The sequence below is a fragment of the Suncus etruscus genome, chromosome 15 (assembly GCF_024139225.1).
Source record: "Suncus etruscus isolate mSunEtr1 chromosome 15, mSunEtr1.pri.cur, whole genome shotgun sequence".
Taxonomy (NCBI): Eukaryota; Metazoa; Chordata; class Mammalia; order Eulipotyphla; family Soricidae; genus Suncus; species Suncus etruscus.
The window spans coordinates 87844345-87969205 of NC_064862.1; the positions used below are offsets into that span (position 1 = coordinate 87844345).

The 124861-nt window shown below is 55.8% G+C and overlaps 1 protein-coding gene across 1 annotated transcript; it reads left to right on the forward strand.

The window, feature by feature from the left end:
- The first annotated feature begins 37246 nt into the window (after positions 1-37246).
- On the forward strand, positions 37247-121694 carry PTPRS (protein tyrosine phosphatase receptor type S). The gene is made up of 38 exons (XM_049788068.1): positions 37247-37402; positions 69241-69428; positions 72715-72860; positions 73250-73391; positions 75611-75799; positions 77086-77094; positions 78829-78846; positions 80509-80619; positions 82375-82386; positions 91803-92072; positions 92786-93367; positions 94035-94168; positions 95268-95412; positions 101180-101485; positions 103857-104050; positions 105039-105065; positions 107004-107121; positions 107930-108544; positions 109057-109154; positions 110023-110276; positions 110833-110926; positions 111053-111268; positions 111806-111963; positions 112449-112460; positions 112585-112697; positions 114469-114516; positions 115382-115479; positions 115659-115782; positions 116093-116268; positions 116355-116474; positions 116860-117014; positions 117609-117894; positions 117983-118161; positions 119048-119174; positions 119362-119487; positions 119756-119910; positions 120007-120142; positions 120540-121694. The coding sequence occupies exons 2-38, from the start codon at positions 69338-69340 to the stop codon at positions 120606-120608; spliced, it is 5853 nt and encodes a 1950-aa protein (XP_049644025.1). The 5' UTR covers positions 37247-37402; positions 69241-69337; the 3' UTR covers positions 120609-121694.
- The last annotated feature ends 3167 nt before the right edge of the window (positions 121695-124861 follow it).

Sequence of the window (124861 nt, forward strand, 5' to 3'; positions counted from 1 at the left end):
TACATTAGCCTTGGGGGTGTCAGTGTCTAATAATTTTACATTGTAGTCGTGCGTGACTCCCCCCCCATTTTATTGGACCATGACAGACATTATTGGGAGATGATATAGCTACCTGGGGGGCACCCTAGGACATAGCTGGTTGGTTGCAGTAAAAGCATCATTCTTTTTGTTTGTTTGTTTGTTTGTTTTGAGAGGCTAGAGCAATAACACAGCATGGAGGGTGCTTGCCTTGCACACAGCTGACCCAGATTCGATCTCCTGTCTCCCCTAGGTTTTTTTGAGCACCACCAGGAATGAGTATAGAGTCAGAGGTAATCCCTGAGTACCACCAGGTGTGGCCCCAAAACGAACAAACAAGCCAACAACAACAACAACAAAAAATCAGTCATCATTTTTGAGCGATGGGGCACCTCCAACTGGGCTCAGGGCTCACTCCTGTCTCTGTGCTCAAGGATCACTCCTGGTGGGGTTCAGAGGGAGATGATGGGGTGTGAAAGATTGAGCCTGGGTCACAGGCACCTAACCCCCCACCCCAGTTCCCCAATTTGCCAGCCCTTAACATCCAGGTTTCTGGGCCTTCTCTCCCCCTTGGAATTTCTGTTGTGCTGGATTCTATCCAGGGGCTGCTGACCCAGATTCCGGCTGCATTCCAGGGCCTGTTGTTTCGGAACGTGTCGCCTCTAAAGCCCACAGACATGGACTAAGATGCCTTATGGGCCTGTAATGGAATCATTCACGGTCCAGGAGAAAGATAAACAGTCAAACAGGGTCCTTGAAGGAGCATAAAGGAATTATTTACAGAGGTGTAAGCAGGGTAATGGGAAACTCCAGGGGCCAGTGTGGTACCTGGGGGCCCCCCTACAACCACGGGGAGCAGCTATTAGCAGAGTCCAGCTCTGCAGAATTCAGAGCTGCAAAGGAGCTCAGGAGCCGGGGAGCACTGTCTCCCGCGGCTCCTCCCACGCGCACATCTCTCAGGCAAAGGCTGCTTCCTATTGGTTGAGCAGCGCAGGCCTGAGCCAATGGGAGGGTGGAGGAGTCTGCAATATGCAAATGTCTGAGAAATGGTCCAGCTGATGGGCGCTCGCCTTGCACTCAGCAGACGCAGGTTCGATCCCCGGCACCCCGGGAACTCCCCATTAGGGGTAATCCCTGAGCTCAGAGCAGCACTAGGTGTGACCCCCAAAAATGAAATTTTAAAATAATATTTTATATTTAAATATTCAATTTTATATAATTTTTTGGGGGTCACACCCGGCAGTGCTCAGGGGTTACTCCTGGCTGTCTGCTCAGAAATAGCTCCTGGAAGGCACGGGGGACCAGATGGGACACCGGGATTCGAACCAACCACCTTAGGTCCTGGATCGGCTGCTTGCAAGGCAAACACCACTGTGCTATATCTCCAGGCCCTCAATTTTATATAATTTTTAAATATATAGAATATTTTTAAATAAATACAATTAACTGGAGAAGGGGTGAGCAAATGAATTTCCCCTTTGGGACTGGTTTTTCGGCCCCTTTGGGTTTCTCATCTTTCTGAACTCAATGCGGTCCTCCCAATCCTGTAAGCTTCCTACCTGCTCTTTGCTGATAATGGACTTTCAGAATCTTTACTTGTCTGGAGTGCCTATGGGAGCTCTGAGTCTTGTTGAGGAAGTGTTTGTGCAAAGGTCCTGGGAGTAGAAATGAGCTCTTGGGGAGATGAAGAGGGGGAGGGGTATAGCTAGGGGTGGGAGTCCAGAGCAATAGAGTAGCACAAACATAAAGGCACTTACCTTGCAAGGCCCAAATGGACCCATGACACCCCATAGGGTCCCCCGAACACTAGCAGGAGTGATCCTTGAGTACAAAGCCCTGGCACCCCTGAGTGTAACTCTCCCCAAAATGAACAGGCAAAGTGAAAGCCAAAAGAAAACAATTTAGAATTTAAATAGAAAAAGAAATCAAGGGTGGGGCGGTGGCGCTAGAGGTAAGGTGTCTGCCTTGCCTGTGCTAGCCTTGGATGGACCGCGGTTCGATCCACTGGTGTCCCATATGGTCCCCCAAGCCAGGAGCGACTTCTGAGCACATAGCCAGGAGTAACCCCAAAAAACAAACAAACAAAAAAAATGAAATCAGTCTCTACCATAAATGGAAGAAATAAATGAGTGAAAAAAGCAAAATAAATTGAGCTGAAACTGTTATTTATCTTGGTCCACCCAAGTCCACTGACCTGGTCCCCTCTATATTCTGCCAGATTGTTCCCCATTTCAGCCAGACCCTTCCCACTGTGTGCCCTGGGTGACGGTCCATTCATCACCTTTGCTGATTCTGAGTCCTTGTGGAGGGGGGCAGCCCCTTCCTGGCCTCATCTTAATGACATGCAAACAACCCCCCCAAAACCCCAACAGCTCATCACAATTATTATAAAATATTAAAATGACTCACACAATAAATAATTCACAGGCCTCACGCTCTGTTTCCAGGTGTTTCGGGACTGATGAATTTTTTTTTCTTTTTTAGGAGGGACCCCAGGGAATGAGGAGGTGCGGAAAGATGCTTCGTGAATTCTATTCACGGGGGACACTGAGGCACAAGGTACCAGAAACAGGCAGTGCTGGGCATGGCCTGGCTTCTCTTATGCTATGATGGCATGGGCACACTCAGTGGTGCTCAGGGATGACTCCTGGCTCTGTGCTCAAAAGTCCTCCTGGTAGGGCTCGGGGAACCCTGAAGTTCCTGGATTCCAGGTTGGTGGCTGCAGAGCCAGTGTCTTAACCTCTGTGCTATCTCTCTGGCCCCTCAAGTCTCTACTTTCTCTGGGTCTATCTCTGAACTGGTCTTCCCTCTGGTGCTCCAGACCACAGTCACACCCCCAGGTCAGGCTAGATCCAATCCCTGCACTGGGGTCTTGGTTGACCTGAATTTTTATAAGCCCAGAGAAAGTTCCAGAGAGAAATTCACCCCAGTCTGGCTGTTCTTCCAACACACCCCAGTCTGTAGGCTCGGGTTCTAGGCATGATAGCACAGTGGGAAGGGTGTGTGCCTTGCATCTGGCCAACCTGGGTTCAATCTCCGGCATCCCATAGGGTCCCCCAAGAACTGCCAGGAATAATTCCTGAGTGCAGAAACAGAAGGAAACCCTGAGCACCATTGTGGTGTGGCCCCAAAACAAACTGAACCGAACTAAAACAAGATCAAGGACACTTCAAATTTATGACACTGTGTTCTTTGACAGTTGGAAGAAACTTCTAGTAAGTCTGGTGGAAACAGGCTGAAGGTCACCAATATCTGTTTTAGATTATTCCCAAGAGGTTCAGTGATTAGTTCCGCTCCAAAGGAGCATTAGAGCCCCCAATTCTGAATTTGGGGGGCTATTAGCATTATCCAGCTCAACCCCCATAAAGAAGGAGAGGAAGGGAAAAAGACACACACACAGGTTGATTTGGGGGGGGGGGACGACTTTCTTCTACCTGACTCTGCCCTCTTGTCTCCCCAACCTGAGAGTTGTCTCCAGGAAGCCAGGATTCTCTTGTCTCCTTCTTTCTGGAGTTGGCTTGCCTTGATTACTTCCTGTGACAGGGACCTCAGTACCTTTATCCACCACTCCAAAGGCAGACAATGGAGATGTGGGATCATTTCACAGCGGGAGCCCAATTTTTCTTTTCTTTTCTTTTTGTGGAGGGGGGGGGGGCACATTCAGTGACACTCACGGATTACTCCTGGCTCTGCTCTCAAAAATCGCTCCTGGCTCAGGGGACCATATAGGACACTGGGGATCAAACCCAGGTCCGTCCTGGGTCAGCCACATGCAAGGCAAACCGCTGCACTATCACTCCACCCCCATTTTTTTCAACTTGCCCTTTGATCTCAGAATCACCCTGCTCTGCTCCCCATTGGAAATTTGGGGTGGCAAGGAGAGGACATGGGGGTGAATCTCCTCAACCCCCCAGCTTCCCCCTGTTCCTCCCCCAACCCCCGGATTTTTAGAATGATAACAGCTAAAGTGCTCCAATCACTGAGATATTTTGCAGATACTGAGGTGCTTAGTACTCCCAGATAACTAAGGTGTTGGCTGAGCGGGAAGGAAATCTTTAAGGAGGAAAATCTTTAAAGAGGCAGCAGATAAGGGAAGAACTAGTTGATAAGCAAAAAGCTGGGAGATAAGGGAATTTCTGTAAAGAGAGAAAGCCCAAGGGGGTAGGGAGGAGAGGGGCGCAGAGAATCAGTCACTGACAAGTACCTGTGAGACCTTGAGTTCTATCCCTGGTGCTGCTGGCGTGAGCTGAGCCTCATTCTAGAAACTATGCTACCAGGACCCCCAATCTTCAATAGATTGTACCGTTTACAGGCCACAGTATCCCAGCTAGAGTGTACGAACCCCACTGAGTACATGGTGCTTCCCCGCTGCTCATTGCCACAACAGCAACCCCCAATATTAGAAATAAAATATTATTAATCCTTATTATTATCGATTAAATATCAATTCAATAACCAAGTTAACTGTTTTAAATAAAATTTATTTGTTAAATTCATCTGCTAAAGGGCCCAGAGAGATAGCACAGCGGCGTTTGCCTTGCAAGCAGCTGATCCAGCACCAAAGGTGGTTGGTTCAAATCCCGGTGTCCCATATGACATATGTCCCATATGACATATGACCCCCCCCCCGTGCCTGCCAGGAGTTATTTCTGAGCAGAGAGCCAGGAGTAACCCCTGAGCACCAAAAACCAAAAAAAAAAAAAAAATCACCTGCTAAAGAATTGATTTAGGGCCCGGAGAGATAGCACAGCGGTGTTTGCCTTGCAAGCAGCTGATTCAGGACCAAAGGTGGTTGGTTCAAATCCCGGTGTCCCATATGGACCCCCGTGCCTGCCAGGAGCTATTTCTGAGCAGACAGCCAGGAGTAACCCCTGAGCACCACTGGGTGTGACCCAAAAAGCTAAAAAAAAAAAAAAAAAAAGAATTGATTTAATTATAAAATAAGAAATAGTTTTATTATTTTTGTTTATTATGCACATATATTTATAAATATTTGTTTACCTATAAATATTTATATATATATATTTTTGGTTTTTGAGTCACACCCAGCAGCGCTCAGGAGTTATTCCTGGCTATGAGCTCAGAAATCGCTCCTGGCAGGCTCGGGGGATGCCGGTATTCGAACCACCGTCCTTCTGCATGCAAGGCAAACTCCTTACCTCCATGCTATCTCTCCGGCCCCGAATATTTATATTTTTATAAAAATTATATAATGTTTTATTAAGAAATATTATTTATCATGTTATTATAAATAATGATATTGTGGTGGTAGTGACTATTGTCTTATTAAATATTATTATACTAAAAATAATAATAAAACTGGAGCTGGAACAATAAAAGTACAGCGAGGAAGGCACTTGCCTTGCCTGCAGCCAACCTGGATTCCATCCATTACAGTGAACTAATAGGAGCGATTCCTGCATTCAAAGTCAGATTCCTGCAGCCCTGAGCACCCCTGAGTGTGACCGCCCCCCCCAAACTGATAAATAAAGAGCTTTGGCCAATAATCCCTTTGTTCTCCCCCCTTTCTCCCTTGTGGCCTTCTCCAGCCCTGCTGAGCACCAACTGCTCGCTCGAACCCAATGCGGAGGAAAGAAGAGGAGGAGCACAGGACGGGACTTGACTTTTCAGACACAGGCATGGAGCACGGTGGGGGAGCACTTACCTGGCATGTGTGAGGCCCCAGGTTTGATCCCTGGCACTCCCCCAAAAAACCATATATCTACATATACATCTATTTATTTTTGTTTGGGGGCCACACCTGATGGTGCTCAGGGTGGACTCCGGGCTCTGCACTCAGGGATTACTCCTGATGGTGCTTGGGGGATTCTATGGGATGCCGAGGATTGAACTTGGGTCAGCCGGAGCATGTGCAAGGCAAGATACTATCTCCCGGGGCCCCCCAGCTCCATGCTTTCTTTTCATTTTAATTTTGGCCACACCCAGAAGTGCTCAGGGGTTGCTCCTGGCTCTGTGCACTGGGGTCATCCAGGCGATGCTCAGGGGACCATATGGGATATTGGGGATCAAATCGGGGTCAGCAGCGCAGGACAAACGTTCCCTCTCCCCACCCCACAGTACTCTATATAGCTCAGGCCCAGCCTTGTCTTTAAGACTCCCAGGGAGGGGATAGAAAGGCAAGAGGAGATAAGCACCCCCAGGCCCACTTCTACATCCAGGCCCCCCAGTACCCCTCAAGCCAGCTGGTGGGTCAAATCGTCCTGAGTCTCCCAGCGTGGGTGGCGAATGACTTCATCGCTGTCACACAGCCCCATCAGAGAGGAGTTCAATCACCATGGAAACCAGTGGCTTGGGGGGGCCGGAGCCAGGGGGTTCGGGGACAAGGAACAATGTTTGTCAATGTGTGAATCCAACACAGACCTACCAAGAGGCCTGGGGGAGGTGGGGTGGGGCCCCCGTTTCTCATGGCACGCCCCCTCCCATGTCCCCACATTCTGGGTCCCCTAGGGATTTGGGCTTGTGCAGCAGAGATGCAAGCATCAGCCAGAGCTTAGGGGTCCTCTTTTCATATCCAGAACATGGTCTGGGAAGCCGGGACCATGGCACAGCGGGACGGGCATTTGCCTTGCATGTGGCCGACCTGAGATTGATCCTTGGCATTCCATAGGGTTCCCTCGAGCATGCCAGGAGTGATTCCTCTGTACAGAGCTGAGAGTCAGCCCTAAGCATTGCCGGGTGTGGCCCCAAAACAAAAATGAAAAAGAGAAAATGGCTCAATTTGAAGTTATGTAGACAATTAGTTACCTGAGACTTACCAGAGGGGACACAAGCCAAAGTGGGGTCTGGAGGGACCTTGGAGAGCCTGAGGACACCCCCAGGTTAAAGGGGGGCTTGTCTCCAGGCAGCCCCTTTGAGAACTGTATTTTGTTTTATTTTTGCCAGGGAGGGGTTTGGGCCACAGCCGGCAGTACTCAGAGGTTACTCCTGTCTCTGCGCTCAGAAATCACTCCTAACAGTGCTCGGGGGACCCCGTGGGATGCTGGGGGTTGAACCTGGGTGCAAGGCAAGAGCCCTCCCTGCTGGGCTGTTGGTCTGACCCCAGGTGTGCTGATTATTACATCAGTACTTAACGGGATGCCTGGGTCTTGCCAGCTGCTTATTCAGCACCCCTAAGGGCTCTCAGACCAGACAGCAGAGACAGAAACAAATTAAAGGCAGAAGTAGAGTGGATAGTGTTTGGGGGGGTTCTCATTCGGCAGTGCTCACGAACTCTGTGCTCAGAGCTCACTCCTGGTGCTGCTTTGGGGGACCACATGGGATGCCGAGGATTGAACCCTGGTCAGCCACGTGCAAGGCAAATGCCCTCCCTGCTGTCCTATTACTCTGGTTCCATGTTTTTGCATAATAGTGAAGTAAAATAGTTTTACAGAGACAGAGATGGAGACAGAGAGACAGAGAAAGACAGAGAGAGACCCAGAGACAGAAACAGAGACAGACATAGAGACAGAGAGAGTGCAGGTTATTCCAGAGGGCAGGAAAAAACCCCAAATGCTTCGAGACTTTTACCCCTTTATAACAGTGGCTGGTCCCCCAGTTCAATGGCAAACTCAGAAGTGGGCTTGGTGGGGCCCGGAGCGAGAGCACAGCGGGGAGGGCACTTGCCTTGCTCCCTGCTGACCCGGGTTTGATTCCCGGAACCCCATAGGGTCTCCTGAACAGGGCCAGCCAGGACTTGGCCCTGAGCACTGCTGGGTGGGCTCCACACACCCCCAGTCAGAAGTGGGATTTGGGGTGCCATGGCTGGGGCAGGATGTGACGGAGCTGGAGGAATGCTGAGTCTTACCCCCCACCTTCTCCATGTCTTGGTTCCCCGGAACCCCACAGTGCTAGGGAAGAAAGGCTTTTCCACTTGGAACAAAACAAAACCCAAAAAACATTTTCCCCAACAGCATTAACAGTTAGTCAGTCATCTGGGAGGCGAACCAAAATAAAAAGAGCACTAGGCGAAGAGTCCCAGGGCTCTTAGTCATGGTACTTAGGAAGTCCTCCTGGAATACCGTGTGCCAGTCGGCTTGACCTGCTGGTTCCCACCATCGCGCTGCATCATGCAAGACGCAGGTCATCGTCTTAAAGGGCCCCCAGAGTCTAGGATAGACTGGCGTCTCTCTAGCCTCAGTTTCCCCCCTGTTCCAGGACCTCCCTCGCCGCCTCCCTCCTGGGGTGGGCACAGGCGCTTCCTCCAGCCAGCGGTTCGCCTCCCGCCTCCTCCTCCCGCCGCTGCGCCCTCCGTTGTCATGGCAACTGCATCCTTCCCCCCCCCCAGCCCCCCACCCTGGACCAGCTCCTGTGGGTGCCATGGAGACGGTTTCCGGGCGCCCGCGCTGGGCTCGCTCATTGGCTGGCGGGCCTGCAGGCAAAGGTCACCCCCAGTCATTCCTGGGGGCCCAGGCTGGGCCCAGGTTCCTCCAGGAGTTTCAGGTTTGGAAAAGTGGGGTGTCGGGTTGTGGCCGGATTTTTCATTTTTTATTTTGATCCGCCGACTCCAGGATGGTGAAGAGATTCCACAGGGTTTAGCATGGCCCAGGGGGTGCTGTTTGGGGGGACCATATGGGAGCACTGAGGCAGGAGGAGCCCCCCCTGACCCCCAGCACTGCCGGGTGTGTCCAGAGACCAGAGAGAGGAAAAAGGAAGGAAGAGTTTGAAAAGCACCTTGCAGAGACAGGCCTGCAAGTGGGGCTCTGGTCTTGTCCATAGCTGACAAGGGTTTGATCCCCAGCTTCAAAGGATGCTCTGAGCACTGCCAGGAGCGATCCCTGAGTACAGAGTCACGACTCAGCCCTGAGCACTGCTGGGTTTGATCAAAACAAACAAACAAACAAAAAACTGAACCAAACCAAAACAACAGCAAAAAAGATGAAGAAAGGAGAGAGAGAGAGAGAGAGAGAGAGAGAGAGAGAGAGAGAGAGAGAGAGAGAGAGAGAGAGAGAGACCTCCAATATCTGGAGTTGGGGGGCTGGGGCTGGAGACCCCACATTAGGGTTCACCTACAGCAGAGCTGCCAGAATTGTGCACTTGGGATCAAACTCTGGGCCTTAGGCTTGCAAAACAAACACTTTTAGTTAGAGAACCCTCTTCCAGTGGAAATGGGTGGGACTGTCTATATAATTTATCATCCTCCCAGTCTCCAGTCTTTCATGCTAACAGCCTGAACGGCTGAAGACAGAAAGAAATCAACTAGGCGAGAGAAATCAGGAAGACTTCCTAGAGAAAGTGGCATTTTGGCAGAGACTTGGAGTATAAGGAGAGGAGAATTTGTTGCAAGTCAGCCCCTGAAGAGGTTGACTGACGGAGGGATGGAGGATAAGGTCTTTCCCCTCCAGCTCGGAGCACACGCCTGCCACCCTGTCCAGCCGACAGTTCTGAGGTGAAACGGCAGGTAAACAGCTCGCAGACAGTCAGGCTTGTGGAAATATTAGCTTTATTTGGTGGACAAGACTGAAGTCCAAAGACTCAGCATAAGTTCCAGCCAAAAGTCTCTCGCCTTCCACAGACCCTTGTTTTTACCCCCCAGAATCAGGTACCACCCAATGGTGGGATCAGATACCACCCAATGGTGGAAGCAGAATCAGGTACCACCCTAGGGTGGGGGCAGAATGCCAGGTCACACTCTAGGGTAGGGCACAATCACCGATCAGGGTAGGGTCAGTAACATAATAATCCCCTAAAATATTTACATACACAACAATTCCCCCGTTTGTTTAGGGTAGGGTCAGTGACATAATAATCCCAAAAATATTTACATACACAACTCTAACAAGTGAAGGGCACAGTACAAGCCAAGGTCCACAGGCTGGATTGTGCCCAGAAAGTCAGGTGTGACAGCGACAGAGCAAAACAGGAAAAGGAAAGAGACTGAGCAAACGCATAGCTGCTCCACATCCAGTGCTCAGCTTGGCTGGGCAAATGGAAGCCTCGTGTCCTCTGGGGAAAATGTTGGAGTTGGAGCCCTGACTTATAAGCAAAGTGGCAATGAATTAAGGGCCAGACCAAGCTGGAGGTGGACCCAGAAAAAATCGTCAGGTGCAAGACAGATGGTAATGCCAGGAGGCACATCTGGTGACACCTTTGGGAGCACGGCCAGCCAGATGTGCCTCTGCATCGCATCCGGCTTCCGCCAGCTGCCAGCACAGTGGCCCAGATGTTCTGGAAACATCTGTGTGGGCCTTCTCGCCTGGAGCTGCTGCTTCGAGTCTGCCAAGGGAAGATCTGGGCTGCCTAGAGCCGGGACTGGGGGCCTCGCAGGAAGCACGTGGGCAGCAAAAGGCGAGGGTGCCGGACATTGAGAAGGGCTGAGGAGTCCCCATCATGGAACATCCACTAGGAAGGAGACCACGGAGAAACTTGGGGTCCCCCCAACCCACACTTGGAACTTGCTGCATTATCTAGTTTGTACACTCCCCAACCACTGTAAGAAAATCATGAACAGCTGGGGAGAGAAATGGGGAGAAAATGGAATATTTCCCTCAGGGCTACCAAAGATAGGAAGCAATGAGATGCAAAAATAAATAAATAAAAGATTGGGACCAGGGATTCACTTTCCCCAGGGAGCAGTCAGAGAGGGGTGCTAGGAGGAGGTGACATTTATATGAGAGCCATAAATGGCGATATTAGGCAGGGGCTGGATTGTCATCCATGCCAGCCTGTGCAAAGGCCCTGGGGGGCAGGTTGATGGTGACTAGCAGCTGGGGGGTATCGTGAGGGGGGCGCTAGGAGGGAGTAGTGAGCTCTGGGGAGAGAGAGAAGTCGATCAATGGTCTACTGTGTACTGGTGTACAATACGTGTACTGGTGATGGTGTTGCTGCTCTGGGGACAAGAAGGAGCCCACAGGGGTGTAGAATTTGCTTTTTGGGGTGTGAGGGGAAGAGGGGGACTCAAGGTAGAGACAGAAGCTGAGAGAAGAAAGTATTATGTAGTGGGGAGCTTTGTACCACGGAACCCAGAGAGGGTGAGGGAGTAAAATCTCACACAGCATACGAAGCACAAAATTTTAGTTTGGAAAGTTTGGAAAGCAGAATCCCAGTATGCCACAGAGAGATGGACAGAAGAACAGACAGGCAGACACACACCCGCCCTCCAACATCAGCAGAAACGAGAAAGGGAAAATAAAGAGCCAGATAGAGCATTTCCCTTGCACGCAGCCGATCGGAGTTTGATCCCCGGACTCCCATAGGGTCCCCCAAGCCAGCCAGGAGCGATTCCTAAGCGCAGAGCCAAGAGGAACCCCCGAACACCGCCAGGTATGCTTCCAAAAAGCTAGCAAGAAAAATAAAGGAAAGAAGAAAGCCAAGGAGTAGATGAAAAGAGGAAAATCTTGCAAGCAAGCACAGTTGAGAAGGACGAAGAGGCGAGGGAGAGGAAGAAAAACATACGCATGCAAACACACGCACACACATACATGCGTACACACACCACCAACCGCATGCAATATCTCTCCGTCCCGACCCCAAAGCAATTGAGACATGTTTGTGAAGGTGTCAGGAACCTCCAGGAGAGAAACTATAAAATCTCGCAGCTCCTCTGCGGGCCGGTGACAGACAGCTCCGATTAATGTAACTGTATTTTTATGGTCTGTTAACAAGTGATACGGGTTTTAAATATATTATCTCCCATTGTACAGTCTGTCATTTGCAAAACTGCGCGTGTCTCCCGAGCCGGCTTCTAAAAGGTTCTCAGAGCACATCCCACTGCCAGAGCGACCTCATCTTTCCCTTCCCTTTTCTTTCCTTCAATGATGATGATGATGATAAATAATATTTTCTCCCTCTCCACCTTCCCTTTGATAGATCACTGTGGATCTTTCTCTCCCTCTCCCTCTCTCTCTCCCCTCCCTCGAGTGAGGTGCTCTCCTGGTAGTTTCATGGGCAATTGAGCACAGACCTACTGGAACTCCCTGATTTTCTTCTTTCCCCTGGAGCGGCCGCGGGAGGCCAGGCGCTACCTGTCTGGGTGATGGGGGTGATGGATGGAGTGATGGAAATTTCAGGAGGGATGCCAGGTGTGGAGAAGGGGGTGTCTGGGAGCCTGACCCAGGCTGTTTGCAGAGATGTGGGGGCAGTCAGTGATGCTGTAAGAATGGGGCATCGCAGACCAGCCCGGATCTTAGCCGTGTCTAAACCACAATATGAATAATGATCATAGTAATAAATATAATAAAAACACTGACTCTGGCTTGAGGTTGTCACTCCAACCTCAGGCTGGTGGGTGGAAAATAACCCAAATTTGGGTTTTATTGGTCTTAAGGAAGACACACAGCTGGGGAGTCAGTTTTGGAGGGAGGTCAGTGAAGACTGGGTCTTGGAGGATGCATAGGAGCTCGTGAGCAGGAAGGGTGTCTGGACGGGGAGAAGAGAGTGTGCAAGAAAAGTTCATTGGCTCCTGTGGCTGCATCAGCTCCTCCTAAATGCCTCGCTAGCTCTGAGCCTGCCTCCAGCACCCCTTCCTTCCTCCATCCTCTGCCACAGGCCGAGAGGCAGTGGGATTTAGAGTCTCTGTGAACAAACTTGGTCAGCCTCTTCTTCAAAGTGTTCCCTTCACCCACCTTGCTCGTGTCTCATGTTCCCTCCCTGTGTCGCTCAGAGCTTAGATGTGTGACTCTCACAGGCAGGACATGCTTCATGCCAACTTAGACAAAGACCACACTAGTGGGGGCCTGGCGCCTTCCTATAGCTTTGGCTTCCTCCTGTACCTCCGGGAAGGGAAGCAGAGTGGCTCGAACAGCACCCAGAGAGGCCACCACCCGGGTGCTGGCATTTTCGACAGAACCCAGACACTTAGAAGCAGGGCTGGCAGACCAGGGTGCAGCCACAGGTCCAGCTAGGTAGAACCGGGTTCTAAGTGATTGGGGAAGGCAGTTAAGCATGGGCTTGGGTGGCAGCTCGGTCCAGAGCGTGGGCAGTTACGCATCGGTGCATGTGTGTGCCTGTGTGTCTGTGTGTGTGTCCATATGTGCCTGTCTGTGTATCTCTGTGTGTGTATATGTGTCTGTGTGCCTGTGCCTGTGAGTCTGTATCTATGTGTATGTCTGCAAGTCTGTGTATCTGTCTGTCTGTATCTGTCTGTCTGTCTGTCTGTGTGTCTTTCTCACCTTTACTTCTTTCTTTTTCTGAGGGCTCCCTGGCCTAGAGGAAATAAATCAAACACCCCCAACTGAACAGGTTCAAGGCAGAGCCCAGGGGAGCGCCCTGGGGTGAGGGACACTCTTGCAGCCATGGCTCGGCCTCCCTCATGCTTCCTGGGGGTGTCGTCAGGTCCCCCCCCCCCCCGACCCCCCACTAAAGGGCCCTTTTCTGGCCGAGCCGCACAGCCACGACAGGCTCCTCCCCGACTGTCCTCCAGGGGGCGTGCTCGGCCAAGCGCGTGGTGGGGCCAGATGCCCACTGCGCAGCCCGACCTGCTGCTTTCTTCAAAGGTGGGAGCACAGCCCCAGTGCTCAGGGATCACTCTTGGCAGTGATCGGGGGAACCTACCAGGAGCTGGATCGAATCCAGCCCAACGTTCTGCTATGTTATCTCTCTGGCTGAGTCATGCACCAGACCCAGCGGTGCTCAGGGGTTACTCCTGGCTCTGTGCTCTGGAATCACTCCCGGCAGTGCTCTGGAGGACCATATGGGATGCCGAGGATCGAACCCAGGTCGGCTGCGCTCAAGGCAAAGGCCCTCTCCACTGTGCTATTGCTCAGGCCTCTGACCATGTCTTTCTTGCAGGCAGATTTTAAACTCGAAAAATTTGAAAATAAATAAAAATAAGACGTTAAGTTGTTTTAAGAGCGTGTGTGAGAGTACGAGAGAGGGAGAGAGTGAAAGAGAGAGATGATCCTTACACCCACTCTCTCTTATTACTCATCCCCAGGCATCCCCGTCTCTGCCCCGAGAAGTGGGAGCTGGTCACACACTTACATGGATGACGTGGGCATATTCACGGTCAGCGATGGGCACCAGCAATTCGCCTTAAGGGCTCGGCTGAGGGAGTTCCACGCACAACCACAGTTAGGGGGGGCCACAGTGTGCAAGGCAATTGGAAAATAACTGAGGGAGACGATACCCCCTTCCACGCGGGCACCCTGGGGTGACGATCAAACAGACAAGTTTGATTATTTTTGGGGGTCACATCCAGTGGCGCTTGAGGGTTACTCCTGGCTCTGTGCTCAGAAATCGCTCCTGCAGGCTCAGGGAACCCTATGGAATGCCGGGATTCGAACCACCATCCTTCTACACGCAAGGCAAATGCCTTACCTCCATGCTATCTCTCCAGCCCCTTGTTTTATTTTGTTGCTGTTTGTGTGTGTGTTTGAGCCATACCTAACAGCACTCAGCAGTTACTCCTGACTCTGTGCTCAGGAATCAATCCTGGAAGGGTTTGGGGGACCCTACGGGATCCCGGGGATCAAACCCGAGTCAGTTGCATGCAAGGCAAACACTGTCCCGGCTGTGCTATCACTCTGTCCCTCCCTGTTTTACATTGTTGTCAGCAAGGCATTGCTTGTGGGGTGGAAGCAGGATCAGCCAAGGTTCAGAGAGTCTCAGCTTCCTCCCTTCCCCTAATTATTAAATTATTAATGAGGGGAACCAACTGTAGATGAACTGCTTAGAGCAGTGGGGACGGAACTCAGGGCCTCACAGTGGAAGGGCTGACACCTTTATGTATTCTATTTGTTGGTTTGTTTTGGGACCACACTAGCGGTGCTCAGGGCTGACTCCTGGCTCTGTGCTCAGAAATCATTCCTGGTGGTTAGGGCCGGTGAGGTGGCGCTAGAGGTAAGGTGTCTGCCTTGCAAGCGCTAGCCAAGGAAGGACCACGGTTCGATCCCCCGGCGTCCCATATGGTCCCCCCAAGCCAGGGGCAATTTCTGAGCGCTTAGCCAGGAGTAACCCCTGAGCATCAAACAAGTGTGGCCGAAAAACCAAAAAAAAAAAAAAAAAAAAAGAAAGAAAGAAATCATTCCTGGTGGTGCTGGGAGGATCCTATGGGGTGATGAGAATGGAGCTGGATTGGCCGCATGCTCTGGAACACTATGTTTTATTTTTTTATTTTATTTTATTTTTTGGTTTTTGGGTCCCACTTGGCAGTGCTCAGGGGACCATATGGGATGCCGGGATTCGAACCACCATCCTTCTGCATGCAAGGCAAATGCCTTACCTCCATGCTATCTCTCAGGCCCACTATGTCTTATTTTATTTTTCTTTTTTTGGGTCACTGATAAGCGAGGCTCACTCCTGGCTCTGCTGTCAGAGGTGACATCTGGCAAGATTTGGGAGTCTATAGCAGTGATGGCTAACCTTTTTGAGCCCAAGTGCCCAAACTGCTGCATTAAACCAAAGAATTTCCTCAAAGTGCCAGCACGTCAATTAAACCTTAATAGCAAGATTTTAGTATCTAAAAACTCTTTATAAATGTATTAATTGCTGACTTTGCTGCATGCCAACTGCTAGGCCTTTGCGTACCACAGCTGGCATGCATGCCAGAGGTTCACCATCGAGGGTCTATGGGGTGCAGGGGATTGAGACCGGCTCAGCGTAAGCACTCTTTTGCCTCTCTGACCCACACCTGAAATATATTTAGGGTTGGAGCCATTGTATAGCAGGGAGGGAGCTTTCCTTGCATGCAACAAACCCGAGTTCGATCCCTGGCACCCCATAGGGTCTCCTAAGAACAGCCAGGCGTGATCCCTGAGAATCGCCAGGTGGGCTCCACCCCGAAAAAATAAAACTGGTCTGAAAAATCCAAGTGGATAGTTGGTACTCCTCAGCTTTGCCAGATCCCCCTCCCTTCTCTTTTCCTCCTCTCCCCCCTTCCCCTCCACTCTCCCTCTTCCCATTCCTCCTCTCCCTCCTCCCTTTCCTCCTCCCTCTCTCTTCCCCTCCTCCCGCTCTCCCTCCCACCCCCCTTCCTCAGCACCATTTAAACGACTACAAAGCTGCTATTTTTATCTGGGAAGAAATTCAATTAGAGATTTTGACCTTCCTCTTTCCCCGGGCTCTCTGGCCGCCAGCCCCAGCGCTGACTGTGCCCTGCTCGATCCCAAGGAAGTTCCCCAGAAGTCAGCCGGGGATTGAGGGGACAGCCGGGACCCTGACTCAGGCCACCTGAGATCCAGGACAAAACAGGCAGGAGCGTGACCAGGGGGACGGAGGGACACGGATCCCTCCGGGAGTGGCCACAGCTGGGATGTGGCCAAGTGGGGGAAACCTCGTGGAGGGTACAGGCCTGGTCCCCGATGGATCCCCCCACCTGTCTTTGTCCTGCTCATGGGCCTGGTGAGCTGGCATTTCCTGAGGGATGTTTTCATTTCCTTTCCTTTTTTGATTTCTCTATTACTTGGCCACACCCAGCAGTGCTCAGGACTCAGTCCTAGCTCTGCGCTCAGGGATGGCTCCCTGTGGGTCTGGGGGTGGGGACCTTATGGAATACTGGAAATCAAACCCCCCTCAGCTGCTTGCAAGGCCAGAGCCTTTCCCTGTATTCTATCACACAATCTTTGGTGTAGGTTTTTATTTTATTTTATGATTATTTTTTGGTTTTTGGTTTTTGGGTCACACCCGGCATCGTTCAGGGGTTACTCCTGGCTCTACACTCAGAAATAGCTCCTGGCAGTCTCAGGGGACCATATGAGATGTCGGGAATCAAACCACCCTTCTGCATGCAAGGCAAACACCCTACCTCCATGCTATCTCTCTGGCCCCTGGTGCAGGTTTTTAAAATAATATTTATTATTTCTCTATTTTTAAACATTTGTGATGCAGAAAAGAGGAGACTTTTGGGTGAGAGAAACATTTTTTCATAGTCCTGAGTGATAGCATAGCAGGGAGGACATTTGCCTTGAACACTGCCGACCCAGGACGAACCCAGGTTCTATCCCCAGCATCCCATATGGTCCTCCCAGCCTGCCCAGAGCGATTTCTGAGCACAGAGCCAGGAGTAAACCCTGAATGGCCCTGGGTGTGGCCCCCAAACAAAAATAAACAAACAAACAAACCCTCCCAAAGCAAACAAATAAAATATTCGTTAGGGACCCAGCTTCAAGCAGAGGCCTCAGTGAAGGCCTTTACGGTGGTGCTGGGGTCCCTCCTCCCCAGGTCTCCTGGACCAGCCCCATCAGGACAGGCACTTCCTCTGGTTGTCATGGCAACAGGCTCCTTTGAGATGCTCATTAAAGCCAAAAAGAGCCAGTGGCCACCCCACAGGTCTGTCCCCCCCCCGCCCTCCCCCGAGAATCCAGCATCAGGGGCGCCCTCACAGCCTGCTGGGGGACCGGGTTTCCCCACATTGCGTCACTCACTGGGTCTCCGGAGGAGGGAGGACGAGGCTGGGAGCCAGCAGGGCGGAGAAGGGGTGAGCTCACCAGCTTTGAGATGGCAGATGCCCCAGGGACCCGCGGGTAGGCGCCCAGCCCCCTGCACCCGCGTCCACAATACCCAAGCTTGACTCAGCAGAGGAGGGCCAGAACCCACAAATTCACAGCCCTGGGAGGGGGCAGCTGGACGCAGGGTCCGCTCCTTCTCCTGCCCCAAGTGACAAGGACTCACTGCACATGCTGAGGTGGTGGCAGCCGCAACTTTCTGGAAAAGAACCACACCAGGGAGCACAGAGAAAGCGAGCTACTTGTGCAAAGTCGCACAGCAAACCAACAGAAAGCTTGGCCATTTTCTGGCTTCTGAGGTTCCAGGGAGAGAAGTGGGAGAGGGCAGAGACGTCCCTGGTCACCCAACACCCCATCTGGACCTGCTTACATGTGAGGACACTTGTGTCCCCTCGAACACTTTCCTTGCTGTTCATCTCTCTTTTTGTTCTGTTTTGGTTTCTGGGCCGCACCCAGCAGCGCTCAGGATTTAGTTACTCCTGGCTCTGTGCTCAGGAATCACTCAGAGGACCCTATAGGATGCTGGGGATCGAACCTGGGTCGGCCATGTGCAAGGCAAATGCTCTCCCTGCAGTACTAACAACACTCTGGCTCTTGTCCTCCCTCCCCCCTCCTCTCTCTCTCTCTCTCTCTCTCTCTCTCTCTCTCTCTCTCTCTCTCTCTCTCTCTCTCTCTCTCTCTCTCGTTTTAGGACCACACCCAGCGGTACTCAGAGGTTACTCCTGGCTCTGCGCTCAGAAGTCGCTCCTGGCAGGCATGGGGGACCATAAGGGATGTCGGGATTCGGGATTCGAAACACCGTCTATCCTGGATCAGCTGCCTGCAAGGCAAACGTCCTACTGCTGTGCCATCTCTCTGGCCCCTCATCTCTATTTTTTGTTTGTTTGTTTGTTTGTTTGAGGGCCACACCCAGTATAAAATAAATCCCCGCACACTGTGTCTCTACCAGTAGACAAGTCTGAAGCTGGTAGGGGAGAGGCGAAGGATTAATAAACCAGCCAGTTAGAAAAGAATCATGAAGTCAGTTTTGTTTTTTGACTTGTGGTATCTCTGAGTGTAAAAAAGCTATTATTATTTTATTATTAACCTATTTCCAGTCCACCAGGAGGTGGAAAAGAGAAAAGAGAGAGAGAGAGAGAGAGAGAGATACCTACCCTACTGGGCTCTTACATATCAAAGAAGAGATTTAAAAGAAAGAGGAAGATGGAGCAACACCCTTTATTTTGGGTTAATAGCTGGGTGTCAGCTTACAACCAGGCAATGCTCAGGCGTTACTCCTGACTCTGTGCTCTGGAGTCATTTGTGGTAATGCTAGAAGGATCATATGGGATGCTGGGGCTTGAACTAAGGTCGCTGTGTGCAAGGCAAATACTCTCCCGCTGTGCTGTTGCTCCAGCACTCCATTTTTGTCTCTCTCTTTTTTTTTTTTTTTGGTTTTTGGGCCACACCCGGTGACGCTCAGGGGTTACTCCTGGCTATGTGCTCAGAAGTCGCTCCTGGCTTGGGGGACCATATGGGATGCCGGGGGATCGAACTGCAGTCCGTCCTAGGCTAGCGCAGGCAAGACAGGCACCTTACCTCTAGCGCCACTGCCCGGCCCCTCATTTTTGTCTCTTAACAGGACACATCAGCAACTGTTTTTTATTGCCACTTGGATTCTCACTATTTTTTTTTTTTTGGTTTTTGGTTCTTGGGCCACACCCGCTGGTGCTCAGGGGTTACTCCTGGCTGTCTGCTCAGAAATAGCTCCTGGCAGGCACGGGGGACCATATGGGACACCGGGGATTGGAACCTACCATCTTAGGTCCTGAGTCGGCTGCTTGCAAGGCAAACGCCACTGTGCTATCTCTCCGGCCCCAGGATTCTCACTTTGTATGTGGTTTCTTGGTGCCCACTCAGGAGATTTGCACACATAAGCTTGTTCTTTGTTCTTTTATTGTGGCGACACTCACAGAGAACTAAATCAATCATGGAGCCTTTTGTAGAAACTAGTTTGGGGCCAGAAGGACAGCACAGCAGGGAGGGCATTTGCCTTACACTCGGCAACCCGAGTTCAATTCCCAGCATTTCATATGGTTACTGAGCCTGCCAGGAGCGATTTCTGAGCTCAGAGCCAGAAGGAACCCCTGAGCTCTGTCAGGTATGTTCCAGAAACCAAAATAAATAAATAAAGTATAGTTCGAGGGCAGAATATAGAATCGCACTGCTGTCCCTTTCCAGAACTTTCCTACCCCCTCATTAAAACATATCTACCTTCAACCACTCCAGCTGTGTTCCCTTCCCAGCCTTCCAGAACCCCCCCACCCCAAACTCAGTTCTTGTCTGCAGAAGTGGGGGGTGGGGCTCTTCTGAATGGTTCCACCCCCAGTGACCTTGTGCATCTGACCTTGTGCTGTCATCTGGCCGACTGCTTTCCAGAATTTTCCACCAAGTCCTCCTGTATCAGAGCTTCTCTTTGAAACTCCCCTCCCCCCTTCTTTTTCATGATAAAATGGATCATTTGAACCAGGTCCAGCTCTGCAGACTGAAGACCGTTCTCTGGGCTGCGAGACTCTTCCTAGCCCAGTCTCCAGAAGCTTCTCTGTCCCCAGCAGACACCTCTGTCTGTCCCCCTCACCCCACCACCCACTTCCTGTCCCCTTCCCATTCCTGTCTCTCTGGAGCAGGGTCCTCCAGAGAGCACCCAGGCTGAAGGGTCCCCCAGGGTGTTCCTGGGGCGTCTAATCCCATCACCCTTCCTCTTCAAGGCTGCAGAATGTTCCAGAATCGAGCTGTGTTTACCCCCATCCAGGAACATTTGGGCTGTGGACACACTTGAAGCCGTTGTGAAACATGCTGCCCGTGTTTGGTTTTTTGTGTTTTGGTTTGTTGGTGTTTTTTCCCCCTCCTCCTTCCTTTCCTAGAGCACCTGTTTGCCGTCGTTCTGGGCCTCAGAGCAGAATGTTTGAAGCAGTCCTGGTGGAGGGATATTTTAGGCTGTTTCCACGTTGGCTTTTACGACTGCAGAAAACGCTCCACAGACACGTGGTGCTGGCCACCAGGCAGTCTGTGGGCTCCTCCTTTTGTCTTGCTAGTTAAAAGAGAAATGTAAAACTTGGGGGTGGCGGAGGAGTGAGAGCACAGCGGGGACAGCGCTTACCTTGTACGCAATGATCTGGGTTCGATCCCCAGCATCCCATCTGGTCCCTGACCCTGCCCAGGAGTGATTTCTGTGTACAGAGCCAGGAGTAACCCCTGAATGCAGCTGGGTGTGGTCCAAAAACCAAAAAAAAAATGAGAAGGGGGTTCCCACCTTGGCACCCCCTCACCCCGGGATGTGCTCTCAGCACAGTTCTTGGAAAGAGGGTAAAGGTATCTGCTCATTGGCAGATACCTATTGTTTCAGGTGAGGCTCTGTCCGAGGTGCTGAAAGAGAGTCCCAGGCAGGTGACAGACCTGTCAGGAGAACTGGGTGTATGTACCCCCAGGTCATTCAACTCTGTCGGCTCCGAGGAAGCAGCCTCACACACCTTTAGACTAAAGCATGCGACTTAACTCACCCTGAGATCAGGCAAATGCCCTTGGTGAATGTTTAGAGAATTGGCTGTTAGCTCAGCATGAACCAAGGTCCAGGGACAGAATAAGGGTAAGTGTGTGGGTTTGGGGGCTGAGGCAGAGGGAGGAGGGGAAAGGAGGAGGAAGGGATGGAGCAGGCTGTGTAGGGTCTGGTGGGTGAAAAGAGAAGAACATTGGGGGCTGTTATTTAAAAAATAAAACCAGACAAATCCAGGAACTGCCTAAAAGCATTTCATCCAGTACCCAGATCTGATCTGAGTCTGATAGGTTTGTTTGTTTGTTTGTCTGTTTGGGGACCAAGCTTAGCAGTGCTCTGGAGTCCTCTGGGGTGGGGCTCCAGGGTTATTTCTGGTGGGTGCTCAGGAAACTAAGCAGTGCGTGGGGATAGTTCTTGAGCACCCTGGATGCACAACCTTGTCTCAGGAAAACCGAGCCATCTCTCAGCCCCGAGTCAGTATTTAAGAGACGTTACTGAGCTACAGCCGGTAAGGCCCTTCTTGCCTCGCACGTGGCCAACATGGGCTCCATTCCAAGCACTGCAGTTTACTGGAATCCTGATGGGTCAATCCCTGAGTGCAGAGCCCTCTCTCTCAAAATTGAGAATTGGGGCCGGAGCTATAGCACAGTGGCAGTGCATTTGCCTTGCATTCAGCCAACCGGGATGGATCTAGGTTTGATTCCTGACATCCCATATGGTACTTGAGCCTGATAGGAGTGATTTCTGAGTGCATAGCCAGGAGTAACCTCTGAGCACTGCCGGGTGTGGTCCAAAAGCCAAAAAAAATATTGATACCTAAATATCCAAGAGTCAACTGGGGAGATGGGGAGGGAAGAGGGTTTGGGGGGGCAGAAGGAGGAAGAGGTGCTCACTCTGCAGCTGAGACCCTTATTGGGGAGAGTAGAAGGATCAGAGCTTAGTGTAAAAAGAAGGCTGGGCTGGGGGAAGTAGAGGAAGAGAAAGAGGAAGAAGAGGAAAAGAGGAGGAAGAGGAAGAAGTGGAAAAGGACTACTACTGTGTGTGTGAGAGAGAAAGGAGATAGAGATAAAGAGTCTGAGATTTAACCTGGGAACCAAAAAAGCTCTAGAAGCATCTCTGCAGAGAAAGAACCAGGCCGGGTGTGAGGGTTTGGTCATAGGAGATGCTGGGAATCACACCGGGCACCTCACTCAGGTAAGACATGTGCTTGGGGCCCAGCCTCTATCCTCTTCGCCCCCCATCCCATGCTGCTTGTCTTTGCAAATGTTCCTCCTTGGGGACCAGAGCAATTGCACAGAGTGGAGCAGGGCACTTGCCTTGCACGCAGCCAACTCAGATTCAATCCCTAGCATTCCAGACAGTTTCCTGAGCACAGAACCTGGAGGAAGTAGCCCCTGAGTTCTGCCTAGTGTAGTCCCCAAACAAAAATGATAGCACAGGAGGAAGGGCATTTGGCTTGCACATGGCCAACCCAGGTTTGATCCCCAGCATCCAAGACGGTCCCTTGAGCACTATTAGGAGTGGTTCCTGAGTGCAGAGCCAGGAGGAACCCCTGAGCACTGCCGGTGTGACCCTCAAACAAAAAAAAAAAAGCAAAAATTAAAAAAAAAAACACTCTTTGGAATTTCCAGCTGAAAAGAGTGGAATTTAAAAGATGACCATCCAAGGTCCCAGCAGGCACAGAGAAGGGGAGCTAAAAGAGGCCATATTTTGGGACCAGGACACCCTGATCCCTCTCCCTCTTTTCTGCAGACTGTTATTTCCTTGCTGGAGTCAGCCACCACCCCCCACCCCGCTGTCCCCAAAGATCCCGCTGCTCCCTGTGCCAAGTGCCCAAGTAATTCAAGTGGCCGGTTACCACCTGCAGCCATAAGCCTGGATGCCCGGCGGCAGGCTCGGGGCTGGCCGAGAAACCGTCTGGTCCTCATGCCAGTTGGCAAAGAGCATCCTGACCAGCTGGAAGAGCGAGAGCAGCGTCCAGGTGGGAGGAGGGAGAATGTCCCGGCCCCCTTCCCATTGGAATCCGCGCCTGTCCTGCTCCATGCAAGCTGCCACCAGGCCCAGTGGGTATGGCTGCTGGATACCAAGGCACTGGCAGCTCAGAAGCTGGAGCTCAGGTGCGAGAGGGCAGGCGGGGGTGTCTGTCAGCCAGCACTGGATCGCTCAGGACAGGGAGGGCAGCATTGAAGGGGACCCTGGAAAAGAGCGACTTTCAGGTTTTACCTTTGGCCTTGGGTTGTTTTTTTGTTTGTTTGTTTTCTTTTTGGAGAAAACCAAACTTTGCTACAGAGCCTGGGACTGCCATGTTTGGGGGAGGAGACCTGGGGCCAACGCTAGTTGGGGGCCAACGCTAGTTTCACTGGACAGTCCAGTCATGGCACATATACACCCACTGTCCACTGAATAGCTCCATGGACTTCTGTCCCTTCCTGGTGACTGCTTGCAATGAAATGGCAGAGCTTGGGGACAGCAAGTAGGGAGGAATGTTCCGTGCACATTTGAACCCTGGTCTGACGGACTGAGCCCAGGGTCCACCCTCCTGCCCTTTTCCAGTAGGGCTAGGAGGGTTTTCTCTGAGCAGAAGCAGCCATGGTATGCTGGACGAGCAGGCATGTGTCACGCAGAACCTGTCTCCTAGGCTTTGACAGGGACAGGCATCACCAATCAGCAACAGATTGATTTCCCTTTTCCCCCAGGAGATGAGACTCAGGCATCACTAATAGATGGCAGAGTCCTCCCCCACATGCTCCCCCATCCCACCTATTTCCCTGCCCCAGGTCGAGACTTTCCAGGCATGTAGAGTTTGGGGTGGACTCAGGTTGACTTGGATTTTTTCAAAAACGCTCTTCCTCAACTTCCAGAAGAGTGTTATTGTTTTCCTTCCTTCCTTCCTTCCTTCCTTCCTTCTTTCCTTCCTTCCTTCCTTCCTTCCTTCCTTTCTTCCTTCCTTCCTTCCTTCCTTCCTTCCTTCCTTCCTTCCTTCCTTCCTTCCTTCTTCCCCACCTGCTTGCTTTCTTTCTTTCTTTCTTTCTTTCTTTCTTTCTTTCTTTCTTTCTTTCTTTCTTTCTTTCTTTCTTTCTTTCTTTCTTTCTTTCTTTCTTTCTTTCTTTCTTTCTTTCTTTCTTCTCTTCCTTCCTTCTTCCTTTCCTTTCCTTTCCTTTCCTTTCCTTTCCTTTCCTTTCCTTTCCTTTCCTTTCCTTTCCTTTCCTTTCCTTTCCTTTCCTTTCCTTTCCTTTCCTTTCCTTTCCTTTCCTTTCCTTTCCTTTCCTTTCCTTTCCTTTCCTTTCCTTTCCTTTCCTTTCCTTTCCTTTCCTTTCCTTTCCTTTCCTTTCCTTTCCTTTCCTTTCCTTTCCTTTCCTTTCCTTTCCTTTCCTTTCCTTTCCTTTCCTTCCTGCTCCAACACAAATTTTATTGCTTCCCTGCTTAAAATTTCAATGCTTCCTGCTCCGACACACAAATTTTATTGCCTGGTTCTTTCTCTGCAGAGATGCTTCTAGAGCTGTTTTGGTTCCCAGGTTAAATCTCAGACTCTTTCTCTCTATCTCCTTTCTCTCACACACACTTCTTCCTCTTCCTCCTCTTTTCCTCTTCTTCCTCTTTCTCTTCCTCTGAGGGCCAGAGTGATTGGGAGGACATTTGTCTTGCATGCAGCTGACCTGAGACACACGGGTTTGATTCCTTGCATCCCGTATGGTCCCCGAAGTCTGCCAACAGTAATTTATGAGTACAGAACCAAGAGTAACTCCTGAGCACTTCTGGATGTGCCCTCACGGAATCAGGTCAGAGATATAACACAGCTAGGAAAGTACTTGCCTTGCATGGGGCTACGAAGTCTGATCCCAGGCATCCCATAGCATTCCTCGAGCATCATCAGGAGTGATCCCTAAGCATAGTGACAGGAGTCAGCCCTGAGCATCACCTGGTGCACCAACAACAACAAAAGTAAATAAATAGTGTCAGTTTTTTTTTTTTTTTTTTTTTTTTTGGTTTTTGGGCCACACCCGGCATTGCTCAGGGGTTACTCCTGGCTGTCTGCTCAGAAATTGCTCCTGGCAGGCACGGGGGACCATATGGGACACCGGGATTTGAACCAACCACCTTTGGTCCTGGATCGGCTGCTTGCAAGGCAAACGCCGATGTGCTATCTCTCCGGGCCCGTGTCAGTTTTTTTTTTTTATTTAAAAGCCTCAAACTATTGATCTGCTTTTGCTTGAGTTCTCTCTGTCTGTACTCCAGAAAGTGCTCCCCAGTCCTCTATCCCTGCCGCCCCAGTAAAATGCTGTCCCCTCCTACCCCTCCATCTGTCCCCTTGTCTTGCTTCTTTGTTAGCAATGGTCCCACTCCGTGACTAACATCTTGCTTCCCAGTTTGCAGCTCCCCTGGAGGAGTCAGAGGAGGTTCTGATATGGGTTTTCTGTCTGAGGTCCGGGATGGGGAAGGGGGTGCAACCTCAAGGGGGTCGAATCTTTTAAGTCGTGCCTTCAGCTTTGGTCAAGTCCAAGACAGGAATCTGGGGACAGTGAAGGAGACTGGCATGCTCTTTCAGAAGTGGGGAGTCAGTAAAAAAATATATCATGTGGGGCCGGGCGGTGGCGCTGGAGGTAAGGTGCCTGCCTTGCCTGCGCTAGCCTAGGACGGACCGCGGTTCGATCCCCCGGCGTCCCATATGGTCCCCCAAGCCAGGAGCGACTTCTGAGCGCATAGCCAGGAGTAACCCCTGAGCGTCACCGGGTGTGGCCCAAAAACAAAACACAAAAAAATATCATGTTCCAAAAAGGCATGAGTGATAGAACAGTAGGGAGGGAGCTGGCTTTACACGCTGCTGACCCAGGTTCGATCCCCGGCATCCCATAGGGTCTCCCAAACACTGCCAGGAGTGATCCCTGAGCACAGAGGCAAGCGTCAGCCCTAAGTACCACCAGATATGAATAAACAAGAAAAAGACAAAAGAGGCGGGAGCAATAGCACAACTGTAGGGCATTTGCCTTCCATGCAGCCAACCCCAGACAGACCCTGGTTTGATTCCCGACATCTCATAGGGTCCCCGAGCCTGCCAGGAACAATTTCTGAGTGCAGAGCCAAGAGTAACCCCTGATAATCGCCGGGTGTGACCCAAAAACCCAACCCCCCCAAAAAAGAAAAAGACAATGAACTGTAATGTCCTCAAATCTTCGAGTATCTGTGATGTGCCCAAAAGGGAAACTGAAGCACAGACACACGGAGCATTCAGTCATGATTTCCCCCAGAAGCCTCTCTCCCCTTTCTTTCCCCCTTCCCTTCCTTGGGGAGAAATTCCTGTGACAGACTGAATCCAGACAAGAATGTCTTTTTTTTTTTTGGGGGGGGGCAGTCACACCAGATGGGCTTTAGGGCTCCTGGCGGTGCTCAGAGGACCCTGTGGGATGCCGGGGATTGAACCCAGGTAGGCTGTGTGCAAGGCAAACGCCCTCCCCACTGTGCTATCCCTCTGCCTCTAAGGGAACCCCTCTTTCTGCCCTTCTGGACTTTAGGGAGGACCCCTGGACACGTCCTTGTCCCCACAGTCTCCTCTGTGAACTCGATTCAGCCAGGCTTCCACTCCCTGGCGATTATGTTCTCTTTGTTCCTTCCCCAGCCCCCCAATCTCCAGCCTCCCCCCTCTCTGGAGGGCTCTGGCCTTCACAGCTGCGGGTGAATTTTGCCTGCAGAGGACAGGAAATGTCTATCTTTATATCCCACATTAACGAGCCTCCGTTTCATTCAGGCGGCTTTTTCTTTCTTTCTCCTCCTAATAAATGAGAAGGTTTTTTTTTTTTTTTAATTTGTTTTGTGATTTTCCCCCCACCCCCAGCTTTTCCGCCAGCCACCAGGGTTTAGTTCTCAAGTTCTGAATGGTCTGGAGGCTGAAAAAAAAAAAAAAAAAAAACCCAACAACTTTTGACTGCATCAATATCTTTTAACTTTTTCCTCGCCTAAACCAGAAATGGGGAAATAGGAACAGGGAAGAAAAAATAATAATATGATAGCAAAAGTTGGGAATGTGTGGATTGGATTAATTGAGGTATAGAAGGAAAAATGAGGAGGTGACGGAGTCCCTCTGTCTGCTGAGAAGGTCTTGAAGAGAAGTGAGGTGGAATCAGAAAGTGGGTCTCTTTGGGGCGTGAGAAAACATGAGAAGGAGCTGGAGTGACAGCAGGGTGTGGACGGTGCTTGCCTTGCATATGCTGGACTAGAGTTCAATCTCTGGCATCCCACAGGGTCCCAGAAATAAGCCCTGAGCACATGCGGGCTGTTGTGGCCCAAACACCAAAATAAAAATAAAATAAAACAGGTTCCAGGGGAGGGTACCTGCCTTGATACAGCTGACTCAGGTTCTATCTCCGGCATCCAAGGGTCCCCTGAGCCCACCAGGAGTAATCCCTGAGCATCTCTAAGTGTGACCCCCTAAAAAATACAAAAATAAAACAAAAACAAAAAGACAGCAGACCAAGTCAGTTGGGGGAGAGATTTCTACACTTGGCAAGGTCACAACATCACTTCTATGCTGGAAGTAGGATAGGGTTCCCCTCGTGAAGGGAATGGGGACACAGCTTATTGGGGTATGCAGTCCAATCCTGGGGGGTCCTGGCACCTCAGGCCTTCATGTCTTTTTAACAGCCCCAGGGGTTTCATCTTGGCACCTTCTCTGAACGACACAGAATCTGCTCTCCCTACTAGTTCTGCAATGCCACCAGTTGTTTTGTTTTCCCCTTTTTGTTTTTGTTTTTGTTTTTGGGTCACACCCGGTGGTGCTCAGGGGTTACCCCTGGCTGTCTTCTCAGAAATAGCTCCTGGCAGGCACGGGGGACCATATGGGACACCGGGATTCAAAACAACCACCTTTTGTCCTGGATCGGCTGCTTGCAAGGCAAAAGCCACTGTGCTATCTCTCCGGGCCCTTGTTTTCCCCTTTTATCTTTTTTTTTTTTTTTTCCGTGAGTCCTGGTAAAATAAATCCCAATGTTGTGAGCTCATCCCACACGCTGTGTTTCCACCCCCAGGCAGATGGGTCTGAGAAGCAGATTAGGCCGAAAGGATTAATAAGCCAAGCCAGTCAGAAAAGAATTATGGAGTCAGGGCCAGAGCAATAGCACAGCGGTAGGACGTTTGCCTTGCATGCAGCCAATTCAGGACGGGCAATGGTTCGAGTCCTGGCATCCCCAATGACCCTCCCCCCATGTCTTCCAGGAGCGGTTTCTGTTTTTTGTTTTTGTTTTTGGGCCACACCCGGCAGTGATCAGGGGTCACTCCTGGCTGTCTGCTCAGAAATAGCTCCTGGGAGGCACGGGGGACCATATGGAACACCAGGATTCGAACCAACCACCTTTGGTCCTGGATCGGCTGCTTGCAAGGCATACGCCGATGTTGCTATCTCTCCGGGCCCTGGGAGCGATTTCTGAGCACAGAACCAGGAGTGACCCCTGAAAGCCACCAGCTGTGACCCAAAACCAAAAAAAAAAAAAAATCATGAAGTCAGTTTGCTTTTTGCCTTATGGTATCTTTGAGCTCTGAGGCCAAACCGCTTTCATTTTTTATTTTTTCAGTTTTGAGGTGAGGTCACACCCAGTGCCACTCAGGGGTTACTCCTGTCTCTGTGCTCAAAAATCGCTCCTGACAAGCTTGAGGAACCTTATGGGATTCCGGGGACCTAATTCAGTTGACAGTGTGCAAGGCCAGAGTCCCGGGGCAGCAAGGGGGTGATTGGAAGGTGCAAGGAACAGCATCTGGAACAGAGACTGCACTCCGGAAACGCTACTTCTAGCTACAGATTTCCGCCCCACACCCCAAATCCTGGGAGATGTGTGGTTGCCACTGGGGCGTTGGCAGAGTCTGGGATGTCCTGGGAGCAGCTGGCAGCCGTTGCCTGGGCCCCTGGGAGTGATGTCATTGGGGTTTCTGTTCCAGTCCTCAGGGACCCTCACTAAGGAGCAGCTGGTAGTGCCACCATTCACAGAGTTGGGCAGGGGAACAAGTGGCCCTGCCAGGGAATTAGGGGGCACCCAAGTAGTACAGTATTGGGGGTCAGAGCTGCACAAGGAAGTGGAAGGTGGAAAGGCTCTGGAGACACTGCCTCCTGGCAGGCCTCTGGGATTTGGATTAATCATGCCAAACTGCCAGGCATACAGTAGATGGGTTCTGGGTTTTGTTTTTTGTTTTTGTTTTTTTTTAATTTGTAATTTTGGGCCAGAGAGATAGCATAGTGGTAGGGCATTTGTCCTGCACACAGCCAATCCAGGATGGATGGTGGTTCAAATCTCAGCATCCCGTATGGTCCCCCCGTGCCTGTCAGGAGTGATTTCTGAGTGCAGAGCCAGGAGTAACCCCTGAGCACCTCCGGGTGTGACCCAAAAACCAAAACAGAACAAAAAAATAATTTTGTTTTTGGGCCCCACTGATGGTGCTCAGGGATCACTCCTGAGGATTTGAACCCAGCTTGACTGTGCTATTTATTGTCCTACCCTGGGGTTTTCTACCTAAGAAGCTGAGTCATCCCTGAGGCCTGAAGTCCAATGCCATTATCTTCCTCCCCAGCCACTCACTCTTCCCCGCTCCACCCCAGTCCCGCTTCGAAGTTCAGTTTTCTGGGCTGCGAAATGGGCCGAAACGTTCCTTATTTCTCCTGGGTGTGGTTTCCTCAGCGGGAGATGCCGAAATCTCTCTGTGCCGGGCCCTGCTCGACAGATGGAAGTTTCCGTCGCTTGGGGTTGAGGATCTTGAGAATCTGTCTCCCCCACTCCTTCCCATTCCCCAGGCCACCTGCTCCCAGATTCAGGCGTCTGTTGCAAATCAGGTTCTGACAGTATTGAAGAGAAAATGGTGGGGTGAGTGGGATGGCAGGGGCTGGGGGCAGGCCTGAGGGTACCCCCAGCTACCCTGAGTGTCCACAGCCAGCCAGCCGGGGAACAGCCCCCCCCCCCCACGCACCATGCAGGATCCAAATCACCACCGACACAGACACCCCTGGGCCTCCAAACGCCTGGCACCCAGAGGAGCTGGTAATTGGGACGCGAGGCGAGTGGATTTATTTAGTACCTTCCCGTTTTATCCTGGGCGACAGCTCTGCTGTCAGGACCATCCTATTGGCAGCCAGGGATACTGTGGGGTTCAGCTTGGAACAGGAGAGATTCACAGGTCACCCCAAAGGGGAGAGAAAAAAATTAAAAAAAAAAAACCCCAAACAAACAAAATAACCATCAGCTACCTGCTCAGAGACTGGAATAAGATGCCATGACTATTTTGACTGATTTTTAGGTGACATCCTAATACTTTGCAGCAGGCAACTCAGACATAACCTGGTGACCTCCAGAAAAATAAGAAAAAAAGGATTTAAATGGCTGCTTTAAAGAAAAAGAAGGTCCTTCTTTCACATAGGGTGATTAATGCTTCCTGCCTGTTCTCACTTTTACAGCTTACGATGTTTGGGTTCTGATCAAAAGAAGCTCTTTCCTGTCAGAAACCTCTCCGAGTGTTCCAGAACTCCCTCCCCATCCACTCCTTCAGCTTTGCACCCCATTCCCAAGATGCATCTGGGCATGATATATAAATGAAGTGACTTAGCCCCCTTTCGTAGGCCCCTCCTACTCAGCAAGTACCTTCCCTAGGCTGGGGTCTGGAGGTGCAAGGTGGAGCCCCCCCCCCCGGCCCCTCTTAGCCCCACCAAAGCTCTGTTTTCCTCTTGACTGAAAATAAGACTGAGTGATGGAAGAATCAAGAAGGCTTCCTGGAGGTGGAGGCAGGTCATGGCATACAGGGATGGAGAGGACAAAGGGAAAAAGAGCAGAGGCGGGACCTTCCAGAAGTACTCCGGTCCTGGCAGTGTTCAGGGACCTTATGGGATACCAGGTATCGAACCCGGGTCGGCCACATGCCAGGCAAATGCCCTCCCCACGGTGCTATCACTCCTGCCCTTAAGTTTCTTCTTTGACATCCATTTGCTCATGGGCCAACATTTTTGTTATTGCTGGATTATTGTCTTTATTATTCTTTTTTAAGGGTTTGTTTTTTCACCAGGAAAACTTTGATCAACTCGAACGCTGGCTGCAAACACCCAATTGCATGAAAACACAAAGTCAAGTTGGAACTGCCAGGCAGGAGAATCCAGAAACCTCAAGTTTGCCAAGACAAATAATGACTGACTTCGGGGTGGGGTGGGGGTGGAGTGAACCCTGAACCCCCAAGAACAATGCAAAGAGGGGTGGAAAAGGAGGTTCAGATTCAGTGCAGGCTACCCCCACCCTCCAGCGATTTCTCCTTTGGGGACCATGCCTCGGGGTCAGCTGCGAGCAGGGGCTTGTTGCCCAGCCCTAATCCACCGGGGACAAATATTCTGGAAGGAACGCCCAGCTCTGCTGGTTTTGGCAGCCCGGGAGCGAATGGAACTTCATGTTGGCTTTGGAATTTAAAATCTCCCAGTGGCCTCCAAGAAATCCAGGTGTCCTGCTGGGGACGCCAAACCCGAGGACAGGAGGCGAGAGCTTGGCCCAGACTTGTGCCTGGGGAGGCCAGGCACAGAGCGAGGAGAAAGTTCGAGAATTTTCTCTCTGGCAGCTAGAGGACACGTGGCATCAGTGGCAGACCTTGGAGGGAAACCTTTTATTTTTGGGGTGGTGGTGGTTCATACCTGCTGGTGCTCAAGGGTGACTCTCCAACTTTTTTTTTGGGGGGGGTGTACAGCTAGCAATGTCCCAAGCTCTCTCCTGCCTCTGTCTGTGCTAAGGAATCACTCCTGGTGCTGCTCTGGGTACCCTATGGGATGCTGGGGATCGAACCTGGGTCAGTACCTACAAGGCAAGCACCTTCTCGGCACTCCCTTCCTCCCCCAGCTCTGAGGAGAAATATCTGTCGTCTGGCTTTTTACCCAGGGAACTGTGTGAGTCAGGCCTCAGGCTTGCTCCTTGCTCCTTGCTATGGTGGGCAGACACCAGGGAGGAGAAGCCGCCCCAGTTCCAGCTATCCGCCCCTCCAGGGAGGAACCAGAGGTTTCAGTCCTGCTCCACAGGATTCTAGGATTCCCTAGCAAGTTTGGGCTTGCTGCAGGTTGGGGTTTGGGGTGACTGCTGGGCTGAACCCCACACACACCCTGTCGCCTTTCACCATGTCAGACTAGAAGGTTCTGTTCTTGCAGTGTTTCTGATGGGTGTTTCATCAGCTCCCCTGGCTCTCTCTCTCTCTCTCTCTCTCTCTCTCTCTCTCTCTCTCTCTCTCTCTCTCTCTCTCTCTCTCTCTCTCTCTCTCTCTCTCTCTCTTTCTCTCTCCCCCCCTCTCTCTCCTTCCTACCTTCCTTCCTTCCTTCCATTTTTTGCTCAGGGGTTACTCCTGGCTCTGCAATTAGAAATCTCTCCTGGCAGGCTTGGAGGACCATATGGGACGCCAGGGATTGAACCCGGGTCTGTCTCAAGTCACCCTGTACAAGGCAAGTGCCTTACTCACTGTGTTATCTCTTTGGCATCTTTCTTTCTTTCTTTCTTTCTTTCTTTCTTTCTTTCTTTCTTTCTTTCTTTCTTTCTTTCTTTCTTTCTTTCTTTCTTTCTTTCTTTCTTTCTTTCTTTCTTTCTTTCTTTCTTTCTTTCTTTCTTTCTTCTCTCTCTTTTTTCTTTCTTTCTCTCTCTTTCTTCTTTCTTTCTTTCTTTCTTTCTTTCTTTCTTTCTTTCTTTCTTTCTTTCTTTATTTCTTTCTTTCTTTCTATCTCTTCTTTCTTTATCTCTTCTTTCTCTCTCTTCTTTCTTTCTTTCTTTCTTTCTTTCTTTCTTTCTTTCTTTCTTTCTTTCTTTCTTTCTTTCTTTCTTTCTTTCTTTCTTTCTTTCTTTCTTTCTCTCTTTCTCTCTTTCTCTCTTTCTTTCTCTTTCTTTTGGCCACACTCAGTGATGCTCAGGGCTTTTTCGTGGCTCTGCACTCAGGGATCACTCCTGGTACTCTGGGTGCCCTATGTGATGCCAAGAATTGAACCCCTGTCAGCTGCATGCAAGGCAAACACCCTCCTTACTGCATTATCTTTCCAGTCTGTCAGGGACATTTTACTAAAACATCTTTAAGAATGTGTGTGTGTGTGTGTGTGTGTGTGTGTGTGTGTGTGTGTGTGTGTGTGTGTGTGTGTGAGACAATTGGAGAAGCTCAAAGTTGACTCCTGGCTCTGTGCTCGGGAATCACTCCTGGTGGTGCTCAGGGGAGCCTATAAGATGCTGGAGATCAAACCTGGGTCAACCGCTATGAGAGGCCAGTGCCCTTCCCGCTATGCTGTCGCTCTGGCTCTGAGGACTCCTTATTTTCACTGACCGTATTGATCGACACGTTTCGTCTTCAGTCGATCTATACTTGGTAGCGAGTGTTTGGCATAAAGACTCATTTCTCCTCCCAACAGCCAGAGAAGAGAGAGCGAGAGAGAAGGCACTGGCCCCCATCTGCTGATAGGTAAATTGAGGCACGGCTGCAGAGAGGAGACAGAACAGGGAAAAAAAAGCCATCTGGCTGACATATAAAAATCATTATCATCTGGGGCAGGGGAGACAGTGCAGCTGATAAAGCCCAGAAATAGACCCTGGAGAACCGCCAGAAGTGATCCCTGAGCGCAGAGCCAGGAGTCAGCCCTGAGCAGCACCAGGTGGGCCCCCCCCCCACACCAAAAAAGAAAAAACTCCAAAGAATATAATTATCATGAACAGTAACCATTTACTGAGTGAAAGAGGCATAAGCATCGGGGTATGTCCAAAGCCAGCTGGGATACCCGGAGGAGGTGGCTTTCTAGCCATCAGCCTCGCTCAATGATGCTCTGTGCTTGCCTCTCTGAGTGTGAGGACACAGAGACACAGAGATGGAATGACGAGGCACTTCTTTCCCTTTCAGTTTTGTTTCTCATGCACATGTTAATGAAACGACATTGAAGGACATGGCCTTAGTCACCCCAGGACCTGCTGTCTCATTCACTTCCTCATGGCTCTGTTTACTCCCCGAGTCCACGGTTCATGTTTCTAGCCCCTGAAAGCAGAAACCAGGGGTCAGAGCAATAGCACAGCAGAGAGGGTGTTTTTCTTGTACGCAGCCAGCCCCAGTTCAATCACCAGCATCTCATAGGGCTCCTGAACTTGCCAGGAGTAACTCTTCACTGAGCCAGGAGTAACCCCTGAGTACCACCAGGTGTGGCCCCAATACCCAAACAAACAAAAAACCTGACTCAAGACCAGAGCAAAAGGACAGTAAGAAAGGCGCTTGCCTTGCATGCAGCCAACCAAGGTTCCTTCCCTGGCATCCCATCGGGTCCCCTGAAGCCCATCAAATGTGATCCCTGAGCATCACCAGGTATGCTCCCCCAAAATTAAGAGGACCAGGCTCAGTCACATATGTTATCTGACTAGGTTTTTGGTGTACTTTATTTGTTTTCATTTCTGAGTCACATCTGACAGTGCTCAGGGGTTCGTTCTGGTTCTGTACTCAGAAATCACTCCTGACAGGCCTGGGACCATATGGGATGTCGTGGATCAAACCCAGGTCTAGTTGCATGCAAAGCAGATGCCCTGCCCATTGTGCTATCTCTCTGGCCCTCCAACAACCAGTTGGGCTCCCTCAGGATGCAGCTGCCTCCCCTTTGCCAGGATGAGACGCCAAGGCTGGTGTCAGGGTCACTGTGGGCCGGACAGAGAGCAAAGTCAGTCGTGTGCAGACCTGCCCACTGCATTGGCAGCTGGGAACCTCCGAGCTTAATTTAGGTCCCCTGTTTAATTATTTAGCCTCCCCTCTCTCTTCTCCTATTTATGACTTCCGCTTTCTCATGTTGGTGCCGGGGTTAATGCCTTTTATTTATGACTGCATCCTTGGCCCGGCCTGAATGAATCAACAATTTTGCAAAAAAAGAAACCCCTGGATTCTGAATTCCAAACCGGAGAGACGATGTGTGGGGGGGATGCACTCTTGCCCTGACACCCTCATCTCAGAGATCTTGAAGATGGAAAATGTTCAGAGCAATTTCCAAACAGCTTCTAGACAACTGGGGTTTCGAGATTTTCTTCTTGTTGGAGATTTTTATTTTGTATTTTGTGCCACATCCAGTGGTCCTCTGGACTGACTCCTGGCTCTGTGTTCAGGGAACACTCCTAGATGGGATTGGGGGGCCCTATAAGATGCCAGGAAATAAACCCAGGTTGGTTGCATGCAAGGCAAGGGCCTTACCTATTGTATTATTACTCCTGATCCACAATCTTATAGTGTTGTGGGTTTTTTTGGGGGGACCATTCCCAGCAGTGTTCAGTAGGGATTGCTCCTAGCAGTGCTCAAGCTGTTGGGGGTTGAACCCGGGTCAGCCACGTGCAAGACAAGTGTCCTCCACGCTGTGCTGGCCAACAGGCCCAGGGGCAGGCTTTCCTCCCTGATCAACTGAAGTCACTTAGCCCTAAGTTTCTAACTTGTCTTTGCATTTCTGGGCTGAGTGCCATCCCCACTTTTTTTTTTTTTTTTTAAATCAAGCATTGGAAATGGAAAAGTTCAAAGACACCAAGCCACGAAGTAACTTGCCCATCAAAATTGTTTTGAACCCCGAAAGTCCATCAGAAGCCACAGAGCACAGCATGTAGTGACTGAAGGGTGGGGTGGGGCCTTGTGATCCCCTTGACTGGAATTTGCTCCCAGGAGTAGCTGTTTGAGCAGAAATGGGAAAGCCGAGAAGGGTGAGGTCTCGGGGGAGAAACTATTTCTGGAACGACCAAGGGCCCTGAGTCAGGGCCTGAGCAGAACCAGAGGATTCAAGGAGCTGGTCAGGCTGAAGTCTCGTGGAGATGCACCGAGGAGACTGGATTTGCTTTGCTATATATATGTTTCATTTCATCTTAATTATTGATGCTTGGCTTTGGGGGCCTACACCTGGCAATGCTCGGGGGTTAGTCCCAACTCGGCTGTACTCAGGAATTGCTCCTAGTGGTGCTTGGGAAACCCTATCAGATGCCATGTGCTTCTGGGATGTCTGTCAGCCTTCTGAAAGGCAAACTCCTCCTCCTCCTCCTCCTCCTCCTCCCCTCCTCCTCCTCCTCCTCCTCCTTCTTCTCCTTCTTCTTTTTAATTTAGTTTTTCTTTGTGTTTTTGGGCCACATCCAGGGCGTTCAGGAGTTCCTCCTGGCTCTAAATCACTCCTGACTCTGGGATGCTGAGAATCGAACCCGGGTCAGCTGCATGCAAGGCAAACGCCCATCATGTGGTACTCTCGCTCGAGGGCCCCAAATTCACTCTCTTCTTCTGCAGTAGCTGCTTAAATCTGGCTGCTTGTGCATTGCAAAAACAAATTTTTTTAAAAATATGGCTTCTTTTGTATTGCAAAACAAAAAAAGAAAGAAAAATCTGGTTTATCTTGCATTAAAAAATGAAAAATCTGGCTTCTTTGGCACTGCAAAAAAACTTGCTTTATTTTGTATTGCAAAGAAAGAGAAAAATCTGTCTTATTTTGCATTATAAAATCTGGTTTATTTGCATTAAAAATTTGGCACCAGGGCCCGGAGAGATAGCACAGTGGCGTTTGCCTTGCAAGCAGCCGATCCAGGACCACAGGTGGTTGGTTCGAATCCCGGTGTCCCATATGGTCCCCCGTGCCTGCCAGGAGCTATTTCTGAGCAGACAGCCAGGAGTAACTCCTGAGCACTGCCAGGTGTGGCCCAAAAACCAAAAAAAAAAAAAAAAAAAAAAAAAATTTGGCACCAGATTTGGCACGCTGGTGATGGGACTGTTGCACTTGTGATGGGTGGTGTTCTTTACATGACTGTAACTCAAACACAATCATGTATGTAATCAAGGTGTTCAAATAAAATATATATTAAAAAATCTGGCACCTTTTGCATTTAAAATCTGGTTTATTTCTTATTGCAAATAAAAGAAATATTTGACTTCTTTGCCACCGCAAAAAAAGAAGAAAAGAAAAAAATCTGGCATCTTTTGCAGTAAAAAAATCTAGTTTGTTCTGCATTGAAACAAAAAGAAAAATCTGGTTTCTTTTGCATTAAAAAAAAATCTGTTTTATTCTGCACTGAAACAAAAAGAAACATCCGGCTCTGCCTGCCATCACATCGTCCCGGGGACACCCAACTTCGCCCCCAGGCCCCGGGTGGCCAGGACTCTTGCTCGCCTTCGCGCGGCCGCGGCCGCCGCCCGCCACGTGCCGGCTCGGCCTTTTAAGCGGGCCGGGGGTCACGTGCCCGCGCGGCGCCTCTCCATTGGCCGCGGGCCCGGGGGCGTGGCCTGAGCGCGGCTGCGCGGTGGCGGCGGCGGCGGCGGCGGCGGCAGGGGTGACGTCAGCGGGGCCGGGCGCGCGAGCCGAGGAGCCGAGCGCAGCCGAGCCGAGCCGGAGCCGAGCCGAGCCGAGCCGCAGTGAGCGTCCGGGGCAGCCCGGGCCGGCCGCTCGGGCTCCGCCGCGCCCCCAGATGCCACGGCCGCCATGTGAAGCGGGCCCGAGCCGGGGGAGCCGCGCACCGCCCGCCTGGTCCAGGTAACGGGCCGGCGCGCCCTGAGCATCCTCGCCCTGCATCTCGCCCTGCATCCCGCCCGCCGCAGCCCGCAGCCCGCACCCCGCATCCTGCATCCTGCAGCCGGGCGCCCCGAGCCGCCGCTCCGCCCGGGGTGCCCGCCCGGTGCGCGCAGGGGGGAGGTCCCCGCAGGCCGAGTGGGCAGCGCGCCGGCTTTGTGCAGCGCCTTTGTGCCGCCCGTGCACGCCGCGCCCCCACCCCAGGCCTCCCCGGGAAGGGGTTGGGGGACCGGGGCGCAGTTCCGGGGAGGGGGCTGGGCGCGCTCGGCCGCTGGAAGCTGCACCAGCACCGCCACACCACCCCGGGGACTGCGGGCCAGGCGGGGCGCACGGGCCTGGAGGCGGAGGGCCCGGGAGGGACCCTCCGGAGCACCCCCAGATTCCAGCCCCGAGGGGCCGTCGTGCACCCCGCAGGTGCTGGGCGTTGGGGGCACCCCCCGGAGTGGAGGGACGCCCCCGGATGGGAGGCCGGACGGCTGGAGACGACCGTGCGCCCTGGGCGCACCTTGGCCTTCCGTGCGCCCCAGCTCCCCGGCTCCTGGTTCTTTCTGGGTGTCTCCAGGATTCGTCCCAAATTTGTCCCCCCAACCACCCCCTCCCGGCTGCCTGGCTGGCCTGGCCCCACCCTCCTGCGGTCCCTGCGCCCCCTTTCCAGCCTCCACCCCCAACTGGAGGCCAGGCCCCCAGCCCCTGACACTGGGGCGCACCTTGGCCCCGACGTCCCCTCCCTTCCCTCCCCTCCTGCGCGCTTGGCACCCCATGGGGATCCTGTGGCAAGGGGTTGCCAACCCTGGAGCTCCTTGAGGGCCCCCCCTTCCCCGGTTCTGCACGCCCAGGGAGCCCCCCGGGGGCAGGGGAGGCGGTGACGTCATCCGGGGTGGAGCCTTGGGGAGCCGGTGGAAGGGGGCTCAGGGGGTGTGCCTTGAGGGTCCCCCCAGCCACCCCGAGTTCGCGTGTCTGTGAGTCTTGGGCGCGCTGGTTCTGTCTGTCCGGCCAGGCTCCGGCCAAGTTCAACCAACGGGCTCCTCCTGGGAGCCACTTGGGGGTGTAGGGCCCCCTTCCCTGCTAGAGGCCTTTGCGACCCCTTCCCAGGTCTTCCCCAAATTGAGGCGCTTCTCTGCTACCTTCTCTCCTATCAGCGAGGCACCCCGCAAAGTGCGATGATTTTTATAGCCACACCCCCCCCAGTATAATAAATTTTGGGGGGCATTTTTTCACATAGGGACCCGTTTCTTTCCAAAGACCAAAAGCTGTGGCAGCCCCCAACCCCCTTTGCAACAGGCAGGGAGCTGAAGCTTCATCTGCAAAGTGGGGCGCCGGTGCCCCAAATTCACCAGCCTCCCCAGTGAGTGTCTCTGTCTGGGAGGGCGCCTCGGGCTCAGCTAGGTTCACGGGTCCCCCTAAATCTGCTTAGAAGTCACCCCCACCTTTGAGAATGGGGCCCTTACTGCCTCTCATCCAGCCTCTCCAGAGAAACAAAAAGAACCCCAATAAACCCAATACCCTGATAGAAAGGAAGGAAGAAAGAAAGAATGAAGGGGCTCTCTGGGGTGTCCATGCCGTGCCCAAGGACTTGAACATGTTGGGGACAAGGCCGGAGGGGTGTCCCCAGAATGGAGACCCGGCACTCCAGGTCTCAGGCTGCTGCACTGCCTGTCCCCAAACTGTTCTTTGGGGTTCCGGTCTGTCCCCCAGGGTCCCTGCCGCCGCTGGATTGCTGTGGGCCACAGTCCCTCTTTGTTCCGGGCGCCCGGTTCTTGGGGTCCTGGAGTGAGCCAGGACGCCTGGCCAGGACACAGCTGTGGCCCGTGGGGCCTTTATTCGAGGGAGGAGGGTCTCTCGGTGGGGTTTGCCAATTGTGTCCCCCCAAGCCTTTGTGCCCCCTCCCCCAGCTGGTCCCCTCCCCCTGCCTTCTGTCCCTCTCTTCCTTTCTTCCTCTGCCAGCTGATTCTCTCTGGCTGCCGAAGGCAGACAGCTGGGACTGGGGGTGTCTGTGTTCACCCCCCCCCCAATCCTACAACCCCTGGGCTCAGGCCTGGATCTCTCTGTCTTTGTCTCTGTCTCTCTGTCTTGTCTGTCTGTCTCTCTCTCTTCAGCCACCTTCCCTGTGCACTGTTCTCCCAGACTTCTCCAAAAAGTCTCCAATCTTCCAGAAATTCTTCTCTGCCTCATCCCTGGGGGGGTCCCCTGTGTGTATGTGGGGAAACACAGCTTATCATGACGGTGCAGTTCTGCATGGAGCTAGTCGCCCTCCGCCCACTCCCACCCCAGGGGGGGGGCCGCCACCCGCCTTGTTTCAGCCCCCCCACCCTCTGGGAGTTGGTCTTAATTGGCCCCGGGCAAACAGAATAGTCGCAGGGGACCCGCCACCTGGTGAGGTCATGAGCCCTTTTTCATTCTTGCCACCCAGTGCTGGGATGACATCGACCCCCCCAGGGGCAAGGGGGGGCTGGGGCTTCTCATATTAGGGCTGCCCCCAGAGAGAGAGGGAGACAGAGAGAGAGAGAGAGAGAGAGAGACAGAGACAGAGAGAGACAGAGACAGAGAAAGAGAGAGACAGAGAAAGAAAGAGAGAGACAGAGAGAGACAGAGAGAGGAGAAAAAGAAAGGGGGTTGGGTTTGGTCTCCTTTGTACCTCCGGGAATTGGAGGATACATAGCATTTGGGGTGTTTGCTGGATTTCCAGGGGGCTCCTCATCCTCCTCCCACCCCCATCTCTTGCTGACAGGTACCTGGATTTGTGGGGTGTCCTAAACTGCCCATAGTGAATGAACACAGGAAATCAGTCGCCATTCCACTGGGCATACCAAGCCCCCCCATTTGACTTGCCTTCTCATCCCTGCCCCTCTTCACCCCTTCCCAGCTCCCCAGGGGACCCCCAGATTCCTTCTCTCTGCCCTCTTCAGAGACCTCCCTCCACCCCATTCCCACAAGGAGATTTTGCTTCAGACATGGTGGGAGCAGATACTCCCCGAATTGTTGAGGATTTGGGGGTCTGACCTTTCCCAAAACACCATCCACCCTTTCATCCACTGTTTCTTTTCCTCTGTGTCTCGCACCCGTAGTCTCCGAGTGAGGGGGACATGGTCCCCCCCAAGTGTGGGTACACGGAGCAGCCCCCCTGTTCCCCACCAGCTCAGCTGTCCGTGACTGTTATTTCCTGGAGCCCCAAGGAGGTGGTCTGGCTGGTGGCTGGCACAGATGGAAGTAGCCAGGCAGGCAGGGTGCTGGGGGGGAACCCATTACCCACACCCCAGGGTTTCAAGTTCACCTGCAGGCTGCGACTTTGCTCGTGCTGAGGGCACACACACATGTGTGTGTGCACGTGTGCGATGAAGGGGTACTGGGGGAACGGGCGGGGAGAGTTCTCGGTGGGGAGTCGAACCCTAAAAATAAAGGCGGATATTTATAAAAACTGGCAGGTTTGGGAGATAATCAAAAAATCTGCGTGTTTTCGGGCGAGAGTGATTTTCTTTGCAGCTGTAGGTTCTGTGGCTGGAAGGTTTGCGTGTGTGTGTGTGTGTGTGTGTGTGTGTGTGTGTGTGTGTGTGTGTGTGTGTGTGTTTGTGCAATGGGCTGGGTTTGAGCTTTATGGGGGTGAGACCACCCGTTTTTCCCCCCTGTCTCCCTGTGTCGGGCAGAATTCTCAGAATTTTTTTTTTTTGAATTCTCAGAATTTTTTAGACAGAGAATGCCCATCTCTGGCAAAATAATCTGCGGGGGAGAAAGAAAAAAAAGGTTCCCCTTTGGTCTAGTCTCTTCTGTGGGTGTCTGAGGTTTGGGGGGATTAGCGGAGGAGCCCCCCACTGTGCTGCTGGCCCTGCATGGACAGGAGAGAAAGTCCAGGCCCTGTGGGGGATCACGGCTGCTGGGCGCCTTATTGATCACCTCCAAGTTCAAGGGTCAGACATGTGGGTTTGTGGGTTGTGCCTTCCTAGCTTTGATTCAAGAAAAAAATAAAGACAGACCAGGGAGGACAGGTTTTTGGGGGGCAGCCCACCCCACCGGCCTTTTCTGCCCTGTTTCCTGCTGATATTTCAGAAGGGGGTGAGTGTGTGAGGCACAGTGGAAATCAATCCGTTTCTGCTTCTTGCTAAGACAAAAATTGTCGTGTGGAAGTGGGGTGCTTGGCAGGATGTGACTCACGGTGACCCCGTCATTTTGCTGTATCTCTCGCTGTGTCTCTGTCTCTTTTTTTTCTTTCTTCCCCGACTCTGCCTGCCTGCAGGTTCCAAACCGCCCCCCCCCCCCCGCCGCCAGTCTGGACCCTCCCCCCCCTTTTTTTTTTCTTCAGAAAAGCCTCTGAGTTATGTGGCGATCAAAATGACTATTTTTTTGAATTTTTCTTAAAAATAAAATACACTGGAGAGGCCTAAGGCCCAGAACTCTTGTTTTTGAATTTGACTGTCTGAAAATTTCACTCTGGGGGTTTATTTTTGGGGGGAGGAATTGGGTTTTCACGATCCAGTCACTCTGCCTCTCTCATCCTTAGTGGGGACCATGTCGCAAATGCCTTAACCTAACGGGTCCTCTTGTTCAGAATCCTGTGGGTGGTCTCTGTAGCTTTTATTTATATATTTTTGGATGGGGGGAGGTTATGTTCAATGATGTGTTGTGATTTGATTTTTCTTTAATTTATCTGTTTTGTTTTGGGGCTACACTTGGTAGTGCTCAGGGCCGCTGACTTCTGGCTCTGCCCTCGGGGATCACTCCTGGCAGTATTTTGGGGGGAGAATTTATGGGGTACCAGGGATTGAACCTGGGTCAGCCACCTGCAAGGCCAGTGCCTTCCCCGCTGCCTGCCAACGGGGCCCCGGCTTTGTGCCTCTGAATCTTTGCTTTAGGTCCTGAGTCGCAAAAAGGCCGCAGTCTCCTGGCCACCCCAAATCCTTCCTGCCGCAGGATTGAAAAATCCCACTTTTTGTCCTCACTACTCGCTGTCCCCTTTACCCCCTGGCCTGCCGTCTCTTACCCTGTCCCTTGACCTCATAGAGATATGGATACACCTCTGGCTCTGGGGGGGACCCTGAACCCTGATTTTATCCAATAGCCCCTACCACCGCCTGCCCCGTGGGGTGTCCTTGAGCTGTTGGCTTTGTCCCCAGAACTGGACAGTCCCTGCTTGCTTATTGTTGGTTTTATTTGGGGGGTTGCCTGGCCCCCAGATCTTCAGGGGCCAGATGGAACCCACAATCCTGACATCCATCACCCCAGTCGCAGGCGGGTGCCGACCCCCTGGATGTGTGGGGTTAGGAAGAGGCAGTTACTCGCGTCGGTGGGGATCCAGGGGCTGGGGAGGCGAGGTTGGGGCGTCTGTGTGTATAATTTAATGCCGCTGATAATTAACTGGGTGATCAGCAAATGAGGGGGTGTCGGGGGAAGTAATAAGTGCAGCTCTCAGCGTCTGCTCTGAGAGGGAGCCCTGTGCCAGCCATGGTGGTGCTGAGTTAAAGCGCTCGAGGGGCGTCTGGGCACCCTGGACTCACTGCAGATGTGAGGGGCAGAGAGGGAAACTGAGGCATGGAGCAAGGTTTCTCAGGGCTCAGCTCTCAGATGCGTCCTCGTTTTGCCACAAAAGTCTGTCTGAGCTGGACCCGCTTCCTCAAACCTGTCTCTTGGTGGGGAATATATTTTTCTTTTTTTGGGTGGGGGTGGGGGTTGGGGTACACTCAGGACTGACTCCTGGCTCTGTGCTCAGCAGTCAACTCTTAGCAGTGCTCAAGGGACTCTATGGCAGGGATTGAACCCGGGTCAGCTGTTCTCTGGCTCCAGTGGAGAATATTTTTTTGGGGGGGAGCAGGTGTCCTCTAGAAGGTGAATGCCTGAATGAGGGTTTGAGTTCCACTGTTGTCTCTGCTCTGCATCCTGTGCCCAGCTGGACACCCTCTCTGGTCTTCAATTTCCCTCCTCCTGCCCAGGGTGGGCGAGTAACATAGGGGTCCTCCCCTGGAGGGCCCAGAAATGGGTACCTGGGTACAGCATGATGCCAATCTGCAGGGGGGACTCCTCTGCCGTCCCCCCCAAACTCCAGCCCTGTGCCTCCACGGGGTCCGCCTGGGAGAGGTTCCAGAATGACTCAGACCCTGCAAAGTGGGGCGTCCCCCGCTGCTGGCTGCCGGATCAAGGTCGCCCCAGTTGTGCGCCGGGCGGGACCGGGGGCTCTGGTACCATGTGAGCTTCGGGGAGTGGGGGGGGGTCCCGGGGCAGATTTCTGAGGTGTTTCTGAGGTGTCCCCCCATGGTGACCCCAAATTTCACTGTCTGCGTGGATCTAAGTTATTTCCTGGGACGGGAGTCAGGGCCGGTTCTGAGCTCTGAGAGCTTAGCCAAGATGAGGGGACATTTGGGGGTGAAGATGGTGAGGGCTTGGTTATCTCAGTTTCCCCATCTGGAAGATGGGCCCAGTCACTTTGGCCTCCCCAGTGACTCAGAGGGCCCCCCTCGCCAAAGAGGATGCATCTAAGCAACTCTGCTCAAGGATACAGTGACGTTTTGGGGGCCTCACGTGGTCCCTGCACCCTGCTGTCTAAAGGGGCCCATGAGAGGCTGGGAATGAGCCTGCAGTACAGGAGGCAGGGGGGCTGGAAGTGCCGCCTTTCAGCCTCTCATCTGTGGAGCCAGTCAGGACTCTCAGGGTTTGTAGGGGGTGTCCCACTGTGGGGGGGGTATCCCCATAGTTGTGCTGCCTTTGGCGGGAGCAGAATCTAGGGGTCCTTCAGGCTTCTGGGCCGCTTCCCCAAATCTCACTTTTTCACCTGCTGTTGGTGTCATTTTAAACTTTCTTTTCCCCTCTTTTGGCACCGCTCTCCGCAATGCTCAGGGCAGACTCCTGGCTCAGTGCTCAGGGCGCACTCCAGCTGGGGCTCTTGTGGGGGACCCTAGAGGATGCCTGGGATCGAACCCAGCCTAACTCCGTGCAAGGAGATCATCCTTCCTGCTGTGCTGTTTGTTGTTCAGGCCCCCATCGGAGCGGGTACCCTCACCCCCATGCGGGACTAGAGGTCACATCTCCACTGTGCTCCCAAACAGACCCTCATGCTCCAAGGCTGCCCCCTGTCCCGGGGCCTCCCTGGGATGTGGCTCTGTCCTCTGTCCTCCCTTGCAGTGCTCAAGCCTCAGTCTCCTCCTCCCAACTCTGCCAGGGCTCCTTGGGCAGCCCCATTCTCCAGTGCCTGTCTGGGGTGGGGGGGGTGCTGTGCCGTGGGCCCAGGCTTGGCTGGGATTAATATTGGTCCTGATGACAAACTTTTTTTTTTTTTTTTTTTTTTGGTTTTTGGTTTTTGGGTCACATCCAGTGATGCTCAGGGGCTCCTCCTGACTGCGCTCAGAAATCACCCCTGGGACCCGGAGAGATAGCACAGTGGCGTTTGCCTTGCAAGCAGCTGATCCAGGACCAAAGGTTGGTTCGAATCCCGGTGTCCCATATGGTCCCCCGTGCCTGCCAGGAGCTATTTCTGAGCAGACAGCCAGGAATAACCCCTGAGCACCACCGGGTGTGGCCCAAAAACCAAAAAAAAAAAAAAAAAAAAAAAAATCACCCCTAGCAGGCTTAGGGGTGATCGAACCAGGTTCATCCTGGGTCGGCTACGTGCAAGACAAATACCCTACCACGGTGCCATCTCTTGGGCCTCCTCTGATGACAGACTTGACTTCAGTAAATGCCAAGAGAATCCGAGGTCCCATGGGGAGGGAATTGGCTTCTGGTTTCGGAGCTGGAGCTGCCCCACCATCCCTCCCTGCCCTTTGCTCTAGTGTCCACCGGAACTGACCCATTTGCTCAGGGCTGGTGGAGAGTGTACCCTGAGTCATTTGGTTTATCACAGCTATTCTTCCAACAGTGTTAGGGGAGTTGCCCCCCAGAAACCGGGGGGTGATGCCTAGTGGGGGATCAGGGCTGGAATTTGGGGTAGGGATCCTCTTTTCGCCTTCCAGCACCCAGTGCTCTGAACTGAGGGCAAGGAACATTCAAGAATGCGGGGCCCGGAGCCAGAGCCCAGTGGGGAGGGCGCTGGCCTTGCACGTGGCCACCTCGGGTTCAAGCCCCAACATCCAATAAGGTCTCCTGAACACAGAGCCAGGAGTCAGCCCAAGCACTGCTGGGTATGGCCCAAACAAAGAAAACCTGGAGGTGGTGGGAGAGTTGGGAACGTTTCAGGAGCTAGCTTCCCTTGGCTTAGAAGGCTGATCCCCGACACAGCACAGGGTCCCCCGAGCACTGTCAGGAGTGAGCGATTCCAGAGCACAGAGTCCCGAGCTTTGTCAAACTCGGGGTAAAGGGGTTGGTGGTAATTCTGGCAGCTGCTTTTAGAATCCAGGCGGTGTTGAGGATCAGACCTGGGTTTCTTGGCTGCAAAGTTGGTGTTGTCCGTCCACATGCTCATCTGCCGTGCTGGGGATTGAACCCGGGTTCTCTCGCATCTCAGCAGCTGGTCTAACAACTGAGCTGCCTTCCCAAGGTGTGCAGGGCTGGGACTTAAGAGCAGTTCTCAACCTCCACATCTGTCTTGGCACCTGCAGCCCAGTTGAGGAGCAGAAATGCCTCCTCTGTCCTTGGTGCTTTTCCCAAGCTCTCACTGTCCCACAAACACTGCTGCAGAGAAGGCTGGAACGCACCGCACCTGATGCAGACTCTCTCTCTGCCCTAGCCCTGAGATTCACCCTCCCTACATTCCATGTCCCCCTCACCATGCCTCCCTGTCTTCCTCTGTGAAAGAAGAATTCATCTTTCCTGCTATGCAAACAAGTTGGGGTTACGAGGCAGGAACCCCATATCCATAAGCCACTACCTGCAGGACATTGGGAAGAAAAAGAAACAAACTTAAAATTTATTTACTGTTTTTAGTTTTGGGGCCACACCCTGTGGCACTCAGGTTACTCCTGGCTCTGCGCTCAGAAGTCGCTCCTGGCAGACTCGGGGAACCCTATGGGATGCCGGGATTCGAACCGGGGTCTGTCCTGTGTCTATTGCATGCAAGGCAAATGCCTTACTGCTGTGCTATCACTCTGGCCCCTGAAGCATAAACTTTAAACAACAACAACAACAACAACAAAAAATACCCAAAAATAAAGTGACACTCTGGGCCCTGCCCAGACTTTCTCCCTTCTCTGCCCCCTCCCCACCACATACACACAGCCCGCCCAAGAGCAGGTGCATTGGTTGTTACACCTGTAGATGGGAAAACTGGGCACAGAGGGGTGAGGAGAGACTGGAAGGACCAACGACCTTCCTCCAGGGTTAGGGAGCAGGGGTCCCCCTTTGGGGGGTGGCAGGCTTGGTTGGATGCCCAGTGGTTCCACTTTAGGTTTTTTTTTTTTTTTTTTTTTGGTTTTTGGGTCACACCCGGTAGCGCTCAGGGGTTCCTCCTGGGTCTACGCTCAGAAATTGCGCCTGGCAGACTCGGGGGGGGGGGGGCCTTCTGGGATGCTGGGGCTCGAACCTGGGTCGGCCACGTGCAGAGCCAGTGCCTTACCTGCCCCCCCCCCCACCCATGCTCTTGCTCCAGCCAGGCTTTTCCTGCTTCTAAACGAGATCAATCACTTGAGCCAAGATGCGTCTGTGACTTGGATGGCACCCTAGTCTCCCGCCAGCCTGGCCCCTGCGCCTGCCCCACCTGTGTCCCCCGAATCTGGCCCAGCCACAGCACCCCTGGGCCTCAGTCCATGCCGCTCCCCCGGCCGGCTGCCAACCTCAGTGCCCATCTCAATGCAATGCCAGTCTCTGCAGCATCGTCCTTTCTGCCCGGAACTCCCCCCTCTGTTTCTGCTTTGGGCTCTGTCGGTCCCCCCCTTATTTAGCTCCAGCCACTGCCCCTCACCGCGCAGACCAGCCTCTGGGGAATGAGAGGTCCCCTTACCTCAACCAGGAGCTCAGGGCTGCCGACTCCCCGACAGGCTGACCTGCTTCTGCTGTGTGACCTTGGAGCCTCCCTCACCCTCTCTGAGTCTCCTTAGCTTGCCTCAGGTGTGAGTAAGGGCAGCTGTGGATAGTTGGGAGGGGGGGTCTCTGGGCAGCTGTCAGGAAAACAGCGGCTCCACAAAACCATCCATGAGATTTGCTGTTTTGGGGGGATCGAATTGAGCATTTGAAGAACCAGGCTCTTTTTGTTTGCTGGTTTGGTTTTTTTGGTTTTTGGGCCACACCTGGCAATGCTCAAGCATTACTTCTGCCTCTGTGCTCACAAATCACTCCTGACAGGCTCAGGGGACCCTGTGGGATGCCAGGAATCGAACCCAGGTCAGCTGCGTGCAAGGCACACCATCCTGCTGTTCTCTCTCTCCAACCCCCTGGCAGTAGCAAGGATTCTACCCAGAGCCTCCTGTGTGCAAAGCCTGTGCCCTCCTTTGGAGCCCCCACCTTGCCAGCCCTGGGGGGTGTCCGCTGTCACCCCCCATCCTCTTCTACCTGCATCTAGAGAATTCTCCGCAGCTGGATCCAATCAGCCTGCTGTGGCCAAGACCCTAAGATCTAATGCTTTGCTTCTTGTTCGTTCTCTTTGAAAATTTCAAAGGGAAAACTTGGTCTCGTGTCTGTGTCTCGGAGCTTTCAAATGAAAAAATTGGGAGAGTATAATGGAGGGCATTAGGGAAGGGATATCCCAAGGGAAACACCACGGGAAGGGCACTGACCCGGGTTCGATCCCCAGCATCCCAGAAGGTTCCCCCATGCACCACTGACACAGTGTTGAGTTATTCAGCCGGGTGGGGTTGTGTTTTTCCACAAGTGGGAACCATTGGGGAACTGTGCCCCTCAGATAGTGGGGTGAAAAGGGGAGCCAGGGATGTCAGGATTCCCCCCAAATCAGAACCCACCGGAGTCGCCCTTTTGGAGTAGGCTGGAGACAGAGTCCTGGGTGGAATCCGCCCCTCTAGTTGGTTAAGGAGGCCTAAGTGAGTGTCACTTAGAACTGCTTTTTGGGGGGTCCCCAGGCCTCCTTCCTGCAGGTGCTGGGACTTTGCCTCCGCCCCCCTACACCCCCTGAGAATGCCCAGGCCCCCTCCTTTCCCCCACGGCCTGGGGAGAAGGTTATTTCTCCTGCATTCAATTAATGAGCCTATTAAAAAGCATTTATTTTTCCTGACAGTTGTTTACCGAGGAGAGGAGATGAATGGCCTCCAGCTCCCAGGCCAGGAGGGAGGCAGAAGGGGGGTGCCTGAAGCCCAGGAGAGTGTGGGGGGGTCCTCCTTTGGACCCCTCCACCCAAAATGCGTAGCTGGAATTGGGGAGCATGAGATCCCCAAATAAGGGTCCACCATCAGCATATTCTGGTCTGGACCTCAGAACTGGGCTGGTTCAGCATCTGGGATCCTTTGTCTTACGCTAAGTGGCTGTCCGGAGAGAAAATAATTTGCAAATGACTCAATTCTTTTTTTTTCTTTTTTCTTTTTTTTTTGGTTTTTGGGCCACACCCGGCAGCGCTCAGGGATTCCTCCTAGCTCTGTGCTCAGGGATCACTGCTGGTAGTACTGGGGGGGAGGGAACCCTATGGGGTGACAGGGATCAAACCCGAGTCGGGCACATGCAAAGCAAATGCCCTCCCTGCTATCCTATGGCTCCAGCCTTTCTAGATTTTTCTACATGATTCAATTCTGAGTCCTGGAAACGAGGAGCAACATTTCCCGGACTTGGGGGAAGATAGCACCGGAACCTCTTGAATGCCCGCTTCGGGTGGGACATGGAGGTGATGGCAGATGCTAGGACGGCCATGTTGGGCCACAGGGGTGAGCACTGTGGCAGGGAACTGGAGAGCCAAGAGTTGGAAAGAGCTAGGACCTCTGTGATTGTGGGGTGAACAAAAGCATCTCCCAAGAACCCACTTGCTGCTCTTGACTGCTTTTTGGGGGATATTTTTTTTTTTGTTTTGTTTTTTGTTATTTAACCCAGACCTCAACTTTATTCTAAACAACATCTGTTTGAGCTTTAGTACTCGGGCCAGACCGGATGAGTCCAAACTCTTTCGGCTTCTGGCCCCCTTTGCAGGAAAAAAAACAAAGTCATTCAGTGTGTCCCCCTCTTCCTCAAAAACTGATTTTTTGGGGGAGAGGTAGAGCCATACCCGGTGATGCTCACAGGTTACTCCTGGCTTTGTGCTCAGGGATCGCTCCTGCCGGTGCTCGGGGGACCCAATGGGATGCCAGGGATCTAACCCGGATCGGCCACAGGCAAGGCCAGCGTCTCCCCACTGCATTAAGGAAATCAACCCTCTTTAAGTGAGCAGACATCCCCCCATCACAGCCCCCCAACTTCTCCCGAGGATGCTGCAATGCTCCTGGGTCCCTATGACTCCAGCCTTACCCTTGCTGCTCCGACTCTCCCTCCTGTGAGTCCCCTTGAACCCACACGTGTTTTTTTTGTTTGTTTGTTTTTGTTTTTGTTTTTTTTTGGTTTTTGGGCCACACCCGTTTGGCGCTCAGGGGTTACTCCTGGCTATGCGCTCAGAAATCGCTCCTGGCTTGGGGGGACCATATGGGACTCTGGAGGATCGAACCGCAGTCCATCCTACGCTAACGCTAGCGTTTGCAAGGCAGACACCTTACCTCTAGCGCCACCTTCCTGGCCCCGAACCCACACATGTTTGCAAAAGAATATTTGTTTTTTGTTTTTTGTTTTTTTGGTTTTTGAGCCACACCCGGCGGTGCTCAGAGGTTACTCCTGGCTGTCTGCTCAGAAATAACTCCTGGCAGGCACGGGGACCATATGGGACACCGGGATTCGAACCAACCACCTTTGGTCCTGGATCGGCTGCTTGCAAGGCAAATGCCGCTGTGCTATCTCTCCGGGCCCGCAAAAGAATATTTGCAAAAAGAATTTGCCAAGGGTCTGGAACCAGAGCACAGCGGCAGGGCCCAGGTTTGATCCCCAGCAACCCATAGGGTCCCCTGAGCCTGCCAGGAGCGATTTCTTAGTGCAGAGCCAGGAGTAACCCTGGGTGTGGCCCAAAAAACGAAAAATAAATAAATAAATAAATAAATAAATAAATAAATAAAAAGAATTTGCCAAAATCCCCACAACCCCTAAATACCAAAACTTCTGCCAAGCTCACATCCCCCTGCCACCCCTCATTGTCCGGGGGGTCCCCAACTCTCCCCGCCTTGCCTGACCTGGGTCTGTGTCAGCTCCAAGCGCTGGTCCCGAAACTCCCTGTCTGTCAGCCAGTACCCAGCTGAGAGTGTATTTGGGGGGTGCTTTTGGGACCTGCCTCTTAGCTATTAAGGTTCCAGGCCTTCTGTCTTCCACAGCTAGGGGTGAGCTGAGGTGGCCTGGACTGGGGGGTGTAGGGAAGGTAGAGAGGGGTGTCTGGGTTGGGGGCACTGACCGTGGGTACCCCGAGCAGCTGGAGGATTTTTCCCTCTTCTTCCCACCTCCACCCCAGCGGCCAGTTGGAGGGAGGCAGAGCTGGACCCCCTCACCCCACCTCCTCTTTCCCCTTCCTCTCGCCTCCGTGTTCTCACCTCGGCCTCCAGAAATAGCCCCTTTAAAATAGCCGAGTCCCATTCCGGGGCCTCTTTCTGCCCACGGCCCCGTGACGCTGCCACCAGCCGGGCTTTCTCGGGACGGGGCGAGGGGGGACTAAAAATACTCCTGAAGGCCCCCGCCCCTCCCTCTTCCCTGTGCACCCAAAGATGTCTGTCATGAAGCTTTATTTTGGGGCCACACCTGGCAGTGCCCAGGGGTTACTCCTGGCTCTGCACTCATAAATCGCTCCTGGCAGGCAGGCTCGGGGGATCATGTGGGATTTTGGGGATCAAACCCGGGTTGGCCAAGTGCAAGGAAATGCCCTTCTGCTGTGCTATCTATCACTCCAGCGCCTGATGTTATTTATGCCTTTGAGCCTCAGTTTACCCCTGTGGACAGAAGGGACGGAGGGTTTTCTCCTCACCCTGAGGTCCCTCCCAGAAACAGACCCCCCTCCTCAGCACTGCACCCCTTTTCCTAGGGAACATGTGACGTCGATAGCGGCTCTGGACACCCCTGGGGTCATCCTCATCCAGGACAGGGACTTTTGTGGCCTCACCTTATTTGGGGAGGAAATTCCTACTGCCCGCCCCCACCATTCCACCTTCCCCCACAGTTGAGCACAAGGCCGACCCTTCACTGCCTGCGTTTCAGTCCAGCTTTCAGATTCTGGGTTTCCCTGGTAAGAGCCAGGCCAGGCGGAGCCCTTCCTGGTACAACTGAGCCCCAGCCTGACAGACACCAAGGACTAGAGGACTAGGGGATAGTTCGTGCCTAACACACGTAAGGCCCCAAGTCCGAACCCCATTACTCATGGGCCCTGGGAGCATCCTGATTGGTTCCATCCCTGGGATCCTCCCACTGACCCATTTGGCCAAGCAGTGACCCTGAGACCTCTCAGTATTACTTTATTTTTATTTGTTTATTTATTTGTTTGTTTGTTTTTTGGGCCACACTAGGTGATGCTCAGGGGTTACTCCTGGCTCTGTGCTCAGAAATTGCTCCTGGCTTGGGGGACCATATAGGACAGTGGGGGGTCAAACTACAGTCTGTCCTAGGTCAGCTGCATGCAAGGCAAATGCCCTACCACTTGCGCCACCGCTCTGGCCCCTATTACTTTATTTTTTTAAAGGGGGGGGCCACATCCAGTGGTGCTCAGGGCTGACTTCTGGCTCTGTGCTCAGGAATCGCTCCTCCTGGTGCTAGGGCTCAGCCATACGCTCTTGTCCCTGGACTACCTCTGGCCCCTGAACATTCCTTGGGAGGCGCCCAAGGACTCTGTTCATTGGTGAATTTTGGGGGCCACCTTCTGGCTGGTCCAGCCCTAGGGCAGTTGGAGGAACACCCCCCCCCCCAACTCAGTCTTTGTCGGGACTTCAAGCCTCCCAGGACCAGAGAGGGTAAAACTTGTCCCTCCTCCTGCCCCTTCAACAGGTGTTGGCTTTAGGGAGGGCCCCCCCACAAGGGGCCAACTGAACCCCACCCCTGCATTATCCCTGGACCTTGTGCAAAGTAATCAAACCCAGCCAGGTCTCACTTCCCGGCCTCTGGAGTTCACTTTTGGTTTTTATAATTTTTGGGGGGCCACACCGGTGGTGCTTAGGGCTGACTCCTGACTGCACTTAGGGATCACTCTTGGAAGTACTTGGGGAGACCCTATGGGTGCTGGGAATCGAACCCTGCTGCTGTGCTATTGCTCTGGAGCCCTGATTTTTTTTTTTTTTATCATACCCAGTGGTGTTTAGGGGTTACTCCTGCCTCTGTGCGCAGGATTATTCATGGAGGTGCTCCAGGGTTACTCCTGGTGTGGTTTGGGGGATACTATAGGGTGCTGGGGATGGAACATGACTAGCTGTGTTCAAGGCAAGCACCCTCCCCACTGTGCTATTTCCTCCCCCGCTCATTTTTTCTTTTTTTTTTTTGGTTTTTGGGCCACACCCGGTAACGCTCAGGGGTTACTCCTGGCTATGCGCTCAGAAGTTGCTCCTGGCTTGGGGGACCATATGGGACGCCGGGGGATCGAACTGTGGTCCGTCCAAGGCTAGCGCAGGCAAAGCAGGCACCTTACCTCTTGCGCCACCGCCCGGCCCCCTCCCCCGCTCATTTAAAGTCTATCTCTTTTTTATTTTGGCCACACCCTGGGATGCTCAGAGGTTATAACTGGCTCTGTGGTTAGGAATTACTTCTGCAGTGCTCGGGGGACCATGTGGGATGCCAACGCCTAAAGTCTATTTCTTGAAGGACAGAAGCAAAATGCCCTTCTCTGTTCTCTTAACTTCCAAGCCCCAAGAGCACACTACCAGGAGCACAAGGGACAGAAAAGCTTGTGGACATTCTCTGCCTCGGGGAGGACATGGGCCAGAGAGAGAACATAGTGGGGAAGGCGCTTCCTTGCATGCATGCAACGACCCAGGTTTGATCCCGGGCACCACGTAGCATTCCCCCCCCCCCCCAGCTCACCATGAGTGATCCCTGAGCACAGAGCCAGGAATCAACTTTGAGCACTGCTGGCTGTGCACCCCCTAAAAAAAATGAAACAGAACCACGAAGCTGGGGAGGGACGCGCAAAGGGCCATTTCAGGTCTGGACATCACAGAGGGTGATTTCCAGTAACATTCAGCATGAAACGGGGCGTCTGTCGTGATTGGGGTGTTCTAAGCCGAGGGACCAGCACGAGCAAAGGTCCTGGGCAGAGGTTTGGTGAGTGTCTGGGCGGCACCAGGAGGAGGCAGATGGGCTGGGGCACTAGGAGGCAGGCCTGGGGTCTCTGTAGGTTTCCACCAGAGAGTTGGAGGAGAAGCAGCGAGTGACAGCGCGTCCTACCCCAGCAGTGAGCCCCAGTGGGCGCCGCACCAGACGGAGGCGGGGGCGGGCAGATTCTAGAAAGATCCTTTCTGAGCCGGTGGGGCTGGCCTTGCGGGGGGTGCAGGCTTTAGATGCGGGGAATCCCTGCGGGCCCCCTCCCACCTGAATCTCTGCCAGGAGGGAGATGCCACCGACATGGGCAGGATAGGATGACTACCCTTGCCATGGCTCTTGCTTTGTTTCCCTCCATTGGTATCATGGTGGGCTTCCCAGAGGTAGTGGCTCCTGAGTTTGACTGTGGGTGCAATCTACAGTGGACAGGCCTCACGCACAGACGGAGCCCTCCAGCCCAGGGCCCTGTGGCACCTTTGGGGTGAACTCCAGCTGGGGAGGCATTTGGAGGAAAGCCTGATTTGTAGGTGCCCAGAAAGGGCGAGTCACTTCCCCCAGGTCACACAGCCCCATGCTCCCCTTCCCTTCCCTGGGGTTCAGTGGTCAACCTCCTACCCTCACATGCTTGGAGTTGGGGGCTTGGAGAGAGGAAGGCCGGCATGCGGGTCTGGGGGGCATCTAGCTTCCACCTGGGTTTACAGGCTCCTACTGCTGCATCCCCCCATCACCCCCTTCCTGCTGGCAGCCGAGCAGGAGGGAGTGCGGGAAATTCTATACACGCGCGGACAGAGAGAAATTAGTTTAGGACCCGGGCCAAGAACTGCGCGTCTGGCCGGGCATTGTGGGTAATTCCAGGCCCATCACCCGAAATGCAGCCGCTGCCTTTGTCTCAGACACTCGCGAATTTCTCCCCAGCTCTGCGGATGCCAGATCCAGGGGCTCCCCACCCCAAAGCAAAGCCTGCTCCCCCCAGAAGGAGGTTCAAGGCATCAGTCTGCCCATAAGCTGCAGCCAAAGGGGACCCCGGCCTCAAAACAGCCCCCTGGCTCAGCAACACCTAAAACTCGTGTGTGTGTGTGTGTGTGTGTGTGTGTGTGTGTGTGTGTGTGTGTGTGTGTGTGTGTGTGTGTGTGTTTGATTTTGGGGGCCACACCCAGCAGCACTGAGGGGTTCCTCCTGGCTCTATGCTCAGAAATTATTCCTAGCAGGCTTGGGAGGGACCAGGTGGGATGCCAGGATCTAATCCAGGTTGGCTGCATGCAAGGTAAATAAATACCGCCCCCCCTGCTGTCGCTCAGACCCCCTATGTATTGGTTTTTTTTTTTTTTTTTTTTTTTTTGGTTTTTGGGCCACACCCGGCGGTGCTCAGGGGTTACTCCTGGCTGTCTGCTCAGAAATAGCTCCTGGCAGGCACGGGGGGGGGTGGGGTGGGGTGGGGTGGGGGGGAGAACCTTATGGGACACCGGGATTCAAACCAACCACCCTTGATCCTGGATCGGCTGCTTGCAAGGCAAACGCCGCTGTGCTATCTCTCCGGGCCCGTATTGGTATTTTTTTTAACTGAGTCGGGACTTTGGGGACTCTGTGGGGTCCCAGAGATGGATTCTATGTTGGTCTGATCACATGTGGCCTTCACACACACACACACACACACACACACACACACACACACACACACACACACACACCATCCAGTGCTTATCTCCCTGCCCCCACATTTTTATTGGGTTCCAAGGGTCTACTGGTGGCTGAATTCACAGAGTGGGGGGCTGAGGGCGAAGAGGAGAAAAGCACCCCCTCCATCTTTCATTGCTTATGAAAAGCACCCGAAACAGTGCTCGCCCACCCACCCGTCTACCCACGCACTTGGCATAAAACGCCTGAAGCTTGGAGCCTTCCCGGGGGAGCCCTGGATCCCTCCCTTTCCCTCCACCTTGGGAATTAAACCCTCAGCTTTCATTTTCCAGTTATTTTTCTGGCCAGGGAAGGAGCCTGCGCACAGGAGCAGGGGTGCATAGGGACGGGGGATGCTGGGTGGAAAGCGGACTGGAGAGAGCCCCCTCTCTGGTTAGGGGGCCCCCAGATTCCATCCCCACCCCCTCTGCATTCCTGAAATAGCTCCGCCAGCTTCTTGAATAGTGGCGGCCAGGCCTTTTCTCATTGTTGTCCAGGGCTTAGAGACTTGCTTCTGCTCTGCTCCACCAGCAGCCCCTGGAGACTGGCGGAGTGAATGGGCCTGGCTGGGTGCCAATAAAGTTTTATTCATACACACAGCCTGGGGGCCGGGTGTATGTGTGTGGAGGGGGGAAAGCGCCTGCGGTGAGGGGCTTTGAATGTGCCATTTGGGACCCAATGTCCCAGCCACTGTGGGGCCTGTGGCTGCATCTGGCCCTGCAGTTTTTAAGAGATTTGATCTGATGATGGTGGGAGGAAGACAGATCTGTGTGGCCTCAGAGGCTGGGAGCTTTGGCATCTGGTATTCTGTCCCTTTGGTGGGGGTTTACTTTTTGGGTTACACCAGTGATGCTCAGGGGATACTCCTGGCTCAGTGCTCAGGGATCACTCGTGGCTGTATTCAGGGGACTATATGGGATGCCAGGGATTGAACCTGGGTTGGCTGTGTGCAAGGCAAATGCCTTCCCACTGTCTATCACCTCAGCTCTGTCTTCCTTCTTTCTCTCCTTCCTTCGTTCCTTCCTTCCTTCCTTCCTTCCTTCCTTCCTTCCTCCCTCCCTCCCTCCCTCCCTCCCTCCTTCCTTCCTCCCTCCCTCCCTCCTTCCTTCCTTCCTTCCTCCCTCCCTCCTTCCTTCCTTCTCTCCCTCTCTCCCTCCTTCCCTCCCTCCCTCCTTCCTTCCCTCCCTCCCTCCCTCCTTCCTTCCTCCCTCCCTCCTTCCTTCTCTCCCTCTCTCCCTCCTTCCCTCCCTCCCTCCCTCCTTCCTTCCCTCCCTCCCTCCTTCCCTCCATTACTTCTTTCTTTCCCTCCCTCCCTCCCTCCCTCCCTCCCTCCCTCCCTCCCTCCCTCCCTCCCTCCCTCCTTCCTTCCTTCCTTCCTTCCTTCCTTCCTTCCTTCCTTCCTTCCTTCCTTCCTTCCCATACCCAATAGTGCTCAGGGCTTACTCCTAGCTCTGTGCTCAGGTACCCTTCTGGTGGTGCTCTGCTGGGGGTGCCTGGGTTGGAACCCGGGTTCACCAATTCCAAGACAAGCACCTTCCTCTGTTCATTCACTTCTCGGTGACGGTTCTGTGTCACCTCCTGGAAATGCATCTTTAGGGGAGGATGGGGAGAGAGCAAGGCTGGAGGGAGCTGGGGCCCCGTCTCAGCGGCCCTGGCATGTTGGGGTTCATGTGTAAAGAAGATCCTGTCCCCCAGGTGTAAAGAATCTGCCCACTGTGGCTGTGCTGGGCGGATCCAGTGTCAGAGATGACGGGACAAGCTGGGACGGACCCAAACAGGATCCAGTTTCAGCTCAGAAAATCACACAGGTTGGGGGCCAGAGCAATAGCCCAGTGGGGAGGGAGTTTGCCTTGTACCCTGGCTGACCCGGGTTTGATTCCCAGCATTCCATAGGGTCTCCCAAGCCTGCCAGGAGTGATTCCTGAGTACAGAGCCAGGAGGAACCCCTGAACACTGTCGGGGTGGCCCCAAAATGAAACAAAACATTTTTTTGAATTTGTACTGGTTTGGGGAAACCCTTGAAGGTGCCAAGAATCAAACTCGGTCATCGCGTGCAAAGCAAGCTCTTTCCCACAGTGCTCTCTCCCCAGCCCCATGTAGGGGAGAAGGAGGGGGCAGAAATTTTAAGTGAGTGTGTGAGGGAGGGGAGAAGGGGTGTGAGTGGAAATGGGAGTGATAGTCTGGAGCGACACGGAACAGAAGTTAGCAGGACCCCATATTGGGGTGGTGAGTGCCTGAGTGGGGAGAGCTAAGGGGTGGCGCCAGCGTCCTCATTGGCCCGTACCTCAGTTTCCCCATTCTCCCAAGCCCTTGAGACCGAACCTAGTCACCGTGGCTCTAGGTACAGGGGTTGCAAGGGAACAGAATAAGGCACATATAAACTGGGGAACCCACCTTAAGGTTTGAGGGTGCTTCAGGGAGGCCTTCTCCTCCTCCTTAGGTTATCCTATGTGGAAGCGAGTTTGAAGGAGCTTTTCAGCACCCCAGGCGTTGTCTGCGATCCAGATTCATGTTACATGTTTGTAACGTTTTCGTAATATTTTTATTTCTGTTTCCTGGTGACTTCCTTGAAAGTTTTGGTTTTGATGCTGCACCTGGCAAAGTGCTCAGGATTTACTCCCGGCTCTGTGCTCAGAGATCAAGCCTGGCGGGCTCAGGTCAAACCGTGGGATGCCAGGGATCGAACCCGGGTCAGCCCAAATGCCCTCCCTGCTGTGCTATATCACTCCATCCCCTCCCTTCGTCTCTGTCTCTGTCTCTCTGTCTTTGTCTCTGTCTCTCTTTCTCCCTGTGTCTCTCTCTCTGCCTCTTTATCTCTGAGCCACACCTGCCAGTGCTCAGGGTTCACTCCAGGTTGCACTGGACTAGCTTCTGGGTCAATGGTGCCCCCCAATTCCCTCCCCCCATGCTGTTCTCTCTCCTGTGAGCTCTGCTCTGGCCTCTCAGACAGGCCCCCGCCAGCAGGTCTGGGGGGGGGATGAATGGAAAGGGTCACGTGCTCACACTTTCTCTCGGGCTTTTAAAAATATTCTTCTCTTGGGCTGATTTTCCTTAATTTCCTGCCGCACGCGACAGTGTTATAATTAGAAGACAAGTTATTCTGAAGGGAAAGAGCACCTCCCCCTCCACACACACACCAACACCCCAAAAAGTCCCAGCTGTGGGCGCTGACGTGATTTGAGCCCCAGGCTCCTCGGTTGAGGACAGCTGCAGAGGACGCAGGCACCAGGCCAGCCCACCAACGGGTTCTGGGTAGGTGAAGCCATCTGAGCGGGCTTCCTGGAGGTGTCAGCTTGGCTCTTCCCAGGCCCCCTAGTTGCTGAGGTCATCTGTAGGTCCCTCCTCTTTGGCCCCTTCAGCCCTCCACTCGAGTGTCTGCTGTGCTCTGCGCCTCACACTCTGTCCCTTCAGTGCTCACTTGGCCTACACATGCCCCTGCCCCTCTCTCCTCCCCTTGCTCTGCCCACTGGTCTTCCCACCTCCCTGCAGACAAAGCCCAAGTCCTCAGATAGTGCCCACCAGGCCTGGCATGAAGATTTCCCATCTCCTCCTTACTTTTCCTTCATTCCAACATGCCTTAGCCAGGCTCTGTCCTTCCCTAGGATCTTTGCACAACTTCTGTTCCACCCCAAAGATCCTTCTTTACATGGTCTGAGTTCAAACATCACCTCCGCGATGCTCCAAGCTCCCCTCCGTCACCCCATTCTTCCATCCTGCCCCTGTCCCACCCCCCCTTGTAAGGCATCCTTAGCTATTCTGCTTTTGGCAGGGCAGAGCCCACCCTCCTGCCCATCACAGAATCTTTGTTCGGAAGTGCGTCTGCATCTTCCCACGTCCCCATATGTTCGAGGTTAGGGGCTTCTGCCAGTCGTCTTCTTGCTCTGTTCTTACATCACCCCCCCAAAAAGCCGCTCGTGGGGCCAAAGTGATAGCACATGGGGAGGGTATTTGCCTTGCCTGTGGCTGCCCCAGGTTCGATCCCCAGCATCCCCTGTAGTCCCCCAAGTCTGCCAGAAGTGATTTCTGGACAGAGTCAGGAGTAACCCCTAAACGCTGCTAGGTGTGGCCCCTAAAAAAGCAAAACACACACACACACACACACACAAACTCATAAATGTGGCTTCAATTCAAGCGGAGGCCACAACATTGTGAGGGTATCTAGAACGAATAGGGCCTCAGGGGTGTCTTGCCTTATTTATTTTGGTTTTGGAGGGGTTGGGGGCCACACCGTTGGCGGTGCTCAAGGCTGACTCTTGGCTCTGTGCTCAGGGATCACTCTTGGCAGGACTCTGGGTCCCTCTGTGGTGCCGGGGATCCAACCCAGGTCAACTTCATGCAAAGGCAAAGACCTTCCTTCTTTCCTGTCACTCTGGCCTCCTGATTTGCAGGAGGAAGTGGAAACTGTGCTCAGGGAGTGCAGGAGGAACTAGGGATGACCTGAGGCCACGTGTGGAGTGTGGGGTGTGGATCTGAGTCCCCCAGAGATGACGGGGAGGGAGTCTGAGCACCCCCAGATCCCTCTGGGCTCCTTCGAGATTTCTTCCTGTGTCTGCTGAGTTTCGGCTACAGATGGGGAAACTGAGGCCTGGAGCAGTATTGTGTGTGTATGGGGGGTGGGGTGTTCTCATAGTCATGGTTTGCACCTGGATCTGCCCGGATGGATCTCTCAGTCCAAAGCTTCAATCTGGGCACCTGGTGGTGGGGGGACATTTTCCAGCCCCCAGCCGTGCCCCACCTTTGCCCGCGTCCCTGTTGGCAGCTGCCACTCAGGGTCGCCCTGACGTCCCCTGACCTGAGAGCCCCTTGTAGGAGGGGCAGAGAAGCAGTCAGGGAGGGAGACTGAGGCCTGAGCAGGAGACAGCTGCCTCCCTGGGCCAGCAGGGCCGGCTGGGAGGCCCTCTATTAGAAGGAGCTGCCTGGGGACCCCTGGACCCCTTTGTCCCTTGGGGGGAGCTGCTTAGAGAGGGTCAGACAACAGCACAGCAGTCTGGGGCCTCAGCTTTGATTTGTATTTGGTTTGCTTTGGTTTTGAGGCCAGACCCGGGGGTGTCCAGGGCTCATTCCTGCGGGGTTCGGGGGGGGACCCCCCACTCCCTGCAAGGGGCGCCCTTCCCAGCGGCCCCTCAACTTTTCAAACCTGAGCCGGGGAGCAGCGCAGCCCTGATTGGCTGCGAGGTAGGCCGGGATCCGCCCCCTGCGCCTGACCACGCCCCCTCTTTCGGATTGGTTGTCTAGGGCCTGGGTCCATCCCCGGCACTCTGGTCACACCCCCCGTTCCGGATTGGGTGTCTGGGGCCTGGACCCGCCTCCTGTCCTGCTCCGCTCTCTGTCTGATTGGATGTCTGCGATGGATCCGCCCCTGGCCCCGCCCTCCACTCTTGGGCGTCGGGTCGGGTTGCTGGAGGCCATGCTCCCAGCCTCTGGCCACGCCTCTCCCCGCCCCGGATCCTGTGTCGGTCGTGGGCTCGGCCGCGCCATCTGTTTCCAATCTGCGCCGCCGCCTCCGCCCCCTCCGCTGGGCTGCAATCTGAGTGGGGGCCGCCCCCACCGCTGCCCTGCGTGGCTTACAGTGCCCCGGGAGGGGTGTGGCTCCGCGGGCTCAAGCCACGCCCTCTCCAAAGACACGCCCACCAGAGGCTACGCCCCCGGCAAACCAGCCCCCCGGGGCCTTCGCGCTGTGTGCCTTCTCCAGGGCCACGCCCACGTAGAGCCACGCCCCACTTCCGCTCCTAGGCACGCCCCTCTCCAGACCACGCCCCCTCTGCGATGGCCACGCCCCGGTCCATCAGACAGCCTGGGTGGGCCTTCGCGCTGGGTCCTTTCTCCCGGGCCACGCCCACACTCAGACACGCCCGCTCCCGCCCTGGCCACGCCCACGTATGGTAGAACACGCCCACCGCCCGCCCGGTCACGCCCCCCAGTCCACCCGGGACGGGCCTCGCGCCGCTCTGCTGCTCCGTCCGCCCCGCTGCAACCTTTGCACGGCCAGCTTGGGGGACCCGCGCCCCGACTCCGACTTCCAGCCCGGGGTGAGTGAGTGAGCGCGCCCTCCCGCCGCCTTTGTCCCAGGCTCGCTCCCCCCTGCAGCCCCTGGTTTTCCTCGACGGCCCCCAGACCCTGGCGCTCCAGCCTGCAGGCCCGACCCCGCTCTGCTCTTGGGCCCAGGCGGGACCGTTAGTTCTGCTCCGCGGGTCCCCTCCCCCGCTGGCCCCCGGCCCGGCTCAGCCTCCCCCACGGGGCGGAGCCAGGCCCAGCCCCGCTGCTGCTGCTATGGCTTCTGCTGGCGAGGGAGGGGGCGCTGGGTGCAGAGCCTCCGCTTCCTGGCAGCCCGCCTGGCTCGCCCCCTCGCCCCCACTGCCCTCCCGCGCCCCTCGGCCCAGATACCCACCCCAGTCGTGATGCTCCTCTTGGGGGGCCCCCTGGCAGATGGGGCCCCTCTCCTGCCGGCACACAGACACTTGTCCCCCATGATCGCAGGGACAGCTCTGCCTGCCAGGCCGCTGAGCAGATCTGGGGGGGGGGGGGCAAACTGGAGATGCGCCTTGAACTTCACAGGCTCTTTCCGAAGCCTTTATTGCTTCCTCTGGAGTTGGGGAGAGGGGGCACCCCTCCTAGGAGAAGGTCCTGAAGGGAGGAGGGAGCCCAGAGGTCGCCCTGATCTCTCTCTCTCTCTCTCTCTCTCTCTCTCTCTCTCTCTCTCTCTCTCTCTCTCTCTCTCCCCCTCCCCCCCCCCCTCTCTCTCTTTCTCTCTCTCTCTCTCTCTCTCTCTCTCCTCTCTCTCCCCCCCTCTCTCTCTCGCTCTCTCTCTCTCTCTTAGGGTGTCTGAAAGGGCTTCATGGAGGAGGTGGCCTTCTCACCATGAATATGAGGGGCTGAGATTGGACGGGGTGGAACCTGTTACAAACCCTCTGCCTCCCCCCACCCTGGCAAGTTAGGGCCAGAAGGGGGATCAGGATGGGGAGGGGGTTGGCAGCCCTGGACACCAAGTTCCGAGCCGACTCACTCTCTTTTGGGGGTCAGTACACCTGGCAGTGCTCAGGGCCATCTCTTGGCTTTGTACTCAGGGCTGAATCCTGGCAGTACTCAGGGGAGCCTATGGGATGCCGGGGGGTCCAACTCAGGTTGGCCACCTGGAAGACAAATGCTCTACCCTCTGCACAATCTCTCTGGCCCTCTGATTCTACTATTGAAAGTGTGAAGGGGGGGGGGGATGGGGAATGGAGAAAGTGCTTGACACAGAACACAGCTAACCAGGGTTCGATATCCAGCATCCCATATGGTCCCCTGAGTCAGGAGGGATCCCTGAGTGCAGAACCAGCGTAATCCCTGAGCACTACCAAGTGTGGCTGCCCCAAACATGGGTGGATGGAGACGTGAGGTTTCCGGGCAGAGGGGCAGGGCCAGGGGGCATGGGGGGGCGTTGGGGTGCACTGGCCTGCGTATCTGCCGGACAAGTGTGTTCCAATGGTGGCTGGAGAGAAAGAACAAGGGAAAGGCTTTTCTGCCTTGCACTCTCCAAGCCCAGGTTCAAGCCCCGGCACCCCATTTGGTACCAAACTCCTCCAGGACTGATCCCTGAAGTGCAGAGGCAGGAGTCAGCACTGTGCACTGTTGGGTGTGAGCCCCCCCCCCAAAAAAAAAAAAACCAAAACAACGAACAACAGCAAAGAAAGAAGATGAAGGAACATCTCTGAGGGTCTAGAGGAGCCAGAGCAAGGACAGCTGGGTAGCACAGCAGGATGGGTGCTGCCTTGCCTGAGGCTGGCCCAGGTTTAATCTTCAGAACCCCAAAAAGGTCCCCCAGAACCCCAGGAGTGATTCCTGAGCACAGAGTCAGGAGTCAGCCTTGAGCACCATGAGGTGTGGTTCAAAGACCAAAAAACAAAATGTGGGGCCGGAGCAATAGCTCGGTGGTAAGGCATTTGCCTGGCATGCAGCTGACCCAGAAGAGACCCAGGTTTGATTCCTAGCATCCCATATGGTCCCCCAAGCCTGCCAGGAGGGATTTCTGAGTGCAGAGCAAAGAGTAGCCCCTGAGTACCACCAGGTGTGGCCCCAAAACAGAAAAAAAGCAAAATGTGTGTGTGTGTGTGTGAGAGAGAGAGAGAGACAGACAGACAGACAGACAGACAGACAGACAGACAGACAGACACTGGGTGCAATACAGGGGAAGGCACTTAACTTGCATGTAGTGACGCCTGTTCTATCAATCCCCAAAGCATCTTTGGGGAGTACTTTCAGTGCTCACCTCAGAGCACTGGAGCAGAGCCAGGAATAGCTCGGAGCACTGTGCGCCATTATCCAAGCCCCCACCCCAATATAACAATAACAGTCACCGTTATGATCAACCCTTTTTCATCTCAGAGGCTTGGGCGGAGCAGTGCATTCTGGGAAGCATGGAAAGAGAGGCTCTGGGGGGCAGCTTCTGGGGTCCAGCCAGCAAAGGGACGGGACCCCTGAGCAAGTGTCAGCTCCCCCAGGCCCCGTCAGATCCCCCCCCCATTGCTTTTCTGTGAACCTGGCTGGGGGGGGGGGCTCTGTCCTCCCTACCACTGCCATCAGGAGGCAGGGAGGGGAGGGATTGGGGTGCGGCCTGGCCCTGGGGACCCTTGGAGACGCCCCCAGAGCGATCGAAGCTGCATTAGTGGCCGGGCCCAGCATCCGCGGGATCCGTCCCCACCCTGCTCCAAGACCATTGGAGGCGGCTGAGGCCTCAAGAGAGGGGCCAAGCTCAGTCTCTGGTTTGGAGGGGCTTGAGATCTTGGGAGGCTGCTGCCAGCTCTGAACAAGGGGTTCTGAGCAGAACAGTCTGTGAGCCCCGAGTTACAGTGTTAGGGGTGCTGGGGTGTGAGGGAGAAAGGAGGTGCGCCCACAGCCCCCCAACTCCCAGAATGAGACAGAAACAGAGGCAGGCGAGGGGGGTGTCCTCAGGCCTGCAGGGACCCCGCCCGGCCGGGTGACACAGCCCGTGTGCTCTGGGGGACATAATCACCCCTTTATGCTCCCAGCTCCGCGTGGGTTCTCAGGCCCAGCTCCAGAGCCGCGTGATCCCCAAACACACACGCTCAGAACTTTCAGAAGAGTTGTCTTGAGCCTTTTTCGGGGTGGGGGGCAGTTGAGCCACACTCAGTGGTGCTCAGGGCTATTTTATTTTTTGTGGCTTTTGGGCCATACCCGGCAGCACTCAGGGGTTCCTCCTGGCTCTACACTCAGAAATTGATCCTTGCAGGCTCAGGAGACCATACGGGACACCAGGATCGAACGCAGGTTTTTACCTGAGCCAGGGATCGAACCCAGGTTTTTATCTAGGCCAGCCACTCAGGGCTGACTCCTGGCTCTGCACTCAAGGGACTCTTTGGGATGTCAGGGATTGAACCCAGGTCAGCGCTGTGCTTTTCGATCCAGTCCCCATGCATCCCTCCTTATTGCCCCAACCCCTTCCAGAAACTCAGGTTATGGGGGCCCAGGCTCCCCTCAAGGCCTCCCAGAACCTGTTTCTTCCCCATCTCCATAGCCCTGGGGAGGCGGTCCAGGCCATTTTGCGGCAGCAGGAGCAGGGACGGCCAGAGCAATAGAACAACGGGGAGGGCATTTGCCTTGCACGCAGCCGACCCGGGTTCAATACCCGGCATCTCACGGGTTTCCCTGAGCACCACCAGGAAATGATCCTGGAGCACAGAGCCAGGAGTCAGCCCTGAGCACTGCTGGGTGTGGCCCCCCACAATAAAAAGAGGAAGGGAGGGAGGGAGGAAGGAGATTGGGGACCAGAGAGATAGCTTGGAGGTCGGGTGTTTGTCTTGCATGCTGAAGAATAGTGGTTCAAATTTCGGCATCCCATATGGTTCCCCAAGCCTGCCAGGAGTGATTTCTGAACCTGGAGCCGGGAGTAACCCCTGAGCAATGCCGGGTGTGACCACCCCCCCCCAAATAAAGGAGACTGATCCAGTGGCTGCAAGTCTGCCTGAAACTCTGCTCTGGTCCTGCGACCCGACCCATCCCCATCTCTGGCCTTGCTCTTAGCCCTTTTCTCCTGCTGTTTTTTCTCTTCCTGCTAAGACACCCCAGCGCACCCCCTCCACCTTTGCCATTCCCATTATCTGGCCTGGCCAAATCATAGCATTCAGCCTGGAGGCAGCGTGGCAGCTTAACCAATAGCACATGCAAAGGTCCCGGGGCAGGCAGTGTGTCTGGGAGGACCAAGAGGGAAGTGAGGAGGGCAGGGAGTGTGGCATAGGGAGGGGTCTCCCCCCACCAGTCCTGCCCCTTTATGGAGGGAGAAAGTGCTCCTTGCCCTCCCCCATAGGCACCTGGGGGAATCTCACTGGTGCCCTCTTGTGATCATTGTTCGAGATTGGAGCCAGCCCTGAGCAGGGTATAAGGGGGCTGGAGAGATCATTGGGGAACTGAGCCCAGGGGTGGGTGGGTCGCTCACCCCCACAGAGCAGGGTGGGGTGCTCAGATCTAAGTTTGGAGGCCCAGCTGGCAGGACTGGGTTCTCCACCTGGCTTCTAGTTTTCCAGGAATCTGAATTGGTGTTGGGGTGACATATATACCCCTTTAACCAAAGATAGGGCTCAGTATCCCCTAAAACATTTTTACTTTTCTTTCTGGCTTTTGGGTTCCATGCAGCAGTGCTCAGGGCTGGCTGACTCCTGGCTCTGTGCTCAGAGATCACTCCTGGCAGTACTCGGGGGACCCTGTGTGATGCCGGGGATTAAACCCGGGTAGGCTGCATGCAAGGCAAACGCCCTCCCCCCTGTGTTCTCGCTCCAGCCAAGACCCTCAAACCTTTCCTCTCCCAGAGCATCCTCGGACCTCCTCTTCCCATCTCTGCCTCCTACCCTCACCCCATTATGGCCAGTTCATCTTCTGGAGGGTGAATTCGGGGATCCCCATCCTTCCAGATGCCAAGACGGTGCCATAGAGGCCAGGGGACAGTTAGAGTCTTTCCTGTTTTAAAACTCCCTGGGTTGTGGGGTACAGAGGTGGCCCCGGTAGCCAGGACCCCCCCCCCACCTTCTCCTTCCCCTTCCTTGGCTGGAGGGTCCATCCAGCAGTCAGAGGCCTCAAGGGGCCACCCTCACTCCAGCTGGCCGGGGCCGTTCTCAACTGAGCCTGCCCTCTTCTTCCAGGGCCACTTTTTCCTTTAAAGAGCCTAAAAGGGGGTGCTTGGGGAAGGGGACAAGGGACTGTTGGGGTCTGGGCTTCTGTGTCTAGCGGCCCAGTCCCCAGGTTGTTCCCGTGGCTATTCCATGGCCTCTCCTGCTCTCCTGCGACTGCTTGCTCTTGTGGCCCTTTGCTTCCGAGACTGTCCTTGTTTCTCTTTTCCCATGGTGGCTGTGGTCGTTCTGTGGTTCTCCTCCCCGTGACATCTGCCCTCCCACCTGTCCCATGGTCCTCGGCGCTGTGGCTTCTGAAGCTGAGGCCTCATTCCCCAATCTCATGGCACTGGGGGGACGCAGGACTGGAAGCAAAAGCCGACATGGGAAATAATTCACACACGGTGAAGGGGATAAGACAAGTTCAGGAATCTCCACACGCAAGATTTTGCTCCTGAGAAGTAGATAGCTCAGTGGTGGAAAAACTAAAAAGGCCAGCAGTTTTTCTCTGCAACCTTCATTGGGGTCCTTATTGGGAATCCAAAGACCACACCCCGGCTAGAGGACAGGTTGGGTAAGAGACCAATACAAAGGATGCTTCCATTCAAAGGTGCTTCCATCTAATCTTTGCCAAGTACCAACAAAAAGAGTAATTAATAGTTGGGGCTGGGGTGATAGCACAGCAGTAGGGCATTTGCCTTGCATGCTGCTGACACGGGACAGACCGGGTTTGATTCCCCGGCATTCCATATGGTCCCCCATGCCTGCCAGGAGCGATTTCTGAGCGCAGAGTCAGGAGGAACCCCTGAGAGCCGCCAGGTCTAGCCCAAAAACAAACAAAAGAAAGTCAAATTGAAAAGAGTGAAGACTGATTATTCCAACAGCCACTGCCCCCCTATGATCTGTGGGTGTCCACAGGGAAGGGGGACATGGTCCCAGGGGAAGCTACATGGGGACCACCAGGACCCCACGCAAGCTGAGAATTGCCCAGGGGGTTGGGGATGACGTTCTGTGAGCATGGAAGGGTGGGTGTGTGGTTGGAGGGTCCACCTGGCCTGAGGAGTACACCCCCTCTGTGTCCAGGGTGTCCTGGATGGGGTGGTCACTCGGGGACACAGGCAGGTCCCACATCAGCCAGGCTCACTATGACCCCACACATCTGAGGATGGATCCGCTGTGTGAGCTCTCGGGGGTGGGGGTTAATCGTCCGCACTGGATGTTGGGGTCACTCCCAGAGGGGTTGGAGGATGCTTCAGGGTCTGGCCTGAGGGTGTTACCTCCCTGGCCTGGGTACAAGAAATTTTTGCAGGTCACACCCAGTAGTGCTCGAGGCTGACTCTTGACTCCGTACTCAGCAATCACTCCTGGCAGTGCTCAGGAGACCCTCTGGAATGCCGGGGATTCAGCCGAGTCTGCTGCATGTGCCCTTCACACCATTCTGGAACTCTGGCTTTGCAGACAAGAGTCTTAATCTCCTGCTCCCCAATCTGGCAGTTTCTCCACTGTGAGGGTTCAGAGTTCAAGTCTGGACCTGACTGAGGACAGGCCAGTGCTGGGTTTGGTCAGTTTGCGTGTGTTGGGGGCTCTGCACCCCTCGTCCCCAATTCAAGGCCTTCCCTGGGGCTATGACCCGGCCTGGCCTGGCCATGCCCTGCCCGTCTTGATCTGGGGGTTGTGCTGGGCGTGGTGACCACAAAGGGGTATTTTGGGAGCTGAAATCACGGGGTCCCGCCCCGTCATTACATGACTCCCATCCCTCTGGCCACAGTGGGGCCCAGCCCAGGGCACGGCCTGAGGGGGTGCGGGGCTGAACCCCCATTCTTTCTGACACTCTCCCTGCCTTCCTCCCACCTGCAGAGAGGGAGAAAGGCCAGCTCAGTGCTTTTCTCTGAGTCTCTTTCTGGCAAGTGCTTTTCTCTTAGTCTCTTTCTGGCATTCAGGCCAGACCCTGAAGTGCTCTGGGCTCAGGTTGGTTACTCCTGACTGCACTCAGCAGTCACTCCTGGCTCTGTACTCAGGGATCACTCCTGGAAAAACCTGAGGGATGACAGCTTGAACCCGGGTCGGCCGGCTGCAAGATCCGTGCTTTTCCCCTGGACCATCTTCATCTTTCCAACCTCCCCAAAGCTATTGTTTGTTGTTGTTTTTTTCTTTTTTGTTTTGGTTATTTTGGGGGCCCACACCTGGCAGCGCTCAGGGGGTTCCTCCTGGCTCTGCACTCAGAAATCATTCCTGGCAGGCTGGGGGGGAACCATAAGGGATTCTCGGAATTGAACCTGTGCAAGTCAACGCCCTCCCCACTTTGCTCTTTCGTTCTGGAAATCTCGGTGCAGACTAACGGAATCATCTCCATTTGTACCCCTGGGTGTCTCCCGCTCCCCCCCATCATTCCAGTCCTACTTCTGGGTGGGTCACCCCCTTGGGGACACTGGGGGGCGGGAGTTGGGCCTCTGTCCAGCTGGGCTATGGAGTCCAGCTGCGGTTCGCTGGTCTCAGGCCTCCCGGACAGGCGGCTGGAGAGGGGACGAATGGTTAGTTTGGGGACCCCTCGGGTGGGGTGCCTGGTCCTCAGGGAGCCTTGGTGAGTTTCTCACGCTTCTGGGAAGTTCCAGATCAAGGCCTGGATTTAGCCTCTGGCAGTGACCCACTTCCTGCCTCCCAGATGGCCCGGCTCCCCATCCGTCTTCACTGGGGTCCCTCTCAGCGACACCCATCGCCCTTCCTTCCCGGCCCCTCTGTTGTCCAGCCACACCACTTCCTCCTCTCTCCCATCCCTGCCCTTGGCCATTCTCCTACCACTCCCTCCAGACTGCCCTCCTAGGTTTCTCATCTCACAGAGGCCTCCCTCAACCCTCCTCTCCTGTTTCTCTTCTTCTGCAGACGCTGCCCCGTCTGACACTCAGTGCCGGGTCTCTTGGTAAGGGACCAGGGGGGGCCCGCCCCCCCCCAGGGAGGAGGTCGGAGGTTGTGGGCCAGGATGGCGCCTGCCTGGGGCACTGGCGCGGCAGCTGTGGTGGGGCCCATCAGCCTCCTCATGGTCCTGCTGGTTGGAGGCTGCGCCGCAGAAGGTAAGAGGTGGGGAGGGTCCACATGAGAGAGAGAGAGAGAGAGAGAGAGAGAGAGAGAGAGAGAGAGAGAGAGATTCAGAGAGAGAGATTCAGAGAGAGAGAGAGAGATTCAGAGAGAGAGAGAGATTCAGAGAGAGGGAGGGAGGGTCCACATGAGAGAGAGAGAGAGATTCAGAGAGAGGGAGGGAGGGTCCACATGAGAGAGAGAGAGCTATGCAGAGAGAGAGGTGGTGAGGGTCCACATGTGTGAGAGAGAGAGAGAGAGAGAGAGAGAGAGAGAGAGAGAGAGAGAGAGAGAGAGAGAGAGAGAGACAGGTTCCTGGGAGAGTGAGAGGAGGAGGAAGAAGCATGAGCTTTGCGGCCTGTCCCAGCCACTTTGCTTTCACACTTTCTTCCTCTGAGGGAAACTGAGGCTCTAGCAGTGGTCCTCAAACTATGGCCCGAGGGCCACATATTGTATTTGTATCTGTTTTGTTTCTTCATTGCAAAATAAGATATATGCAGTGTGCATAAGAATTTGTTTTACTATAGTCAGACCCTCCAATGGTCTGAGGGACAGTGAACTGGCCCCCTGTTTAAAAAGTTTGAGGAGGGGGCCGGGCGGTGGCGCTAAAGGTAAGGTGCCTGCCTTGCCTGCGCTAACCTTGGACGGACCGCGGTTCGATCCCCCGGTGTCCCATATGGTCCCCCAAGCCAGGAGCAACTTCTGAGCACATAGCCAGGAGTAACCCCTGAGCATTATCGGGTGTGGCCCAAAAACCAAAAAAAAAAAAAAAAAAGTTTGAGGAGGGCCCGGAGAGATAGCACAGCGGCGTTTGCCTTGCAAGCAGCCGATCCGGGGCCGGAGAGATAGCATGGAGGTAAGGCGTTTGCCTTTCATGCAGGAGGTCATCGGTTCGAATCCCGGCGCCCCATATGGTCCCCCGTGCCTGCCAGGAGCAATTTCTGAGTCTGGAGCCAGGAATAACCCCTGAGCACTGCCGGGTGTGACCCACAAAAACAAACAAACAAACAAACAAACAAAAAAAAAAAAACAAAAGCAAGCAGCAGATCCAGGACCAAAGGTGGTTGGTTCGAATCCCGGTGTCCCATATGGTCTCCCCCGTGCCTGCCAGGAGCTATTTCTGAGCAGACAGCCAGGAGTAACCCCTGAGCACCGCCGGTGTAACCCAAAAACCAAAAAAAAAAAAAAAAAAAAAAAGTTTGAGGACCCCTGCCTAGAGTGTCAGCGACCTCTTGAAAACCAGATTTCATGGGGCAGCTCGGAGCACCCAGCTGTGCTCAGGAGTCACTCCTGGCAGTGCTTCTTGGCCCCTATGGGGTGCCGGGGATCCAACCCAGGCTAATGGTGCCAGGCCAGCACCCTCCTGAACGCTCCCACCGCCTGGTTCTCTCCAGCCCCGTCCACACCACAGCAACCACACGATCCCTCTGTCCTCAGCGCCCGCCATCTTCCCTGGAGTCCACAGATCCAGTTTCTTGAACTTCTCTGCGTGTTCTGGGGCTGCCCTGCTCCAGTGCTTCCTCCCTACAGTGCTCTGCACAGTAGCTGAGGTCTATCTGGGCACAGTACGTGTGCGGGTGGGCACTCGTGGGTTTTGACATTTGGCCGGTGGGCACAAGTACACACAGCACAGAGGTGCCCACGTGTGGCCTGAGTCCAGAGGGCCGTGAGCAATGGCAGGAGTTGGCGGCCTGAGGACAGAGACGGGGTTGCTGAAGGTTCTTCTGGCCTCTGAGCACCTACAGCGAGTTGCCAAGAGAATTCCCACAGGGACTTGGGGCCAAAGTGTCTGGGGCCAACTGGATCAGCCTGTGCAAAGGTCCTGGGGGAAGATCGGGGCGGGGAGGGGTGGATAAAGGAGGCAGTGGCCTATGGGGCTGGAGTAGAGGAAGAAAGGAGGTTAGGGGGTTCCCGGAGAGGATGTGGGCGCCCTAAGGGGCTGTAAGCTGAGAGGGTCCCCTGTGGGACTTTCTGGTGGTCACTGTGGGCAGTGTCAGTGAGCAGTAAGACCACGTGACCTTCCTTGCCAGCATCTGGCATCTACTTATTTATAATAAACTAATTTGGGGGTTCACTCCTGGCTCGGCACTCAGGGATCCCTCCTGGCAGTGCTCTGGGCTGACTCCTGGTTCTGTGCTCAGGGATCATTCCTGGCCGTGCTCGAGGGACCCTATGGGATGCCAGGGATCGAACCCGGTTCCACCTTGTGCAAGGCAAACTCCCTTCCTGCAATGCTATCATACTTTGGCCCTTCTCCTTAGACTCCAAACCAAAAGCAAAGATTTTGGGTCTCTCAGGCCAGAGAGGGTGTTTGCCTTGCAGGCAGCAGACCCGGATTCGACCCCTGGCACCATTTAGGGTCCGCTGTGCCCTGCCTGGCGGGACCCTATAAAAGATTCTGGGTTCAGCTGTGAGACACAGGGAGGGAGGGGGTGTGGGAAGGCACTGCTCCAGTTCCAGTGCTCATCACCCAGGGTTTCCAGGATCACGGAATAAGGGGCAGTGGGGGTCCCCCCCACAGGCACCCCAGCCTCCTGGTTGCAGAGAGAGGTGCAGGGGGGGCAGGGCTGAGCTCCCGGAGCGGGTGTGGGCATTCTCCCAACTCAACTCACATTCCTGACCCGGCCACCGTGACTTTCCCGTGACCTTGGTGGGGACATACTTGGCCCGTGTCCCTGTTCCTGGGGCTCCGACGAGGGGGGTCAGGGTGTCGGGGCGGGCGCTGAGCTGGCCCTGATGGGAGCTTGCGTGCTGGGTCACTTTTCAGCACCCTGTGAGGTCCCCCAGGTGGAGAGACTCCAGTTTGCTGTGCCCCCTCCTCCAGCCTTCGTGCTGCCTCAGTTTCCCCTCAGGTCACACGAGCTAACTTGGACCATAGATCGATCCTCTTCTTTCTACTGTTTTTTGTTGGTTTTTGGTGCTCAGGGCTGACTCCTGGCTCTGTGCTCAGGGAATCGCTCACTGGTGGGGCTCAGGGGACCCCGTGAGGGATGCCAGGGATCAAACCCAAGTCCAGAGCATACAAGGCCATTATCCTCTCTCCTGTGCTGTCACTCCCACCCCAGAATCTTACAGCTAATCTATACCGCAGACTCTCCTGGGTTTGACAGTGGTGAGGGGTGATGCCCACCCTGGTTTTAGGGCCCCTCACCCCGTCCATCACAGGCAGGGTCTGGGCTGAGTGGCGGACCCCATTAGGGGTTGCAAAGAGTGAGTGTCTGAATGCGGCATGCTTGGGTTCCGGCCCCATCAGAGTGCCCCCCTTCCTGCCTCTGTCCCCAGAGCCCCCCAGGTTCGTGAAGGAGCCCCGGGACCAGATCGGGGTGTCGGGGGGCGTGGCCTCCTTCGTATGTCAGGCCACGGGTGAGCCAAAGCCCCGAGTGACCTGGAACAAGAAGGGCAAAAAGGTCAACTCGCAGCGCTTCGAGGTGAGCACTGGGCAGGAAGCAGGACGGGGGGTGGGCAGCTCACCTCCGGGAAGAGGGCAGGTCCCACCATCCACTGCAGGGAGCCCCCGGCGGGTCCCATTGCCTCCTGCAGACTTGCCCACGGCCACAGGAAGCTAGCTGGGCTTTCTCGGGGCTGTGCAACCTCAAGTCCAAGGTCACCCTCAGGGGCCCCTCAGAACACCAGCCTCTGCCCCTCTCATGCACACACCTGGATGCATCGAAACACACAGACCTTCACACTGACAGACACACACACAGACACACACGACTCCCTGCCTCCCAGTTCTTCTGCCCACAGGACAATCGGCCCCTTCCTGGGACCCCACCACCACCACCACCACCACTTGTCTCCTTCCTTCGACCCGCAGACGATCGAGTTTGACGAGAGTGCGGGGGCCGTGCTGCGCATCCAGCCCCTCCGCACCCCCCGGGACGAGAACGTGTACGAGTGCGTAGCCCAGAATGCCGTCGGGGAGATCACGGTTCACGCCAAGCTCACAGTGCTCAGAGGTACAGGGGTGATGAGGAGTGTGGAGGGAGGTGGGTACCCAGGCCCCTGGATGTCCCAGCTCACAACCAGCCCAGGCTAGAGGGGGGGGGTGGACTATCGCGAGCACACACACGGGGAGGGGGGGTAGACTGTCTCACACACACACACACACACACACACACACACACACACACACACACACACACACAATCAGCTGTGATGGTAGAAGGACGCAAGAAGAAAGGAAAGATCCCACGGGGCTGAGGGCTTGGCTTCAGGTTCGGCTGGATCTGGGAGCTTATGTGTGGCTCGTTTTTAATTTTTTTTGGGGGGGTGAAGAGCGTGGACTCCTGCCTCTGGGGTCTGCTTCTTCCATATGGATACTGGACCCATCTCAGTGAGATTCTGCAAACCCCCCCCCCCCCAGCTCTGCTCAAGGGGCTCTAGGGGATGCTGGGAATGGAACCCTATCATGATGCCAGATTTGAAATTTAGAATAAGACACTTCTCCAGCTGGGCTGCCTGTCCTGAGGGAGGGCAGGGGCAAGGCGAGCGAGGCCTGGGTGGCCCCATCCGGCCTGGCCCGGCCCCTCCAGCCTCCAGGCCTTGCAGAGCCATTTCCCAGGGGCTCAGTGGCTGCCTCCTTTGTAAGCGCTGAGAGTCCGTTAACCTGTTAAGCGCCTGGTGCCTCTCGCTTGGGCCTGGTCCCTGCGCCCTGCAGGGTTGGCTGGGTCTCCTCCTCCTCCTCCTCCTCTTCCCTCCACCCCTCTGGAGCCAGGCTGGGCCCCCTGCCTCCTCGGGGCTCCCTGGCCTCCTCCCTCCTTCTTCCCCGCCGCCACCATCTGATCCTGCACCCCGCGCACGCCTCCCCTGCTTGTTGTTTTAATTAAACTCCCGAGGAATCGGGCACAATGTGCTGTGCGAGGAACATTTTCGTTTAATTAGGCGCCCGCGGCAACGCAAGCCTGCTCGCCACCCCGGCTGCTTGCCACCCACGCGCCCCGCAGGGAGGGCCTCGAGCACTCGGGGTGCGCTCCAGCGTGGACACGTGGCCCCAGGCGTAGATGAGGGAGAGAGACAGAGACAGACAGAGACAGAGAGACTAGCTTGCATGCACCCCCAGCAGGCATATGCCCGGATCGACCCCTGGGTGTGCAGCCAGCCCAGTCCCCATCCTGTCCCCTCCAGGCTCGGGGACTCCTTTATTTATTTATTTATTTATTTATTTATTTATTTATTTACTTATTTTGGTTTTGGGGTCACACCCTGTGGGAGTGCTCAGGGGTTCTTCCTAGCTCTGTGCTCAATAATCCCTCCTGGCAGGCATGGGGGACCAAATGGGATGCCAGGGATTGAATCTGGGTCCGTCCAGGGTCGGCCACTTGCAAGGCGAATGCCCTGCCGCTGTGCTATTGCTCTGGCCCCTCGTTATTTATTTATTTGGCCCTTAAAGTCCTTGGGACTGAATGCCCTTGTAGAATGGATTCCCCCTTACCCTGACCTACAGGCTCTCCCAAGCTCCCCATCTGGTTTGGAGAAGGTCTGTTCCTTCCCCGCAGAGCCGCATGTGCCCACCTATGCCCTCCTCCTTTCTCAACCAGCTGCCTCGTCTGTGCCAGGGGCGGCCTCTCCTTTGCTCCCAAAACACTCCTGAGTCTGTCTGCCTCTGCAGGCCATGGGTCGGGGTGGCAGCCGCTCAGTGGAAACAAAGGGGCCATGTGCCAATAAAACTTTATTAACAAAAACAAGCTGGGGCAGGGCTTGGCATGGTAGCACAGTGAGGAGGACATTGCCTTGCATGTAGCTGACCTGGGTTCAATTCTCACTACCAGGAGTGGATTCCTGAGTGCAGAGCCAGGAGTCAGCCCTGAGCACCGTGGGGTGTGAACCCCAAAACAAACCCTCTCATATTGGGGGTCTGGGCAATAGCCCAGCAAGGAAGACACTGGCTTTACACGTGTCCAACCCAGACTTCAACCCCAGCTTCCCCATAGAGTCCCCTGAACCCCTCCAGAAAAGTTGTTCTGTTCGAGGGCGGCTGGGGAACCCTGTCCCATGGGGCCAGCACTGACCTCCCTGGATAGCCCCAGTGGCAGGGACTATCTCTGCAATTGGAGAAATCAGGGTCACTGCTTGCTTCCCTCAAGAGTGAATCTTCCTTGCGTCTGGGGGATCAAGGGAGCCTCCCTGCAGGGGAGACTGAGGCACCGTTTCCACCTCTCTGTGTCTCCCCCCACAGAGGACCAGCTGCCCCCCGGCTTCCCCAACATCGACATGGGGCCGCAGCTGAAGGTGGTGGAGCGGACACGCACGGCCACGATGCTCTGCGCGGCCAGCGGGAACCCCGACCCCGAGATCACATGGTTCAAGGACTTCTTGCCTGTGGATCCCGCGGCCAGCGGCGGCCGCATAAAACAGTTGCGATCAGGTAGCGTGAGGAGGGTCAGGGGGTGGGGATGCGGGGGGTCTCGGGACCCCAGGGAGGCGTTTCTTGGAAAAAGCAGGAAGCCAGATCCCTGGATATGCACACAGTAAGGGATGTTTGCAGAGGGGAGTTTAGGGAGTGTTAAATGGACTAGCTTGGGGCCCAGGTGCTCAGGCCGAGGAGGGTCACATTAGCTCCAGCTGAGTCTGGGGGTGCTGGGCTGCCAGGGTTGGGGTGTTGGTGTGACAGTTGTGGGGGGTGTGGGCAGGGAGGGGGTTGTGTGTGGCTGTCCCGTGTCCCGTCCTGTCTGTGTCTAAGTTCTATGTGCAGGGGGCCCCTTTCTGCTGTACCGCACCCCAGGGTCCTCTTCCCTGAATATCACTCGGGCTTGGAAACCCTCACCTCTTCCAGTCAGGCACATCCAGGAGTGAACCCCCCCTATACAGCATACGTGTACATGCTTAGCATATGTATGCATGACACATGAGAAATTGCTCACACAGGCACAGGACACATCTGTACATATGGAGCCAGAGTGAGAGCACAGCGGGGAGGCCATTTGCCTTGCACATGGCTGGGCTGACCGAGGTTCAATCCCCAGCATCCCATAGGGTCCCCTGAGCCTGCCAGGAGTGATTTCTGAGAGCAGAGCCAGGAGGAACCCCTGAACGCCACAGGGTGTGGCCTAAAAATGAAAAAGAGAGAGGCGAGAGTGTAGGGTGTTTGCCTTGAATGTGGCTGACCTGGGTTCGATCCCTGGCATTCCTTATGGTCTTCTGAGCCTGCCAGGGGTGATTTCTGAGCACAAAGCAAGAGTAACCCCTGAGTGCTGCCAGGTGTGGCCTCCAAACAGAAAACCAAACATGTATACACACAATTTGACATATTTCACGGCACAGACTTCACATGTGTGTACATGACATGTGTGTACATACACACGGGTACACTGTCTGCACAAACTTGCCTGCACTGGTCCAATCCTTCAGTCTGGAGAAAAACCCTCCTATTTGGGGACCCAGAACTCCCCCCTCACTGGCCCCGACATCTTGGCAGGCTTTGGAGGGGTCTGCTGGAGAACACCAGCGTCACATTTTGTTTCCTGCCCCTCCAAATGCTCCCACTTCCACGCCTCCTGCGAGGGGGACCAGGGTAGGTGTAGGTGGCCCCGGCCATTAGCGCGGCATAGGGGGCTACCCTGGCCCAGCCCCAGGAGTGCTCCCTCATCTCCCCATTAACGAGCCTCTTCTCTTTTCTTGGCCCTCCTCCCTCCCTTCCTTGTAAACGCCCAGAAACCTTTGGTAAGTGGCATCTCTTCATGGCCCCCCACTAACGGATCAGCCCGTCCCTTCCCCGCACACTAACTGCCACCATGAGCGTCCTTCAGACCCACCCCGGCACGTTGACTAATGCCTTCCCCGTCCACACCACCAGGCACCAGGGCACCAGGGCAGCAAGAGGAACCTGAAAGGGAAAGAGGAAAAGAAAAAAGGAAGAAACGAGGTCCCCGGCCCCTCCTCACAGGCCAGGAGCCCAGAATTAGGGGATGTCCCCAAACACCTGCTCAGAGGGCCGGAGCAGTAGCACAGTGGTAGGGCATTTGCCTCGCACACAGCCAACCTGGGACGGACCCGGGTTTGATCCCTGGCACCCCATATGATCCCCTGAGCCTGGCAGGAATGATTTCTAAGTGCAGAGCCAGGAGTAACTCCTGAGCACCGCCAGGTATGGCCCTCTCCCCCCAGGAAAAAAACTGCTCAATGTCCCTGAACCCCATCCTGACCAGGCATTAAGGCTGTTGGGACCTGAGTTCCAGGGATGCTGAGAGTAGGGCCAGAGGTGGGGTTTCCCAGGTCTAGGCTAATTCTTGGCTAGAGTGAGAGCGACTGCCACGTACCCAGGCTTGCTCTTGGTCTTCTTAGGAGGGCTCTGTCTGGTACTTGGACTTCGGGGGGCAGAACTTAATGAGGCCCTCCACATTCAAAGCCACCAACTCCAGGTCTGTTTGGCCATAAGGAACAAGTGTAGGTCTGAGCACCCTTCCTTTTGTTCATAGGCCGGGTCAGGTGGAGGGAGATAAATGTAAGTGGTGGTATTCATCTCCCCCAGTTCAAACTCGGGGTATCACATCTGGGTGTGGGGACAGAGGCAGGAGAGCTGGAGTTAGAGCCCCCCAACCCACCTTTGGCTCCTGGGGGACCAGGTTGTGCTCAGTGATCAGCTAGGCCCAGAGATGAGGCCGGAGGCAGAGCAAAGAGGGCACTTGCCTTGCAAGTGGCAGATCTGGGTTCGCTCCCCAGCACGCCATATAGTCTCCCAAACCTGCCAGGAGTGATTTCTGAGCGCAGAGCCAGGAGGAACCCCTGAGCACTGCTGGGTGTGGTCTCCAATCTGTAAACCACCAAATGGGTTGCAGATGGCAAATGCAGTTTTCTCTGTCCTTGCTCAGGGGAGAGGGGCCCAGCCAAGCTCACCCCTCTCTGGCCTGACACCCCTCCCAATCTTTCCTCCTTCCTCTTTGGAAGCTCCAGAGCGGCCAAGGCTTCTAGGTCCGGGTCCCTCTCTCTGCCCTTCCCCGTCCTCCCAACTGTTTGCTTCCCCCTTTGGCTTGATTAATGCCCGACTCACACCCCCTCCCCGCAGCCCGGGCACTAACCCTCCTCGTCTCTAACAATCAGAACCCCCCCATTGGTCCCTCCCCAAATGAAAAGCTGGAGAGATCGGGGTGGCTAGACCTTCTCGTTCCCTGCCTCCTTCCCACCCTCCTTCCCTCAACCCTGTCACCCTGGAGCTGTTCGGCACAGTGCCACCTCCTATAGGAAGCTCTCCTGGCTGGCAAGTCCTTACAGTCCACCCGTCTCTCCTCCTCTCCCGGATTGCTGCCTGTTGGGGTACAGGGCTGGCTTAGCCCCCCACCAAAACACTTTGACCAGCCAGGGCAGAATGGCCGAACTTGCCTCATGCCTCTTTGGGGGCCCCTGGCCCCCCTAGCCTGTCTTCTGACTCTTTCCTCATTTTCTCTGCTTCTCTTGCAGAAAGTACTCCGATCCGAGGTAAGAGGTGCCCCCCCCCACTTATGCGCCCTCTTGTCGCCGTCCTTCCGACCCAGTGTCCGTCCTGTCCGTCCGAGTGGCTGTTTGTGGCTGCGTTGGGGTGGGGGGGAACCAAGGGGAATTGAGTCAGGTCTGATTCTTTTTTTTTTTTTGTGGATTTTGGGTCACACCTGGCAGTGCTCAGGGGTTATTCCTGGCTCCAGGCTCAGAAATTGCTCCTGGCAGGCACAGGGGACCATATGGGATGCCGGGATTCAAACCGATGACCTCCTGCATGAAAGGCAAACGCCTTACCTCCATGCTATCTCTCCGGCCCCAGGTCTAATTCTTGTTGGGGCGGGCAGCAGCTCGGAGGCACCACTGCCTCAGTTTCCCCATCTATGAAATGGGAGCACTCAGAGGAAGATCAACCTAAGGGAGGAGGGAAAGAGAAAAAGAAAAGAGAAGGGGAGAGGAGAGGAGAGAGAGGAAAGACTCAAGCCATCCCTCTCTCCTAGAGACCCAACAGAGTAGGCCTTGCGATGAGGAACACAGGAGTTTGCTGCAAATGCTGTGTGACTTGGGAGATTCTGCCTGCCCTCTCTGAGCCCTGCCTGCTCGGGGAGCCACCGCAATGATACCAGTCTAAGGCGCCCAGTCCATGGCTTGGCATAACATCCCCTGATTTTCTGTGGCGAGCTGGGGGCCCTGGAATTGGGGGAGCCTGAACAGTCTAGCTCCTGACACCTGGGATGCTGGATTCGAACCCTCTGGGTCATGGCCTAAGATCTTGTCATCCTGGCCTGTGACCCCCATCCTGGGCCAGGCTCCTGGGCCAAGGCTCGTCTCACTTGTGAGTCCAAACAGCCTGTGGGTTCCAGGGAACCCGGGGTGCTGCGTTTACCCCACAGGCGCAGGCTCAGGGGACAGTCTCCAAAGGACTGTGTCTGTGGGAGCCTGGGAAGGGTCATTCCTGACTCTCCCGTCACCAGTCCATCTTTCATCTGGGACTTCAGACCCTCAGGGCCAGCACCGAGGAATCAGCCTCATTGTATTTTATTTTGGGTTCTTGGGCCACTTCCAGCGGTACTCGGGCTCTGTGCTCAAGGACTCCCAGCAGTGCTCAGGGGACCATACTGGGATGTCAGAAATTGAACCCAGGGTGACCGTGTGCAGGACAGATGCCTTCCCTGCTGTGCTATCCTCCAGGTCCGACTGGAGTCTTTTCTGTTTTTCTCCCAGCTCACCAAGACTTTGGTCCTTGGGGTACCTGAGCTCTGCTGTTGTGCGTTTTAGGATTTCCCTCCCAATAGATGGGGCTGGAGTGATAGCACAGCACGGAGGGCATTTGCCTTATGCACAGCCGGGCTGGGTTCTATCCTGGCATCCCATAGGGTCCCCCAAGCACTGTCGAGTGATCCCTGAGCACAGAGCCACGAGTCAGTCTTGGGCATCACTGGGTGTGGCCCCAAAACAAAAAAGATGAGCTTCGGCCATTCTGGAGTTCAGGGATGGAGATTTGGGGGTGTCCTGTGAGCCGGGCAGGGGAGAAGCATCCGAGCTTAGCTCAGCGGGGCTGGCTGGCTCATTATCCTTGACCATGAGTCCGTCTGCCCACCTGGTGGGACTCCCTGGCGTGTGGCCCCTCACCGCAGCCCCCCACCCTCTCTGTCCCCCCTGTAGGGGCCCTGCAGATCGAGAGCAGCGAGGAGACGGACCAGGGCAAATACGAATGCGTGGCCACCAACAGCGCCGGTGTCCGCTACTCGGCGCCCGCCAACCTCTATGTGCGAGGTAGGGACCGGGGACCCCGCCCGACCCCTTCCCTTTCCCGCGCCGCCTCCCGGCTCCCCTGGCCCCCGAGCAGAGAAGGGGAGACCCCTGCCCCCCTCACTCCATCCCTCATTGCCACCGATTGGAGGCACGTGGGTGGCCAGACCCCTGGGGATGGAAAGTCTGAGCCTCAGTCTTGCTGCCTGAGAAATGGAGCAGCTAGGACCCCTCCCTCTTGCCCCATCTCCCAAAAGCCACGGGACACGGGAGGTGAGTGGGGGGGGGAGGGAATTGGGCGGGCGCGGCAGTGGCAGGACTGGGGGCCCCTGCAGACCCCTCTGCCCGCCCATGCCCTCCCCAGCTGCGTTCGCTTCTGTGCCGTGTTTCGTGCTGTTTCCCCCCCAAACCCACACCCACACCCCGTGTTCTGTGCTCGCTTTTGCTGCCTCCGGATTCTGTGGCCTGTAGCTGATCCGCCCTCTCGGAAGACTCGGGGCTCCCCCGCACCCCCAGTCCCGAACCCCACGTTGTCCTGAGTCTGAGCCTGCTGGCGGCTGCTTCTCTTCCGTCTGCGCCCCAGATAGGGTCTTGATTAGACCACTTGAGGGGGCCAGACACAGATCCCCAAGAGTCTCCCTGTGGCACCCAGAATCCATCTAGGGACCCCTGAACTCCCTACGGTTGGCCCTGGCTGCTGTGCCATGAGCTCTTTGAGCCTCACCTCAGTTCTTTGGGGACCACTGGGGGTTCGGAGTCTGCTCCCCCCACTCCCGACGTCTAACCCAAATCCCTGGATGGAACTCAAGTGCTCCCAGACCAGCTCCCGTGAGCTCTGGCAGGCCTTGAATCTCCGTCCTCAAATTCTGGGCCTCAGTTTCCCCAACAGGCAGCCCGCACCCCTACTGGGCTCCAGCCGGGAGGCTAAAGCAATTCTTCGCCCCTCAACCTCTCGAGTCCCCAAAGCAGACCCCCAAGCCCCACATTGGGGTTTGGCATCTCAGCTCAAGGAGAAGGAGATGTAGGGGGCACGGGGCTGGTGGGGTGGGGCAGGGGGAGGTGGGCCTAGGAAGCCCCAAATTTCGCTCCAGCCTCGGTGAGTCCCCAAATTCCGCCAACCAGCCTAGGGTCCTGGTCTCACTCTAATCCATCTGTGTCTCGCCCGGGCTGGGGGGCAGAGGGGGTGGTCGTGACTCTGGCAGGACTAAGAGACAAATGGACTGGGGTGGAGGCGGGTGTCGGAGCCAAAGGGGGTGCCCCGGAGTCTGGGGGGGCCTTTGTGTGGCCTCAACATCTTCCAGGGTGCAGGGTCCTTCCACCCCAACTGCCGAACCCCTGGCAGGAGGCTTTCTCTTTTTTTGCGGGGGGTGGCGGGAGGAGGTAGATGGAGGGAAGTCACAGATTGAGCCTCTCAACCCTGGGGGAGTGGGGGGGTGGGGTTCCCCAATTTTCCATGTTGAAGGCAGAAGATTGTCACGGAAGCGTGGAAAAACTCATGGCCCAGGAGCTGTGGCTGCTGGTGATGGTGGTGGTGGCGGTTGCTGTTGTTTTTTTCGATTTTTTAATTTCCCGATGTTTTTTTGTTGTTTTCGGTTTAAGCGGAGAGGAAAGGAGAAAAAAGGAGGAAAAAAAAGAGATTTGAAACAAAACAAAACAAAAAAAAAAAGACGATTGTAGCGTTCGCCCGTGGGAAGTCCTCTTTTTACTCTCTATCTCCCCTATTTTTTTCTCTTCTCCCCATGTCATTGTTCCGCATCAAACCCCCTTTACATCCCTCAGAGCTTCGAGAAGGTTGGTGTGTTTTTTTTCTTTTTTACTTTCTTGACCCATATTTTTACATTCTGAGAGTTCGCACGCACATATACGCACTTACACGCACACCTACACGCACGCGGCCCTAAAAAAAAATAGAGAAGAAAAATATGGGGGACCAAGCCCATGAGTCCTTGGAAAACGGGGACGAATGAATGGCACCCCAAAAAAAAACAAAAACTAAACCAAAGAGCAAAAAAAATAATAATAACAACACTGAAGTTCACACGCGAAAACAGAAAGCAAATGAACCAAAATAAAAACAAACAAAAATTCAAGCAAACAACGACATGAAAACCCCAGAAAGACACGAATGTCTCGAGCCGCGCCCAGCCCGGCGCTGGCCACACTGTCGCATCGTGCTGGCTCCTTTGCATCCTCTTGGTGACGTTGCTAAGTCGGTTTTTTCTTTTTGCACTTTATCGTCATGGTAACTTGGGCCTTGATGCATGCTGGGAGAATGTGACTTTCTGCTGCATGTCCCTGCTGTCTGGTGTTCCCCCCCTCCTCTTCTTTTAAAGCAACCCCCACCCCAATCCTGGTCCTGCGCCCCTTTTCTCCCTGCGCCTCCTCCTGTTCTCTGGCTTTTGCTTTTCCTGATCTTGGAGGATTATTTTGCTTTGGTTTTACCCGGTAGGGGAAGGGGGGAAAAAAAAAACTGCCCTTGCAATTGGGATTTGTGGGTTCCTTTTTTTTTTCCCCCCTCCCTTCCGTGCCCTTCGCCCCCACGCCACTTTCTCTTCTCTCCTGGCCGCCCCCTGACTTTCCTGAGTGTCTGTGTCTCCGGTCTGTGCAGTGCTCGCTGAGATTCGTGGTGCTCGCTCGCTAGTGCTCGCTCGTGCTGGGCTGTCTGTCGTGTGTGTCTGTGCTGGGGTGACGCAACTTGTGGTTCCAAAGCCAGTGTTCCTGTTCCCGCGCTGGGCCATCCCCGGATGGGGGGAGCGGGGGTCCCCCACAGCTGGACGCGGGGAGCGGAAAGTGACCGGCCGGCCTGTAGGGAGGTGTGGGGTGCGGGTAGGATGTGGGGGGGCAGGATGAAAAGACCCCAACAGCCTCTGTACCAAACAGAGCTGGGGCTGCCTTTTGCCTTTCCCTGTGCTACTCCAGAATCTCAAAACTGCCTTGATTTCAATTGGCCAAGAGAGGCCCCAGCAGGGATTGAAGGTGACCCCCACCCTGCTATAATGTACCCCTAAAGGGTATATTCTGGGCACCAGAATCATGCCCAGCACCAGGGCAAGGTTAGGGGACGAAGAAGGCACACATGACCATGGGTAGAGAGGAGTGTCTGTGCCCACCTTGGGGGTGACACTGACCATAGGTCTCCCCTCGTTCCTCTGACCCCCAGGTCGTCACAGTTGGTCCGGTCACTTTCTGTAAACCAGGGCGTCAGAACTGTGGGGTGTTGGAGTGGAGAAAAATGAGGGGGACTTTGGACCCAGCCTTCCCCCACTTTCTCTTTCTCTTGCGCTCTCTCTCTCTCTCTCTCTCTCTCACTCTCCTTTGCAAACTTTCAGATATTCATGCTTCATTTCTCCCTCTATCCCCTAAGCCAGACACTTGAATTCCCCTTTTCTGCTCCAAATAAAAACCGATCCCCCAAAAAGACCTCCACTTCTATGGCCCTCTCCTCGCCCCCAGCTTATCCTACAGCTCAGTTGTGGCCCCAAGACTGAGACCAGCCTTGTAGGGGGTTGGGGGTCCCCTCCCTTCTCCCCTCACCTCTGCTCTCTCCAAGTTCCCAAAGCTTAGTCTGAGGTTACTCGCATTTTGGAGGTGCTTGGCCAGCCGGAAGGTCCCCCCACATTACCCTGTGTACGGGGTTCCCCAGAGAGGATGAGAAGTGGGGCTCTGTCCCTGGGCCCTGGGTTTAAGTGGGGGTTTAGGTTGAATGGGGAACAGAGGGGAGCACTGGCTGTTGGGGAGGGAAGAAATGGCTTTGGAGGGACAGGGTAGTTTAATGGTAAGAGTCCCCAGGCAGCCATGTCTGTGCCCTATCCACCTTCCTTCCCTTCTCTGGGTGCCTCTGGGGCCGCCCGAATGAACTGAGGGTTCTGAGCCCCCTCCACCATTTAGCCCCCAATTCTCCAGCTGTTTTTCTGGAGGCTCCTTTGGAAAGTTCTGTGACCTCAGTGTCTGAGGGAGATTTGATTTAAAAAAAAAAAGTGGGGAGGGGGCCGGAGAGATAGCATGGAGGTAGGGCATTTGCCTTGCATGCAGAAGGATGGTGGTTTGAATCCTGGCATCCCATATGGTCCCCCAAGCCTGCCAGGAGTGATTTCTGACCCCAGAGCCAGGAGTAACCCCTGAGCATTACTGGGTGTGGCCAAAAAACAACAAACAAAAATTAATCTAGGGGGTTGGAGCCATAGTGCAGCGGGGAGGGTGTGTTTGCCTTGCACGTAGCTGACCTGGATTCAATCCCCAGCATCCCATAGGATCCCCAATGGGGGTTCACCACCCGGAGTGATCTCTGAGCGCAGAGCCAGGAGTCAACCCTGAGCATCACTGATGTGACCATCACCCCCCCCCCCCAAATCCTGGGACCAGGAGCGATATAGTTCAGCAGGGAAGGCCTATTTGCCTTGCATATGGCCAACCCAAGTTTGAGCCCCAGTGTCCCATAGGGTCACTCGAGCCTGCCAGGAGTAATTTCTGAGCACAGAGCCAGGAGTGACCCCTGAGTGTTGCTGGGTATGGTCCAAATCTCCCCTCCCAAATACCAGCACAGCCCAACACATCAGCAAGATACGAGTTATTCACGATGTTTCTGGAGTCCTGAGTCCCCCCCAGAGTCAGTTGCAGTGAAGGAACCAGGATCAAAGCCTCCCTCTCCTCTCAGTTTTTTTGTGTGTTATTTTTATTTTTTAAAATGCCATTTCCTGGGCCCAGAGAGATAGCACAGCGGCGTTTGCCTTGCAAGCAGCCGATCCAGGACCAAAGGTGGTTGGTTCGAATCCCGGTGTCCCATATGGTCCCCCATGCCTGCCAGGAGCTATTTCTGAGCAGACAGCCAGGAGTAACCCCTGAGCACCGCCGGGTGTGGCCCCAAAACCAAAACAAACAAACAAACAAACAAAAAAACAAATAAAATGCCATTTCCCACATCACTGGGGCTGAAGGCAGCCCTGGGGTTCTGCGGGGACTGCAGCTTAGATTGGGGGGGGGCTTTTCCTGATACACCCCCATGCTATAGGTTGACCCCCCCCAAGTACAGATCCTAATTAGTTCAGTGGTGGACCAGCACCCCCAAACCCAGCAGAAGGGCCAGGTGGAGGATCAAGATCTCATCTTGTCGGGATCCTGAACAGAGACCACCAGGATCTGGGGGTATGATAGGATGCGTGGGGACAACTGGGTTTACTGGGGACACCCCGTTTCTGGGCGCTTGTCCGGCATGCAGCCAACCCAGGTTCGGATCCCAGAACCCCGTAGAGTCCCCCAAACAAGCAGGAACAAGTCTAGGTTTGGCTCTGCAGCAAGCCTCCCCCATCTTGTCTCCTGCACCTCTCAAAAGATGGGGGACCCCTCCCCTCTTCTTGCTTTGGACTAAGCCCCCCTAAGCCACACTTCTCCCGCCCTCCGCATTCACTCGTACCTACCCTCACGGAGGTCTCAGGGCCTTTTCCTTCATCACCCTCCTCCGCCCGGGGGAAATGGGGGGCTTCAGGGGGTATCGGGGGCTCGGAGACTGCAGGAACACTGAGCTTGAAGCACCTCACGCCTGCTGCCTGCCTCTCCCTTTTTTTGCATCGCTCCTTCCTCCGTCCGCGGGGTGGAGGGTGCAGGGGTGTGTGTGTGTGGAATATTAGATTACACCTTGTCCTCTGGGAGAAGGGGAGCAAAGTTAAAAATTAAAAATAAGAACCCCTGGGGTCCAGAGAGATAGCACGGCGGAAGGGCGTTTGCCTTGTATGTCGACAACCTGGGAAAGACCTGGGTTCGATCCCCAGCATCCCATATGGTCCCCAGATCCAGCCAGGAGTGATTTCTGAGCGCAGAGCCAGGAGTGTGGCCCAAAAACAAAAATAAAACTAAATATAAGATACTTCTCTGGCTACCAGAGAGAGAACAGAAGAGCCAAGCACAATCTGGATTCCCATTTCTTCTGGAACCAAAAAGGGGGAAATGGGGAAAGGTCCAGAGCAACAGGATAGCAGAGCAGTGAGGGTGCAGCTGACCTGAGTTTGAGCACCCTGGGCCCCCCCCCCAATAGTGGTCCCCACTGAATTCTGCCAGGAGGGATCCCTGAGCACAGCCAGGAGTCAGCCTGAGTGCTCATAAAGTCCAGCTTGAAAGATCTAAAGGGGGGTGGCCCAGCCAGGGAGGTGAGCCTTGGCATGACCCGGAGGGCCCTCCAGAATCGGGTGGTCGGAGGAGGGTGTTGCGGTGGAAAGATACACAGGGCAAGTCTTGGGGTCCCTTCCTCCACCCCTCCCGTGCTGACTGGTGTAATCTAAGCTAAAGCCAGTGGGGACAGGGGGGACGCTCAAACTTCCGGGCACCCCCCAACCCCCCATCCACATCCTCAGTTTGGAGCTCGGAGAAGTGCCCTCCCTCCACTGTGCTTCTCGGACCCCCAAATGTCCAGCCGTGCCCCTCCTGCCCGTACCCCTCCCTGCCTCTGCAACCCCCCATTTGTTCCTTTCCCTTTCTGGCTGCAGCCTGACTGAGTCCCGGGAATGCTTTGACATTTGGGCTCGAACCTTCCGGGCGCTTCCACCAGACCACCTCACTTTTGAGTTGACCCCACACCCCTATCCAGTTGCCCCTCGACACCCCCACCCTGTTTCCTCCCCCCCCCAGTCCCTCTCCTTCTCTTCCCCACCCCACCCCAGTTATTTTCTTTTTCTTTTATTTGTTTTATGTAATTTCTTTCGGTTTTTGCATTTCTTGCCTGGCAGGGAGGCGGGAGGGGCTGTGGGCCTGACTGTCTCCCCCTCCCCTGTTTGCTTTGCTTTGACTGTTCTTTTGAGTTGTTTCTTTTATTCCATGTGAATCGGGGTTTGAAGAGATGTGCCCCTCCTTTCACCCTGCCAAAAAATATCACCACGACCCCCACCCCTCACCCGCTCCTGACCTCCCACCCACCCACCCCCTGCGCTGGGACGACCCCCCAGCTGCTCGTTGACGAGAAGAGCTGGAAAGATGAACCAGCCACTGCGTGCTGAGGACCCCACGGCTGGTGTGTGGTCCCCCCTTATAACCCGCCTGGAACCCTCCATTCAGGTCGGTAATTGGGGGCGGGTGTCCGGCGGGGCCGCTCCGTTCCTGGGGGCTTCGTGCCCACCTGCACCTCAAGCTTTGCAGCCGGGGGTGGAAACGGTGAAATGTGGGGCGGGGTGGGGGTGGGGTCCCCCTCACCAAACAGGGCAGAACACAGCGTCAGCCGCCCCGGAGGCTCCCTGCTTCCCCAACTCTGGTGTGGGGTCAGGGGGAGCCCCATGTATTGGTGTCCCCCACGGGACTCCAGAGGAAGGCATCTCTTAAGAGAGTGCCTCTTGTCGCATGTTTGTGGGTGCGTTCCACTGAAGGGTGCCTTGTATGCAGCCTACCTGGGTTTAAAAGCCCGGCAGCCTACCTGGGTTTAAAGCCCGGCATCCTATAAGGACGCCCCTCCCAGGGGCCTCACCGGGTGTGACCCCCCCCCAAACAAAAAGTAATTTTTTTTTTAATTTTTTTTTTTTGTTTTTGGGCCACACCCTGTGAGGCTCAGGGGTTACTCCTGGCTATGTGCTCAGAAGTAGCTCCTGGCTTCTTGGGGGACCATATGGGACGCCGGGGGATCGAACCGCGGTCCGTCCTAGGTTAGCGCAGGCAAGGCAGGCACCTTACCTCCAGCACCACCGCCCGGCCCCACAAAAAGTAATTTAAGCAACGCACCACGCTGCCATTGGGGCAAGAATGATAGCACAGTGGAAAGGGAGGATGCTTGCCTTGCACTTGGCCGACCCAGGTTCGATCCCCGGCATCCCCTATGGTCCCCAGAGCACCACTAGGACTTACTCCTGAGTGCAGAGCCAGGAGAAACCCCCAAGCATCGCTGAATGAGGCCCCAAACCAAGCCTACCAAAGATGAGGGCATTTTCCCCAAAGTTACTTAAGCATTTTTAAAATGCCTGATCTAGGGGCCGGAGCCACAGCACAGCGGTAGGGCATTCGCCTTGCACGCAGACAACCCAGGACAGACCGGGTTCAATCCTCGGCAACCTATAGGGTCCCCTGAGCCTGCCAGGGATCATTTCTGAGCTCAGAGCCAGGAGTGAGTGACTCCTGAGCACAGCCAGATGTGGGTCCCCCTAAAAACAATCTGATTTAAATAGAATCCCTGGGGTAAGGTGCTGAGTGTCTTCCAGGAGGGAAAAAAAATCAGGCTGGCACTGTACGTGGCAGTGTGACTGACTCTCCCCGCTCTGGGGATGTCCCCAAATGCCCCTTTCAGTTGATGCCTTCATGGCTGGCTGCTGGCCCTTGGATAATGGCGCCAGCTGGTTTTTACCTTGGATGTAACACCTGGGCACGACCCGGTGCTTGGATTGAGGGGTTCTTAGGCCCACTTTGGAACCCCTCACTGCTGGGAGCTGGGGCTCACCCCAGCTTTTTGCACCCTCTCCACTCCATGAGTTGCGGCCCCCCCCCCCGTCCCACAGGCCAGCTCTCCCCGATGTCGTGAGAGAGTCTGGTCCCCAGCAGCATCCCAGGCCACTCAGCGTCACCCCACTGTATCCATATCAGAGGCCCAAGAGGACCAGGGTACCCCCAACCCCTATAGCTGCACAGCTCTCTTGCCTCTGCACAGACAAGGTTCCCTGGGGTGGGGTAGGGGCTTGGGGCTTCAAGGTTTTGGCCTCACTGTGGGATATCTGTGAGCCCCACGTAAAATCAGAGCACCCCCAAAGAGGTAGCTCAAGTTGGTTTGCTCCAAAGGGGCCTTCCCTGCGAGGGTCGCGGTGGAGGCTGACCCTGTGTTCTGCCGGGGGGGTCGGGGAGGTGTCCCCCTCCGGGAAGCCACGGCCCCCTCCTTTCAGACCCCGATTTCCAGCCTGACCCCATTATTCCATGTTTTTCTGGCATTTCTTTCGGCTTCTCGTTCCCTGTGGGCTTTTCTGTTTGGCCTTTCTTTTATTCTTCTTTTTTCAATTTGGTTCGTTTTCTTATTTTTCTTTTCATTTATTTTTACACACACACACCCCACACCCTCTTTCCACGCTGCTTTTTCTTCTCGCGCCCCTGACCCCCATTTGTTTCTCCTGGTTTTGTTTTGGACGTTGAGGTCTTTGATTGATCAGACACCCCCCCCCATGCACCTTTCCCTCATCGTGTTACGTTTCCATGACAGCGCAGCAGTGGGCAGGGCTGCCCCCCACTGTGGATGCAGCCAGGCGGGGGAGTCTGGGCTGTGTCCACTGGCCGCACCCCACCCTCCATCACCCCATGCCTCCACACTTCCCCCCCAGCCCTGCCCAAAAGTCACCACCCTTATCCTCACCTCAGCTGTCTGCATGGCCCCTCTGTCTCTCCCAGCCCCCTCTACCCCTGAACCCCCAATCCTATTGTCCCTTCACACCTGCCCCCTCCATCCTGTCTCCAATGTGACTCTGGGACTTTTCGTGGGGTTCCCTTTTCCGAAGAGCCACCAGCACTCCTGGGATTTGGGGGGTGCCCCTCCTCCTTAGCACAGCCTGGACCCCTGTGATTCCCATGTGAAGATGAGATAGATATATTGGGGTACAGAGATATATTGGCTTCTTTGGACCCACCCAAATTCCCTGGAGTCTGCCCTATTATCTGTAGTGTTTGAGACAAGTCTCCTCCAAACACACACACACCTTGGCCCACACTCCCAAAGTGGGGACCCCTCATCCCCTCACTAGCACCCCAGCATCTCAGCCAGTGGGGAAGGGGAACTGCAAGCCCAGCCCTGAGTTCCGTGAGACTCGGGCGTCCCGTGGGAGGTCCAGGGAGTCGTCCCCAGCCCCAGCCCCAGCCAACTTCCGAAAACGGAGCCCCCCCGAAACGCATCCTGCTGCCTTCGTGGCTGTGAGGCCGGGCCGGAAGGCTGCACCCGCGTCTTCCCCGAAATGCACAGAACATGCCCGTCTCGCCATGCCAGCCCCCCTGACCCCCTCATTCTTCTTCCTGCAATGATGATATGATGGTGATATGGTGACGATGCTGAGAATCTGTGACTGCCAGGGCTGGATGTGACGATGTGCGGGTCGCATTCCGTCACATTTGCTAGACTTAATCTGCAGCTCCAAAGTGGGTCCCCGAACCCCGTCTGCCCCCTCCTCCCTCTCTCACTCTCTCTCTCTCTAGCTCTCTCCCTCAGAACTCTCAGCTTCTCTGGCCCTGGGCCCCTGCCGCCATCGTCCCATGCACCCTCGCCCTCTCGCTCTCTTTCTCTCTAGCTTTCTCTCTCTACTCTCTCTAGCTCGCTCTCTCTCCCTCTTCCTCCCCCTCCACTCCCCCCAGCCCATTCTGCATGCTGTTTGCGACTCTGGGAACTGCATTTCTCAATGGAAACTTGTCCGGTCCGAGAGAAGCTTTTCGAAGGGTTTCTATACCCCAAAACCACAAAAATTTCATTAGAGTTTCTCATCTTTTTCCTCGGTGGCCGAAGGGATGGGGTTGGGGGTGGGTGCGGTGGGGTTAGAGGGGGAACAGGGTGAAACAGAGAGTCCACTGTCCTGGGGTGTCCTCTTCTGCCTGACTAACATCCCACAATCTCCCAGGCCACCTTCTCACAGTCCCCCCAACACACACACACACACACACACACACACACACACACACAACACTCACACTCGCAGCTTGTACTGCGTGGAGGGGCCTGGGACTGGGGGGGGCCCGCCCCAAAGCCACAATTGTCAAAGATGAGAAACAGCTGATAAATTTTTGTGTCTGTCTCTGTTCTGTGACCAGGATTCTGGTTGCTGAACCCTGTTGCTATCTGGAAAAAGTGCTTCCATATTTATTTCCTTTTTTTAAGTATTATTCTTGTTGTTATGATTAATTTTATTATTTTATTATTATTCTCTCTTGATCTCTCTCTATCTTGTTTGTGAAAGTACCTTCCTTTGGAGTTCTTGGTTTGTTTTGTGTTGGAAATTTTAGCTCTTTTCACTAGTTTTGGTTTTGTTTATTTGTTTTGGGTATATTTTTTGGTTTGTTTTTTATTTTTTCCTTTATTTATTTATTTTTTCATTTGGAAGAACAAACAAAATGAATCAAAGAATTCAATGTGGTGGCGGGAGGGGGGGGAAAGCCGGAGCCCAGTTTATATTTAAATTGTCCCCCCCTTTTTTTCTCCTTCCTCCCTTCTCTTCCTCCTCCTTCTCCTCTGCCCATTTTATTTCCCTTCTCGTCTCCTGCTTTGTTCCCCCCACCCCCAGTCCGCCGCGTGGCACCTCGCTTCTCCATTCTCCCCATGAGCCACGAGATCATGCCGGGTGGCAACGTGAACATCACCTGCGTGGCCGTGGGCTCCCCCATGCCCTACGTCAAGTGGATGCAGGGGGCCGAGGATCTGACCCCCGAGGATGACATGCCAGTGGGCAGGAACGTGCTGGAACTCACGGATGTCAAGGATTCGGCCAACTACACCTGCGTGGCCATGTCCAGCCTGGGGGTCATCGAGGCGGTGGCACAGATCACGGTCAAGTGTGAGTGTGGGGTGGGAACAGGGGTGGGGGGTCACTCCGGGATATGTGGTGGCCGTGGAGGTTCCCTGAGCTGCAGGTGGAGGGGGAACCACAGAGAAAGAGAGAATGGGGAGGGCGCTTGCCTAGTACATAGCCAATCAGGTTTCGATCCCCAGCATCCCAGAGGGTCCCCTGAGCACAGCTAGGTATGGCCTCCAAATTAAAAAAAGGTTCAGAGGGGCCAGAAAGATAGCACAGTGAGGAGGGCTTTTGCTATGCACGCGGCTGACCCAGGTTCAATCCCTAGCATCCCATATGGTTCTCAGAGCCTGCCAGGAGTGATTTCTGAGCAGAGAGCTAGGAGGAACCCCTGCGTGTCGCAGGGTGTGGCCCAAAAATCAAAAGAAAAATAAAAAGGTTCCAGAGAGACAGAGAGTAAGCAGAGGGTGATGGTCCCTTCCTTGCATGGGGCTGAGCCCAATTTGATTCCTGGCTCTGAGCACTGCCAGGAGTGACTCCTGAGCACCACTGGGTGTGACCCAAGCTCTTCCCCCCCCCCAAAGAAAAATAGCCTCACAAATATCAGCCTTTTGATTCTGATGTGTTGGCTTGACAATGCTCAAAGAGCACTGCTCAGGGAGGACAGCGGGTGGCTGGAAAAGACCCACACAGCCTTGGGCGGCTCAGGGGACTCAGTGTCCAGCGTCCCTCTCTCCCCGCCTATCCCCCCGCAGCTCTCCCCAAAGCCCCAGGGACGCCGGTGGTGACAGAAAACACAGCCACCAGTATCACCATCACCTGGGACTCAGGGAACCCGGACCCCGTGTCTTACTACGTCATCGAGTACAAGTCCAAGAGCCAGGACGGGCCGTACCAGATCAAGGAGGACATCACCACCACGCGCTACAGCATCGGGGGTCTGAGCCCCAACTCCGAGTACGAGATCTGGGTGTCAGCAGTCAACTCCATCGGCCAGGGACCCCCCAGCGAGGCGGTGGTCACACGCACCGGGGAGCAGGCCCCTGCCAGCGCGCCCCGCAACGTGCAGGCCCGGATGCTCAGCGCCAGCACCATGATAATCCAGTGGGAGGAGCCCGTGGAGCCCAACGGGCTGATCCGGGGCTACCGGGTCTATTACACCATGGAGCCCGAGCACCCCGTGGGCAACTGGCAGAAGCACAACGTGGACGACAGCCTGCTGACCACAGTGGGCAGCTTGCTGGAGGACGAGACTTACACAGTGCGCGTGCTGGCCTTCACCTCGGTGGGTGACGGGCCACTCTCCGAGCCCATCCAGGTCAAGACACAGCCTGGAGGTAGGTAGAAGTGGGAATTGGGGGTGCAAGAATGCAAGAACCCCATGCACCAGCAATGCTTGAGCTAGAACTGGGGGGTGCGGAGCCCGATGCAGTCATAGTACAACGGGGAGGGTTCTCCTCTTGCACAGGGCTTTGGTCCCCAACATCCCATAGGGTCCCCACCAAGACCACCTGGAGTGATGGATGCCTGAGTGCAGAGCCAGGAGTAAGCCCTGAGCACTTCTGCCGGGTATGGCCAAAACCAAACCAAAGAAAAGGAAATTTTAATCCAGGGAGATGCAGCAGAAGCTGGAGCAAAGGGACAGGACAGGATGGGGTTGGAACGGCTGCCAGAGTGGGACATCTGCATTTCAGACTGTCTGCCACACCCCCAGTCCCATCTCTCTGTTCCTTCCAGTTGGGGTGCCCTGCAGGGGAAGGGCATTGGGGAACGATCCTTGCAGTGCATTTGGCACTGGAAGCTGAGAGGGTGAGCAAGGGGCTCCTGCTGTGCTCCATAAGCCGGCCCATGGCATTCTGAGGAAAAGAAGAGAATTTAGAACACGCGGGAGGACGTTCTGGCAGCATCCCTGGCAGAGAGAGGACGGGCTGGCCACGCTCCCCAGGGTTGACACTGCACCCTCCCCGGCCTCTCCCCATTCCTGTTCCTTTGCCTCTGCTCCAGTGCCCGGGCAGCCCATGAATTTCCGGGCTGAAGCCAAGTCGGAGACCAGCATTGGGCTCTCGTGGAGCCCCCCGAGGCTGGAGAGCATCATCAAGTACGAGCTGCTGTTCAGGGAGGGCGACCATGGCCGCGAGGTACCAGGGCCAGGCGGGCGGGGCTGCCGGGAGGGGCGGGGCGGGGCGCCAAAAGATGGCGGAAGGGGCGTGGTTACTGGCAGGTGGGTCTGGGAGGGGCTCACAAAGGGCGGAAGGTGGAGTTTGGGAAGGGCTGTGGGCGGGATTTAAGAGGAACTGTGGGAGGGGCCAGTGGGTGGGTGGGGCTTGAAGAGGACCTATGGGTGGGGCTTATGAGGAGACGGAAGCTTGAGAGGGAGAGGGCATGAGCAACGGGTGGGGCATGCCAGGGTGGGGCATGAGTAATGAGTGCGGCACAGTGAAGGTGGTTGGCTTCTGGTGGGTGGGGCCTAGGGCTAGGGGCGTGGCTTAGCTCGTGGTGGGTGGGGCATGGCCAATGGGCGTGGTATGTGATGGGGTGGGTTTGCTCCTGGTAGGAGGAGCCTGGAACTAGAGTTTGTGGGCGGGGAACACTGGGTGGGTTCACTTCTGGTGGGCGGGGCTCGCGAGGTTGGCTGGCTTCTGGTAGGCGTGGGCTAGCACCAGATGGGCGTGGTCTGGCTTGTGTGGGCGGGGCATGCAGGGGTGGGCTAACTTCTAGTGGGAGGGGCCCGACATCAGGTGGCCACGGGCGTGGTGCAAGAAGATGTTCTAGCTCCCGGTGGGAGGGGCATAAAACAAAGTGGGCGTGTCCGAGCACCTTCCTGGTGGGGGGCCTTTATAGGCCGAGCCTGGGGTTGGGGCCGCGATGTGGGGCTCCAGGTAGGGGGAGCCGCGTGGGGGGAGGCGCTGCCTTTGCCCCCTCAGGTTCCCGCCTCTCGGACCCGCCCTGCTGACCTAGCCGGTGTCTCTCTCCCCGTCTCTGCCCCCGCTCGCTGCCAACGTTCTCGCCTCTCACCCCTCGCTCTCTCTCCCTCCTGATCTGTCTGGCCCCTGCACCCCTTTGCCTCCCTGATGCTCCCTGGTGCCCTCTGGGCCTTGTCCCCGTGTCGCCTCCCACCCTTTCGCCCGTGATCCCTGTCCCTGCCCGTGTTGTCCCTGTCTCTGTCTCTTTGTGTCTGTCTCTGTCTCCCTCTCTCTCTCTCTCTCTCTCTCCCAACCCCACCTCTGCCCCCCCCAGGTGGGACGGACCTTCGAGCCGGCCACGGCCTTCGTGGTGGACGACCTCAAGCCCAACACGGAGTACGCCTTCCGCCTGGCGGCGCGCTCCCCGCAGGGCCTGGGCGCCTTCACCTCGGTGGTCCGGCAGCGCACGCTGCAGTCCAGTAGGTGTCTCGGACCCCCGCCCGCCCTTCCTGCAGCGCACACGGAGCCACCGCCGGGGTGGGGGGTGCCTCGGCCCGACCCCGCCCGGCTCCTTGACCTCGGACGCCTCTGCCCGCGCCGTGCCTCGGGGTCCCCGGCCCAGGCCCACACCCACACCCACCCGTGGCCTGGAGACGTGGCCGGTTTGCTGCCTCCCGCCACGGGGGTGGGTGGGTGGGATGCAGAAGGGGCTCGTCCATGCCCAGATTCGGGGCTCCAGGGGTGGCACCCGTCTTAGGGGCGTCTTTAGGGCTGCACACGGATCCTCAGAAAGCCGAGAGCCCAGGGACCTGGTGCCCCAAAAGTCACCCCACATGGCTCCCAATCCCCAGGTGGGAGAGTCAAAGGCAGTGACAGGTGTTGGGGGGACTGGCCCCAGGATAGGGACGCTCAGATTTCTGGCCTTCACCATGCCCGCCCGGCCTCTCTGCCCCTGCAAACCCGCTTTTGTGATGGCAGGGGACTTGGTGGTCCCTTCTGCCCCTGCGGTCATCTGCCTGCACCCCAGCCAGGCAGCCCTCCTCTCTTACTCTGTTTCCTCTCTTGCTCCTTCCTTCTTGCTCAACCCAGCCTAGTGCCTGGGGACACCCCTTCTCACCCCCCCACTGCGCACCCCTGCCTTAAGTCAGCCATGCCGTGGCCCCCGCCACCTTCCGGAAGCAGCCTCGGCACACCCGCACCCGTGAAGGGCCAACGGGTCAGTCATGGGGCGCGCCGCCAGGGTCAAGGGCCTCGGAGACACAGGACCCCAACCTCACACACACACCCCGGGTCCCCCTGCCTGTCCCCCCCCCACGCCGCCGGGGCTTGCAAAGGCGTCCGGGGGTCCATGTGTGAGGGGAGCTCAGTGAGGGTGTCGTGTGGGCCGGGTGTCGGTGGAGCCCGGGTCAGGGCCGCCAAGGTGAGTACATGCCAGTCTCGGGCAGAGCCCCACAAACAGCCCAACCTGCGTGCCACCCCAGAGATGGGGAAGTGGGACCCAGGAGTGGTCAGTTCCAGACCTCAGTTTCCCCTTTCCAAGCAGAAGAAGCAAAAACAAAACAAGAACAAAAACTTTGGGGGGCTGGAGTGACATCAGACCAGCTCCAGTGCCATCCCTGGCATCCCAGAGGGTCCACTGACCATGGCCAGGTGTGGCCTCCAAAAACAAAGCAAGCACCTCAGTGTCGCCCCTTCCTGCCACTCCAAGGGAGCTCCACAGACAGGCCTGCAAAGGGGTATCTATGTCCCCCCCCCATTTCCCCCAGAACTGACGCAGGTTGGGCTGGATTGTGGACCGTGAGAGGGGGTGACCTCCCCCCGGTCATCCAAGACAGCGTCTTCGACTCAGACACGCAAAGCGCTCTGATGGGTTTCGGGGTGGGGTGTGGGACCCAGACAGCTCTCCGCTGGTCACCCTGAGCCCCAGTCCGGCTTCCTGCCTCTCCCCGCACCCCAGGGGGGGGCTGCGGGCTTCCCAGGCGCATCTCAAGGGTAGGTGGGGCGCAGAGCACTCAGCCAGGAGTCCTCCCCACGCACTGGGCCCTCCTCCTGGCCTTGCGGGCTGCAGCGGGGCTGGAGGCCGCCGTCATTCGCCTCCGCAGACCTGGCCGCCCCCCTTCCTGGGGCCTGGCCCCCCACCACCCCCTTCCCTTGTAAGTTAGCACTTGAGCAGTGGAAGGTAGGTACCCGGCGTGGGGCGTCTGGAGGCGTCTTTCTTGCTTTCTTTTATTCTGTTTTTTTCTCATCATCGCCATCTCCGTCCCGTCTTCTTGGATTATTGTTTTGTTTTTGTTTTTGTTTTTTTCAATCATTTTTTCCCCTTTTCCTGGTTGCCAGTCAGACACATTTCGTCCAGGATGGGCCTCATTTGTTTTCAAGGTTTTTTTTCTTTTCCTTTTTTTTTTTATATATCATTTTGGATTTGTTGTTGGTTTTTTGTTGTTGGTTTTTGTCTTTTTTGTGGTGTTTTTTTTTTTTTTTTTCATTTTTCTCAAACCCTCCCCTCCCTCCTGCCCAGTTCCCTGCCACACAACCCCCCTCCCCTACGATGCACTTTGGGTGGGGCGGCTGGTCAAGAAATCGGGGATGGGCGGGTGCTCACCTTAACATGAGGCAGACTCGGGTTCGATCCCTTGCATCCCACCCCCCACCCCAAACACTGTCAGGAATGACTGATTTCTCCGGTTCCCTACAGTTGAAATAGGACCTGGGAGGATAGAGCGTCTCAGATTGATCTTGGGGTCTTAGCATCTATCTCGGGGTAGCCAGCCAATGAGGAATCGATTACTATGGGCTCTGACAAGATTCATGGGGGCTTGCAGCCTGCCCAAGAAATCTGAAATGCAAAAGCCCACGCTGGGGCTTGATTCCCCACACCACATAGGGGGTCGGGCATCACAAAAATGATAATAGAAGTTCTCAGGGGTGCAGTATTACTAGTAATGGAGGACCCATTAGTGGACTGGAAATGGGGATTGTGAGGTGAGGGATAGTCTGAGTGACAGGGACAGCGGAGTGGGCATTTGCCTTGCACGCAGCTGACCTGGATTTGATCCTCAGCATCCCATAGGGTCCTCGGAGCACCACCAGGAGTCAGCCCTAAGCACTCTTGGGTGTGGCCCCCCAAAACAAGAGAATCAAGAGTCTGTTAAATGTGACTCAGGAGCCCCAGAAAGCCACCCACTCCTGCCTTTCTTGGGAATCCTCTTCCCTCAAGTCAATGCATTTCCCCACCTGTAATTTGGGGTGCAGTGAGGAGAGAGTCCTAGCTGCGGGGGCCTCAGAATCAGGACTCATGGTCACTCAGGTTCTGTCTCTGGCACCACAGAGAGACCTCCCAAGCCCTGAATGATGTGACCCAAACTCTTAAAATCTATCAGGGGCTGAAGAATAACAGAGAGAGGATGGTGCTTACCTTAAAGCGTGGCCGACCGGGTTCAATGCCCGGCATCCCATAGGGTCCCCCGAGCCCACTGGGAGTAATTCTTGAGCGCAGAGCCACAGTAAGCCTTGATCGCCAATGGGTGTGCAAACAGAAAGGAGCAGGGATACCTAAGATTTCTTCTCAAGCCTCTTTTATGGGGTGCTTGTGGCCCTGAGCCTGTCTGTGGCTGACCCCAATCCCACTCCCGCATCCAAACGGGGGAGGACAAGGAGTTTGTCCAGCCTACCGTGGAGTGTTTTCAGAGTCAGCTGCTCCAGGCGCTGGGTCTGGCAGGCGGTGGGCGCCTCCCAGGGGTGCCTGTGCACTGGCCACTGTGGTATGCACCCATGGGGATCCCAGAGCAGCTTCTTGGCTCCTCCCTAGCCCAGCTACAAGGCAAGATCTGGGGATGGGGACAGCGTAGTCTCTAAGGACTCAGTACACAACCCTTTTGCTCTTAAATATGTTAAGCTCAGGGACTGGGGCTGGAGCGATGGTGCAAGCTGTAAGGCGTCTGCCTTGCACGCGCTAACCTAGGTGGACTGCGGTTTGATCTCCCGGTGTTCCATATGGTCCCCCAAGCCAGGAGCGATTTCTGAGCACATAGAGAGGAGTAACCCCTGAGCGTCAACAGGTGTGGCCCAAAATCCAAAGGGGAAAAATGCTCAGGGACTGGCGAAATAGCACAGTGGGCAGGGTATTAGCCTTGCAAGTGGCTTACCCATAGGCTTACCCATAGGGTCCCCTGAGCCTGCCAGGAGTCATTCATTTCTCCTATGGGGCACGCATGTCTGTAATTGGGACTCAGTTCAAACCAGAATCAAATGTGGCCTGGAGAAAGAGAGACAGTGGGAGGGCACTGTTCTCACCCCTGACAACCCACATGGTCCCCTGAGCACAGAGCCAGAACTAGCCCTGGAGGACAGCTAGGTGTGACCCCCAAAAAACCAAAATAGAGAAAACAGTCTGTGTGGAGCTGACCCACATGTCAGAACAGACGTGAAGACCTGGATGAGATCAGGGCCATTCTGGGGACCCTCAGGGGTGCTGTGTTAATGTCACTGTGCACAGAGCCCTGGGTGGACACAGAATTGGGGGCTCCTCAGAGAGGCCATGCCAGCTACCTCGGGTCAGTCGAGTAGCTTCATTCCTGGGGACATGACCCCACCGTGCCCCTGCTGTTACTTAGCGCCCTCAGTTGGACAGGAGTGGCTTCCTATGTGGGAACCACAGCTGTTTCCCCGCAGAATCTTCACACTATACCTGGCCCACAGTAGGTGCTTTTTTCCCCAGGTGAGGGAGTCTACCAGGCAATGCCTAGGGGGACTGGTAATGTGCTGCACGGTCTTCTGCAGTGCTTGCACATAGTAGGCACTTCATGCACTCACTGACATACTAAAAAGCACCGCCTGCACACGGTAGGGGCCTCCTGGCCACTGTGGTCCAGAGCAGGGTTAGGTGCTATATGTAGGCAGCTGGTAATCTGAGTAGCACCAGGCCTGGCGCAAAGTAGGGGCTAAGTGTTTGGGGGCTCACTTCCCTCCCCCCAGAAAAGCCTGGCCCTAGAGATGCCTGGCACACAGTAGGTTCTTCTTCGCCACTTAGCAAACTTCCAGGCACACCGTGTTTACTATTCAGGCACTTTCCAGGAAAGCACCTCACGGCACATAGTAGGTGCTTATATAGTGGCGCTGGCTACTCCCTCCTTGGGAACTTAGCACCATGCCTGGCACGCAGGGACTGTCTGGGGCCTGGAACCCTGCATCCCCGGAGGTTCCCCTGCATTCAGTGAGGGCACATATGGGGTGGGCACTGCTCTGAGTCCCACGCACTGCAGCAGCTGCCCAATAAATGGGGCTTTTATCTCGTGAGCTGGCAAAGCAGCTGGCACCCAGGGAAGCGCTATTCTCACAACCCCTGGCAAAGTGCCTACCCCACCCCCCCAGTCTGTTCAGGAAAGAAGAATGTTGATTGGATTGGGGGAAGTGGGGAGCAGTGAAGAAGGTGCTTACCTTACACTGACTTGGTTTCAAAACCTGGTACCCCCTAAGCTTGCCCGAGCCCTGCCGGGAGTAATTCTTGAGTGCATTGTCAGCCCTGGAACACCTCTGCAAGTGGCATTCTCCAAAACGAAGCCCCCCAAAAACCCCATTGATCATTCCTCCCTAGAACCAACATTGATTGCCCTAAAAGAATCTATAATGGAGGGGCCGGAGTGATAGCTTGGTAGTAGGGTGTTTGCCTTGTGTACTGACAACCTGGGAAGGACCCGGGTTCGATCCCTGGCATCCCATAGAGTCCCCCGAGCCTATCTGGAGCAATTTCTGAGTGCAGAGCCAGGAGTAACCACTGAGCACTGCCGGGTGTGGCCCCAAAACAAAACAAAACAAAACAAAAAAAGAATATGATATAGCAATAACACAGCAGGGACTGCGCTGGTCTTGCACGCAGCTGGCGTGGATTCGGTCCCCGGCACCCCCATGGTTCCCCCAAGCACCACCAGGAGTGATCCCTGAGCGCAGAGCCGGGTGTGGGCCTTAACCCCAGAAGAAACACAGCATTCTTGGCCAGCCCTCCCGGTGCCCACCCCAACCCTGCACCCCCTTCATCTCACCTTTGGTTACCAGCACCCCCTTTTCTTTTTGGGTTCGTCTTCTCTTTTGCTTTTTGGTTCTGTTTTGTTTGTTATCATCTTCTTTTTTATTTTTCTCTTTCCCATCTTTTGTTTCCCCGCCCTTCCCGCCTGCCCCTATCCCTTCCCCTCTGCCCCCCACGTTCTCCCCATCCCCTCCCACCCCACCCTCCCCTCCCCTCCCCCATAGAACCGTCAGCCCCCCCTCAAGACGTTAAATGTGTCAGCACGCGCTCCACGGCCATTTTGGTAAGTTGGCGCCCACCGCCGCCGGACACGCACAACGGAGCCCTGGTGAGCTATAGTGTCCGCTACCGACCGCTGGGCTCGGAGGACCCGCAAGCCCGGGAGGTGAACGGCATCCCCCCGACCACCACCCAGATCCTGCTGGAGGCGCTGGACAAGTGGACCGAGTACCGCATCACGACGGTGGCTCACACCGAGGTGGGACCAGGGCCCGAGAGCTCGCCCGTGGTCGTCCGCACCGACGAGGACGGTGAGCACCGAGAACCCCCCAGGTGGGACAGACACGAGACCGACACACCGCCCAGTACCCGGTGTGGCAGGCTGGGCTGGCTGGGAGGGCACGAGCCTGGCCCACGACTGACCCCCAGGGCGGTCCCCCGAGCACTGCCGGGAATGGAGTCAGCCCTGAGCACTGAGTCAGGAGTATCCCTGAGCACCGGCCTCCGAAGAAAAGGAGTGGTAGCACAATGGGGAGAGTGTTTGCCTGACACGCAGCTGACCTGGGTTTGATCCCCGGCATCCCCTAGGGTCCCCTGAGCACTGCCAGGAGTGATTCCTGAGTGCACAGTTGGGAATCGGGCCTGAGCATCCCTGGATGTGGCCCCAAAACAAGACTGAAAGGGAAGTCATAAGCATCAGGGAGGGCCAAAGAGAGCACGCAGCTGGGATTAGTCCAGTCCACTGAGTGGCCCCAGAGGTGACTTCCTGGTACCCGATCACTTCCTGCTGTGAACTCTGCCCCCAAGGCCAAGAGTGCCCCCACCAGCACTGCTAGTAGTGGCTCCCTATATTTGGGGGAGGTGGGTCACATTGATGCTGCTTAGGGGTTATTCCTGGCTCTGCACTCAAGGATCACTCCAAGTGGTACCCAGGGCCCCCTGTGGGATGCCAGGGATTGAACCTGCCTTGGCTGCATGCAAGGCAAACATCCTGCCTGCTGTACTATTGTTCTGGCTCCTGGAATCCCTATTTAAAAATGTGAAAAAAGGGGACCAGAGAGATAGCACAGGGGTAGGGCATTTGCCTCGCAAGCAACTGACCCAGGACCGATGGTTCAAATCCTGGCATCCCCGATGGTCCCCCGAGCCTGCCAGGAGTAACCTCTGAGTGCTGCAGGGTGTGATCCAAAAACCAAAAAAAAAAGTGAAAAAAGGCAAGTCTTCCTCACAGGCATGAACCCTGGGTTCAGTCCTTGGCTTCGGGAGAAACAATCATTTCGATCTTGACACCCCCCCCCCAAAAAATGGTTTTTAGAGCCTGGCTGTACATCAGCCTCATCTGGAGTCACCGTCCCTGTAAAGTGGGTTGGACCCAGGTGAGCACCCGACCAAGATGCTCTCGGAAGTCACGTTAGAGTATCGGCCAACTTCCACAGTGTAAATGTCACTGCCAGGGCTGGGAAAAGATGCTAGAAAGTCCTAGCTCCCCGCAGCCCGGCCCCCAGCCCTTACAGTTCAGCCTCTTGATGGTGAAGTCGAGGTTCCTTCCCTTTTGGAATCTGCCTTTTGGTCTGGCAGGTTTGATAACAGACACTTGCCCCATGAAGTCCTCAGCCTGGGGGGGTTAAAGAAACCAATTAAGGGGGCCCGGGGAGATAGCACAGCGGCGTTTGCCTTGCAAGCAGCCGATCCAGGACCAAAGGTGGTTGGTTCGAATCCCGGTGTCCCATATGGTCCCCCGTGCCTGCCAGGAGCTATTTCTGAGCAGACAGCCAGGAGTAACCCCCTGAGCATCGCTGGGTGTGGCCCAAAAACCGAAAAAAAAAAAAGAAACCAATTAGGGGCCTGAGAGAGAGAGCTCAGAGCTCGACTGACCTGGGTTCCATACCGGCTTTCCCATATAGTCCCCTAAGCCCCATCAGGAGAGATCCCTGAGCACAGAGCCAGGAGTAAGTCCTGAGCACTACTACCAAAAACCAACTTTTCCTGACATCAATTGAGGTATGGCCTTTCATCTAGGGGTTCCGCGCTGGTCCCCCAGGCCAAATAGGACGGGTGGCCTCTTAGGGTACACTGGAGTGCGCAATTCGTGAAACCCATTCTTGGGCCTCAGTTTCCCCATGTGCAAAATGAAAAGAGCCCCCCCCCCCAAAAAAAAAAAAACAACCACCAACCACCACCACCTGGAGTAAGGGTGTGAGGAAAAGTGTAATGCTCCTTCAGACAGAGCCAGTACTTAGCACAGCAGGGATGGGGCTTGCCTTGCAGGAGCTGACCCGGGTTCAACTCCCTGCATCCATAGTTCTCCAGAGCACTGTCAGAGTGATTCCTGAGCACAACAAGCGGGAATAATTTAGAACACGGTTGGGTGCGGCCCCCAAATCAAAACCACCACCCCAAAAGGAAGTCATGGCAGATGATATAGACGAGGCAGGTAGGGGGAACCTCAGTGCCCCATCCGTGAGGCCCCTCCTCCCACACCCTCCAAGAGCCCGGGGACAGCCTGGAGGAGGAGGAGGAGGCGTGCCCTCCCCCGGGCCTGGTGGTGAGCATTGCACCCTGGCATGGCATCGCGCAGTGGCACTGCCGCCGCTGCTGCCATTGGGGGGCAGGGCCAGGCCCCCCAGTAACGGCCCGCCCGCCCCTCCCTCCCTCCCTCCCCGCCCGTCCTGCCCTTGCCAGTGCCCAGCGCGCCGCCGCGGAAGGTGGAGGCGGAGGCGCTCAATGCCACGGCCATCCGCGTGCTGTGGCGCTCGCCCGCGCCCGGCCGGCAGCACGGCCAGATCCGCGGCTACCAGGTCCACTACGTGCGCATGGAGGGCGCCGAGGCCCGGGGGCCGCCGCGCATCAAGGACGTCATGTTGGCCGATGCACAGGTGGGCGTGGCTTGCGGGCGGGCGGGCTCGGTGGTCTTGGGTGGGCGGGACCTACAGGGTCCTGGCCTGCGAGCGGTTCTATGGGGCGTGGCTTGTCCGGTGGGCGTGGCCGGTGAGTGGGCGCTCTTTCGGGAGTAGCCTGTGGGCGTGGCTCTAGTGTGATCTGAGTGGGCGTGGCTTGCAGCTGGGCGTGGTCCTGTAGCAACCTGGTCTGCAAATGGTCGGTCTGGACTGGCTTGTCTGGTGGGTGTGTCCCTGTGGGCGTGGTCTGTGAGTGGCTGCTTCTCTGTGGGCGTGGCTCTCGTGTGCCGTGAGTGGGTGTGGTGTGTCCTGTAGGGCATGGTCCGCAGGTGGGTGCTCTTCTATGGGACCTATCTGTGGGCGTGGGCGTGTTGGGCGGGGTCTGGTGTGATATGAATGGGCGTGGTCTGTGGGCTGGCAGGGCCCTATAGGGGCCTGGCCTGCAAATGTTTTATGGGGCGTGGTGGCTCGTCCTGTGGGTGTGTCCCTGTGGGGCGTGGCCTGCGAGTGGATGCTTTTCTATGGGCGGTAGCCCTATGGGTGTGGCTCTGGCGTGACATGTGGGTGTGGTTTGTGGGGTGGGCGGTTCCTGTAACAGCCTGGTCTGCGAATGGATGTTCGGTGGGTGTCCTCTAGGGGCGTGGTCCGCAGCTGGGTCCTCTTCTGTAGAACCTCACTGTGGGCGTGGCTCTGAGTGGGTGTGGTCTGAGTAGGCGTGGTCCTGCAGGGGCCTGGCCTCCACGCTCTGGGCGTGGCTTCCCATGGGCGTGGCCTGCGAGTGGATGCTTCTCTGGGCATAGTCCTGTGGGCGTGGTCTTCGAATGGCTGTCCTGGGGCGTGGTTTGTGCAGTGGGTGTGCCCGTAGGGTGGGCGGGGCTCCTGGCCTCTTCCCCCTCGCCCCTGCCACTTCCCCTCCTGGCCCTGGCTCACCTCCTCCTCTCTCCCCCGCCGCCTCCTCCCGCATCAGTGGGAGACGGATGACACGGCCGAATATGTGAGTAGCCCGCCTGGTCTCTGCCGTGCTCTTGCTCTTCTCGCAGGACGTGCGTGCCTTGCCGTGCTGTGCTCTCCCCGCCCCACCCTGCACGCCACCCTCCCCATCCTAGCTCCATGGGACAGTCTCCTCCTCTGGGCCCCCAAAGCGCCTCCCCCGTGAATTCTCCCCCTTGGGTTTTTGCATCCAACCGATCTTGGGTGGTCCCACATGTCATCCGACAGCTCCCACTTTTCTAGGGGCCCCCCAGATGCTGGAGGTGGCTTTAGGATGCCCCCCTATTTCTGCAGACTCTAACTTCCCCATTTCTGCACACCCCCGGGTCAGGCCCTCCCCTGACCCGGCGTCTCCACTTAGTTCTGGTCTAGCTGACATGCAATTGGGGGTTTATCAGACCCCCGGGCTGGTTTCTGCACCCGAGAGAGCTTTGGGGTGAGCCTGTGCGCTCTTGTAGCTGTTTCCACCCCACCCGACTTCCAGGCTCACCCCAAATGGGGTGTGACGCCCAAATCTCTGCCATGAGATTCAGCCTCGACCCCAATGTCGAGTTGGGGTGCCAAGCGGACTGGGTCTCAGACCCAAGGGGAGGGAGATGGGGCGGCTGCAAGTGAGGCTGAGGGGCAGGAGACCCACCCACTCCGTCCATATGCACCCATCCTCCTCCAGGCATGCTTAACTGTGGTTAATTATGGGGTAAGCATGAGCCCTGTGTGTGGGTACTCGGGTATGTGCCATTCAGGGAACCCCATCCTTCTATAAACTGTGGGGGTGATGGAGTCTGTGCGGACAGGAGGACCCAATCCCCCCTCCCTGTACCTCTGCATGCCTGGGGGTGAGATTAGATCAGGACACAACTGGAGAGAGGGCAGCAGGCAGGGCGCCAATCTATCACACGTCTAGTCCAGGTCCCATCCCTAGCATTGCATAGGGTCCCCTGAGTGCAGAGCCAGAGGCAAACTTGGAGCGCCCTTGCGTGTGACCCTAAAACAAGACACACATCTGTGTCTACTTACTGCTCTGGTAACTAGACCGGGAGGGTGGTGGGCTGGGGGATCATCAGCTGCTCCATTCCTGCCCAGGGGTCCCATGTTTCTAAACACCTCCCGCCCGAGCAGATAGATATGAGTGGTCCCCAACAGCAACAACAAACTGAAGCCATGTGCAAAAGGCGGCCTTTGGGCATTACCTCTGCTATTTATTGGGCCACAAAATTACAGCAAGTCACTTTTCATTGTGACATTTGGGGAAGATCAGAGCCATAGCACAGCCATAGCCTGAGGGCGCTGGCCTTGCACAAGGCCAACCCCCAGAGGGTTCTCTGAGCACCACTGGGTACAGCCCCCAAATGAAGAAAATAGTTTAAATTTTATGTCTTAGAACCAAAGCACTAGGAAAGCCTCTCAAAGAGCAAATATAGTTCATTGGCAGGTAGTAGGTGGGGACAAAGACAATAAGGCCCATATGGAAATGATTTGGTGCCGAGGCAAGAACCAGGTCCCCAAGAAAAGTGGCACTTTGCAAAGGGCATTTGACTCTCCCTGCTATGAAGGGGCCACTGGCCCACGAGCCCCAAGTGAGTGAGTTACTTTTTCCTCCCTTGACATGGGAGGGGGGTTGGTTAATATGTGACTCACAAAATTCCAGGACATGGAACCCCCCCCCAAGCTCTCAGCTAGACACCAGGACTCCCAAGCACCCCAACATGGGTAATAGAAGCAGCACATGCAAAGATCCTGGGGCAGGCCAGGCGCCCCTCTCTCTGGTGGCTATTGTGGGCAGGGCAGACTAAGTGTCCCCCCTGGTGTGGACGCGCTGTGTGTGGCTCTGTGCATGTCCTGGCCTGAGGCCCAGCGCCATGTCCATCTTGCTTGATGGGGCGCGGGATGGAACGGGGAGTGGTAGGGTCCGACACTGAGCCCCGCAGCTCTTTCCCCGCAGGAAATGGTGATCACAGACCTGCAGCCTGAGACCTCCTATTCCATCACCGTGGCCGCCTACACCATGAAGGGCGATGGCGCACGCAGTAAACCCAAGGTGGTGGCCACCAAGGGGCCAGGTAGGGGCTGTCGAGGGGCCGGTGTGCTCGTGGACAGGGGCACGAACAGACCCGGACACTTTTCAAACATGCATGAGATGACACCCCAACACACACATTCACCCATTCACTCCCCCAGAGCATGGATCACGTCCTGGGGCCCCCTTTTTTTCATCACAGTCCTCCCCGGAGCTTGTCACATTTTTCAGTCATCTTGGGGGCACCCTTGACTTATCTCTTCTGGGTGGTGGTTCCCTGTCTCAAGTTTCCCCTTTTGGCTAGGCCTACCCCCTCCCAGAGACAGTCCCACAACTAAACCCGGGCTAGGCCCAAAAGCTCACCTCCTAGACCCCCTCGTCCCTCCAGCTGTTCGCCCTGGCTTGCATGTACTCCATCTTTCTCTCTGCCCATCATAGGCATTCCCACCTCCTGCAAGAAGTCCCCGAGGAATTCTCCTCCTGGGCGTGTGTATTCAGTCTGGGACTGTCACGTTTTTCAGTCACCTTGGGGATACCCTGAACCTACCTCCCCCAGGTGGTGGTTCCCTGCCTCAGTTTGCCCTTTAGGCTAGGCCTACCCACTCCCAGGGACAGTCCCACAATCAACCCCTAGACACATACCCCCAATCCCTTCAGCTGCTTGCCGTGGCTCGCCCACTCCATTCCTTTCTCCCTACTTGTCATAGGCAAATATCCCCACCTCCTGTGAAAAGTCCCCGAGGATTTCTCCTCCCAGGCACGTGTGTGTTTGGGTGTGGGTGTGGGACTGGGACCAACACACCCTGGCCTGACGCCTGTCCCCCCCCCCCCCTTTTCTTCTCTTCTCTCAGTGCTGGGCCGCCCCGCGCTGTCGGTGCAGCAGACCGGTGAGGGCAGCCTGCTGGCACGCTGGGAGCCCCCGGCGGGCACGGCCTCGGACCAGGTGCTGGGCTACCAGCTGCGGGTGGGCCGCGAGGACTCGCCGCCGCTGGCCACGCTCGAGCTGGCGGCCTCGGAGGACCGCTACGCACTGCTCGGGGCGCTCAAGGGCGCCACGTACCTGTTCCGCCTGGCCGCGCGTGGGCCAGGCGGTGGCCTGGGCGAGGAGGCGGCGGCCGAGCTGCGCATCCCAGAGGACGCGCCCCACGGCGCCCCACGCATCCTGGAGGCGGCCGAGGCGGGCAACGCGTCGGGCTCAGTGCTGCTGCGCTGGCTGCCCCCGGGCCCAGCCGAGCGCAACGGGGCGATCGTCAAGTACACAGTGGCCGTGCGCGAGGTGGGCGCGCCAGGGCCCCCACGCGAGACTGAGCTGCCCGCGGCCGCCGAGCCCGGCGCTGAGAATGCGCTCACGCTGCGGGGGCTGCGGCCCGACACGGCCTACGAGCTGCGGGTGCGCGCCCACACGCGCCGGGGGCCCGGGCCCTACAGCCCCGCGGTCCGCTACCGCACCTTCGCGCGGGACCCAGGTAGGCGCACCCACGGGCCACGCGCCCGGGCCCCTCCCCGCCCGCCCCAGGTAAGTGCCAGAGCACCAGCCACGGCCAGTCAGTGCCTCCACCCACGAGCAGAGCTGGAGCCAGGGCCCGGCAGCAGCTGGCAAAGGTGGGACCAGCCCCCCCCCCGAGTGGAGCCTCCGCTCCCCCTCCTCCCCTGCTGCTCCTCCTCCTGCTCCTTGGTCCTCCTCGAACCCTCCTGATCCACCTCCTCCTCCGCCGCCGCCTTCTCTCTGCAGCCGCACAGAACAGCAGCCCCCCAGGGCAGAGCCAGGCAGGGCCAGGCAGGCAGAGGCCGAGGGCAAGACCGCGGGGAGCGCCTGGGCCGCCCACACGCCCCCTCCATGCACATACATACATACACACACACACACACATATACACAACATCCTCCCAGAGTCCCCCGACAGCCGGTCACAGTGCTCATGGGCTTCCTTTCTCTCTTCTCTCTCTCCTCGCTGCCGGCCCGCCCACCCACCTACCAGTCTCCCCCAAAAACTTCAAGGTGAAGATGATCATGAAGACGTCAGTGCTTCTCAGTTGGGAGTTTCCTGACAACTATAACTCGCCCACGCCCTATAAGGTAGGGAGAAGCACCTGGAGACACTGAGGGGTGTGTGCACAGGCCGGGCAGAGCCCCCCACGGTACTCTGAAAGAGAGATAAAAGATGGAGGTTTGAGGGGCAGACCAGGGTCCCCAGCACCCCGGAAGGTCCCGTACTAGGTGTGGCCCCAAATCTTACCTGGCCACACACGCGAAAAAGAGGATAGCTCAAAGTCGTATGTGTCTTGTATCTGGCCAGCCCTGGTGCCATCCCTGGTGTCACACAGGGTCCTCCAAGCACCGAGGCAGACAGCCCACCTACCCCCACGCCCCAAGATTAAAGAGCAAAGTTAGAGACGGGAGCAGCAGGACAGAGAGGAGGGTGCTTCCCTTACATGCATCCGACCCAGGTTTGGTTCCGGGCATCCTTGATGGGTTCCCAAGCACCACCAGAAGTGACTCCTGAATACAGAGCCAGGAGCAGCCCCTGAGCATCACTGGGTGTGGCCCCAAAACAAAACAACCCAAAAGGAGCAAAGCTGGCCACACCTCACCCCAGGACTAAGGCTCTGTGCAGGTTCAGGCAGGACTAGGACTGACTGGGTGGAAACTGCACCAACACCGAGGATTCTCTGGTGGCTAAGACTCGAGCACAGCTGGACCCAAGTTTGGGGGTCAAGATTCAGGTGCAGAGACCTGAGCAGTAGGACAGCAGGGAGGGTGCTTGTCTTGCACACGGCCGATGCGGGTTCAATCTCTGGCCTTCCATAGGGTAACCAAGCACTGCAGGGAGTGGCCCCCAAATCCTGTGGGCTCCAGCTGACACTGAGACAGCGTGGGATTGGGGGTACAGGGATGGGCTGTGAGGGACTCAGGGAACTGACCGACCAACAACCTACACCACCAGATCCAGTACAATGGGCTCACTCTGGACGTGGACGGCCGTACCACCAAGAAGCTTATCACGCGCCTCAAACCCAACACTTTCTATAATTTTGTCCTCACCAATCGAGGCAGCAGCCTGGGGGGGCTCCAGCAGACAGTCACGGCGCGCACCGCCTTCAACCTGCTCAGTGGCAAGCCCAGCCTAGCGCCCAAGCCCGATGCTGATGGTTTCATCATGGTGTACCTGCCCGACGGCCAGAGCCCCGTGCCTGTCCAGTACGTCCAGCTTCCCTCCCCGATCCCTGCTTGGGCTGAAAGACAACAAGACTTTGGGCACTGTGGCTGGGGCTTGGCAGAATGCTTAGGCATTTGGTGTGAGGCCTAAGAATGGCAAAGGGGACTGGAGCGATAGCACAGTGGAGAGAGCATTTGCCTTGCACACAGCTGATCCAGGTTCGATCTCCTCCATCCCAGAGAGTCCCCTGAGCACTTCCAAAAGGGATTCCTGAGTACAGAGCCAGGTGTAAGCCCTGAGCATGATGGGGCAGGTCCCAAAAGCCAAAAGGAGAATTCGGCTAGAATTTTAGGGCTTAAGTTAGGAACTCTATCTAGGGACTAGAGCCATAGCACTGCGGGGAGGGCGCTTGCTGACCTGGGTTGGATCCCTCACATCCCAGACAGTCCCCTGAGTCCACCAGGACTAATCCTTGAGTGCAGAGCCCCAAAACAAAACAAAAAAGTAAGGAACTCGAAAGCTGGCGACTCTAGAAGGAGAAGCAAGTCAGATGCAGAAACACTCCTCCACCCTCAGACACCCCATCTCTCTGGACAGGAGCTTCTTCATTGTCATGGTGCCGCTGCGGAAGTCACGTGGGGGCCAGTTCCTGACCCCACTGGGCAGCCCCGAGGACATGGACCTGGAGGAGGTGAGGGAGGCACCGCCATTATAACTGTCTATGCTGCCCTCCTCTGGCCCCATCTGGCCCACCCACACTGCCGTCCCCACCCTGTTTTCACCCCACCCACCTGACTCTGCCCCCCAACCTCTCCAGCTCATCCAGGACATCTCCCGGCTCCAGCGACGCAGCCTGCGGCACTCGAGGCAGCTGGACGTACCCCGACCCTACATCACTGCACGCTTCTCCCTGCTGCCTGCCATCTTCCACCCCGGCGACCAGAAGCAGTATGGTGGCTTCGACAACCGGGGCCTGGAGCCCGGCCACCGCTACGTGCTCTTTGTCCTGGCTGTGCTGCCCAACAGCGAGCCTGTAAGTGCCTCTCACCATGGTCCCGGCTCTGCAAGACCTTGGAAGCCTTCTTCTGGGAGATGGATGTTCGGAATGGGGTTTTGAGGGATGTGGAGGCGTTTACCAAAGTACAGTAGGGCAGGGAAGGAATTGGCCTTGCCTTGCACGTGATCCACCCAGGTTCGTTTCCTGATATCCCATATGGTCGTCCCCCCCAGCACAGAGGGGTGTAGTCTCCCCCCCCCCCCAAATAGATAAAGCAAAGCCCCACTGGCTAGGATTTGAATATGTTTAAAAAAAAAAAAAAAGCCTGAGCACAAGGGGAGAACAATGCCCTTCCGTGCAGACAGGCCTGGGTTTGCTTGCCGGCATCCCATAGTGTTTTCTGAGCACTGGCAGGAGTGAGCCCTGAGAACTACCAAGTGTACCCCCAAAAACCTTTTGGTGGCGTTTGGGGTTGGGGCAGGGGTGACGCTGACCACCATCCCAAGTTGAGCACTGGGAGGATCCTCGGCTGTGACCAAGGAGACGTACACACCCTCCATCTCACCCCTGCAGACCTTCGCCGCCAGCCCCTTCTCGGACCCCTTCCAGCTGGACAACCCCGACCCACAGCCCATCGTGGACGGCGAAGAAGGGCTGATCTGGGTGATCGGGCCAGTGCTGGCTGTGGTGTTCATCATTTGCATTGTCATCGCCATCCTGCTCTACAAGAAGTGAGGCCCCACACCCCGCACCCCACTCCCCAGCCAGGGGAGAAGGAAGGAGAGGGCTGGGGCAGGTCCCAGAGGTCCATAACTCCCAGGGTCCCCCGCGGCTGGCCCCAGCCGGCCACTAGCTCAGCCCCATTCCCCCCTTTGTTCTGCAAGGTTTTGGGGTGCAGGGAGGGGAAGGGTGGCAGCTGTTTCCATGGAAGTTCATGCAGGGATCACATGCTCAGGCCCAGCCTCCATCAGGAGTCAGGGGGTACCTGGGTGGATTGAGAATGTCCCCAATGATGGGGCTAGAGCAATAAATAGCAAAAGAGAGAGGTCATTTGCTGTGCATGTAGCAGATCCGGGTCCCTTAAGCCTGCCAAGAGTGGTCCCCAAAAACAAACAAATGAAACGTGTCTCGGATGGGAAAATTCCAGCCTCACCTGTCTTCTCTCCCCTCCTCACTCTCCCCGGCCCCTCTCCTGGGTCTTCGTGTTCGGAAGCAGCAAGCCTGACAGGTAAGAGCTAGTTCAGTGCCCCAGAGGGCCCAGGGCACCCCACATTGGGGGTATCTGTGTTCTCACATGATTGTGGGGTGCAGACACTCATCCTATTCCCTCCCCCTGCATTTCTCCTGCCAAGCAAACGCAAGGACTCGGAGCCTCGCGCCAAGTGTCTTCTCAACAACGCTGACCTCGCCCCACACCACCCCAAAGACCCCGTGGAAATGAGGCGCATCAACTTCCAGACGCCAGGTGGGGGTTCGCGGCCCCAGCGCATGGGGGTGGGGAGGAGGGAAGCGATTTCTGGGGACCCCCATCATCTTTGTAGAGCTCCATGGAGCAGGACTGGGAGGAGGGGACTGGAATCTGTTTCCCAAGATTTATGTTTAACTGGGGCTTGGAAGAAGGGGGGGACGATGTTTCCAGGGTGTTTAAAGGCAAAACCCCAGAAGGAGGCGCTGGCCTTTCACGCGGCAGACCCAGGTTCAGTCTTTTTTTTTTTTTTTTTTTTTTTGGTTTTTGGGCCACACCCGTTTGATGCTCAGGGGTTACTCCTGGCTATGCGCTCAGAAGTCGCTCCTGGCTTGGGGGGACCATATGGGATGCCGGGGGATCGAACTGCGGTCTGTCCTACGCTAACACTTGCAAGGCAGACACCTTACCTCTAGCGCCACCTTCCTGCCCCCCCACCCCGGTTCAGTCTTCAGCACCCTTTAGGGTCCACAGAGCACCACCAGGAGTGATCCCTGAGGGCAGAGCCACGTTTTTTGCCCAAAAACCTAACAGAGGTTAAGGCACTTGCCTTGCATGCAGCTGTACAAGTCCAGTCTTAGCACCCCATAGAGTCCCCCCTGAGTCCTGCCAACACTGATCTCCGAGCACTGGCTGGTGTTGCCTCGAACCCTTCATTCCTGCCAGTTGGATTCATCCTGGATCTCCCCCTCCACTTTGGGCTGGAGAAGAGGCTCCCCCATCTGTGTCAGGACATGCAGGCAGTGGGGAACCCCAACTTAGGCGGGCACCTTGGGTCTTCCCAGGTCAATGTTCCCCACTCCTGCCCTCTGTTCACCCAGAATAGACCCTGCTGGTTGCTTCTGAGCAGATGGGGGAGGAGTTTTGTGTGGTTTTAACTGGGGCGACTGTTCTCCAAGCGTGAGCAAAACCGAGTCACCTCTGTGTCTCACCCAGTCTCCCACCCCAACTCTGCTGCCCCCTCAGCTGGTCCACCGGATGAGGCTCTGTCTAGGGTCCCCCATCCACAGGCATTTCTCTTTTTTTTTGGGGGGGGGCCCACACCCGGCGATGCTCAGGGGTTACTCCTGGCTGTCTGCTCAGAAATAGCTCCTGGCAGGCACGGGGGACCATATGGGACACCGGGATTCGAACCAACCACCTTTGGTCCTGGATCGGCTGCTTGCAAGGCAAACGCCGCTGTGCTATCTCTCCGGGCCCTGGCATTTCTCTTAAGCATCTTTGAGGACCTGCCAGCCACTCCTCCTTTGCAAACGTTTTCTGTGGCTCGTTTTATTTGGGGCTTGTGCTTGTTTTGGTTTATTTTTTTCTCTCCTTTTACTCAAGGGACCCTTTGGGTTGCCGGGGGATCAAACCCGGGTTGGCCATGTGCAAGGCAGATGCCCTCCCCGCTGTCCTAGGGCCTGGCCCCTGCACGATACCTCCCTCTCACTCAAATATCTTCCCCACCAACCAGCATCCTCCAAAACTCACCCCAGACCCCCAAAAGCCAAGTTGATCTGGGGGCAGGGGGGCCACAGTGGGTGATGAGGTGGTTTGTGGGTGGGGGAGCATCTTCCCAGAGACAGCCAGCTGGAGATCAGGACCAGCGTTCTCTAGCCCGAAGGCGTCCGGCCGCCGTGTGTCCCCCTCCTTTGTTTGGAGTCGCTCTGCCCTGTGCGTCCGTCCATGCACTCAGTGCCAGGCGGGGGTGGTGGTGGTGGTGCTGGGGGGCCGCGAGGCGGGGGTCCCCGCGTGTTAGCATTTATTGGTTGTTTTGCTGTTTCTGCAGATTCGGGCCTCAGCAGCCCCCTCAGGGAGCCGGGGTTTCACTTTGAAAGTTAGTTCCTGTGTCTGTTCTCGGCTTCCTCCCCCCGTTGTTTCCATCTTTGTCCACGCGTCCACCCGCCCGCCCCCCAGCATCTGCCCTGCTGGTCTCGGGGGTGGGGGTTGGGGTGTAGACAGGGCTCGGGTGCACCTAGGGACAGAGCCTCCCCCGGCCACACACACATATACACACGAACATACACACACACACACACACACACACACACACACACACACACACTAGCTGGGCCATGCAAAACTGACCCTAGTTCTCTTGGGGCTCAAGTGACCTCTGGGAGTCACTGAGCAAGGGAAGGGCAGGACATGGGGGCCCCTGGCAGAGAGGATGGGGGAGCAGGTGAAGAAGCCTGTTAGGCCTATAGAGGAACAAACCAGCACCCCCAGGGTTGGGCCACTGCTGCAGGTTACCAAAAGAAAGGATGGAGCCTTGAGCTCTACCCCAAAGCAGCTGCTCTGACTTTTGGGGGTCCCTCAACTCTCCTTGATGCCTTGAACCCCCAGAAGGGGGTTCAGTCAGCTCCATCCGCTGCTTCATTTCTGTGTCACGTGTCTGCTTCCTGCCCGTCCCCACACGGCACTGAGAGCTTGGTGGTGTCCTGGGGTGGGGTGGGGTGGGGTGGTGTGCGGCTGGACACCAGGAATTCACAGGGGGGTCGGTCAGGCTTGGTCGGACGCTCCGTGTTTCCAGCCATAGACGCGGGTCCGCAGCGGGGCCACCTCCCACTCCCTCCTGCCCTCCCTCTGTCCCTTCTAATCCCAGCTGGTCCATCGCAGACTCACACTGTCCCGCGCACCCCCAGGCTCCGCGCCCCCTGCGTGACCGGCCCTCGCGGGGCGTGGATGTGCTCTTCCCGCAGGCATGCTCAGTCACCCGCCCATCCCCATCGCCGACATGGCCGAGCACACTGACCGCCTCAAGGCCAACGACAGCCTCAAGCTGTCCCAGGAGTACGAGGTGAGCAGGCGAGGTCCCAGGGGTCCCCACAGCCTGCCAGGCCTGACTCTGCCTATCCTAGTGCCCCCCAGGATTCACCCCTGACTCAGCCCCTTTTGAAAACAATCCCAGATTCCACCAATCCGGGCCCTGTCCCTCCTGGCTCCCCTTCCTGACTCGGCCTCTTCCCTCCCCTGCAGTCCATCGACCCAGGCCAGCAGTTTACGTGGGAACATTCCAACCTGGAGGTGAACAAGCCCAAGAACCGCTATGCCAACGTCATCGCCTACGACCACTCCCGCGTCATCCTGCAGCCCATCGAAGGTAACCCCAAGGGTGCCACCCTACCCTGTCCTGCCCGTTCTCCAGAGAGGAAAGCCTGGGGCCCGAGACAGCTGGGAGGGTCAAGGCACTTGCCCTGGTGCGTGGAGTCACAACCCTGATGGATTCCTGCACCACATAAAGCTTCCCCCAAATAAACAAATATTATGTCCAGACTGCATGTCCCTCTCCTGGCTACCACATGGACGAGTTCAGGGATGGCTCAGAGAAACGGGGTCTCTTCATGTAGGGGAGGAGAGGGGGTGCTGCTCAGCAGTACGCAGAGCCCACCCCTCTGGCGTTGCTCCCGCAGGCATCGTGGGCAGCGACTACATCAACGCCAACTACGTGGATGGCTACCGGCGGCAGAACGCGTACATCGCCACGCAAGGCCCGCTGCCCGAGACCTTCGGGGACTTCTGGCGCATGGTGTGGGAGCAGCGCTCAGCCACTGTGGTGATGATGACGCGGCTGGAGGAGAAGTCGAGGGTGAGGCGATGCCCGCTGAGCCCTGCCCCGCTCCGGGCCTGCGCCCCATCCCGCGCACGCTCAGATCCCTTCTCTCCACCCAACAGATCAAGTGTGACCAGTACTGGCCCAACAGGGGCACGGAGACCTACGGCTTCATCCAGGTCACGCTACTGGACACCATCGAGCTGGCTACGTTCTGCGTGCGGACATTCTCTCTGCACAAGGTTAGGGCCGGGGAGGGGTGTTTGGGGTGCTGTGTGGCCATGCAAAGGCCCTGGGGTAGTATGGGGGAGACTTGCTACTTGGACTGTGAGCAGAGGAGAGCAGGTCCGAGTCAGGGGCTCACCTGCACCCTTAGAGGCCACTACAGTAGAAAGGGGGGACTTGCAGGACGTAGCCAGGGTTGCCGAGAGGTGGGCAGGGAATGGGGTTAGGGTGACAAAATGCAGCCACCATGTTTTCTATACCCAACACCGCGGGACCCTGAGTCGTGGCTATTCCCACTGTGTCCAGAAGGTAGCTTGAACACTTGGAGTCCAGGCAGCCCTAAAGGGCTAGGGGTGCGGGAATGGCTTCAGTGACAGGCGGTATCTCTGCGAACCCCTCCAGAACGGCTCCAGTGAGAAACGGGAGGTCCGCCAGTTCCAGTTTACAGCTTGGCCAGACCATGGGGTGCCCGAGTACCCGACACCCTTCCTGGCTTTCTTGCGGAGAGTCAAGACGTGCAATCCCCCAGACGCGGGGCCCATCGTGGTCCACTGCAGGTAGCCTCCGCACCCACACTATGGCCATGCCTAGTGTACCCTAACCTCGCCCACCACAGCTAACACCATCTCACCTGCCTGATCCAGGCCATGCCCACTGCACCCTGGACACACCCATGACACCAGCTATCCACTATCTGGCCACACCCACACCTGTCAGTCCACTCTTCTGGCCATGCCCACTGCACGCTAGCCACACCTACTGTGTGTTGACCACATCTTCCACCCACTGGCCATGCTCAACACACGCAGCCATACTGTTCTGGCCACGCCCACTGTGGCATGGTCACACCCATCACATTCCATCACGCCTGTCCGGCCACACCCTCGCATCCTGGCCACACCTGTAGCAACCTAGCCACGCCCACCGCAGCTAACACCCTCACCTGCCTGATCCAGGCCACGCCCACTGCACCCTGACCACGCCCGTCACGCGTGGACCATGGCCACGACACCATCCACAGTTTTGGCCACTCCCACTACACATTGGCCACACCCTCCACCCACTGGCCAGGCCTACCACACCTGTCCGGCCCCGCCCGCCCCTCTTCCTCCAGGCCCCTGAGCTCACCCCTTCGCCCCTCGCCCCCACAGCGCCGGCGTGGGCCGCACGGGCTGCTTCATCGTCATCGACGCCATGCTGGAGCGCATCAAGCCCGAGAAGACGGTGGACGTGTACGGCCACGTGACGCTCATGCGCTCGCAGCGCAACTACATGGTGCAGACGGAGGACCAGTACAGCTTCATCCACGAGGCGCTGCTGGAGGCCGTGGGCTGCGGCAACACCGAGGTGCCCGCCCGCAGCCTCTACGCCTACATCCAGAAGCTGGCGCAGGTGGAGCCCGGCGAGCACGTCACCGGCATGGAGCTGGAGTTCAAGGTGGGCCAGGGACACCCCCCTCCTCTGTCTCTTGCCCCACACCAGGAGCCCCCCACTGACGCCCCGCACCTCACCCCTCTGCCCGCAGCGGCTGGCCAATTCCAAAGCTCACACGTCCCGCTTCATCAGTGCCAACCTGCCTTGTAACAAGTTCAAGAACCGCCTGGTCAACATCATGCCCTACGAGAGCACGCGCGTCTGCCTGCAGCCCATTCGGGGCGTGGAGGGCTCCGACTACATCAATGCCAGCTTTATCGATGGCTACAGGTACCTGGCCCCCCCGCTGCTGGGGGCCGCATGCCCCTTTTGTTACTACTGCCTTTCTAGAGGGAAGCCACGCATGACAGTGCTCCAGGGCTACGGGCCACTGGCCATCAGTCCCCGGGGTTCTTTGTGCAAGCTATGAGCCCCAGACCCCTTCTTTTTGTTTTGTTGTTGGTTTGGGGCCACGCTCTGTGTTGCTCCTGTCCAGAACCCCATTTGCTTTTTCTTTTCTTTAACTTTATTGATTGATTGGTTATTGGGCCATACTCAGCAGCGCTCTGGGGTCATTCCTGTCTCTGCACTCTGAAATCAATCACCCCTTTCAGGCTGGGGACTATATGGAATGCCAGGAATCGAATGTCTTGCATACAAGGCAAACAAACACCCTACTGCTGTGCTATCTCTCCAGCCCTCCTTTGTTGTTGTTATTGTTGTTGGGTTTTTTTTTGGGGGGGGGGGTTGGGCCACACCCGGCGGTGCTCAGGGGTGACTCCTGGCTCTCTGCTCAGAAATAGCTCCTGGCAGGACGAGGGACCATACAGGACACCGGGATTTGAACCAACCACCTTAGGTCCTGGGTCTGCTGCTTGCAAGGCAAACACTGCTGTGCTATCTCTCCAGCTCCACCTCATTTTTTTTTTTTAAATAAAACTTCCCACAAATGGGCTGAGAGGTAGAAACGAGTGGGTAGAGCCTTGCACTCAGCTGACCTGGGTTTGATCTCCAGCATCTCTCATGGTCCCGAGCTTGTCAGAGATAACCTCTGAGCACTGCTAGGTGTGGCCCCAAAACAAAAGTCAAATAAAAGGGGAGAGTGGTGCTCCCCATAGCAGTTGGTGGGTGGCCTGGGCAATCAGGCCTTAAAATCACACACCCTCACACACTGCAGGCAGCAGAAGGCGTACATCGCAACGCAGGGGCCCCTGGCCGAGACCACGGAGGACTTCTGGAGGATGCTGTGGGAGAACAACTCCACCATCGTGGTCATGCTCACCAAGCTGCGGGAGATGGGCCGGGTGAGCCCCGATTGCGGGAGGAAGAACCGAGCCTGGGCTGTCATGGTGGGATCTTGTCTGCTAGGGACAGGGCTTCGAACCAGAGGTGGAGCCTGGGGTGTCATGGGTGGGGTCTTGTATACTAGAGTGGAGCCTGGTATCTCGGGGGCAGGGACTCGGGGCTGACCACCCCGCCCCCTCCCCACAGGAGAAATGTCACCAATACTGGCCGGCCGAGCGCTCTGCCCGCTACCAGTACTTCGTGGTGGACCCCATGGCGGAGTACAACATGCCTCAGTACATCCTGCGGGAGTTCAAGGTCACCGATGCCCGGGTGAGTGGGCGGGAGAAGAAGGGAGCTGGAGCTGGGTGGTCCAAGCCGGAGGGAAGTCACCCGTGGCTGCTGCTCGAAGGAAAGATGGGCGTTGCAAACCTCATCAACCGGCTCCCTGTTGTATGCTGGACGGCGGGGCAATTGGCCGCTGGAGGGCAGGAGGTGGGGCTGGGCTGGGGCCGGGGATGGCAGAGGATGGCAGAGAAACGGTGCTGCAAGCGTTGCGGGCACATGGCCCAGGGGTGTAAGACCTCCTTGGGCCTCGCAGGATGGCCAGTCCCGGACGGTGCGGCAGTTCCAGTTCACGGACTGGCCTGAGCAGGGCGTGCCAAAGTCGGGGGAGGGCTTCATCGACTTCATCGGCCAAGTGCACAAGACCAAGGAGCAATTCGGCCAGGACGGCCCCATCTCCGTGCACTGCAGGTGAGTTGCCAGAGCCGGGGGCCCCCCTGCTAGAAGTGACGCCCCCCAAAATAAGACAGTTCCACTGAGCGGCCCCCAAACCCCATTCCCCAACAGTGCCGGCGTGGGCAGGACGGGCGTGTTCATCGCGCTGAGCATCGTGCTGGAGCGGATGCGGTACGAGGGCGTGGTGGACATCTTCCAGACAGTGAAGATGCTGCGCACACAGAGGCCCGCCATGGTGCAGACGGAGGTGAGTGAGCCCCAGGAAGCTCTGGCTGCCCCGCCTTACATCCCCGGCACCCCAGAGGGTCCCCTAAACCCTGCCAGGAATAACACCAGAGCACAGAGGGCTGCAGTGACGGTAAAGCTGAGAGGCATTTGCCTTGCAGGTTTCGTCCCCAGCATCCCATAGGGTCCCCATCCCAGCATCATCAGATGGGGTTCCAGACTGCAGAGCCAGGAGTCAGTCCTCTGCATCACTGGGTGTGCCCCCCCAAAAGGAGCACAGGCAGGCATGAGATTGTGGGTCTGTTGTGAGGGATTGAACCTCTGCCTTGCAGGGGTGTCTTGGGCAGCCGAGGGGTGTGGGAGGGCCCGAGGCCCAGGGTGGGGCAGAGAGGGGACCCACCTGGCCTCCCTCCCACCAGGACGAGTACCAGTTCTGCTACCAGGCGGCACTTGAGTACCTGGGCAGCTTCGACCACTATGCTACGTAAGCCATCGCCCCCGATTCCAGCGGACGCCTCTGCCGGGGACAGCTGGGCCCCCCAGAAGCCGGACCCTCCCTACTCCCAGGGCAGGAGGCGGCCGGCGGTGGCCACATCTCCAACAAGATCTCGGGGAAGGATGCGTGTGGCCCCCCTGAACACACCCCCAAACCGGCTCCCCACGCCGCCTTCAGACACTCCGCACATTCCTCATTTTCTTCCAATTCTGGGGGTGGGGGGTGGTGGTGAGCAAACAGGGGGTTCTCCCCAGCAGGGGGGCAGGAGCTCAACCCCACAATCCTGCCCTGCAGCTGGGGGTCTGTGGACAGAGCCCCCCCCCTTTCTTTTCAAACTCGGTGTAATTGTATCCAGTGATCATTCATTCTCGCCCCATCACTTTTTTTTTTTAAGAGAAAGTATTTTTTTTTTTAAAGAAACAAAAAGAAAAAAATACAAAAAAAAAAAAAAGGAAAGGAAAAAAAAGAAAAAAAAAAACCTCGCCGGGTCCCCAGACACATCTGAAAACTGCTTCGTCCTCTCCCTCCACGTCTACTTGCCCCTTGGGGTGGAGGTGGGGGGCTCCCCCCAACACCATGTGGGGGGGCCTGGTTTTTGTTTTATCTCCCCCCCCACCCTCCAAAGTTGTGCCTTGCTCAACAAAAGGACGCCCCATTCCTCCCTGATTCTCCCATTCCCCCCCTTTTTTTTTGGTGCCTTTTGCGTTTTAATTTCTAACATATCAAGGAACGCTCTGAGGGTGAGGCGTGGGGGGTGTCTCAGGCCCACCAGGGAGATATCAGGAGCCCCCAACCCCACATAGCCTGAACCCCCTCTGCTCCCCCCATGGGGGCGGGGCACCGAGAGGCCCTGGGCTGCCCCATATCAGGGATCCTGTTCCCCTGGGACTCTGAGGCATAAGGAGGGGACCCCCCCTCCCCTTCTCCCGAACCCCCGAGCAAGTGAGTTTTTCCTCTTTGTACCGGAATGAATCCGGAGTTGCTCCCCAAGCTGTTTATTGAGGGGAGCAGCAGGGTGGGGCCCCCACCTCTGTATGTAGATATTGACTTTGTATTAAAAGCAGATGGTCCAACCACAGGCCCGGCTGGAGTCTTTGCTGCGGGAAGGGGGGAGAGTGCGTATTGGGGATGCTGCTATCCAGGGAACCTAGTAACTGTTCCCCCTAGCAAACTGTTCCAAGTCCCAGGCATAGACTTCTGGAGTGTCCAAAGGCTGTGATGCCTGCCACTCAAACCCGGGTGGCAGGGCTAAAAGCTGGTGGTCGGACAAGCTGCGTCCTCACCTTCTAGAACTTTACAAATGGAGGGAAAGGGAGCCACAGTATAGGGGGGGGGGCACTGGCATACTGATCTGGCACCCCCCAAATGGTCCCCGAAGTCCTCCAGGAGTTCTTAACAAAAAAAAAAAAAGAAAAGAAAAGGGGGCTAGAACTATAGGACAGCAGCAGGGTGTTTGCCTTGCACGCGACCAACCCCAGACAGATTCCAGTTCGATCCCCAGCATCCCAGATGGTCCCTGAGCCTGCCAGGAGCGACTGCTGAGCACAGAGCCAGGAGTAACCCCCGAGCACTGCCAGGTATGACTCGAAAAACAACAAAATATATATAAAATACAAAGGGAAAGGGTTGGTAGCCAAAACACAGCAGGGAAAGCATTTGCCTTGCATGTGGCTGACCTAAGACAGACTGTAGTTTTTTGTTTTTGTTTTTGTTTTGGGAGGGGGGCCACATCCGTTTGATGCTCAGGGGTTACTCCTGGCAAAGCGCTCAGAAATCGCCCTTGACTTGGGGGACCATATGGGACGCCGGGGGATTGAACCGCGGTCCTTCCTTGGCTAGCGCTTGCAAGGCAGACCTCACCTCTAGCGCCACCTCACCAGCCCCCAGACTGTAGTTTGATCCCCCAGCATCCCATATGGTCCCCCAAGTGGAGAGCGATTTCTGAGCACAGAGCCAGGAGTAACCCCTGAGCGTCACCGGGTGGCCCAAAAACCAAAAAATAAAAATGAAAAAAGAAGAAAGATTTATCAGGGTCCAAAGAGTTGGAACAGAAGCGGCAGCTGGGTACAGTGCCCAGATGGGGGTGCTCCCACGTGAAGGCCCTGAAGCTCAGTGACGGGCAGGGACACGCTCACTAGGCCCTTACTTAAAAACGCCACCACTGGAAGCGGAGGAAGCGGTGAGACCGGAACAGGCGCTATTTCGGTGACTTATCTGAAAATCTATAATCGGTCGCAATTTCAGAGCCAGCACTGGTTTTTAAGCCACTGACTAACTATAATCCCAGTGGTGACAAATCGCCACGTAAAAGGACAGTGAAGGGCCTGTGGAACAGAGCAGTGGAGAGGGCGCTGGCCTTGCATGCAGCCCACCTGGATTCAATCCTCGGCATCCCATAGGATCCCCCCCCCCACAGCACCACCAACAGGGGTGATCCCTGAGCACCGCCAAAATAAAACAAAATAAAAATTTTTTCATTTCAAACCAGAGGCCAGAGCAATAGCACAGTGACTAGGGCATTTATTTGCCTTGTACAAGGCCTACCTGAGTTCTATCCCAGCCATCCCACAAGGTCCCTCGAGCCTGCCAGGTGCGATTTCTGAGCACAGAACCAGGGGGAACTCTTTTTTTTTTTTTTTTTGGTTTTTGGGTCACACCCGGTAACGCTCAGGGGTTACTCCTGGCTATGTGCTCAGAAGTTGCTCCTGGCTTGGGGGACCATATGGGACACCGGGGGATCGAACCGCGGTCCATCCAAGGCTAGCGCAGGCAAGGCAGGCGCACCTTACCTTTAGCGCCACCGCCCGGCCCCAGGAGGAACTCTTGAGGGCTGCCAGGTGTGGCCCAAAAAAAGCAAAGAAATTCAAGCCATAATAGAGAAGTGGAAGCTGGTGGAAGAGAGAATTCTTGGCTTCGGTTCCAAGCTCCCGAGAGAAGCTTTCAGGGTGCGGCCCCCACAGATTTCTGCTCACGGCGCAGCTGGCATTATTTGTGGCTCTGTGGAGGCCCCTGGTGAGGCCAAAGGGAGAAACGAGTGGGTGGAGACAAGGCGGGCAACAGAAACCAGGAGAAGCCGAGGCCCAGCTGGCAAGGCTGAGGCCGGAGAAGGTTCAGGAATGAAGCTGATCACAGGGGCCAGGGCACAGATGAAAAGGGGCCTGTGGAAAGCGAAGGAAAGCACCCCCACACCCCAACCCCCCTGCTTGCCTCCCTGGCGGAAGGCGGAATTCATTAACAGCCTCAGAAAGCAGGCCCGGAATTCTAATGTTCTCTTCTTCGTTTCAATCTGACAATGGGGTGCTGCAGGCCTGCCCTCACCCCACTCGCTAGGACTTTGTGTGAAGAACTAGGCCGAGGGCCCCCACTGGATGCCCTGAGCTTTCCCAGAGTCTGAAGAGTCTGGCCTGGCCTTAACCCTCTCCCTGCTCAGATCTGGACTCTCCAGATCTCCCCAACCTCCCCCTGCAAAAAAAAAGGGGGGTTTTTTTGGTTTTGGGGGTTTTATTGTTTGTTTGTTTTTGGGTCACACCCAGCAGCACTCAGAGGTTGCTCCTGGCAAGCTCAGGGGACCATATGGGATGCTGGGATTCGAACCAGGGTCCATTCTTTGTTGGCCGCATGCAAGTGCAAAGCACGCTGTGCTATCACTCAGGCCCAAGGGAGGGGTTTGGGGGTCACAACCAGCAGTGCTCAGGAATTATTCCCAGCAGAGCTCGGGGAACCCTATGGGATACCTGGGATCAAACTTGGGTTGGCCTTGTGCAAGACCCCACTGTGTTCTCCCCGCCCCCTGTGCTTTCTCTAAAGCAGTAATTATTCCACCAGGACAAAAACCACCCTCCAGGAATATCCCCCTCTTTTTAAATTTATTTTTATTTTTCTGGTTTTGGGGCCACACACAGCAGGATTACTCCTGGCTCTGCGCTCAGAAATCGCTCCTGGCAGGCCCAGGGGACCCTATGGGATGCTGGGAATGGAACCCAGGTCTGTCCTGGTTGCTCCACCCTTGTGCAAGGCAAACTCCCTACTGTTGTGCTATTGCTCCAGCCCTCTCTCTTTTTAAAATAATCATCGACTCTGAATAGAGCTTAGGACTGTGCATTTGTTTATGAAGAAGGGGAGGCTAAGTCCATTTCTGAGGAAAAGATCCATAAATCACCAGGTTGTGACGGGAGGGCCTGGGGTGCCAATGGGCCTGGGAGCCTCGACAACTTATCTCCTGAAGCTTTAATTAAGAATTAAGGC

Excerpts from the sequence above, each read along its gene's own strand:
- PTPRS (XM_049788068.1), top strand. The coding sequence starts at position 69,338 with ATGGCGCCTGCCTGGGGCACTGGCGCGGCAGCTGTGGTGGGGCCCATC. Across the intron at positions 115,783-116,092 it reads CATCCTGCAGCCCATCGAAG|GCATCGTGGGCAGCGACTAC; the intron begins GTAACCCCAAGG and ends TTGCTCCCGCAG. Across the intron at positions 117,895-117,982 it reads GCATGGAGCTGGAGTTCAAG|CGGCTGGCCAATTCCAAAGC; the intron begins GTGGGCCAGGGA and ends CTCTGCCCGCAG.